The 116,612-nt window shown below is 33.4% G+C and overlaps 9 protein-coding genes and 1 long non-coding RNA gene across 16 annotated transcripts in view; 6 read left to right on the top strand and 4 right to left on the bottom strand.

Annotated features, from left to right (window-relative positions):
* Nucleotides 1-299: 299 nt before the first annotated feature.
* Nucleotides 300-1,966, bottom strand: LOC101215067 (LOB domain-containing protein 1). The gene is made up of 2 exons (XM_004149507.3): nucleotides 1,632-1,966; nucleotides 300-874 (listed from the first exon to the last, which is right to left on the bottom strand). The coding sequence occupies exons 1-2, from the start codon at nucleotides 1,878-1,880 to the stop codon at nucleotides 521-523; spliced, it is 603 nt and encodes a 200-aa protein (XP_004149555.1). The 5' UTR covers nucleotides 1,881-1,966; the 3' UTR covers nucleotides 300-520.
* A 7,045-nt stretch (nucleotides 1,967-9,011) lies between these two features.
* LOC101215313 (tetraspanin-3) lies at nucleotides 9,012-12,132 on the bottom strand. The gene is made up of 2 exons (XM_004149508.3): nucleotides 11,477-12,132; nucleotides 9,012-9,619 (listed from the first exon to the last, which is right to left on the bottom strand). The coding sequence occupies exons 1-2, from the start codon at nucleotides 11,987-11,989 to the stop codon at nucleotides 9,275-9,277; spliced, it is 858 nt and encodes a 285-aa protein (XP_004149556.1). The 5' UTR covers nucleotides 11,990-12,132; the 3' UTR covers nucleotides 9,012-9,274.
* Nucleotides 12,133-17,999: 5,867 nt separating this feature from the next.
* Nucleotides 18,000-23,116, top strand: LOC101215552 (interactor of constitutive active ROPs 3). Of its 4 annotated transcripts, none has more exons than XM_031886621.1 (4): nucleotides 18,000-18,018; nucleotides 18,774-18,882; nucleotides 20,155-20,320; nucleotides 21,312-23,116. In XM_031886621.1, the coding sequence occupies exons 2-4, from the start codon at nucleotides 18,863-18,865 to the stop codon at nucleotides 22,920-22,922; spliced, it is 1,797 nt and encodes a 598-aa protein (XP_031742481.1). In that variant the 5' UTR covers nucleotides 18,000-18,018; nucleotides 18,774-18,862; the 3' UTR covers nucleotides 22,923-23,116. The 4 variants fall into 4 exon arrangements, with proteins under 4 accessions (XP_031742481.1, XP_031742480.1, XP_031742482.1 ...); XM_031886620.1 differs by lacking the exon at nucleotides 18,000-18,018 and adding an exon at nucleotides 18,397-18,415; XM_031886622.1 differs by lacking the exon at nucleotides 18,000-18,018 and having other exon boundaries at nucleotides 18,565-18,882; nucleotides 21,312-21,778; nucleotides 21,860-23,116.
* A 747-nt stretch (nucleotides 23,117-23,863) lies between these two features.
* On the top strand, nucleotides 23,864-34,175 carry LOC101217688 (tRNA-splicing endonuclease subunit Sen2-1). Its single transcript, XM_004149517.3, has 2 exons — nucleotides 23,864-24,826; nucleotides 33,524-34,175. Exon 1 carries the CDS (start codon nucleotides 23,971-23,973, stop codon nucleotides 24,814-24,816), a length of 846 nt encoding a protein of 281 aa, XP_004149565.1. The 5' UTR covers nucleotides 23,864-23,970; the 3' UTR covers nucleotides 24,817-24,826; nucleotides 33,524-34,175.
* A 1,006-nt stretch (nucleotides 34,176-35,181) lies between these two features.
* Nucleotides 35,182-37,084, top strand: LOC101216265 (40S ribosomal protein S23). The gene is made up of 4 exons (XM_004149512.3): nucleotides 35,182-35,337; nucleotides 36,189-36,344; nucleotides 36,432-36,558; nucleotides 36,664-37,084. Exons 1-4 carry the CDS (start codon nucleotides 35,333-35,335, stop codon nucleotides 36,802-36,804), a joined length of 429 nt encoding a protein of 142 aa, XP_004149560.1. The 5' UTR covers nucleotides 35,182-35,332; the 3' UTR covers nucleotides 36,805-37,084.
* A 4,297-nt stretch (nucleotides 37,085-41,381) lies between these two features.
* Nucleotides 41,382-42,823, bottom strand: LOC101215787 (dof zinc finger protein DOF5.3). The gene is made up of 2 exons (XM_004149510.3): nucleotides 42,480-42,823; nucleotides 41,382-42,380 (listed from the first exon to the last, which is right to left on the bottom strand). Exons 1-2 carry the CDS (start codon nucleotides 42,504-42,506, stop codon nucleotides 41,607-41,609), a joined length of 801 nt encoding a protein of 266 aa, XP_004149558.1. The 5' UTR covers nucleotides 42,507-42,823; the 3' UTR covers nucleotides 41,382-41,606.
* Nucleotides 42,824-58,741: 15,918 nt separating this feature from the next.
* Nucleotides 58,742-62,498, top strand: LOC101217934 (arogenate dehydratase/prephenate dehydratase 2, chloroplastic). Of its 2 annotated transcripts, none has more exons than XM_011658910.2 (12): nucleotides 58,742-59,165; nucleotides 59,272-59,333; nucleotides 59,431-59,523; nucleotides 60,050-60,250; nucleotides 60,334-60,414; nucleotides 60,693-60,788; nucleotides 60,874-60,951; nucleotides 61,054-61,143; nucleotides 61,235-61,302; nucleotides 61,425-61,506; nucleotides 61,590-61,677; nucleotides 61,938-62,498. In XM_011658910.2, exons 1-11 carry the CDS (start codon nucleotides 58,913-58,915, stop codon nucleotides 61,650-61,652), a joined length of 1,167 nt encoding a protein of 388 aa, XP_011657212.1. In that variant the 5' UTR covers nucleotides 58,742-58,912; the 3' UTR covers nucleotides 61,653-61,677; nucleotides 61,938-62,498. The 2 variants fall into 2 exon arrangements, with proteins under 2 accessions (XP_011657212.1, XP_004149566.2); XM_004149518.3 differs by having other exon boundaries at nucleotides 58,744-59,165; nucleotides 61,593-61,677.
* Nucleotides 62,499-65,581: 3,083 nt separating this feature from the next.
* Nucleotides 65,582-79,413, bottom strand: LOC101216028 (NEDD8-specific protease 1). Of its 3 annotated transcripts, none has more exons than XM_004149511.3 (2): nucleotides 79,272-79,413; nucleotides 65,582-66,558 (listed from the first exon to the last, which is right to left on the bottom strand). In XM_004149511.3, the coding sequence occupies exon 2, from the start codon at nucleotides 66,535-66,537 to the stop codon at nucleotides 65,827-65,829; it is 711 nt and encodes a 236-aa protein (XP_004149559.1). In that variant the 5' UTR covers nucleotides 66,538-66,558; nucleotides 79,272-79,413; the 3' UTR covers nucleotides 65,582-65,826. The 3 variants fall into 3 exon arrangements, with proteins under 3 accessions (XP_004149559.1, XP_031742683.1, XP_031742684.1); XM_031886823.1 differs by having other exon boundaries at nucleotides 79,280-79,391; XM_031886824.1 differs by lacking the exon at nucleotides 79,272-79,413 and adding an exon at nucleotides 74,411-74,434.
* A 9,400-nt stretch (nucleotides 79,414-88,813) lies between these two features.
* Nucleotides 88,814-99,307, top strand: LOC101216514 (V-type proton ATPase subunit a1). Its single transcript, XM_004149513.3, has 18 exons — nucleotides 88,814-89,266; nucleotides 89,914-89,958; nucleotides 90,375-90,497; nucleotides 91,542-91,649; nucleotides 91,848-91,961; nucleotides 92,039-92,212; nucleotides 92,658-92,795; nucleotides 93,131-93,238; nucleotides 93,427-93,534; nucleotides 93,691-93,839; nucleotides 94,537-94,690; nucleotides 96,559-96,719; nucleotides 96,839-97,045; nucleotides 97,157-97,340; nucleotides 97,429-97,512; nucleotides 97,686-97,879; nucleotides 97,968-98,027; nucleotides 98,540-99,307. The coding sequence occupies exons 1-18, from the start codon at nucleotides 89,123-89,125 to the stop codon at nucleotides 98,742-98,744; spliced, it is 2,460 nt and encodes an 819-aa protein (XP_004149561.1). The 5' UTR covers nucleotides 88,814-89,122; the 3' UTR covers nucleotides 98,745-99,307.
* A 16,261-nt stretch (nucleotides 99,308-115,568) lies between these two features.
* The window catches only part of LOC105435830, a 12,257-nt gene continuing 11,213 nt past the window's right edge, over nucleotides 115,569-116,612 (top strand). Inside the window, exon 1 of the long non-coding RNA XR_004217772.1 lies at nucleotides 115,569-115,609. This is a non-coding gene — a long non-coding RNA (uncharacterized LOC105435830). The remainder of the gene's footprint in view (nucleotides 115,610-116,612) is intronic.

The following is a 116,612-nucleotide window of genomic DNA, read 5'->3' as shown; positions in this document are numbered from 1 at the left end:
ATTGAATATTTTATTTCGAAGTAGAGATGGTTAAGCAATTGGTATACATCTCTTTCACATTGATTATGCCGAAGGCATCTATGCTTTACTTTTCCTTTTTTTGGCCTAAACATAAAGATCATGGATAAAGACACATCCCTAATAAAGCTTTGGTTTTCCATTTCAAAAAGTAAAAGCAGGTTTAGTTTGTGATCCAAAAATTATTTTGAAAAATAAATAGTTTAACGAAAAATAAAAACAAATTATTTCTTTTTCATTCTCTTAAAAAACGCTTATGATTTTTATTTAAAATTCAAATATATCAAATAAGTTTCAATTTTGCTTTTATATTTTTTGTTTTTGAAAACATAAAAATGAAAACGAATCAAACCAAATCGCCTAAAATTTGTGTTGTATTCTGTCCGCAAAGTTTCTCCTACCCACAACCTCAAATTTGGCTCTCAAAAGAGTTTGGAGAAACTTCACTGGAGCATTTTATCAAACACCTTACATCCACAAACCTAAAAAAACTAAATAGAATTCATGTCCAAAGAGGTTCCCACAATGAGTTTACGTTATTGCTATCATCAAAGTAACTTGGAGGATGTATGCTCTGTAATAATCCATTATGTGATTGTGGGCTGCCATTGAATTCATCAAAAGATTGATGAGATTGAGCCAATTCCCTGCAAACAAAGGCCACAAGATTGGCTTGTTGGCATTGCATGTTGACAACCTCTGCCTGAGCTTTGGCTAGTTGGGCTTGAAGCTCATTGACTTGCTTTTGGAGTTGGCAAATGGCCCCTGCTGACCCATAAACAGGGTCTCTAACCCTTGCACTTGCTTCATAAACCAAGCTGCTCACTGCATCTGCCCTTTGAGATTCAGGCAATTCCTGTTTAATCAATCCCCCAATAAAGAATTTCAGTTCATGACAAGTGGGTTGTCCCATAGGGATCTTGTATTATGAATTATACTATTCAAACCAGGGAAAATGGGAAATGAAGCATCGGTATTAATTAAGTTTACTTGAAAGAATCCATCAGTTTTAAGCTTTTGGGTTGACAAGAGAATATGAAGTAATGGTAATGGCATAGTCATAATGGGACGCATACGAAAGTTAAAAGTACAAATATAATCAAATTTGCTGGAAAGAACTCCATCAACCTAAGTTTTTTGGTTGGTACATATGGTACTGTCATAGTCATTATAAACACATATGAGTGTAAAAAGTTACTGGAGCGTAGGAGTGTTAAAGTATTGATATAATTACATTACATATTGGTTTGGCTACTTTTCAAATTATGGAAGTTTAAAAAGTTATTTTGTTTTGCAAGTAATGTGAATAATTTAAAGTTCAGCATAGAATTCCAAATGGAGATATTTAGTAGGTTAAGTGGGTAGGATCAAACAAAATCTTAAGAATTAATTTCATCATGCTCCAAATCTCACTGCATAGTTTTTTAATGTGTAAAACAAAAATGGAAGAGCAACAAGGTCGTTAGTGAGTAACAACTAACAAATGAATGCACATTTTCAGCCCTAATTCACTGATTCAATCTTGCAAAATAACCGAACAGTTAGAAATTGGAGAGTTAAAATAAAACAGAGACCAAAACATGAGAGAAATTAAAAAGGCGGATGAAAAAGACCTGCAGGAATTTGATGATATTACTGGCGCCAAAAACTCGATGAGCGATGGCAAACTTCGCCGGTTCAGAGGGAGGGAAATAGGGGGCCAATACACATCGCTCGGCACATCGCCGTCGCAAAATCTTGCAGGCCGCACATGGACTGAGAATAACGGGCGGGGGTGGTGCCGGAGAAGAAGAAGAAGAAGGAGATTGAGAAAGTGGAGTTGAAGAAACGGTGGTGACTGTGATTGTGTCACTTCCTTCCATTTGGGATGATCGGAGTAAAGAAACGGAGAAGAAGAAGGAGAAGAAATGGAGGGTTTGGTTTGGTTTCGTTTGGAAATGGAAAAACAGAGATATAAATAGAGAAAAGAGAAAAGGGTATGAACATGAAATGAGTTAAAGTTTGAAAATTATGATTTTAATTTTGAATGGGGGCTGCCTCATTAATTCTAATTAGTTAGGTTTCTGATTTTGCACCTTTTTCTTTTCTTTTCTTTTCTACTATTATCTTATTAATTCATATCTTACAAATAAATAATTACTTTTCTAATTTTAAATATTAAATTGTAACATTTTTTTTAAGTTTATGAAATAAATTGAAATGAGACTTAAACTTTGACTAAATGAGAATTTAGATGAAAAATGGGTCTAAATGTAATTATGTGTGTGAAGCTTATTTTAGTTTACACAAAACACTTAGTCTAGAAAAGGGTATTTCTTTTGTCTAATAAAAGGTCAATTTCTCCGTTTTAAATGCAAATAATTCAAAATTTAATATATATATAAAAAATATGGGCGAGAGGAACTTCTCACTTTCTCGTTTTTGAATTGGAACATTTTTTAAAATAATAAAATAAATTAAAATATTTATAAAATATAGCAAAATTTTATCAATATACGAGCATAGAATTTGCGGTTGTAAATATTTTAAAATTTTTCTTAATTTAAATTAGAGAATTATAAATTCTACTGTATTTTATTTAATATTTGGGTTCTTTTGAATATTTTTAATTAATTAATTTTTTTATATGATTTATTTAGTTGATTAAATAATTTTTTCTTAAAAGTAATATAAAGGTGGGAAGCTCCAATATGGATATTGAGATGAAAATACATGTGTTTTATTTTGACATTCCTTCCATAGAGTAATGTGACTCGTGAGATAACAAATTCTATATTTTGCTTCTAAAAGCTAATTGAGAACATGCTCAATTTGGTAGAAAGAAAGAAACTAGTTTGCACATAAGCCAATTTGTTTAAAATACACATTTATTTTGCTATAATTCTTCCAAAACAAACATAACTTAAGCCATAAAACATGTTGACAGTAAAAAAAAAATATAAAACATATGCTTCAAATCAACATATTAGATGTTTACATTTTAAACAAAATTTGTAATTACATGTGATTTTGAATTTGTGGTTCCTCTTTTTGAAATTATGATTTAATACCCTCATGATTATCATTGTTGATGTTGGTATGAAGGTTTGGTGTCATAGTTGAAAATTATGTTCTCTCCTTGGGAATAATTGTGGGAAAGAATTCTTTTTCTTTTTTTCTTCTTATTTAATGCAGTAATCAAATGCCTAATTTTCCAATTATATGACTTTTGTGAATTAGAGACCATCCTTATCTCTTTCTAGATATTCCAATTTTGTTGGACTTCAAGTCATAAACTAAGACCACAAAAGTCTTTTAATTTTTCAACAACACAAACTAATTCTACACTTCCAATTTTCATTTCAAATAATCTAATCAATGATACAAACAGTTTCAACACAAATTAGAGAACTTATTAGGAGTTGATTAAAGTTATATACTTTCTTTTATGTCGTTAAAAGTTAGTGAACTTAAAAAGAACATTTCAAAATGAATTGCAACATGAAACGAAAATATACATTCTATTAACTTGGTAGTTTGGTTTCATATATTTTATTCGAACACTTTTTTTAACTAAAATGAAAAGAGAGAGAGAGAGAGAGAGTCCCACTAAACTAATTACTACCAAACCTTTTGTGAAGGTGACCCTTTCTTCACATTTTATCAGTTAATAAAAAGTGCCATTACATGCATTGGTGGGTGGCTGCTCCCACCACTGAGACAATGCTATGTTTCTACTCCTAATACCACCACCTTTTACCATACCCATTGCTTTGAAAAAATGCTCTCCACTTATCATAACATATTAGATATGATCTTCAGCTTACAAGTGTGCTAGTAACTATAAGATCTATAATCTACTGCTTTGAAAAAACAAAAAATGGGTAAGATGTATTCATATTTATGTCCTAGAGTTTAGAGAGGTGCACTATACATAAATCTTCCATCTCTAGAAGCTCTTGTGTTATCTAAATTTGACATTCTCTCTAATAATGGAACTTATCACTCCCTCTGTCTTTATATATAAACATTTTCCATCAGAGGGTTTTAAGAAAGAAAAAAATCATCAATAACAGAGATTCTGCCAACTGTTATAGAGATATTGGATTCTAACTTTATGTGACAAAATCTTCCACTACTTAGAAAAATCCGTGCACCTTCTTTAGACTTGTGATATATTCCCCATTCCATCTTCGTCTATGCCACTTCAAGAAACAGTTTATTCCGCGTGGACCTATAGCAACACAAGGCCACTCTTTCCTTCAAGCTCATATGATCTGGACCGCCACGTCGTATGCTCTCTGTAGGAATACAAGATTACTTCGACGACGCACTCGGTATACAAGAGTGGCAGACAATTGTATAGAATCCTGTTGAATAAGTGAAGCGCATTACTTGCTAGCTCTCCTTAAGCATTAGAAAAGGACAATCACTTCACTCGTTTTTGGTAATCAAGAATCTTAATATGAATACAATTCAATGGTGTGAATCAGATAAACGAAAAATGTCATATGGTAACGTAAGGCTATGGAAAAGCAAAAATATTCATAACTTGATGCTCATGTAGATACTTATGCAACTTATAAGCTTTTATAAGGTTCATTAGACCAAAATATCCATTACCGAAGAAAACGAAACATGGCAGACTAACTAACAACTTAATTAGAATTTATCAGTTTTTTGCTAATCTTATGACGATATTAAGAATCATAAAAACCAGACTAAACATAAAAAAATCAGTTTTTTTGCTTCTCCTCCATTAAGCTAATATCATGCCTGCAAGTGAAGAAATATCACAATCAAGCTGAATAACTGTGGCGGCATTCTCATTCTTCCAACTGTACTTCAAGTATACGGCAAAAAGATGTTTTGATCAATTCTGGTCAAAGTTAAACATTCCCTTCAATACAAGGAACAAGGAAAAGTGGTAGGTTGCAAACTTAATAAATAGGTACATTAATGTTGCAAAGTGAACATGACACTGACATTATAATGCTTCAGGTTCTTGATCATCTTCATAAAGCTAATGGAGGGCTGCAATTACTACATAAAGATGTAATCGTAGTTATTAATGCTAAAAGTAGCCGCCTGAAGCAGGCGGCGAAGACCCGTGTGCTAAATCTTGACACTTGACTGGAATTTTCAAACTTGTGAATAAGGAAAACATATGAACACAGCCAGCATAGCAAAGGAAGACCAAAATTGGTGGGGATTTATTTAATAACATCGCAAAATTTCAAACCTACAGTTCCCAAATAGATAAGGTTTAAAGAATAGGTATGAAATAGCCAGTGTTTAGCAGCTATTGTGGTTATTCTTCTTCTTTTTCTTTTTCTTTTTATTTCTTTAGTTTTAGAAGTGGCTGTAAAGTTTTCAAATTTCTAGAGTTTTCCTGATCATTAGCCTTCATTAGCTGTTCCTCCCCATTCGTTTCAAATATAGGCCCACACGTTTTCAGGCACAAGAACTTGGTAAAAATGCAGCTTCCAACTCGGACTGCAAGGTTTATCCTCAAAAATTTATTTTATGAGCAGTTTGTCCACACAAGTTTCCAAAAATCAGTTTTTCCTTTTCCTTCCAGTGACAAGACTGCTGGTTTAAAAGACAATAAGTTCTGTACCATCAGACACTGATGATTGAAAATGACTAAAATAAGACAATCCATTGAATATTTCCTATCTTCAAGAGATAAGCTCATTTTCCAGCCATATCAAGAGTTTGGATATTCAACTAATGTTTGTACCATCAGGCACTAATGTTTGCGAACATTTTGATTTTTGGTTTTGAAAATTGTGTTTCCTTTCTCACCATTTCTTTATACTGGTTCTAATCTTTCTTGAGAAAACGTTTGAGTTTTTAATCGAATTCTCAAATAAAAGTTACATTTTTCCACTTTCAAAACTTGGCTTGGATTTTGATTTCATTTGTAAAAGTAGATTGTCACCGTGAATGAAACTAATGTTTATATGATTAATTTTCAAAAATCGATTTGTTATTAGATGAAATGTAAACTACATGGTCCTACATTGACAAGGGATGAAAATTAACCAGGAGAAGGGGGAAGAACCATACATTCCATTCAACTTTTAGTTTTAATGTTCAGCAGATGCTGACTATTTATCCATCCATGGGGACAGCAATGCCAATTGTTCTTGTTTGTCCATATATGTCACTGTCAAACAACTTTTAAACTTTAAGCTAACTTGAGGGATGAGCACAGAAGAGAATCAACTCCTTCTCTTTTTCACGGAATACGTGTGTACATGCATTTGTGAATAAAATACGTTAACGGATAGAAAAATTATTTTAAATGACAAAACAGCTGAAAATATTCACAAATATAGCAAATAACACAATTTATCCGTCTATCGTAAATGCAACATTTTGCTATATTTGAAAACAACTCGAATGAATATTTGTTTTATTTAAAAAGAAAAAAGATGTATTGAATCGTACTTCAGACTACCTCCTATTGAATTTGGATATTTTTCCGTGGAGAAGGGGAAAAATTAAGCTAATTGGAAACTAGTGAGTTGAATGAACTCAGATGAACAAGGGCCAAGGTAATATCAAATATTCAGAAGGTCATTGCAAAGAATATTGGAAGATTGAATAGGATCAAGTCGTTGTGATTTTAGCATATGATCTTTCAATTTATTCACACATATGCAAAGATGTTTACCGTCACATTATTTCTTATCCCAAAATTTACTGTCACATACCTCAGTGAATATCATCACAATACGCGAAGAAATAAGACCAAATATCAAGCAGAACGAGAGGAAAGCACGAAGAACATATTTCTCCGTTTCGTTTCTGTTGAGCAGGAGAAATCCCTGCTCCACAAATTTGTTACGTTTGCAAGAATGAGTTTTGTAAAATCATCCAAGTTGACGAACAAAATTCCAGAAACTACAACAGTCTGGGCTTTAGCATATCCAATCAGAACTCAAGATCAAAACCAATGGTACAAGAACCTCAACAGTGCTTCGAATCACAGGCCGAAGTAATTTAGGGATGTGACCTTAGGAGTACTAGGAGTTGAGGGTGGCAAAGTTGTTCTACTCATTGTTTGGCCTAAAGAATTTGTGGGATTACAACTAACAAACATCAATTCCATGATTTATTAACTCCTTATACTGTAGATCCTACAACTAAGCAAATCTTCAAATTGAACAACTCCACTCTCTTCTCCAAATTCCTCCTTAAAGAGTTACCTAACATGACAAGGAAGCCTATTCAGCTATTCGTTAGTCCAATTCCTGTGGATACAATGGACATTAAAAGGGGCCCAAATTTGCTTTTGCCTTTGTTTCTTAAGTAATAAAACCTTCCCCGATACAATGATTGTACACCATCATTTCATAAACCCACAATCATTTAACCTTTTAGCCAACTATGAAGCCCAGGACCCAATTTGGTAGAATACAAGCTTAAACCAAAGTATATTATATTGAAATATGAAAGACAATCTCCAAAGATAAACCAAGCAAGTTGAGGAACTTGGGTCCTCTCTTTCATGAGATCGCTCAAGCTCTAAATCAATTAGATCCATTCCACCCTTTCTCCTCCCCCTCCCCAACTATTTATAACAAATTAGTACGACCACTTCTGTAGCTAATTACTAATACACCCTTAAAAATTCTAATAATATTCCTAATCTTATCCGAATATCAATCCTGATAATTGTATTGTATCAACGCAAGAGGAAGGGATGTTTCTCACTGGAAGGTACAACCAGAGTTACCAGCATGGAATTCAGCCAATTCAATATGTTCCATTATCCACTTGCACATCATATTACTATCTGAATCAGCTAGCACATCAACACAAATTGATTTAGCATTTCCACTGCTCAAACTGGTAATCTAAAGCATATGATTTATGCAGACCAAACAACAAAAGGATGTAGTACATCCTTTTTCTATCCTTAGTAATGGAAGAAGCTGAAATCCCCTTGGTGGTCGATCTATCTAAAACTTCTAAGCATTTCGTGGAACCTTCACCTATCCCCACCTAAATCTACGGAAGCTGGAGATATACCTCATGTGTGAACTTCCCCAATTCCCCATTGCCACTAGCACATTTAAAGTCGTTATCATCTAGGTCCTGCTGAACAGGTAGAGCCAAATTCAATAGTGTCTAACCTCCAAATGTTTACGGTACATCCCCAGCGGCATTAAAAAATAATGATGTTCCATAGCTCACGAGTCGAAACTAGCAAATTTAAGCACAGAATATCTACACATAAAGTCTCCGTTATGGTATTGGATGAAGATGAACCAGCCCTTGAGTACACCTCAAGAACGATAGGTAAACATATCAAGAACATGAATAATCAAGATGAATAAAAGTAGAGCGCCAAAGACATCAAATATTTATTTCACGACCCGTATATAACATTCAATCCTCCGACCATTATACCGATGCATTGTGCTCTACTATTTCAAAATTGATAAGTTAGAATAACTTGCCTCGGAAGCAGCCGACATCTTCTTTGTCCGGAATCTAATCAAATGAATCAACAATAAACAATTTAGCAATCATGCTTTGGGAAAACCATGGCCTCCATAGCCAAGCGGTTGTTCTTGAAATTCTCCGAGTTCATTTCAATCAATCGATTGTTTGGGCAGTAGAGAAAACCTAACCCGCAGCGATCCATTTCTGTAGAATCCTCAAGAAAGAGATTCTGCCATGTTCTGACTTCTTAATATTACACTCTTTTGTAATATTATCTAATAACTTATCGTTCTAAAATTTCATAAACCCTAATCCCTAATCTCTAAATCCATAACTTTTGAACAATAGTTTAAATAAATAAAAAAATTCGGTGAGAAAACATTTATTTTGCGGACAATCCAAACCGAGCTTTCGTCTAATTTCCCTACTTAAGTTTCAAATTTGAAAGTTAAAACACTTCTGTATAAAAATTCCTTTTTGGCCTGCCTATAAAAAATTTGTGTTCAATGCTTCTCCAGGCCTACAGATTTGTGGGGGGAAATAAAATAAGATGATTAAAAGAAAAAAAAGCTATGGGATTGTTATTTAAAAAAATTGAGCAAGCAATCTGGGAGACTTTACAGAGCTCATCAAAGATGATATAATAACAATCATAAATTTCAATCACTACAAATGCCACAAACAGTATATACACAAAGGACTCCCAAAATGATCACACTACCAATTACCAAACATCACTACAAGCAAAGAACCAAAGCCTCAAAATGCGTACATTTGAACAATAATCATATCTATATCTCAAACAATGATTGTTCAGTTAAGAATGAATCCAGCTTGGACGTGCCTTCTCCATCCGTGCTTCTCCAGATGCTTCTTCGTTATCAATGCGTCGGTTGTTCCTGAATGCTGCAATGCCAATGACATAAGCAATCACTAGAATGATCAAGACAACGATGTTAATAACCGAGACTTTCCTCCAGCTTCTCTTGAGGCTGGCCAGCACGCCTGCTTTACAAGAGTCACAGTTGTAACAGAGCTCCGATTGATCATTGTTCCAGTTCGTGCAGTCTGAATTGAAAAGCACCATCCCTTCTACACCAGTCCACACAGTCTCATTTTGATAAGAAAAGCCACAATCTGAAGGAGGCTTACAGCAACCAGACTGAACAAACCAAATTGAAAACATTCAGACTCTCAAAAGAGTGAATATTAAATTTAAGACAACAGTTTCCCTACATCTTTCGGCATATTGTACTCTTGCTAGTTTCTACAACAAACAAGCATCAAGTGTAGAAGTTAATATTTAAAGTCACCTTCTTTATAAATAACAATTTATTTTTTCTTTGAGAATCAATTCGCGAGGAACATGATATATTATTGAATATTATGGACCATTTTAAAGTAATCCAGATCCTGAAGGTCCTCGTCTTTAAACTGCGCAATTTTTTTATACAACTCTCTTTTATATTTTGTTTTTGAAACTTACAACTCTCTTTTATTTGCTTGGTCAAAGACTTCGGTGAAAGTTCCAGGTACAAGACTAAAAGTCTTGTCGACCATTTGGTTTCGAAATTTGTGCAACTTGTTTATCATGGATTCATGGTTTCGTTCCTAACTAAATATTTGAACTATAGTCAAATTCCAAAAACACAAAATAAGTCTTTAAAAGATCCTTTATTTTTTTTTTCAGATTTGGTCTCTTCCCTCTAAAAAAATCAATATGTGGAAGTAGTGTTTATAAGTCCTTTAATTTTTAAACTAGTGTTTATAAGCTTAATTTTCAAAAACCAAAATTCGTATTTACAATTTGTAAGTTAAATTTACAAAGCCAAGTAGTCATCAGATGGGTCTAAATAATTTAAAAACTTTATGGTCCCTTAGAGCTGAACTGAGAGAAACGAGTGAAGCTTCCGAGAAATTAGTGAGTTGTGTCATGAACATGAGCATAAGACGAAGAACATGAACCAGTTATTAAAAAAATAACAAATCCATTTTATATCATACAAAACAAATAGAAAAATAGCAGAACAGCTGAGCGAAACTGGAGGAAAATTCCCTCCATCCTAAATTGTCTTACTGATAAAAGTTTCAGAGTAACTTCACCGGATGGCTTTGACTTCTATTGTAATCCAACATACTAACCAAAGGAATATGTCCCACCAAAAGAGGAGGATGTTCTAAGGGTAAAGTAACTTCAACATACAAACAAACTTACAAATCCAGCAGACATTGCTCTCACAGAAGAAAGGGGAAAACGACATAATCTTTCGAAAGAAGAGAAAAGTGTCATACTGACGCCAGAACAGAAAGTACAAAATAGTTTTTCTGATTTTGATTCATCTTTTTCTCGATGCAAGGGCAGTGTCCACCAGCCACTTTGCATTGATTGCAACAACACAACAGCAGAAAATAATCTATAGGCCAGTTGATTTCACTCTTTGAACCTATATGAGAATGCCCCCATACTCTAACTAAATAACTCAGACATACTTTCTTTGGGAACTGTTGGGAGATCCTTAGATAATGGAAGTTCAAAACCTCCATCCCAGAAGAAGATTTGCAATAATAAATAAATCTTTTTCACATAGACCAACCTTAAGAGGAAAAAGTAATGAAACAGGCAACTTTTGAAGAGGGAAAAAGTTAGTTTGCATTTACACCAAAAGCCATCCCTAGAGTTTAAATTAATAGAGCTTGCAAGTTGCAATCCACCATGAAAAAGTCACCAGAAAAACTTCCTTGAGTTTAGCTTGCCCATTTAATATTAGAAACCTTAAATCCATCAGAGGTCAAAACCACCGAAAAGTGCCTTTCCACTCTCCCTTCTTATTCTATTCCCTCCGATTCCAACTTTTGTGCAAACCCAAAAAGGGAGGGTGGATCAGAAATCCAACTCTGACCCAACAAATCCACTTCCAAATATTATCAAACGAATCAACAAACAGGGGAAAATAAATCATATCAATAACAGAAGAACGTCGAAGAGGAAAAAAAAATCAAAATCAAAGCAAAACAATACCTCAATAGGGCTGAGCTTCCTGAGATTAAACATTTCAACAGACTCAGGAACACCCCCAACAATTCTTCCCATCTTCTTACAAACCTTAGAATCTCTAACACACGAACTGATTTTCTCCCAATAGCTCTCCTCTGCAACTCGATCCTTCAACCAACCGGAATAATCCTGAAGATAATAATCCAAATACACCCTACTGGGAACGGTTCGGCCAGAGCCTTTATCAGTGACAGCATAAGCAAAAACAATAAAAACAATCAAAGCAACGATGACGAAAAACATAACAAAGAGGTAAAGCCACATGAGAAAAGTGTTCCGGTAACACGCGCCGGCAAATCCAGCGAGTGAAACAACCATAATCGCAACTCCGATAATGATCAAGGGCCACTGAAGGAATCTAAGACACTCGGTACTGTTTGCTTTGCTACTGAGCCATATCCCACCAGCGAGGATGGGGATTGAGAGGACGAAAGTTAGAAAGTTGAGTAGGCCAATCAAATGGTTGCTAGTTCTCATAGTGAAAATGGGTTTTAGTGATCTTGATTGTGGAAATGGAGAAAGATGATGGAGTTATGAAGAAGAAGAAGAAGGAGGAGGAGAATGTGAATTGTAAGGAGCAGGTTGTTTGGTTGTGGGGCAATAAAGAAAGTGTTATAATGCAGTTTTATGGAGAGTGTGTGATTGTGTTGGTTTGCAACTTTGCATGGACCAAGCCGACATGTCGGTCAGCGAAAGTTTCGCATCCCAAAAAGCTGAGTTTTCATTTCCAATTCCCCCTAATGAGCGCGCGGGACATAGACGGAAATATACCGTTTTTTTTTAAAATATAAATAACATTATTTTCACAAAATATTCAACTTCCTACAAAACTAAATTTCAAATTTCTTCAAACCATTTTACTTTGATTGAATAACTATTTCATTTGTTCTTTAATGGTTTTAGAATTAAGCATAATTTGTTGTTCGTGTCTTATAATGTTTTGAATCTCTCCGGTATGTTTTAAATTCTAAAAATAAATTTTTTAAATCCACTTTTTTTAGTTTTCACATCAGTAAGAAAAGCGAAAAGTAGTCTTTATAGATTTTATTTTAAAAAACGAAAAACAAAAAACAAATGGTTAACGGAGATTATATTTTTTAAAAGCTAATCTTTCAAATTTTCAATATTTGATTTGGTTTTTAAAACTATCGATAAAAAATTATAAAAGTAAAAAGTGATTTTTTCCCTTCTTAGAGTGACGAATGTAAGTTGAAACATAGTGAGTATGAATGTAAGTTGAAACATAGTGAGTACAAATTCAAAAAATATGTATAATATTATCTATCACATAATTTGAAACGTTTAATATAATAACTAACATGAGTTTAGTTCAACTAGTACTTGTATATATATTTGAGAACAATAGATCATAAATTCAAATTCAAACATCTTGTTTAGATTAAGCTCATAATAAAATAGGTTTTTGGATTATCATTATAACACTTTAAATTATTAAATATATCAATTTAAATTTTAAAATTTCTTAAATGCATTAATTTAAACCTCAAATTTTACAAGTGTGTCCAAATAAAACATAAACATTTATAAAATGTTCAAATTTTAAATTGATAAAGTTTTTAGTTTAGTGTTAAAATTCTAATTGATACAATTACAATTTACACATTAGATTGATAAATTATTCAAAATTTATGGGTATAATTGAATTAAGTTTTTTTAATAAAACAATATAAACTTCATTTTAAAATAACAAAACAATTAAAAATATATAGCAAAATTTTATCTTCAATCAATGAATGATGATTAAAAAAGAGTGTTATGTTATAATTTGATTGAGATATATTTTAGGTGCATTAAGTGTTTTGCATGATTAATATAATATTGGTTTCATGATGATATGAGGGTGTTTACATGTGCCTTTCAGACACTTGTCGCTTCTTTCTCACAAACTCAAATCATCACTACAAGTTTTATTATAAATAATTAACATTACAAATTTATTAGGTCCACAAACTTTAACATAAAACTAATTTTGTATCCATCTATTAAATATACTCTCTCTTTTTTAATTCAAACACTTATTATATATAAAATTATTTTTAAAAAAAATGTAAATGGTGTATTTTGGATTGACTAGAATAGTGAGAACAAATAATTGTGAAGTTCGAGAATTTGTGACTTTGTGGGACTGACGATGTGGAGTGATAAAATGTAAATTTGATAGATTTAGCAGTGAGATTCACCCTATTGTTTTTTGGAATAGATAAAGAAGTAAAGTTGGTAACTTAGTACTTTTTAATTACTGGATCGTATGCGATATTTTTCACGTGTCTTTCACATTTGTGTGAATATTTTTTAAAAAGAATCAAAGTAACTAATAATAATGACTAAGATTTTATTAAAAAAATAATAAAGAAAATAAAAACAATTTTTTATTAGCTACAAATTTAAAATGTCGTTTGGGACAAGGAATGAGTTATATAGTATGTGTTTAGAATGCATACTATTATAATATGTGTTTAGAGTATTATAATCTATATCTTGAGGTGAAGATCATTGTAGTCCACGTTTTTCATTATTTTTTTTGGTGTATATATAGACACAATGTACTTGAAATACACATTTTGTTTCAATTGATTGTCAAATATGTGGTTAATTAAGATGGTCCATTTAATAAATTTAGTTTTTCACTACCGGAGCGACTAATTGGTGTCAACACAAAAATCCAATTAAGCTAGAGTTGAAAAAAAATCGAGCTCCTAATTTATTTAGCTTGAAAGTATGGTGAGTTACATAGTTAACAACTTGATCACTTTCTACACGAAACTATAATAAAAACTAGACCCCTCACAAAATTCTCATAAACTGAATTATTCATACTAATGAAAATTTTGAAAAATTGTATTAGATGAAAAAAAAAAAAACACATAACACATTTTTTTGCTTATTGTAAATTTGGCAAATTTGACAGTAATCTACTTTTAAATTTGCTAAATTTACAATTTTGAACATATAAGTGACATGAACTCTATTATCATAATATTTTTTTGCTATTTTTGCAAACTGTCCATGAAATTTCTTGAATAACAAAGAATCAATCGCAACTTGGTTTCTGGACCTAATTACCTAAATTAATTTCTTATTATATGCATATATTTGCTAAGAAGTAATCTATTTTTTGTATGCCTTTCATTAATACAAACACTGGACTACATGCCCCGCACGTGGGGGCCCCTAGCTAAGGCATGGAACCCCATGGGCACATTCTCTATGTGATAATTTGATTAATGATTATTACTTTATACTTTATAAGATAAGGTTGTTACAAATTTTTAACATCATGTATTGCTTTCATAAAGATGCTACTTTAATTGAAACGACAGTTTATATCATTCGGATAAATATATAGTCATTTTCTATTTTTGATATTACTTTTATTGAAACTATCATTTGAAAAAAGAAAAACAGTTTGAATTGAATAGGTTAAAAATTATTTTTGTCTTATAACTGATCTTTTTTTTCGATTAAGTTTATGTACATTGCTTGAAGTTTACTAATTATCGATGGAGTATCGAAACAAGTCAACTTTTTAGAGCTAAAAAGAATAGCTAAATTTATTTTTATTTTTAAAATTTAACTAAGAATTCGACTATTTTCTTTTAACATATATACAACCGAAAAAAAATAAGTTTGATTTTCAAAAACTAAAAACAAAATGATAACCATCTCCATGATTGAGTTTGTTGATTGGACAAATTATATAGTGATTTTTTAATTATTTTTTATTTTAATTAGGTATTTTTTCTTATTCTCAATGCTTCAATCTCACTCTTACGCAAGTCAATCGATTTTAGTATTTGTAGTTTTAAATTTGTAAACAATTGTTCACAAATCTATAAAACAAAATGTTTGCTAAGGTCCTATTTGGGATTGTTTTTGCAATCCTAAAATGTTGGTTATATGAGAATTTTAACCACCTAGACATCACTTCTTGAAGGAGCTTTTGGATTTTATTTTTACTAAAAATCAGGTTTTCAACCATTCATCTCAAATTTATCATTATATTAAGGAGTTTTACTATTTATAGTTCACGCAACAAAATTACTAAAAACAAAATTTATTATACGTCTATTTGAAGTGTAAATATTTTGTTAAATGTTCTATTTATAACGAATTTTCAAAGTAAAGAACTAACCATCAATCATAAATTTCGATATATTTCTTTTTATAATTTTTTGATGTAGATATTAATGTTGTTCCCGTTAAACACAACCACAACCAAATTAAGGGATTACATAAAGAAATAAACATGAAAATAAATCGCCATGCTCTTCCCATTGTCCACACCAATGCCAATGTGATAGGATGAGTTCGCTCTATCTTTTCACTATAATGGGTCTCTCACAAGTCAAGATCTTTGTATCCACTTTTGTCTTCTCTCATCTGGAATAAATGAGACAAGACACATGGCCCTACGAAAAAATAAAATTAAACAAAAGTAATTTTTATAGGTAATAATTTTATGAATAATAATTAAGTATATAACAATATTTTAAAAATTCTGGAAACATGACAATATAATCCTGACTTTTATCATTGATAGATTTTAACATAAATTTTGCTATATTTGTATTTTTTTAAATATTGCTACGTGTGTTAATATTTTGAATATAATTATTATATTTGCAATTTTTCCATAAAACAGTTTTAACTTTATTTGAATGAACTTGATTGTCGAGCATATATATAGACAACTTTATTCAGTCAAACTCCACTAAGATGTTCATCACATTGAATAGATGAAACTGTTATCACATTGTTGAGAATCGATAAAGCTAATTTCAATACTTCGATCATATTGCCTCAAAGAAAAGACCCTCAAACTTGCCACATACAACTCAAATGGTCTCGAAACATTCCACTTAATAGCAATTTTACTTTTACACACCTCCACAACACATCAATATTGAGCTTTACCACCTCTTCCTGAGTGGAGGGAACCACGCAATAAAGGCAACATGCAGGAAAAGGATTGCAACGCAACACTAACTTTCTCATCAATCTCTTAACACACAACCACTTATCACAAAAGATGATTTTGGATTGAAGCATTCATGAACTTAATGTCAATAGAGACGTTACTCTTTCAAACAACAATTTATTTCTTACCCCTAAATTTGCAACGTGTTAATCATAATCTTACCTAGCTCCTCCAAATACCTAGTTACTTTTGTTGTAAGACTTCAAAATTGAAAACTACTTAGGTTTGTTTTCTCTCGATAGTCATCACCTTCTTAAAATTTAAACCACCTCATATAATATGGAAGACTCTAAATTACTCGTCACTCAAGGGACATTATATACATACATATGTACATATATGTGTGCATGTGCACTGGACGAAAGAGATAGGTGGAAAATTGTCTTAATATTCTTAAAGAACAAAACCGTTAAAAATATCTACAAATATAGTGCGCTATCACAAGCTATCATAGATAGAAAACATAATTTTGCTATATTCATAAATACGTAAATATTTTGATTAATTTTACTGTATTTGAAAACAATCCATATTCTTTCTTTTTTTATATACGTGCAATTATTTATTTTAAAAGAAGTATATAAAAAAAAGATACATGTATGAAAATGGTGTGGCAATGATTGAGTGGCTAAGTTAAGACTTTAGCTAGAGAGTAAAGGCAATGTAGAAATTGGAGAAAAATACATTGTACAAAATCACACATTAGCGATATATAGTTTGTGACAGAAAATGACTTAACAACAACCATTGACTTTACTGTAGCATTCCCATAAACAATTTGTCCATTATTTTGTTTGCATTCAACATTATATTGCATTGCTATATAGTTTAAATAATAACCAATTTTATAAATCATAAGATACCATTTTACAGCTGTCTAGTTGGAAGAAGTTGTTCTCATTTTAAATCCATTGGTTGTTTATGAGTTCAAACAGATACACATATACTCAATGCCACACTGCCATTTTCAAAATATATAAACCTTCCATCAAACTTTTTTGCCTTCTTATATTATATATGTTATGTTTAATTAATTATTTCCTATTTTTTTTTGTTACTTTTCCTATTAAATATTAAATAGATACCCAGTTATGCCTTACAAATTGAATTTTGTAATCTAAAAAATGAGAAAAAATAGTAAATTTTTTTTTATAAAAAAAACATTGAAAATTCAAAGAAGATTCAAGAAGGTTCCATAAACATGAAGAACCACAGCTCAAATGGGTCATTGTTTCATCATGTTTCTCTATGACTCTGGTTTGATTTCATCAATACTTTAATTAAATTTATGCTAAAGTTTTTTGAATCCTTATAAATGCATAACTCATTCGTATAAAATATTAATAAACCGTATCTCTGCTTTGCCTTGAACCTCGAGAGCTTGAAAGTTGCAGGCTTTTGGTCCGTTCAATACTTTTAATAAAGTATCCAAAATCCCTTCCATTTCTTCTTCTTCTTCACCCTCTTTCTCAACATAAATGGCTGCTTAAATTCCCATTTTCTCCAGGTTTGCCCTAGCTTTTTTACCCTTTTAATGTCACTGCAAAGTTGTTTGAATTTGAACTGTTTAGTGTGATATTCCTCTTGATTTTGAACTTACATTCTAGGGGGTTTTTTTTTTTTCTTGGAATATTTGCAGTTACTTTGTGTGGGGAAATTTTGGGGTTGTTCTGTATTTAGTGGAGAATGGACAAAACAAGAAGTTTAGGGCAGTTTCTTTTGTTTGTTTGTTTTCTTTTTTCCCCCCATTTTTAAAAAACTCTTCTTTTCATGCGGTTGTTTTCAAATTTCAAACCCTCTTAACATTTAATTATTCATGCCTTTCTCCTTCTTTCACGGCCAAACTGGAAGGGAACTTCAATGAAAATTTACCAAAATGCACTTCTATAGCGAAGAATTTACAGGTGGGGAGTTATTAAGTACTAAGAACTTCAAGCTTTTTCTCATTTGTGGAAAGGGTTATTTCTGGAACTTTATATTTTCTATATCTGTCACTCTCTTGTAGGCCCTTAAGACCATTATAGAGGGCCTGAGTATTAAAGAAGTGTTCTTGAAAGCTGACTGAACTATTTGCTTTTTTCTGTTTGGTTCATCCCTCTTTTCTCTAAGTTTTCATCTTCTTCAGAGTTTTCTTTCCTTTTTTTTTTTGTTGTAATATCGAAAGGGTTTTCCCCCATTTTTGTGAACCCTTTTCACTTCACATTGGTCACTATGAACTTGTTTTGATCCTCTTGGTTCCTCTATGAACCCTATCTATTGCAGCCTTGCTTGTCTTTTGTGGGTGAGGGAACTGTCAAGTAGCTTTATTCAAACCCATTGTGTTGATACTTGGTTTTCAGAGAAAGGAAGTGATGCAGACTTCAAAATCCAGGTATCAAAGTATTTTTTTCACTGTTTTTTTTCCTTCTCAAAAGCTTTATTTTCATGTTTCTTGGTCATTTTCTGGAAATGGGTATTACTGTTTGAAGTTGAATGTTCGTTCGATCCATTGGTAGGATTAGTAGGAATGAACTGAAGTGGTGCAGTTAATGGTTCAGTCGTTCTTCATTTGTCTCTCTGAACTTGTTTCATTAAATTTATTTTGATGATTTCAATCATTTCATTCTTTTTGTTTGAGTTTTTTGAGAATGTTTGAAGAGGCTTAATGCTGTACCTAACACTAGTTAAGCCGAGGACTTTCCACTATCGAAAAAGTGAAGAGGAGGATTCCATATGATGAAACCTGGTTTTGTTACCTATTTTTATTTGAGAGCTAAAGTCTTGTTTTGTGAGTGATTTTGAAATTGATAAATTCACTTAAAAACTTGTTTTTAGTCATCTAGAATCGATTTTGATTGTATGGAAATTGTTAAATAGTTGGAGGTTTGTTTTGGAATGTTTTTTAACTAAGCAAAAATGATTTTGTAAACATGTCATATGATGAGAGAACCATCTCCTTTCTTGCTTCTCGAAATGTTTCTATGACTCGTTGTTGCAAGGACTTGTCTGTATACTGGATTCATATTCACTCGAGTGATGGGAGATTGGCCATTGCTCTGCTGGAAATTGGTTTGCCATGATGACCTGGAGTATTTCCTTCGTTTTGAAAGAGTGCCTATGACCTCCACCGAGCTGCCAATTGGATCTCTTCAGTTTTTGACAAGTTATCGTTGTTGGCTTTTACCAAATGGGTCCTTCCTCCAATTATATGGTTTTTTACTACCACACAAGAAGTTCAATTTGTTTTGGAAACGATTCTTCTTAGTTGATATGATTCTGAATATCTCAATTGTAACTTGTGACAGCCACAGTACACCTGCTCTTAGCTGTTCTTGGGGAGAACTATCTGGATATATAAAGGAACCTGAATTCTAGATTAAAAACCAAGAATATGGGACTGGAATGTATTGCCAAATTAATTAAAGTAACATTCAAGAATCTTAATTCTTAAATTATGAACCCACATTATTTTTAAACCACCATTTCGTAACTATGTATTGGCTAATTTCTGATTTACCTCTGCAAGTATTCCTAATGAGCCTTCTTATAGTATCGTCTTCGTTGAATATTACAAAAATGATTGTCTTATCAGCATTGTGATAGGAAAATTACTGCTAAAGCTTTTAACTCCGACTGAACTGTTTTCATATCTTTTTTATTCCAGAAGTTCATTGGAGACAGCAAAAAAGGTTTCTTTAAAAACTACTCGTCAAGTTAAGCCTACAGCATTGAAGTGTGACTCGTCATCTTCTTCCAATCAAACAGGAAGGATATCTAAAGAGAGAAGCCCTAAAATTATTGGCAGGTCGCCTAGGACTCCACTGTCAGAGGTACACTATCTTTTGAAAGTTAAATGGTATGGCTGAGTTTCTGAACATAAAATAAAAGAGCAAAATATCAGTATCTCTTGTTGTGCGTATGATTATTTTTTTTCATTGATACTTCACCTTGATGTTATTCTTGAGTTCGTACGGACACATTTTTAAGGAGCAAGTAAGAAAATGTATTTTGGATTGAAGTAATCCTTCTCTAGAATAACAACCCATACAAGAGCTTCTTAAACTCTTTTGTTTCGATTAAGCTTTGGAACTTGGAAGTATATTTTTTTCAAGGCAATTTCTTTATGTCTAGAAATTTGCTTTTATTACTATTATGTTTATGGTTTTTCATCAAAAAGAAAAAGAATAAGGAGATGGGGCTTTGTATTATAAAATAATAAGGGAGGGAGATAAAGCATTACTGGATGTACCATTTTGGAAGTTTAATGTTTGGACTTTCTCCAAACACCCAGGAAGAACATGGGAGCACAATTAACACATTATTCTCCATAAATGTTCATATTTTTCAACTGTATTTTTAGATATTTCCACCCATTCAATTGAGATTTGTAAATGTAGAAACCCCGAGCATGTGAGATTTCTCATGTGAACTCGTATGTGGTCAAATTCGCCTTCTCTTCAGAACATTAGTTCAAATGTGAAGATTGTCCATAGGATTCGTGATTTATTATAAAAAAACGTGAATTATCAAGAAAAAGGGCTTGAAGTTTTCTTTAGTGGTTGTACTATGATCTCACAAGTTGCTGTACTGTAATGTATGATTTGTTCCCTCGAATAATTAAAGTTGAATCCTATCAACTTGGTTATCTTTTGCAAATAATTAGTTGTGCTTTGTGTACTCGTTTAAAAAAAAAAATCCTATAGGATCTTGTGATTTGTTATAAAAAAAAGGGAGAGGAGTTCAACATTTTATTTAGTGGCTGTACTGAAATCACAAAAGTTGAAGTAAGGTAATGTCTGATCTGTCTTCTCTCTTGTTCAGAAGAAGTGCCAGAACAAAATATCCGAGTTGGAATCTCAGATTTCTATCCTTCAGAAGGATCTTAAAAAGGCAAAGGATCAGCTTCATTCATCCAAGTTGCGGAAGGACCGAGCTCGAGTTGATGCTGAGGTGTCCAGTGTGCCATCAAATGCCAAGGAGCATCGCCTATCTTCTTCCGAGCAAGGTCATCCTAAAGAGCTTCAGAAGCAAGCACAAGAAGATGATCAATCTCGGCACTCTGCATCTGAGGTTACTGATAAGTCAGAATCTGTTGATTCGGTTGCCTCAGCAATGGTGAACGTAATGCAGCAGCTTAAACTCAAACTTCAGGTAGTCGATGAATCCAAAGCTTTTCAGACGAAGCATGCAGGATCGGTCAATGAGAAGCACAATAAATTGAAGAAATTTCTGTCAGAAATTCTCTCCCTTATGGGAAGCATGAAAAACCAACTGCAAGATTGTGAAGTATCTGAGACTCAGGTCCAAGCACTTATAAGTGAAACTACAGCACAATTGGAAACTGCAAAGGAAATGGTGGAGTTGCTTGGATCTGATTCTACTAAAGCTTTTAAAGATTGGAATTCAGTTACGTTGGAGTTGGATGAGTCTCGGGAACATGTAAGCATACTGGAAACCCTTGTTTGTAAATTGGAACCTGCCCTTGCAAATGCTAGTTGGAAATCTTTTGAGACGTTCGCAGTTGGCAAGAATCGAGTGCAGGAAACACAAGAAGGTGAGACAAGGGAATCAGAACAGTTAGAAGCAGATCTTAGCTCTCCACAATCAGCTCCACTCGCTGTTGAGGCCGAATATGAGGGGAAACAAGCCCTTGAACCAAAACCTTCTACAGAGGCTAAACATGTGAAATCTGATGCGAACCCGAGAGAGATTGAACTCAAGAAGGAATTAGAAAAATCAAGACTTGAAATTGACGAGTTCAGGGTGAAATTAATCAACAGGGAAACTGAATTAAGGAGCATCACAGAAGAGAACTTGGAGTTAAGTTGTAAGCTTGAGAAGAGCCTATCAAGCCACCGAGTATACGAACTAGAGAAAGAGTTGGATGACTTGAAGAACTGCATTGCAGATCTAAAGGCCAATCTCTTAGACAAAGAAACAGAGTTCCAAAGTGTATCAGAGGAGAATGAAATGCTGATATCTGAAATCAGTAAAAGGGACACAATCAAGACCAAAGTGAAGGAGGATATGACAACCGAACTAGTTACATCCACAACAATGGACAGGGACACTCAAGTTAAACTTGGGATCATAGCAGAAGAAACAGATCGAAGTACCAGCAGGAAATCTGTAGGCATAGCCGAACTCGAAGCAGCACAAGCAGCGAATGCAGAAATGGAGATGGAACTGAGAATGCTGAAAGTGCAGTCGGAGCAGTGGAGGAAGGCGGCAGAGGCAGCTGCTGCCATGATTTCAGCTGGAAGCAATGGGGAATTCGTAGGCAGAACGGGATCAATGGACAGCAACTACAGCGCCATTACCGGTAAGATTGGTCCGCTGTATTCAGAAGATTCAGATGACGATTTACTGAAAAAGAAAAATGTGAATGTACTAAGAAAGATAGGGGTGCTTTGGAAGAAACCGCAGAAATAGAAATGGGAATGTAGGCTTGTAGTAGTAGTTATGTTTTTTATTTCCCCACGGCCATTGATGTATTTTCCTTCATTTTGTAGAGAGCTCTCTTCCAAAATTGAGAATTCAGAATGCTATTAATAACTTATAATGGTGACAGTTGATGCACTCTCTTTGCTCATATGTAATTAAACAATTTCCAAGCTTTTCCTTTCTTTTAGTTGTTCTTACAATTGTCAGGGCATCTCTTCTAGCAAACGAGTCCAAAGCAAGGAGTTCAAGAGACACGGTGAGAAAAAAAAAAGGTGCTAAAAGCAGGATTTAGATTCATCATACTATCATAGTTGGTCAGTTATTGATGTCTTCAACAGTGTTAGTCAAATAATTATGTTGTTGAAATAGAAGAAAGTTAGGGGAAAATTCTATTTTTACTTTATACTACAAACTTTCAACTTCATCAAATGGTACATTAAATGTTGATTAATGTTACAATCTTAGCCTAAAGCTTCGAAATGTGTTGCAAAAATTTTCTTCTATAAGTTTTTGTTCAAAAATTTATTTAATAAACACTCTTATGCTTTCCATGAGATATTTATAAAAAATAAAAACAAGTATGGTGTAAATTTGATAAAGTTAAAAAATGACATTAGTGCTATTCTTTAGTCATGAAATTGATGTTGGTTTTCTCTTTTTAGTGATGACATTTCACTCAAGAAGCCCAACTCCCAAACATTAGAAAGATAGATCTATTCTTTCTTGGTTAAATATGATTATGAAAATATTAATATACTTTCAAAAGTAGAGATGATATTTCAACCAAAAAAGTTTTAGAATTATGAACAAAAAAAATTTAGATCACTATATCTACTATAAAAAAAATTAGAAAAGTTTTTAAGAATATTTTTGAAAAGCCAACTTGCCATTGACACTATCTCTTTATCTTTTAAAACCGTTTGTTCCAATGAAATATTTGGGTCTGATCTTATGATAATACTTCTTCTCACTTCTTTCTTCTCTTCTATAATACTAAATCTAGGGAAACTGTAAATAGTCCACACCATAAACATAGATGGTTGTAGTTAAAACTCCCACTGTTGTCTTTTTCATTCAACTTACCCTCCCCGCCGCCGCACACTTCTTTTTTCTTTTATCTGGCGTTGCTGCCGTCGATTTCACTGTTTCACCGCCGGCTTCAATGGCGCCGAGATGGAAAGGGAAGGCTTCAGAAGCCAAAGCTCTAGCTGATCCCATCTCCAATACTTTACTTCACCTTCAATCTTCTTTCATACACTCCAACGCTCAAGGGTTATTATCTGGTTCTATCATACTTTATTTAGCCGACGAAGAACAAACCGATCTTCTTAATCGCACTTGTTTCGGCCGACCAATTCTTACTGCTGAGAAGGACAAACAATGGTTTCAATTTGGCATGGAGGAGGCTTTTTACTTGTCCTATCACTTGAATTGCCTCAAAATTGTCGATGGACAAGATTGTGAAAAGAATTTTCAAGAGCTTTGGCGGTATATGAAGACCCAAAAGGCTACATTCCCTGAGTTTTACATTGCTTACCGACATCTTCGATTGAAGAATTGGGTTGTTAGACCTGGATCTCAATATGGGGTTGATTTTGTGGCGTATCGTCATCATCCGTCTCTTGTTCACTCTGAATTTGCTGTTCTGGTGTTGTGTGAAGGAAGAGACAGTAATGGAAATGGGCGATTGAGGGTTTGGTCTGATTTTCTTTGCACAGTTCGGCTTTGTGGAAGTGTTGCTAAAACGTTGCTAGTTCTTACCGTCAATGATAATGGAAGTGGATTTGTTTCTCCTTCGTGTTTGGACAGTTACTCCATTGAAGAACGCACAGTTACGAGATGGAGTCCAGAACAGTGCCGTGAAAATCCTGCAAAAGTGTGAAATAGACCAAGTAAGATATAATTTAGGGTCTTTTATCTGTTTTTTTTTTTGTGTGTGTGTGGATAATTTCTGATTGTTCTTCATGTACATCGAAAAACAACTATCTAGGGCTATACAACAGATCTAGTTTTTGATGGGTTTTGAAGATTATATAGTGAGGGATTGTTCCAATTACTTCGAACTTGAGAACTTGAATGCTTAGGGGGTAAGGAGATAGCTCAAATACACATATCTTTCTGGAATAACGTTCTTCATTTGTCTCTCTGAACTTGTTTCATTAAATTTATTTTGATGATTTCAATCATTTCATTCTTTTTGTATGAGTTTCTTGAGAATGTTTGAAGAGGCTTAATGTTGTACCTAACACTAGTTAAGCCGAGGACTTTCCAGTATCGAAAAAGTGAAGAGGATTCCCAATGATGAAACCTGGTTTTGTTACGTATTTTTATTTGAGAGCTAAATTCTTGTTTTGTGAGTGATTTTGAAATTGAAAAACTTGTTTTTAGTCATCTAGAATCGATTTTGATTGTATGGAAATTGTTAAATATATTGAAAGCAAAAAACACAAAACCAAGGCTTACGTGGAAACTTGAAAACCGGGAGAAAAACCATGATGTTTTTAGTTTTATTATTTTCTTGATAATTTCAATGGTACAAATGAGGGAACATAAATAGGATGTAAAGAGCAAAGAAGAAAAGGAAAAGAAATGTTTATGGTAAGTTTTCCATAAATATTTTTTCCATAGATACAAATTCTAACACTCCCCCTCAAGTTGGGACGTAAATATCGATGAGGCCCAACTTGCTAACACAAAAATCAAAGTTTGGCCTGAGAAGGTGAGAACATCAGCAACCTGTTGGCTAGAGGGGATGTACGTTATGCATATGCTCCCACTGTTAAGTCTTTCTTTGATGAAATGCCGATCAATCCCAACATGTTTAGTTCTATCATGTTGAATTGGGTTGTTAGCAATACTAATAGCAGCTTTATTATCACAAAAGAGCTTTAATGGAGTCTCGCATTCCTGATGAAGATCAGATAGGACTTTCTGGAGCCAAATTTCCTCACATATTCCTAAACTCATAGCTCTGTATTCGGCCTCAGCACTACTCCTGGCCACAACACTTTGCTTCTTACTTCTCCAAGTAACAAGATTGTCCCAAACAAAGGTACAATAACCGGAGGTAGACTTTCTGTCAACAACAGATCCTGCCCAATTCGAATCGGTATATGCCTCAATGGTCTTTCTGCTTGTTTTTCTAAACATCAGCCCTAGCTCTTTACCAGGTGTTGTTTTCAAGTATCTCATAATTCTATTGGCAGCTTCCATGTGTTTCTGTAAGGATATTAACTAAATAACACATTAAATTACCCCAACAGTGGGTAAACAGAGACAATACTCTGCTGATCTTTATTTATATATAAGCCAAAAGATGATTCAACAGCCCAATATAACAGTAATAAAGAAAACGATGGAAAAGAAACCTACCAACTCCTCTCTATGGAGCTGGAATAGCCCTGCTCGGCTACAACAGCCTTTACACCAAAAAAAAGAGATAAAATTAACTTGCCTACACTAAATCCTAGAAGGTCTATAAATAGCCCTCCTTACATTCCTTCCCGTGGGCCCCACCTTTCCCTACTTTTCTTTTCTTTTTTTCTTCATACTATTCTCTCTCATTAATTTCCTAAACATTTACCCTTTTACCCTTTCTCTTATAATTATTGGTGGTCTTACAGTTTCTCATAAGGAGCTTGCATAAGCTGGCTGACAACACTCACAACAAAGGAAATACCAGGACGAGTATGGGATAAGTAAATCAATTTACCCACAAGGCGCTGATATTGCTCTTTATCAACTGGAACTTGATCATAAGAGTTTCTAGGTTTACAATTGAACTCAACAGGATGACATCCCAACATACCTGTTTCGGTTAGCAAATCAATGGTGTATTTTCTCTAAGACACGGAGATATCTTCTTTAGATCTGGTCACCTCCATTCCATTCCAAGGAAATATTTCAGATTTTCCAAATCCTTGATTTAAAATTCATCACCCATTCTATGCTTTAGTTGACTAATTTCTGCCTGATTATCTCCAGTTAAAACAATATCATCCACATAAACTATTAGAACAACAATCTTCCCTATCTAGGAAACCTTTGTAAATAAAGTATGATAAGAGTGCCCTTGATTATATCCTTGGGACTTGACAAAGGTAGTGAATCTGTCAAACCATGCTCTGGGAGACTGTTTCAGATCATATAGGGATTTCTGGAGTTTACACACTTGCTGACCAAACTAGGCTTCAAATCCAGGTGGGGGGCTCATGTAGATCTCCTCCACAAGGTCTCCATTCAAAAAGGCATTCTTAACATCTAGCTGGTATAGAGGCCAATCTTTGTTCACAGCAACAAATAGTATGACTCTAACAATATTCAACTTAGCAACTGGAGAAAAAGTTTCTGAATAGTCAATTCCATAGGTTTGAGTAAATTCCTTTGCAACTAACCTTGTTTTGTGTCTGTCAAGAGTATCATCTGCTTTGTATTTCAGAGAGAACACCCATTTGCATCCCACAGTTTTGTGTCCCTTGGGTAGAGCACAAATTTTTCAAGTTCTATTCTTTTCAAGGGCCTTCATTTCTTCCATGACTGCATTCTTCCATTCAGGACACTCTAAAGCAGTATAGTTGTTTTTCAGTATTATGGTAGAGTCAAGGCTTGCTGTAAAAGCTCTGAACTGTGGAGAGAGATTATCATAGGAAACATAGTTGCAAATTGGATGTTTAGTACAAGATTGGGTACCTTTTCTCAGAGCAATGAGAATTTCAAGAGAGGGATCATACTCATCAAGTTTCCCTGTGTGACCCTGTTCAGCTTAATTATTATCGGTTTCTGTCTCAATCTCATCACCACTATTCTTTTCTTCCATATTTTCAAAACCAGCAACATCAGATCTGTCATTCTCACTTATCGTATTATTAGTACAAGGTTCAGTAGGGTTTTCCATACCTTGATCTCGAGGAGGTTCAAAGTCTTGGACTGGAGCCGACGGATGACTAGTAGGGGACCTGACTTCCTTTCTGAGATTCCTCCTGTAATATGTTTTCCAAGGAACTTGGTTTGTGGGTAGGACTATAGAATGAGGATTGATGTTACACACAATATTAGAAGTAAGTTCGATAAATTCAAAGGCGTTGTTAGACTCTTCACTCACACTCTCCCCCTGAAGATGGCTAACGGGAAAAGAAGGTCGGTCCTTACAGAAAGTAACATCCATAGTGACAAAATATTTCCTGGACGGTGGGTGAAAACATTTATAACCACGCCGGTGAAGGGGATACCCAACAAACACACATGCCTGAGCTCGAGGGGTAAATTTGGTCTGATTAAGGCCAACATTATGAACATAAGCGGTACACCCAAACACACGAAGAGGAACCTCAGAAACAAGACGAGTAGAGGGGTAGGACTCCTTAAGACAATCTAAGGGAGTCTGAAGGTGGAGAATACGAAAAGACATTCTATTGATTAAATGAGCTGCTGTAAGAATAACATCTCCCCACAAGTATGAAGGAAGGGACGTGGATAGCATAAGGGAACGGGCTACTTCCAGAAAGTGACGATTTTTTCACTCGACCATTCAATTTTGTTGAGGAGTGTAGACGCACGAGTTTTGATGAACAATCCCCTTGGAAGCAAGAAATTCACTGATGTTATGGTTTTGGAATTCCCGACCATTATCACTCCGAAGAATAGCAATTTTTTGATGGAATTGTGTTCAATGGTGTGATAGAAATTTTGAAAAATAGAGGAAACCTCATATTTATCAGTTATAAGGTAGACTCAGGTAAGATGGGTATGATCATCAATGAAGGTTACGAACCACTGTTTTCCAGATGGGGTTGTTATCTTGGATGGTCCCCAAACATCACTATGAACAAGAGTGAAGGGTTAGGTTGGTTTGTATGGTTTTGAAGGAAAAGAAACTCGATGTTGTTTGGCCTGAATACACACATCACAAGATAAGGTAGACACATCAATTTTAAAGAAGAGATGTGGAAATAAATGTTTCATATATTGGGGTAGCCTAAACGAAAATGCCACAACATATAGTCTTGTTCAGAAGTAGTGAAATAGAAAGATAAGAGACTAGTCTTAGAAATGCTACTAGAAGAGGTATCGTCATCAAGAAGGTAGAGTCCCCTACTATGCCGGGTAGGCCAATCATCCTCCCTGAACTCAAGTCCTGAAAAGAGACAGAATCAGGTAAGAATATTGCTTTGCAGTTTAACTCATGAGTGATCTTGCTTACCGAAAGCAAATTATAAGACAGTTTGGGCACATGCAAAACATTATGTAAGGAGAGCCGCACAGGGAGAAATCTTCCCCTTTCCAGCAATGGGGGTCAAGGAGCCATCTGCAATTCTAATTGTCTCGTTTCCAGCATAAGGAATGTAAGATACAAAATGTTCAGAGGACCCAGTCAAATGATACGTGGCACCAGGATCCAGAATCCAGGGGTTCTTCCCATTAACACTAATAAGACCGAAGGGGTGAGGTATACCTGATTGGACAATGGCACCTAAAGTAGCAGGACTGGGATAGAACTTCTAGGCTAAAACAAACCCACGAAGAGCGAAACGAAGAACTTCTGGGATAGAAACATAGATACTCATATAGAGATCTATAACAGAACCTAGGAAGAACGAAACAAGAACTCCGGGGGCAAAATGAAAGAGCAAAACTGAAGCAAAGTAGAATCAAATCAGGACGAAAACGTGGTCTGAATTGGCAAGGAGCGTTTCATCATCAGAATGGAACCGAACAAACTAAACTAAAGCAAGTCAAAATCAAACTGAACAGGAAATCTGGGTGAACAGAACGAAAACTGAAGAGAGCTGAGAGGTTGAGTAGATAGAGAGCTTTGCGGCGTTCTTCGCAAAAAGAGAAGATGCGTTTCATGATGGCGAGCTTCACGAATGGAGAGCGGACAAAGCCGAACCTGTGCGTCGTCGGCTGTGAGTGGAGCAGAGCGGTGGATCATGGATCTGAACAAAGATTCACCCTCTTCAGGATCGGGAGTCTTCAATCGAAAGAGATTGTTTGGTACGAGTAAAGGGCGACGACGGCGGGTCGGTCTGATCTGGAACAGTATGGTTCGAAGGTGAAAGATGAAATAAAACACGGATCTGGAAGTCGAAGACACGAACAGAGATGCACGAACAAACCGGTGCTTGCATTGTGCACACAAGTAGATCTAAGTGAGGACGAATGGAAAGCGGATCTGGGTCGAGAGTGCGACGAACTGTGTGGATGGAAGGAGCAGTGGTGGCGGCAGTCGCGGCGGAAGGAGTAGTGGCGGCGGCGGCAGAATCAGAGACGAGGATTTTGATCGAGGAGACAGAGTGAACTACTTGGAGACATGATGTGTATTGATTACTGATGGGTATGGCTCTACCTCCGTCGACGAATCAACGGAGGCAGACGAACGAGAATGTGATGGCTAGAATACAAGGAGACTAAAACCCTATAGCTCTGATACCATGTTGATTTTAATGAATATATAGATTAATTCCATAAAATCAACAAATGGCACCTAAAGTAGCAGGACTGGGATCGGTTTGGTTCCTGTGTGGATCAGATTGTTGAGGAGGTTTAGCAGACTCACTCACATACGCTCGCCCTGTGTTCTCTTTGTCGTTGGAATGGCGTTTCTTACCTCCTGGGGGACGACCGTGTAACTTTCAACATTGTTCTTTGGTATGCCATTGGTTTTTGCAATGCTCGCAAATAGGAATTAGTTTTCCATTATGCTTATTACTGCCACTGTTAGAAGACCTCACACTAAAAGCAACGGAATCAATAGTAGGAGTTGCAGAAATATTTATAGCACTTGTGCGATCTTCCTCGAGGCGGATTTCAGAACAAACTTCCATCAGGGAGGGAATCGGTCTTTGGCCTAGTATACGCCCTCGAACTACATCAAACTTAGGATTAAGACCAATAAGAAAGTCATAAATCCTATCATTCTCTTTAATTCTAGAGTACTGCACACCATCAGTGGGATCACGCCAGACTAGTTCTCTGCATAGGTCCATTTCTTGCCAGATAAGAGAAAACTTATTAAAAAAGGATATGACATCCCTGGTTCCTTGCTTGCATTCATGAACTTGTTTTCTCAGCGTGTATAGACGAAAGACATTCTGACGTTTGGAGTAAAGTGTTTGGGCCGTGTATCTTTGGCTGTTGCAACAAACAATAACGGCTTGCCAATTTGAGGTTTCATATTGTTGATCAATATGGACCGAAGAATAGAGTCATCTACCTTCCAATATCGTCATGTGGGTCGCCCGGTGGGGGGCGAGGTATTTCCCCTATCAGAAAGCTAAATTTATGTCGTCCTTCGAGGACCATCTTTATTGATTGAGACCATGAGAAATAGTTATTGCCATTCAACTTTTCTTCTGAAAGATGATGCACCGAAGACTGAGTCACTGTATTAGTCACATAAGGAGAGAATAAATTAGGGAACGAGTTTACCGGATTCTCAGAATACATCGGTACAGAAATATTGGATGTCGTCCCTAAGGTAGCCTCAAGTGCTGCTATCTGTTGTCGAAGCCCTTCCAGTTGCTGTTGAGCTATTCCCGAGGAAATTTGCACATTACGGTTGGAATGTGCCGAAGATTCACCAACCTTAAATGTTGAGTGAATTTGAGAATTCTTAACATCGGGATGGTAGCTAGGATCAGTGGGTGGCTGGACATACAAGATTTAACGACAGAAGCGGTGGGTGGCCGATCGGAATTAGGTGGCAGAACATAAATCGACGCGTGGGGAGCAATATAGGCCGCAGATGAAGAAAGGGTTGGACAGATGGGATGGCTGGCGCCGTCTGAGGATGAAAAACCGGCACGTGTAAATCCGGCGGCGGCGTGTGAGGTTGCTTCGGCGGAGCGGACGACGGCAGAAATGATAGAAAATTATTTTCTGACGTTTTCTGTAGCCGGCTTAACCATTCGTCCATGGTAGCACTCATACGAGCATCGACGACAACGGCTACGACGGCACTAAAACTGGTGGCTGTCTCTTCTATTTGATTTTCATCAATGGTTTAATTTTCTAGGGTTTCTAGAGTGTTTTCATTGCCCCGTGCTGACATCATATTGAAATGAGAGACAAAGAGCACACACCAATAGGATTGTTTGTTGTTATCATTCTCTGATAAATAATACAATAGGTACAAGGAAGAATAAATAGAGTATACAATGGAATAAAAAAGGAAAAGATTTAGGAAATAAGGAAAACACTCCCATAATCTTTCCATAAATATTCTAGGATTCTAACATGGAAAATACTAAAAAAAAGGAAAGGATTCCAACATAACCAAACTATTCGGATGAGTATTAGAAAAATTACATCCTTATTCGCGCAAGCGCGGTTGCCCGAGCCCAAGCCCGCCTGTACGGCGGCGCGTGTGGTGATAGGGTCATACTATCACCATCAACACAATTTGCAATCCCCTGGTGGTACTTAGCTATTTATGTCCATTTGCTTCTTCCAGTTTTACCAATGTGGAACAATAAGAGAGGTAACTTTGCACTGGGTCAAAGGTCCGAACTCCACAGTCTTTTTCTAACAACTTCAGTAGGAGTTTGAATGTTAGATTATTTCTAAGCCCAAAAGTTTACTCTTGGGAGACTGGAGAGTGTATTGAATCTCTTGTCTGTATTGTTAACATTTGAGTAACTATGTAGCTGGGTTATGAATTCTCCATCTGCACTTTTCTTTTGGAGGATTCATCTTTATTGATTGCTAGGTTTTCCTTGATGCTCCAATTGCAAACAATAAAATGATGAAGACAATGTTATTTGTTAGAGACATGTAACAGAGTCCTTCCTGAAAGTTGTATCATTTGGCAGATTGGCTACTGCCATTTTAAAATGTCTCATTATATAGGCATAACATCTGTTACTCTCTTGATCCAATCTACTGTCAAAGATAAGGATACATTTAGGAGAAATTTTAAAAAGTAAAAAACTGCGAGATCCCCAATTCTTCAAGTATATTCAAGGAATAGTGAGAAGGTAATTACCTCGAGAGACGTTTAGCAAGGTTGGTTGTGTATGCCTAGTTGGGGGGGGGGGGGGGGTTATTGTTAGGGTTTTGAGGATTGGTGTGGAGGCAGGGAGTTTTTGGTAGTGAGAGAATTCACCAAAGGTGAGATTCGGCTCTCCTGTCGGGATTGTCTTTTGTTCTTTGCAAGTTGTGTTCTTGTTCTTAGACTTGATTATGGTTGTAACCTTGCTGAATCTTGTTGGTACCTTTGATTATACAGTACAGAGGGCATTTACCTCTGTTTCTTAGATTGTTGGGTTTTTCTGTGTGCAGGAATCTTTAGATTTGTGATACAACTCTGAAACATGTCTTAAATCAAAATCATTTCATACCATAAAAGTACAAAATTGATTTTAACGATTTTAAAAATCAGTACTTTAACATGTCTTAATATTACTCTAACGTTCTTGCAAAAGAATGTGACTTGCAATTGTTACCATTCTTTTTTGCTTAGGAGCATACATTAATTGAATGACGGGAAATGTATTCTGTAGAAGGGTGGATGTACTTGAAATGTTGTAGCTTTGCTAGTTGATAATATTTTGAAATGGGCCTCTCATTAATTGGTAATGCTTTATATGCAGCTTTTAAGGTATTCTCTTATGAATATGAACTGTGCTGAAATGGAAACCAAGAATTTTGAAGAGGTTTTAACATGTCAAACGCTGCAACACGAGTAACTATTGAGAAATTATGTCCGTTTTAGTGGAGGTTACTACCATTATGTTATATTGCCATGGAAGGAAGACCCTGACAATATGATTAGGAGGATGGCCACCTCCATTCTTGTGTTGCTACAACCAAGAAATCAGTGGTTTGAATCTTTCTAACTCAAAAGGGAAGAAAATTGTTGTGTTATTCATGCTAACCAACAATATTTCTTGGCCACTTGGACGAAGCATGGTCAGTTTATTGGCTTTATTTATTAGGTGAGATGTCATTTTATCTTATACATGTAAAGAATCTTATGAGGATGTGCATTAAGGATTTTGATAGATTATTGTAGATTATTCACAACAATCAAAGAGCTTTCACACTATTTAACAGAATAATTATTGTAGGGTGATATACGTAGTTGAAATCATTCGAATTTCTTTCAGGATCACTATCATTGCTAGTAAAGTAGAACATTGTAATACTAATACTGATCTGTTAATTTGCTCTTGCACCGATCAAATTGTTCGAAACTCTTGTATGTTGAGAGGGAGGTTTTATATATGTGTGTATTAGTTCTTACTTCCTACATAAACCAACCTTATTTCTTTCTCTTCAGTTGGGTTAGTAGTGTAGGTTCTTCTACACCATCTCTCTTTTCTTATTAAAAGAGAGTTTTTCTCTTGGCCATTTGATTTCTTAAGAAATGTCATCTTGTGTCCTATTCTTTCTTTTATTGGTATGTTGACGTCTAATTATTTTTTTCCGTTAAATTTACTACAAAACTTAATTAAAGATATATTTAAGGGTTGTTTTCAAATATAACAAAATAAACCATTTTTTTATATTATAAATATAGCAAAATTATGCTTAATATTAGTATCTTTAAAATGTATTTAACACTACATTGACAATGAAAGATTTTTATTTTTAAAAAAACTACTAGAATCTAAAACAAATATTTATTAGTTAAATTTTAAAGTTCATAAGATTAATTTTGTCGTGTTTGAATACACCAAAATATGATTTGAATCGCCTAAAATTAATATAATATTTGATTTTACGTCTTTATAAATGCAGTTTTCTTTTTACTAAATTTGTTTTAAATTGTTATGAGACATTTGAAAATAAATTTTAATATGATACACAAAATTTTATTTATTTATTCATTGAAAATAGAATGACTATTTTTTCTAAAAAAAACGGAAAACCAATTTCCACCGTTATTAAGTAAAAATTAAGGTCAGAATTCGAATATTATTAAGGTCAGAATACGAATCTAGAATATTTTTTGCCTTTGATATACGTCATTAATATATATCAAAGATGTAATTTCATTAATTTTCAAGTTAGAAGTGGAGAATAAATAAATATGTATATAAAAAAGTAAATACAAATATGGTTTATATAGCTTTAGCAAATTACAATTCAGATTAAAATTTAATCAAATGATTTCATAAAATTATAAAATAATTTTTTTAACAAACTATATAAATTCTAACTTAATAAAAATTAACCTATTTTGCTACGTAGATAGAAGAAGGGAAAAAAAAGAAAGAAAAACAAAAGTTGCCGACGTGGCAAATTAGTAGTATTTAGTGAGGATTGGCTTAAAAAGAACCCTACAGTATAAAAAGGGGCGAAGGAGTGTTTAGGGTTTCATTTGCACACGGTGCGGCGGCGTCATCAAAACTACCTTCGTCTTTGCCGATTCCGGAGATTCTCTACTCACATTCACCATGGGGTATGTGCTTTTTCCTTCTTCCTGTTTTGTTCCTCTTATTTGTTTCTAGAGATGAATCTTCTAGGGAAGGAAGTACACAAGTAATCGAGACTTGAATGGATTAACTGGATCCTACGCATTTGATAGATTGAGAAATCAGTAGTTACTTTACAGGACGAGAATGGTTTGTATTAGCTTATCGTAGATGATTAAATATAATGAACGCCTTAGCAATGATTAAGAAGGATGGTGAGCTCCCTTGTTGCTGTGTTGTCAATTCGAAATGTTTTGTGTTTTGTTATTGTCATTGGTTATTAGAAGGAACGCGATCTCTTGATTAGTTTTGTTTGAGATCATCGTCGATTTATTTCGTTTATTTTTCAAATTTATGTTTTGTTTTGTTACTGTCGTTGTTAGATATCGGAATAACACGCTTCGTAGCTGTTTATGGTTTTAGATATGAATATGCATTTATTTTTAATGTGAGCAAGTTGGTTTCTATGATTCTAATATGATTTCAACGTTTTTTTTAAACGATGAGTGGATTTGCTTGTTGTTTGACTAAAAAACAATTGAGATTGTTTCTTTACCATTCAACAAGCTGGCTATGCTCAGTACAAGGATTGTCGATGGTACGTGTATCCTTGTGGTTTAGCGAAATACAATTGGTGGGAATCTGGGAATTTTCTGGATCTCACAGGTTAACTGTGACGTTTGAGATGTGAATACTTTTCCAATGTTTTATTAGTTAATAGCCTTAAATCTAGAGGAAAATTTGACGAGGGGAATTGGGAAAAAGGTTCATGTTTTTATGTGTTTTGATGCAAATGGCAGTTGTATTCCCATCTTTAAGTAGTATTAATGTCTTACAGGAAAACACGAGGAATGGGAGCGGGTCGCAAGTTGAAGTCCCACCGTAGAAGACAAAGGTGGGCTGACAAAGCATACAAGAAATCCCATCTTGGAAACGAGTGGAAGAAACCATTTGCTGGATCTTCCCACGCAAAAGGCATTGTTCTAGAAAAGATGTAAGATGATTTTATTTGTACTGTGCTTTTCTGGGGCTTACTTTGCTAAAACCTGTTTAATATGTAACTTTCTGGTGCTACGTGCAGTGGTATTGAGGCTAAGCAGCCTAACTCTGCTATTAGAAAGTGTGCTAGAGTTCAGCTTATTAAGAACGGGAAGAAGATTGCTGCCTTTGTTCCAAATGATGGTTGCCTTAACTACATTGAAGAAAATGTAAGTATTCAAGGGAAGCTTGGGATTTGATCGTGGGAGTTTTGGGGTTACCGTTATCAAAATTGTTCTCTATTTTTTCAATAATATATGTATTGGCATGCACAGGACGAGGTTCTCATTGCTGGATTTGGTCGAAAAGGACATGCTGTTGGTGATATTCCCGGAGTCAGATTTAAGGTGGTGAAGGTATCTGGTGTATCTCTGCTGGCACTCTTCAAGGAAAAGAAGGAGAAGCCAAGATCTTAAGCACCTCAGTTTTCCAAGATAGATTATGTTGCTATGTTCTTCAATTATTCTCCCTGAAGCAGTTAATGAGCAATTGATGCACACTCTTCCCCTCTGTCACTAGTTAAGTTAGATTACTCGGTTGACTGATAGAACCTTGTGCACGGAACCTTTTTGTTGAGCCATGATAAAGCATAACTTTCTTTGCGAACAAAACAGATTCTGTTATGGTTAATTTGAATGTAATACATCATCCCCTTCCCTTTTTCCATCAAATGCCATAAGTTTTGTTTTGGAATGATTCTGTTGATTTTAGTTTGAATGTCTAGCTTTTTACATTTCTATTTTCAATTATCAGTAAGGAATTGTAGTGCTTAAAAACTGTGATGTGCTATAGATTCATCTTTTATTAACATAGATTATCAACCATTCATGAAACCACTTGTTCACATTCTGGATCGGATTGTTCGGGTTGTGCCTGGGATGGCCAAGTAATTTAGTCATTCCTGTATTGCTCTGGTCTTTCCTGATCCAGAGATTTGTTATTCTTGCTTTCTGGAGGACATGGTTCCAGGATTGTTCCTAATTACCACCTCTTATTGAGGTACACCATTACCTTTTCTTCCTCCACAATTTGATGAATGTGAGCATGTTGTAAGAGTTTGTTTTCTTCATTGACCAGAACAAAAAATGAACTTTTTTCTTTTCTGGATAGAAATCTTGTGCATCCATTTGGAAGTCTACTTAGTCCATTGTAGTGTACTCTTATTATAAAACAAGTGTCTGCTAGAAACAGCATTCCATTGGATCAAACAAAGCTACGAGTTAGAACATCAAGTTTCTTGAAAGGTGTGATTTTAATGGCATTTTTTGTTCTTTTGGAAACTACAGGAATGGTATTAGTATTAAGTTGTTAGAGTATTAAAGAAGGGTGTATAGCAGTCTATCGGGTTGGTTTTTCAACCGAATTGTCATCGAATCGACTATGGTCGGTTTTGTAATATTCATTCTGATCTCGGGTTGGTTTAGTAAACTAATCCTTAGACCAGTTCTGGCCAGTTTGTATATTTCACAAATCAACACCAACAATGGCCCTCCTTGCCTCGTTTTGGCTGGCTTTCAATTTTTTATCTTCCTTATTTGATCAATGATGCTTATTCCTAGTATTGAGAGTATATCAATGGGAGACGATGGAAAAGATAAATAATATTTTGGTGAGCGAATTAGGGGTCGGGTTGAATCTCAAGATTGAGAGGTAAGTTCATGTACCACAAATAACTTTGTTTATATGGTAATTCTGTTGTGATAAAGATCACAATGGATTCTTACATTCTATCAATTTGTTGGTGGATGGGCAGTAGAGATGGGACATTCTTTTGTCAGGAACAAGGTTAAGTTGTCAACGTCATGTTTGAATGAAATGAATTGAGTTTTGAATCTTTTGATTAGCAAAAACAGAATCCAAAGAAAGCCGTATGCATAAGAGAAGTGATTTTGGATTTTAGAGAGAACATTATTTTGTCATCAGTGTATATAATATTTCAATCCCAACATTCTTTTATTTCTTTTCATTTGACCATCTTTTTTCTCTATTGATAAGGATTCAACCAATTTCTTTATTTCTTTCTTTTTTTTCTTAGCCTCTCTCTTTCTCTTTCTTTTCAATGGACAAGAAGTTTGGTTGCCAACCCTACTCATTTAGGAATTAGGATGTAGACAAGTAAAATAATTAATTGACACCTATTTTGAATTCTAATTTCCCTCTTCTAGTGATAATATTTTGGGAAATGTAGTTTTTTTTTTTTCTAACACCTCTATGCTTTAGAATCTGTTTAAATTTTATTTTTACCTTTACCCTTAAATTTTGAGTTAGATCTTGTGATTTGTCCTAAAGTCACTTTGTTTCTTTTTATTAATTAACTTGAAATATTTAAATTAATTATAAGTGTTGTTTTTCATAAATTTTCAATCACGGTTTTAAAACTAAAATACCAGAAAAGAAAAACCGAAAATAATTATTAAACATAATTCCATTTCTTATTTTGAAAATAGAAGATACAAAATAACAGAAAACAAAATACAGAATCGTGATCTAGATTGTGTTTTTAATAATTTAAGACTCCCTATCATTTGGATACCCTTATGGAGGGTTTTGAATTGATTGCATCCACCTTTTTATTTTTATCATTCCTTTATTGTTGGACTTATTTTGCAATTTTCACTAATATTTATTTTCTAAAAACTTAAATTAACATTTTTTTGTTGGAAAAAACAACATACAAAAATAATATGAATCATTACTAAATAAAAATAAACATGTTTCTATAAGTTCAGATTATATTAAATTAATTATAAATTAATTAATAGGAGTACGAACAATTTTGGAACCGAAATCTAGACGTTTCTACGTAGAAATACTATAAAAACAAAGATTGTTATCTAAGTGTTATTGCATAAATGCGAATATGCGATTTTGAACGTGAGTGATTCTGGGTATGTAAAGATTTCGGTTATTTATATCCTCAAACAATCGATGTTTGAAAGACACCATTATTCTCTCTTAATTAAGTTCTTTCCTTTTAAAGAACAAGTATTGTATTGTCAACTCATGAAAGAGCTCTAAAAAGTAGCCTAAAATATAAAGATGTTTTCTTTAATAATTTTCAAGTATTGTTCTAAAAAACTTACTTCTAACGTTTGTTTTTGGGGCATATCATTGTGTTAGGGAACATTTGTTTTACTTTTCTGTTATTCCATTTGACAATGGAATTTGAACGATCAGACTTTTAGTTGAGAATAATCGAATGTATTAAGCAATTAAGTTTACTTATTGTAATTTCAAATATTAATTTGGATTAGTACGGATATTACTACATATTTCAATTTTAGATATTAAAATCAGATTTTAACATAAAATCGTATTTAAAAACAACCTAAATATCTTTCTAGGTTGAATATTCTATAGAAGTGATAATCAAGTTTATCCTAACAATTTTAGCTCTAACCGTTAAATTTAGTACCAACTTTATTTGTTTACTTTTGAAAATGTGTAATGATTTAATCCGTTAATAGAAAACACACTTTTAATTACTCAAAATTAATTTAATATTTAATTCTCGGTATTTTAGACTCAACTTTTATACTACAAAAATAGATTTCTAACCATTAAAAATATTTCTCAAATGATTTCATTCGTGTCTATTAAAAATGATAAAAGTGATTTTAAATTTTTAAGGAAGTTGAGAATAACAAAAAAAAAAAAAAGTATATACATTTGAATGAATTTTAAAATGAATCCTAAATATAAGGTTAGGAGATTTAAAAGATTGAGGTGAGAAATGGTTTATTATTATTATTATTATGGGAATACAATTCTGAAGAACTGTCGTATTAATAGCGTTAATATAGGGATGTATAGAGTGTGCAGATCCTTTTCTCAGCTCAATCTAAACAGGCAATAAAGCTTCATCCTCATCTTCACTTGGAACTTGGAAGATTCCGTAATTTGTCTTTGTGTTCAGCAAAAGCAGCAGCCCTTCTCCAATGGTTATGTCACTGTCCGCCCAAGATCTCTGTAAGTCATTGTTTTTAATATTGCATACAAGCTGTTTGACAAAATGCCCCTTCCAAACTACATACATGCACGCCTAATTAAATTTTTCATATTTTCAAATCCCAACTGTTGACTATTCTCTCACGCCCAAATCTTCTCCTTTTGGATTTATCTGTAAGCTTAAGAGAAAATATCTACCCCGAAATCGGTGCTTATTCTTACTGAAATTCTAGCCCATTTGGATTGAAAATAGACCCCAATTGATGCCCCCCCTCCCTTGATCTCCTTATGAATTATTATTAGATAATTGTGCTCCTAGGTGGGTTTTAATATTAGGGCTGGATTTTAGGGAATATAGAAATAGACTAGAAGCAATCATGGCGGAATATCTTGAAAACATCACTTATTAAAAATGCAAAGTTCTGTAGCAGCCACCCTTTTAGTACTTACCCAGTGTTCAGACTATTACCCAGACTATGAAATGTCATCTTCAGTTTGGATATAGTTTCAAGACATTTTAATTATTGGTTTTTTTTCCTTTTTCTTTTTACCGTTTTTTTCTGTTTTAACTTAAATTTCTTTTTGGGTTGAGCTTTATGACTCAAGGAGTTCTGTTGATTCTCTGTAGATGAATATTGTTGAGAGGGGTTGTAATTATGTGCTAGATGAGAAATTAAAAATGGGATTGCTATAAATGGAACTTTCTAGTTATTAGTTAGTTTATGTTGAAACGAATGGTATTTTAGAAGAGCAAATTGCATATTTTGAAAGGCTTAAAATGGTTTGAAATGACTCTGTTTATATATTAGAATTGATAAAAGTGAGATTTTGAAACCAATCTGATACCCATTTTGAAGAAGGTTTCTTCTTATTTTATTTTACGTTGTTTAAAGTAATTAGATTAGGGTCGTTTCTAAATTTTAGTATAATGGTTTTTTAAAATGCTTTTCTTTTAAATAATGTACGCAACTAACCCATGGGCGGTGTGAAACTGTATTAGTTGGAAATACATTAGAAAATTTTGAAATTTGCTTGACTTATCAGGTAACCAAGATCTCGAAAAAATTTCACATTAGAATGAACAGATAAACGAGTGAAAAAGGAGCTTATCCAAATTTGACTTTGCTTTCTCTAACCAGAACACTGATAACTAGATCATAGGTTTGGTATGATCAAAATATTACAGGGAATTCAAGTACATATTACAGGGAATTCAAGTACTTTGTTTAGTTCTCTGTCAAAAACCATAAATCCACTCCAAGAACTAACATTAGACTAGAGGGCTGTTGAGAAGTCCATGCCAAGATGAACCTATTCCATTTCCATTAAAATTCCAGCTCTCTCTTCCAGCATCAAGATCACCCATGTAATTTCCATCTCCATTGTTGTTGAACTGCCAAGGAAATCCCAACAAAACCATATTATTTTGATCTCCATTGCAAGCCATCTCTTGCTTCATTGCTGTAGCAGTGGCTGTAGATGCGACACCACTGCTGTTATAATGTTCAAAATGAGGGAATCCACCATTTTCAACCTCCCCAGAACTCCCAGTACCAAACCCAGAATACAAATTTTGAAAGCTGTTATGGGTTGTATCAAAAAGACCCATCTGCCCATTTGATTGATGTTGGAGCTTAGCAAATGCCAAACTTAAATCAGTAGATTCGAAGGCTAAAGATGGAAGATGGGCATCAGTGAGCATTAAACGGCCAGAATTAGCAGCTTGATCATGCGTTCTCTTTGAAGAAGGAGATGAAGAAGAAGAAGTAGAAGGTGATGGCCTTTTGTTTTTCCTACATCCACCACCCACAGGAACATTTCTTAGAGTACCCCCTTTGGTCCAATATCTTCTACAAGACTTACAGAAATACCTTGGCTGGGAAAGACTGTAGTTATTGTAGTAACAGAACTTGGTATTAGTTGAATCGCATCTTGGGCATCTCAGAGCTTGCTCTGGTTGTGGCCTCATTGGCTTCCTGTTATCTTGCTGTACTTTAGGACATGAAATAGCCAACATGTTCTCCAATGGTTGTGCTTGAGTTTCCTGAAAGTAAGATTAAATGAATTTAGAGTTTAGATAAGGGACATCCTGAGAATTTAACCCAAACCCATGTACTGAAAAAAATGAATGTAATATCCTTACTTGGTGTTGTCCACTTGAATGATCCATTCATAAAAACCAGCAGAATGGATGATGAAGTTGAAGACAGAGACGTGTCTTACTCTTAGCTAGAGAGAGAGAGATTGAGAAATATAGAGAAAGGGAGAGAGAGGGGTTTGTTAAGGATGGGGGTAAAGGAGGGAAATATATAGAGGGATGAAAGCAATAGGAAATGCCCAAGTCAGGGGAGAGAGAGATTTGTAAGTTAAGAAATTGCCCGGCAAAAAGATCCAACCAACCAGCTCAATGATCTCTAAATTTATTGATAAATTAAAGATTGAAGATCAATGGTTCGAATCTCACCCTATTGTTGTAAAAAAAAAAAAATAAAAGCAAACGAACCTGATCTCATCATTACTGTCTGGACATCAGTTTCTGGTCTGCAAACGGTTTGAGATGAGGAGAAGGTGAAAGGCACAGTAATCCAGAATTGTCTTTTAGTGGGACCCGTTCTGGCGTGGAAGGCAACTATTTAGTGGACCCTATATGGCTCCATTAATCACCGGCAATTCATAGCCTAAAACCTCTGTGACCCTTAACTGGTCCATTAGCCACCAAACGAAACCCCAGCGGCCTGTTCTTATCTTTGTCCTTTTCCCTTTCATATTAAAATATTTATAAAAATCAACCCACAAAGATTACATTATAATATAAATATAAATATAATATCATATATCCATTCCTAGGAAGAATTCTCTCTCTCTCTCTGAAAATAAGATTTTGATATTCCCCTAACACTATATTTTATCTTATACAATACCAAATGGTAAAAATCACCCTCAAGGAAGATGTTATTTACAATTATACCCTTATACAAAAATTTCTAAAATTAAACCTTTAAACTTATTAAAGTGTTGAAATCTATCAAATTCGACCTTCAAAACACAGAGTATAGTGTAGCTTATAATATTTATTTAAGTTTGAGTATTAAATTTTTATTATTTATGTATTCAAATTTTACAATTATTTTAAGCTTGAGAGTTAAATTTTTCACTTGTATGTAAAAGTTTAGAAGTCTAAATTCTATAGTTAAAAGTTTAAGAACGTAATTACAACCGTTTCATAGTATTTTTTTCAATTGTTCTTTTAAACTACACGTGGCATTAATGTTTGATTCTCTATTATTTATTACCTATAATGTGATTATAGTTGAGTTAGCCTTATATGTTTTGAATCTTATATTTTATATATCAATGGGTATTTTAAGAAAATGTGTGCATGCTAGCTATATAATTCTTTCCAAGAAGAAATTTCAACTTTCTTCGTGCAATTCGCCAAGTTTTGCTTGGTGAAATTGTTTTGGTCAGTTAATAGATGAAATTGTCAGATTATTAGGTAATTTGTGAGTAACTTTCTAAACGTCAGTCAGGGTTAACCAATGGATAGTCCATAAATAATAATGGGTTGATTTCAACAACTTTAGTGTTTAGAGTGAGGAAAGTAAAACTAATTGTTAGTGATGATTTAACTGACAAAGTTAAAAAGTTTTACTATAAATTTGTTATCCTTTTTTATCTTTAGATTTATATATATTCATAAATTCGACTTCAAAGTTTAAAGCATATGCAAATTGGTAATATGAATGTATAGTGTAACAGTTAAGTCATATCTACTCATTTTAAAATATAATAGGTTTAAAATTTTAACATCTCACATGGGTTGCTATATTCTTTAACAAAAGTGTTTGAATTTGAATTAAGACTAAAATGCATCTCTTTTTTAAGATAATAAAGTACATCTTTATTGCGTAACAATTAAGTTCATGAATCTTACCCAATTATCATCCAACTAAATTAGTTTTAGTCTCTTTTGTTAATCATTTTTATTTTATTTTTGTAAATAAACTAAGACTATTTCTTTTTTTCTTTTCTTATCATAGTTTATATCAATCTTTACGTAAAAGAATCACATTGTTAGTCAAATTTATAACATATATATAAATATATAATATATTTAAAATCAATCTTTTTAATTTTCAAACTCTAACCCCGTTTTTTCAAAACATGAGCAAAAAAAACATGTAAGATTTAGATACAGAAGATAAGTTTATAGAATTAATTTTTTAAAAAATTAAAAAAAACCAAAATTGTTGATAAAAAACCAAAATGAATGGATGGAATTTGTGGGTATTAAATTTTATTAATAATAAATGAAATTATGGTATAAATAGAGTGTAAAAAAGTAAAATTGGTTAAATTTTAGGGAAATGTAGAATGAAAGGGAATTTATGATTGGTGGTTTTGGTTTGGAGTGATGATGAGTAGAGTTGAGGTTATAATGATGGAGTTTTTTTTCCTTCCTATTTCCTATTTTGGGCCATTCATTCATTTTGACAATGACAGATGATCTTATTATCCTAATCCCTATGGTCCCTTCACTCATCTCTTCTCATTCATTTTTTCCCCTCAATTTATTCTCATTTTTAATTAATCATCATCGTTCTTTCTTTCTTTTTTTCTATCTTACCATTCCCATCATTACATTACAACAAATCTCTTTTAGCTTCATAATCATTCTTCTTGACCATAATTGTATCCAATTCAACATAAAATAATGTCATAATTAACTTTTTTTTTTTTTTTTTTTTTTGTATATATACACATATAAGTCAGAATATAATTGCAGTGGATTAAACCTTTTGATTTCTCGATTAGTTAGGTATTTTAATCGATTAAATTATATTTAAATTGATTGTTGAATTACAAAATTTACGATTGGTTTAGTTATTAATTCTAAATATGGATTTGTTACGTGCCTATCTCTATATATAACATTTTGGGTGTTAAGGAAACTTGTAGAAATTGAAAACTCAAATTTAAACTTTTTGTTTTTGGATTTTATTTGGTTGTTCAACATGTTACAATTTTTCTTTTGACTTTCAAGCTTTGTTTACATATAGTTCCTACCTACATTCTTACTTTGGAGTTTTCAATAATGTCCACTTTTAATATTTAGTGTAATAAATTAAAGATATTTATTATGAGAACCTCCTTAACTTATCTAATCATTGTGAAATTTGTGTGGAAGTTAATTGAGTTAGATTTAATTTAATTTTTTAAATTAATTAATAGACATTAACTTCATTCCCCCAATATTAACTTCATTCCCCCAAAATAGAATAGAAAGCAAACCTTCAGTAAATTAAAAAAAACACGTTAAATACAAGCACAAAATGTTGAGGACAATGATATTTTTATTAGTAAAATTGTTTATATAGATATGTTTTGAATTTCATCTTTTAAAAAATAATTGGCTTAATCTAATGTTTTGGCCATCACAAATTGGCTGCTGGATAATAATTTAGTCAAAATATACGACGAAAAGTAACCGAATTTGTACTAACAAAAACTATAATATAAAAAAAGAAAGTATGTTATAAATTGAATACATTTAGATGTAATAATTAGTTTTGTAATTATTGAATATACTTTTTAATCATACATGTAACGATTAGCAAACAAAAGTGACAATCGCTTTCAAATTATTTATAAAAGAAGATAGAAAATGGTCCACCATTTACGGAACTGTCTTCTCTTCAAAATATAATTATTATTCATATATATAGATTTTATTTTCCAAAATAATAAATAAGTCTTTTGGTTTTGCTTTCTGTCGTCTCTTTTGTGAGATTGTCATTTGAATATCGTACACCACACATTGCTACTTCACAATTTCATCAATATTTAAAACAATAATAATAAATGAATAAATGGAATTCAGCTTTGTTTCTTTCAAATATTCCCAAACAAGAAAAGAATAATGCATTTTTCCATTTCATATATCTAATTGTCTCGTTTTAAATTCTTTTCATTTTCCAATCATAATCATTCATAACATGACAAATTTATGGATGTGAAACAATTAATCCAAACATATAATATGACACAACTAATATAATTTTTGTAGTATTAGTTTTGAGTCATAGTGTCCAAAAGACCTCGTTGAATGTACGGTTTATTTTTCTAAGAGAAAATTATTCCTAGAAGAGTGTATTATGCTTCTTGTGCCAATATTTTTGTTTCTTCAAGTGGAATTATAAAAAACAATAAAATTGACAAAATATCTATAATATATAGTAAAACTTTAGATTATATCAATAAGAAACATTGATAAACATTTATATGCTTCTATCGGTGGTATTAATAGATAGTAATAGAAGTTTATCAGTTCTTATCAATGATAAAATTTAAATGTTTTTTATAGTTTGTAAATATTTTAATTTATTTTTTTATATTTGAAAACATCATTTTTTTTTAAACGAGGCTCGTTTTGATCTTGCTAGTAATATATTCGACAAAATTTTGAAACGAGTAATTTGAATCGTTTTAAAGTTATTTTATTATATTTAAAATAGACCCTTATAAATTTTATGAAATTAAGCAATAACAACTTAAATTGTATGCCTTTTTTTTTCCTATCACAAACAAAGAGGTCTTTGTTTTAAATTAAAAAGAAGAAACAAAAAGATGAGATGATTGTTGACCTATATGCAAATGTTAGCAATAGCATCTAATTGTAGATGCATTATATTACAAATAAAAAAATAAAAGCATAAATAAGGAATATTGCTATTTTAATTAATAATATAATATCTATAATATTATTTACTACATTTCCTATTTATATATATATATAAAATACCACCAACATTTTTTCCTATGCTTGGCCAAACATTTTTGGTCAGTGATCAATCAAGCCTAGCTACCTATTTTCTTTCTTTCTTTTAATAATAAAAATAAAGGAAACAACAAATTAATCTATAGCCATAAGGTACCTTTACTTTATGTAAGATCATTCCCTTTCTAGGTATATAAGAAACCCTATGATCAACCTAATTCACACTATGCTAACATTAAACAACCAATCAAATTTCTATTAATAAAAACTCGAGGGAAGTCGTAAAATATGGCATAGTTATGTTGACTAAATATTTATACTTCATGTCAAAATTACATCTAGTATTTGCTTTTGTCGCTCTTTAGTGAGTTTTTCGGATATTTTATTTTATTTATTATTTTGAAAAATCATAATTAATTAATGAGGAATGATTTCTATATGAATTTGTGGTTTATGTTTTGATGAATAAAGATTTCAAACTGATGCATGTGACAAATTTGTTGATATTTTTACAAAATTTCAAATAAATTATTGAAGAAATTAATTTGTTTGATTGATTGGGACAAGATTGGTAATGGTAGGTGTGGAAAAAAAATATCAAACACACACTATTGCACAAAAACAAGTGTGTGTGTGTATTAGTAGTTTTTATTTTCATGCCTTAAACCAAAAGATAATAATTGATGGTTCAAAAATAACAAATATAGAATCTTTGCCTTTCATAGGGTTAATCATGAGATAATGAAGTGGGAGACACCTTGGATATTAATTAATTAACTTAATTAACCAATGTTTATTCTTTTATTTTGGGTATAATGATTCATCAACTACAAAAAAAAAAAAAAAAAAAAAAAAAAAAAAAAAATCTAACCTATTCATAACTTTATTACAAACTTAACTTATTGACCATAGTCCTTTATTAGATGACCTATGGTTATTGCTATTTATTTAAACACTATTTTAACATGTGTTTAGAAAATAAACTAAACTATTAAATTAATCATAAAATTTTTTAGCTCCTACGATTATGGCTTAATTCTTAAGGGAAAAAAGGGGGGGAAAGATAGAGACAAAACATACTATAATACTATATTTTATTGAGTTAAATAAAGGAAAATATTATATCATTTTCTTAGTCTTAAACAAGTAAATCAATCTAATATATAAATACAAACATATTTATAACTTAATGTTTCATTTAAATCAGGCATAATTTTCAAATATAATAAAATTAGTCAATTTTTTCACTGATAAACATTCATTTTAATATATATTACAAAGTCTAATAAACAATAACATTTTGTTAGTAGATGAAAAACTAATTCAATGTTAAAATTATTAAACAAATCAACAAGAAAAATAAAAGGTGTATTATTAATGGTTAGATCTGAGAATAGATACTCATCCTAATTCCTGTGTGTGTGTGTGTGTATATATAAAGCAGTAAAGGATAAAAGCAGCAATAGAATCACTGAATTTTTCCACTTAGTCAGTTTGTGTCAGTCTCTCTTATTCTTGGATCCCAAACAAACTTATCTTCTTCTTCTTCTTCTTCTTTATTTTATTTTTAAAAAAATAATAAAATATGATGAGAGAGAGAGAGAACATAAATGGGCATGGTGGGCCAAAGAGATAGAAGTGGGCCATGGGCCTGGGATGATTAGTCATTGTGGTGGTAGTTGGTTGGTCAAATTCTATCAGTCAAAGAAAAACATATACACACACAATTGTTTTTAGAAAAAATACATTTTATTTGATTAAAAATAAAAAGAAAGAAAGAAAAAGTGGTAAAAGAAAAATGGGAAAGTGTGCATTGAAAAAACATGGGGGGGTTGGGTTGGGGGATTGGGTTCCTCTGATGTTAAAGAAACGAATCTTCGCATTCTCATCTTACACTGTTTCTCTCTTCCCTTCTTCCCAAACATCATGTCGGATCTCATTTTCATTTTCCCTTTCTCCTTCTTCTTTATTTTTTATTTTTTATTATATATAAAAAAATAACCAAATTGTTTGAAATATTTACAAAAGAAAAAAACTATTATATAACAAATTTTAAATTATATTAATAATTGAATACTGGTTGGAAAGTTTAGGATATTAAGGACTTTGTTTCGATAACGTTTTTGTGGTTTTGTATTTTTGTTCCGAGAAACATAAAACGATGGTCAAGAAACAATAATGTTTAAATGACTATAGATTTTTATAAAGTTAATATTGTAAAATGTAGAATTTTGAGATTGTGTCAGTAAACACGTATAGAAATCAACAATGTGTAAATATAAGGATATTGATAGATCCTATAAATTTAAACTTTACGAGAAGAATAAAACATTTTTTTTCTTTAATTTTCTGTTTTAGTGCATCAATGGATAAAAAAAGTGATAAAAGAAGAAGAAAACATGTGTTGAGAGTGAAAAGTTTAATTTATTTTTAATTCACATAAACTATGATGATTCGAATCTCGAACCTTTGACTTTTACAGCATCTCGACGACAATAAGGTTTTTTATTTCTTTAATTAATCTTTTTATAAGGTTTGTATTATTAGTATTTTATATATAGTTGAGTGGGAAATTGGAATAAATCCAAAATGGCATTTGGCAGTGGGTGGTGGTGGCCGTATAATGCAAGTGTTCGTCAAAAATGATTCCAAAATGGGCCCATTGGGCCTTTTATGTGGCCCCCACTTCTTCTCCTCCCTCTTCAAGCAAAGAATATTTTACTTTCCCTTTTTTCTATACTCACACCTCTATACTCAAATTACGCCTCTACCCTCCTATCTAATTTAACTATTTTCTTATATATCCACTTTTTGTTTGATTTACTTATTTTTTAATATATATATATATATAATTTTGTTAAATTACAAATTTTTAATCAAAGTTTGGATTTCGCTCATATATTTTTAACTTGTTATAATTTAGTTTCCACAAAACTTAATAAATGATTGTATCATCCCCTAAAATTACAAAGTTACAAGGATTTTGGTGAATAGTTGATAATATATATGTTACAGTTTTTCAATTGTGAAATTGAAAATTGTCATTACGAATTTAGCTTAATTAGCATCTGTCTACTTTTTAAAGTAGAAGGTTTTGAGTTCAAATCCTCCATCTCTCGAGTTAGATTAAATCTCAACGAAATCTTCTCAAATTTTTATTTAATTATGATTATATCATATCTTTTGGAATAGTTTAATTTTATATTTAGGAAGAAGTAATCTAACCTTTAAAAATACTATTGACTTTTTTAAAATTGATTTCATATCGGAATGTTTTTAAAAATAAAAAAATATTAAAATTATTTATAAGATAGAGCAAAATTCATCCTAGTAGCATTGAATATATTTCTTTAAATATTACTAATATATACAGAGAGAAAATACTTAACAATGTGAATGCTATTTTAAGTATTTTTGGCCAACATGCCTAATACAGAGAATTTTTCTAAATTAATAAAGTGTTCTAAAACTGTTTTACATAAGATTTGAAGTGTCCTTCCATTTTTAAATTTAATGAAATTTACGTAATAATAAATTTTAACTTTGATTAATATACAAACAATTCACAATTAAATAGCTCTACCCAAATTTAGCATTTTTAATAATTAGTTTATAATTCATTGAATGCATATGATAATACTGACGAATTGTAATTTTATTGACATATTCTTCCTGCAAAATTTATATTAAGTTGACTATTAACAAATAAAATAAATCAGGAATTTTAAATATATCAAAACTAGCTAAAGTATTTTTAAAATATATAGTTTATCGTATTTATTAAATATAGATTATGATATTTTATTATAAATATATTTTTAGAAGTTTTTGTTATTTAAAATAATTTTTTAAAAACATGAAACCTATATTTTAGTATCAATGGGAAAAATCATATCTTCAATTGAAGTGGGCCTTTAATTTTGTAGGTGTCACAATGTTAAAATGGTCCTCATTTTACAATAATCAAGTTGTAAAATGATTGTAGTGTTGATCCATTTATTAGTTCAATTCATATACAGAAGTTTTGGTTCTATTTGAATGTATGTATATCTAAAAGAATAAATTGAATAGGATTTGTATAGGACCAAGTACGATAGGGACTTTTATCGTCAACTAAAATTATTCACTGTTTGTCGATTCTTTTTATAAAATAATTATAATGGATAGTAATTTAAGTTACAATAATCAAATGTATAGCATCATTTTTGGAAAATATTGTAAATATAAAAGAAATTATCAAGACTTCGGTCGTTTCCATCCATTAAATATTGTCATAATAAGCAAATAGAAAAACACTGTAATTTTGAGAGAATTCATGTAAGTTATAGTTGAGCAGTACGGAAGAAAATTGGTTGGTGATTATGTGAACTATTTAGTATTGAAAAGTGATTTAAAACCATCAATAAAGTTGTATAACAATTGCAACTGTCAGTTTGTTTTACAACACATAATTGTTTTCATTTTCCTTTTAGATTGAAATTTTGGTAAATTAAACGACGCTTAAATATTCATATAATTTAGATTTACGAGAGTTTATCTCACCACAATAATTAAATTTAAAGGTAACCGTAAATGATAACAATTTTAGTGATAATAATTAAGTGTATAACAACATTTTAAAATAATTGTAAATACAACAAATCAATTCGTTATAAACTTCTATCGATGATACGTTACTGATATCGGATAGATTTTTATTAGTGATATACCACCAACGATATTAAATGTCTATTAATAATAAAAGTAATCTATTAGGGATGAACTTTTCTTAATTTATAAATTTTAAAAAATATCCATGTACTGAATCCTATCGTTATATTCGTAGGTTTCTTGGCATTCTTACTTCCACTATTTTTTTTGGAAAAAAATCAACTTACTAATAAATATTTATATTTTTCAAATCAATCATTTTAACATGCAGTCTATTAATTTATTTGAAATTGTTAAATCGTACATTGATAAATTCAACAAAACACTAGACTCCTACATTTATTAAAATATTTCCATAATGGTACATTATACATGGACTTTTTTTATTAAGGTATTACAAATTTTTAAATAAACATTAAACTATACACTTTTTGAAGTATTCATTAAAATGCCTAAGAAAGTGGAAAGTAGAGTAGCTAAGGCAAAATACCATTCTAGTTCTAAACTTTTCACTTTGTTCAAATTCATTACTTTCAAATTTCAAATATTAATTCTTATGTTTTTAGTAAATTTTAAATTTAGCCCCCTAAACCCTTTTTTTTTTGGGTCAAAATTGACTGGACAGTATTCATAATAATAATAATAATACAATATGTTTAATTTATTTCTAACTTTCAAGATAAAAATGGTAATTAAACATATATCATTAATAAAATAATTTTAAAATTTACTGTTGAAAACAAATGTTGATTCTGCACAATCTAATGCTAAATGACTTATATCGATTACTCCTTAAGATTAACATAACTTTCACAACTCAAACGTGAGTGGAATGAAAAGAAAAGATTACTCAGAAGAAGAAACTAGAGTTTCTAACTAGAAGAATAATTGAATCTAATAATATTTTTTTACGATATATAAAATAAATTAAAAATAATCACTATTAAATTCCAATTCAAACATATAAGTACATCATCAATTCATCGTCAACTGTAAACGTTTACTCAAACTAAAATTAGATATTTGAAAGTAAATAACTTAAAATAATAATGGAAACAAGGTAAAATTGAAAGGGTGAGAATGAAAAAGTATATAGAGAATATAGAGTTATTTAAAGGAATATAAATGGGCGGTTACGCTATAAAAAGTAATCGGCGTGCCTAACGTATATTTTCAAAACAGAATCTTTTAGCCCAATTTTGTAGTTTCATTATTATTATTTGAAGATTTTGCAGTTTGAGCTTTGAATTTGTGAACCGGGTGGGAAACGGAAAATAACGAATTGCATTCATATAAGCACTTACCACTTAGGAAACAACGATGTTGTGAAAGTGAAACAATCAAAACACAAAGCTGATATAATATTAAAATAAATAAAATGTAATACATAAACAAATATTTTTTTTAAAAAAAATTATGGCTTGAACTTCAATCAATACGTGTCACTTACAGATCTATCAAATACCTCTATTTATAAGCAAAATAATAAATAAAATGTGAATCCAATTGACAACAAATGAGATAGTTATAATTTGACACTTGATAATAAATAACGTCTATTTAACATATATATACTAATATTTATAATAAACGAGTCTAGAGTAGGAGAAAAATATTCGATAGCATTTAAAATAGTTTTTAAAATAAATATTGATTAGTTTTTTTAAAAAAGTTTAAATCACTCCAAACAAACACAAACTCATCATTTTGTCCAAACTTTCAAGTTTAGTTTTTTTTTTTTAATTCCTATTTTTTGAATTCATTTCAATATAATGTCTAAGTTTTAGAAGGCAAATATATAATTTTTTAATTTTGAATTTAATATGTTTATACCTTTATTTGTTTTTAGTAAATACTTTGCATACTATATAATTATCATTTTCTCCAATATCTACCTCTAGCATATGAGACTGACTTGAATACATACCTAAATTATTAAGTCAATACACATCCGTTTATTTATAAGTTACCATATCAATTTGTTAAATTTAGCTAAATTAAGGTAGTGATGAAAATGATTTTTATTTTTATGAAGGGACTTGAAAGCTAAAACAAATTAATTTAACTCATTTAAAAAGTTAAGAACCAAAACAAACATTTAGAAAATTTGTAGACCAGGGGATTTGTGTTTGGGGTTAGGGCTATATTTTATCAATTTTTGGCACATTTTCTATAAATGACTAAAAAACAATGAACTCATATTAAGAAAATAATAAATGAAATTGTTAACATGTGATCAAAATTAGAGAGAAAGTTTCAATCCAAACTATATTCAAATTATTTTGGTAACAATAAAGAATTTCTAAGATATTAGTTTTTTTTTTCATGTGTGATAATTTGAGTAAAACATTATGAGGTTGAATGAATGGAAGTAAAACTATAGAATTTTAAATTCTTGAATTTTTTATGTTTATTTTTATGGAGATACATATAAAACTTAAGTATTTGTCTAACAAAAAAAAGTAAAAAATTATTTTAAATAGGAAGACTTCATAAATATTTACAAATACAACAAAATACTAGATGAGCCATAGACTACTATCTTACTATATTTTATAAATATTTTGGTTTATTTTACCATCTTCAAGAATAGATAAAAAAACAAAGTACAATTTCAACATGTTAAAATGATAGTTTAACCTTAAAAATATATAGATTATGTTAAAATTGTAAATTAGCGATGTAAATAAGCAAATAAAAATGTAGAACCGAAGTTCATGAAAAGTGGGCCTTTCAAACGATGCATGGATTCTATGTTAAATTGGGCCGAGCATGTGTGGCCCAAAATATGTTCCAATCTGGGATGCTTTTTGTTTATAAATTTTTTATGAAAATTTGGAATGGAAGACTATTTTAACAATAATAATCAAAGATATAACAACATTTTAAAAAAATTATAAATATAGTAAAACTATAACTGATAGACTTGTATCACTGATAGACTTCATATGGTATATCAGTGATAGACAAATATTTGCAACATGATCTATCTGCGATAGACTTATATCATTAATAGAATTTGATAAATTTTGCTATATTTACAAATTTTTTAAAATTGTGCTATATACTTAATTAATTGCTAAATTTGCGACTATCCCATTTCTTATTCTATTTTAAAAAGTAACGATTGTAACAAATTTAAGAATAATAATCAAAATTGGATGGTATCATTTTATTAAAAACGGTAAATATAGAAAATTATATAAACGATATACCAATATTTGTAATTTTGAGATTAGGTAATAATTTGGTATATAGTGATAGATGCTATCACTATATTTTTTTACAAATTTTGTTAATAATGATATTTTTTTTTAAACCTAATAATTTAAATTTAATTGTTACTTTGAACGGTTCTTTTTTAACATTTTATAGATCTTAATAAAGTTTTCATATATATTTCACTTGAGGTTGGAAAGAGATATATTGAAATGCATGTATTGGTGTTTTTTAAATTACATTTATCTGAATAAAATAAATTAAGAAAACCTTTTGAATAAATGAGGTAGCTATGAGGAATAATTTTACCTTCAAATCAATCATTATGTGGTTGAAAGTTAAGGAATATTGAAAAATTAAACCATTTGCAATGCTTTTTTTCCCAATTCAATTCTAATTTTCAATTCAAACACTTCATCTCACTCATTCTTAACAAATATTAAAAACTAATTAACACACAATGTTTAGTGAACTGATTAAAATTTGAAGTAGTAAAAACGTTAAAAACAATAAATTAATTTAAATAAATGGAGTAGTCATCAAATGTGTAGTTTAGCTGACATATGTATTTTAGAACTAAAATGTTTCAGGTTGAAAAATCCTCAATCCCTTTCTTTTTTGAGTGAAATGAGTAAAAATTTACCTAATCAATCAGTAAAATTAAGTACTTGTTTATACGAGATTTCAGAATAGATGTAATTCATAAAATTGAACTTTGTATATTGATGAATATTGTGAATACAATCTCTAGTATTTACTCTTTTGATGTTTTCTCTCGAATACAAGTTAAAGCTTCGAACTTATCTTCGGTCTTTAGGATGTTGTAGTTGCAAATCGATCGAAGAATCCAAGGAAAGTTTAATCTTGTAAGTTTTCAATTTTTAAGAAGTTGGTGATCTGGAAGTTGATACGATGCTTTAGAGGTTCAATTCTTTCTTCAACCAAACACCCCTCTTAAATGAGTGTCAAAGGTCTCTATTTATAGAGAAATTTCATGGGTCTTAGGTAGGCTTGGATTCGGGCCTATTTGCTTGTCGAGTTTGAGCTTTGGCTCATCTACTTGTTAGGCTTGAGCTTGGACCCATTTGCCTGTTGGGCCTAGGCTTGGACTTGGACCCATTTTCTTGACGGACTCGAGCCCCCTTGTTTGGCCTGATTTTTCATTAGGGGCTTGCATTGGGTTGTATATGAGAAAACTCGACTATTCAAAAATCCAATCAAATTATAATCATCATAAATTTACTGGGATGACGTGACATAATTTAATTGACCGAAATTTTTTGCTCAACAATACCTTTTTTAAAAAAACTTACCACAAATATCAAAGTAGAGAAGAAGATTGAGGATAGAAGATCCATAATATTTAAAAATCCATGTGGGTTTTGAATTTCTTTTATTATGAAAAGCTTTTTTTCTAGTGATTAACCAAAAATTACTTTACATTTTTGTTTTGTTTTTAATTTGAATAATGACATGTAAACTCATCGGTCAGAAAGTGATTTCTAATTAACTCACGTGTATTACTGTGAGAGTTCTATATTTGAATAGATGTGTTTGCATGACAATTTTGAAGAAACATGTTTTGTGGAAGAAACTTGTATTTGTGTTGATTCATGTAGATGCATAGATGGATTTTTATCACTTGACCATGTGATTTAGGGGTTATAGAATTTTTTAGTCGTAGAAAAAATTCTTTTTAAATTCTCAATCTTTCAAATGGAGAAAAGTTTCTCTATTTATCCTTGAAACCTAGGTTGGTCTAGATGAATTTTAAATGAATAGTTACAAATTTAGCAATTAAATTCAAAATAATTAAATATATAGCAACATTTTATAAAAATTACAAATATAACAAAATTTGTAAATTTTTTATCAATGATAGAGTCTATTACTGATAAACAATGTTGTAAAAAATGATCTATCACCGATAGATCATACGAGTCTATCAGCGATAGTTTTGCTATATTTGCAATTTTTTTTAAAAATGTTGCTATATCCTTAATTATTATTCCTCAAATGGTCATTCATTACAATTACCCAATTTTAAACTTAGTTAACCTTTAGGTCAAATTAAACTTTTTTTTAGCTCAAATAAACTTTAACCTTAATACTAAATTATGACAAAAACATGTGATATCATTGTGATTTGCCAACTTATGTTTTAATTTGAAACTTATATAAATTTTTAATTAGTCTCAAATTTGATAATTTTCATTAATTCGAGAAAGATTATGATTGTCATTTGTGTTTGGTATGAAATTTCTCATTTAACAAAATCAAACATTAAAATGATAAGAACTAGCCCTTGCGATCATATGATGAATAATGAATATACTTTAATTTATGTGACAGTTTAATTGTTACAACAGAAAATTTTCATCAAACTAACGACTTAGTTTGTGTGATAATTATCTTTGATTCTTCATTAATCAATGCACCTACATATGTAAGACCTTTTACCAAATCTTAACGACACTTTATTTTTTGAACCACGTTGTTTCAATTTTTAATTTACGAAAGCTATACTTTTCTATGTTAATTTTTAAAATAAAAAAATGTTAAAAATTTTAAATTATTAGTAAAGTGAAAAAAAAAAAAAAGCCACCAACTAACATACATTATAAAATGTAAAGTAACTCATGAAATATTTCTATCATAATAAATGACAAACAAATTAATTAGGAACCACACATAAGCACACTCAATGTCATGAACTCAGGCACACCAAGCTATCTCAAACTTTATTAAGAATTCAAAAATTAGATCATGTACCTTACAACTTCTTTAATTGCTTGTTTGTGTACGTTTAGTTACAATCATACTATTGTAAATATAGAGTTATGAGTCTACTTATGCGACTTAAGCTAGGCGACTAAACTAAGATCATGCAATAAAAAGGACATTATTCTATACGTTGCTTAATTCTATTAATTTATCAATGGAGAAGAAGTTTTTCATTCTTTTGTCCAAATGTAAGCAAAAATAGAGGTTTTTTTTGGATGTCAGGGTTGAACTCAAAAAACTTAAAGATGTTTTTTATTATAATGCATAGTTTAGTTTGATGTGGTGTCTATACAATATTCAATATTCACAGTATTAGCTAATGTTTCTACTGTTTATAATGTGTGAGATGAATGAGGGGTATAAATATGAGTAATATGCATGCAACTCTACTCAGTTTAATTAGGCGAGATTAATGAAGGAATGTTCCACGTAAAGTGATGCGGTACAAAGACTAAGTAGATCATCGGTACCGCATAAACAACCATCAATTTCATAATTAAGGTGAACATTCTCTCTATAACTTTGACATATTTGCACGCATTTTGAGATGCAAATACTTGAAATTGCATATTTATTATCATATTAATATACACTGCTGCTTACAATGTATTTGGTTTGATTGGATAAGTTCAACACAAACTAATCTTGAATGAACAGAAAAATCAAATTCATAAATTTTTTCATTTATCTAGACTTAATTCAATCCAACAAAGTGTTCACCAATGACTTAGTAGCTCATTGACCCTTTTCCAGACGCCTCCAAACATCTTCATTTCAATGCTTACAAAACTCGATCCTTCAAATCACATCAAAACCTCAATATTCTTTTTTTTTTCTTTTTTTGTCTTTCCATATTCAACCTTTTCTATTTATGTACAACAAAATTTTTATAAACTAAATTATTACTCAACTTAGTGTTAAATTGTTATAACCTAAGTCTATTTAAATTGAAAATTCATTCCAAATCTCTCAAGTTCTTCTTCTTCTTCTTCTTGTCTTTTTTTGTCAATTTTTCATTTGTTTTTGTTCTTATATTATCACTAGTAAGTACTTAAAAATAAAATATGTGCTAAGTAAAAGCTGATAACAGATTTTCCTCTCTCCCGCGTTTCTCTCTCTATCTTTTCAGGGCTTCCTCATCGGCAATGGCGACTTCCATTTCGCGATCTTCCATTTCTCCCTCTCCACAGTATATTCGCAGCAGATCATCGCCGTCTTATCCCCGGACTTACTTAATCCTTCATTCTCACTCTTGCTGGAAGCGCCTTTGCCGTTCTTCTCGATGTTTTTCTGTTCTTCATGGAGGCAGTGGCAAGAATTTCCGGTTCGTTGATACGCAGAGTTCCATGGAAGATTCTCATTTCGAAGTTGTAATCAAAGATCCAAATACGTTACCGAGTACGTTTCTGTGGTTGCTAGCTCTCGTTTTTTTAATTTCTGATGTTACTGTAGCGCGTAGTTTGATCGATTTGGCGAATCGTTTTTTGATTTGTTCGTATTACAGGGCCTCTATCATCGACTAAATCCTCTGTCTCCTCTGGATCTCGTCTTCGTGTTGCCTACCAGGTGACTATGTCTGTAGCATCCTTGTTGTTCGAAGTTCGTGGTGTAGATATGAATGCTGTCTTTGCATTTGAACGATATAGTTTTCGTGCGATTTTAGGGGGTTCCTGGTGCATACAGTGAGGCGGCCGCCGGGAAGGCATATCCGAATTGCGAGGCTGTTCCTTGCGAACAATTTGATGCTGCTTTTGAAGTAAGTGATCGAACTGTGAGACGAATGCATCTTGAGTTGCTTCAATTACGGTTATTCGGAGGGAATTTGGGCGTCTGAAACATTAACATGAACTTTTGGTTTGCCTTGACTTTGAATTGGTCGCAGTGCTCGCATCGAGTGCACTGGACTTTGAATTGTGTGTTCTTCATTTCTAATTACATTGATTTATTTACGATACATATATATTTTCTGCTTGTTGAACAGCTTAATACATGAGAAAACTTTCTCCACCTCCCAATTTTTCGAGAATTTGAGGATAAATCGGAGTATTAATCTCATTTAGTCTTTTGATCCACTATTTTGATCAGGATAATAGAAATTAGAGACAGTTCTTAAATTGTATATCATAAGAGCACACTAGCAATTGATCTTTCATTTGTTTTACTTGATCTGTGCTTTGTATTTTAGAAAGTAGCATGCAACTCATGTTCAGATAATGGTTAATCGTGTAGATTTAATGTGTATGATAATAAGAAAAATTCGCCTATCCTTCTTCTCACTGCAGGCTGTTGAGCGATGGATTGTAGACAGGGCCGTCTTGCCAATAGAGAACTCTTTAGGTGGAAGCATCCACAGAAACTATGATCTTCTGCTTCGACATAGGTTGCACATAGTTGGTGAGGTAAAATTTGTAGTTCGTCATTGTTTACTAGCCAATCATGGTGTTAAAATCGAGGAACTGAAAAGGGTGCTCAGTCATCCACAGGTAACCAGAACAATCTTATTAAATTTACTCATATAAATCCCCCTCCCCCCTCTCCCTTCCGGCTTAACATGATTCTCGTTCAGGCTCTTGCTCAGTGTGAAAACACATTGACAGGGCTAGGATTGGTGAGAGAAGCAGTGGACGATACTGCTGGTGCTGCAAAGGTAACTTATCTTTGGCTGTTCAATTGCTGTCCGATTACTGTTATGATATTTTGTCATTTTTTGGTCTACACTGCAGGAAAACCTGTCATTTTTTGTTATCATAATGGCTCAATAGTGATTCTGAGAAGTCAAATCAGATTTTTGTGGATACTTATTTATCAGCAATGCTTATGTGAAGTTTTGATGATCTGATGATTATATACTCGTATCATCCAAATTGTCATCATTTGGATTGCTTGTTCAGAATGATAGTTGATGAGACTTTGGATATCGTGCAGCATGTTGCTTTTCACAAGTTGAAAGATGCAGGAGCTGTTGCTAGCTCAGTGGCTGCTTCAATATATGGCTTGAATATACTTGCTGAAGATATTCAGGTGCTTACTCGAGCATTTAATTATCATTTACTTACCCATACATTCTAATGCTGCACCGATTACCAATTTTCTTTTCTTTTATTAGGATGACTCTGACAATGTAACTCGATTTCTAATGCTAGCGAGAGAACCCATAATTCCAGGCATTGATAGGCCATTCAAGGTTAGCCTTTTGTTTTTTTAGGAGGAAAAGAGTCTTTTACCTTCTGACATGGTGCTTAGAATAAGTAAATTGTTGTATGTAATTCGCTCACTTCCTTTTCAGACAAGTATAGTTTTCTCACTAGAGGAGGGTCCGGGAATTCTCTTCAAGGCACTTGCAGTTTTTGCTCTTCGCCAAATCAACCTTACAAAGGTATTTATTTTTGCCCAATAACCATGAGGGCCCTTCTCAAGGCACCTGTCATAAAGGTCAATAGCTAAGCACCCCTTGTTTTCTCGAACAGATTGAAAGTCGACCCTTGCGGAACCAGCCCTTACGATCATCTGATGATAATGGATATGGATCTTCAAAGTACATCCGCTGAAGCCTTTGTTTTATATTACTTTTACAGCTTTTCTCTTCCCAGTGGTTTGAAAGTTTCCTCCTTTTCTTCCCCCTTTCCCTCTCATGTTGTTTTCCTTTTTCTATACCAGATACTTCGACTATCTTTTCTATGTGGATTTTGAAGCATCAATGGCTGATCAAAACGCACAAAATGCTCTTAGGCATTTAAAGGTAGTTTGCTCAGATCTTCCAAACAATATTCAGGAAATTAATTTTCATACTGATGTGTGATAGGAAATGATAAATTGGTGTAGCAGGAGTTCGCTACATTTTTGAGAGTGCTAGGAAGCTATCCAATGGACACTAGTATGCCATGAGAAGTTACAGCATCCAGAAGACTTGGTATCTCCTATTTCTTTGTTTCTAATTTATGGATTGTGCTTGTATATTGTAAAACTAGTCCTGAGCTATATTGATTTGAATCTCCTCTACCATTCAAATTATAACTTATTTACGGTCATTTTTTAGTTTTGATTCTATTACTTATATGGTTGAAGCTTGAAGATGTACAAATATGAGTAACTTAATCTGAATAATTTTGTGAAAGTACTTTTATATTATGTTGCTATTTTTTCTTGACCATTTTGAGCTGATTCTTTTAGGGCAATTCAGCATTAACCTACTGGCTAGTGTAGATCGTCTTCCTCAGTTCTCAACTTTGAAGAGGGATCATCGGTCGGCTTTAAGATTTAGCTTGTGACTCTATGGTGGTGTGTCTCTTTTCACATGAAGATTCAGCTCAATATCCCATAAAACCAGTAGATATTACTTTGTTGTTCATTCACAAGTTTAGTTTAGTTTAGTTTTGCAAATTAATTATTCATTTACCCTATACCGTTTTGTCTAGTGTTTGGATACCGGAGAGGTTAAGTCAGTTTTGTAGTCAATTTTGGTTTGCACATCTTTTGTTAATTAGTTCAACTCACCTATGTTGTGTTGCAAATTTTTTTGTTCATTTTCTATCGAACCATGTAATTTTATTTGTTTTAGTAGAATGAGATCGGATTAGATCTCGGGTTGGGTGGGGATTGGTTCTTTGTTTGCCCAACTAACTGTGATTAGGAAGCTAATGCTTGACTTTAAGGGATCAGATTGCATAGCGATATGTTCTGGAATTATATGTACTCTTGTCATAGTCCTAATTATTTGATCAGTTTGTTTGAGTTGTGTAGTCATTAATTATAACCTAGCTTGAGTTTTTTGTTTTTTAATAGAGCATGAGAGGTGGAGTGGTATATCAATTGCATTTTGCTCAATGTTTCTAAAAGTCCTCTCATGCTAGGAGGGGTGGATTTATTAAGGTGTCAGATGCACATGCCCCTCACCTTCTCGATTTTTATTTTTTAATTTTAATTTTGAAGTATTAGATTGCAACATATGTTAAATAATGTTTTATTTGTATTAAATTTTGTCTCTGGTATGGTGACTATGCCCCTTGCAAAACTCCAAGGTTTTGGTTTGCATGCTTGTACTTAGCACAAGATGCAGGTCTAATTTCACGCAGCTAGACTCACAATATTAGGTTCCAAAGTCCTAATTTTGGAGCTTTTCATTGTTTTTTTTTAAAATATCAATAATTAAGGTGTTTTTCCTTCTTTATAAACTTAAAAAACAAAATTGACAAATGTGATAAAATATCACCATCTACCTTGTGATAGATAGTGATATTTTGTTGTATTTGTAAATATTTTGGTTAAATTTGTTGTATTTGAAAATAATTATTGACTAAACCAAAATATAAATTTTATTGTTTTAAAGGATCATTTTATTATTATTATTATTGAGTTAATATTTTCACTTTTAACTACCCTTTCTCTTCTTTTATATGGTACTTTGTTATATGGATAATGTGCTTCAAAAGTAATAATTTCGTTTTTTTTCCACCTTGTGCTTAATCTCCAAAAGATTAGTGTGATTTGAGCTTTTGAAAAACACTTTTTATGCTAACGTTGGTTAGATAGCTTTATCAAGGAAAATAATTTGAGTATTGCCATTGGAATCTTATATTTCTTTTGCTAATTTTTTTAGTACAAATTAGCTCAAGCAACATGTTAGGATTCTAACCCTGTATTGTTGATGTATTCAACCCAACTGTTTGAACAGTCAAAACCACTCATTTGGACATGTTTACTTGACAAACTTTGTTTATTATTTTTTATTTAGAAAAAGAGGATAAAAGAAACAAGAAATCATGGGTACATATGAATATGATATGATCATTTGAATAGATGGAAGTGTCCCGTTTGGTTAGACAACTATTAATATAATGCAAGTTAGGTTTGATTTGTCTTTACTAGTAACGTTTTTATAAATGAGATAAAGTCTTGTTCTTCACTTAATAGTTAATACAATAATTTATAAAGAAATCAAAGATCAAATTGTAAAGAAATCTCTTGCGAGGATCAAAAGAAAACAATCTTAAACTATAATTGGGTAAAACTGTTATAATTTGATTCCTGTTATTTGGTTTATTACTAAAACAATCTTAACCTATCACTTTTTTTTCACTTTATATTTTTGTTCATTTGTATTAAAACTGAAACTATAGAGAACCCAAATTAAATTCAAATGAATCACGCTCGCAATTTAACCAATCTTTCAGTTTTTAAGAGATTTTTATGTGAAAAATCTTTCCGTAAATAATAATTATAGATAAGTTTACCTTTTTCACGATAATGATGAGAGAAATACATTTATTAGTATATATTTTGTTCACCTAATGATGGGGAGAGAAATATAGTACATTTAACATTAGTTTTTTTCATTTTCATTTGGAGAGAATGATATTTAATATGGTTTTACTTTTCATTTAGTTTTTCATATTGATTTTTTATATTAGGTAAGATATTCCATGTTTGTTTGGAAATGTTCAAACAAATAGATGGTATATACTTGTATATTTGATATGTATTCAAATACAATTAGCTTCTCGATAACTTTTTGGTTTTTATGGCAGATTCATTGTTATTTTAAATATACCTTACAACATTGTATTAGATGCTTGCAAAATATTTGAAGCAATATATTTGTTATACCATTCCAAAGTTTCAATAAAACTGTATCCGTATGACAGTACAATATAAATCACAACATATATCATAAATTTCATTTATATCACGATATATATCATAAATTCAAAGTTGCCCAATATATACAAAAATATCTACCATTGTATATAAACCACATACGAACTTAATGTTCAACAGATAACACACTCATATATATGTATCATAAAACAAGAAATCAAAATACAAAAACCATCACCGTCCACCTGTTGAGAAAGTGAGAAAGAGAAAGAAGAAAGAACAGTGCGTAGGGACGAGGAAAAAGAAAGTAGGATTTTTAAGGGTTTTATTTTTCTATTTCAGAAATCAATATCAATAAACACAAAGCTTTAGGATTGTGCATAGGGGAGAGAGAATCAAAAGATTATGTTTCCTCTTATATATATATTTTTAGATGGTGTTTGGCACATACCAATGTACAATCAGATTGAGTTGGTATAATATATCAACTCATTGTTTGACCTACCAAATTTACATCTTGGTGGAGTTGAGTTGATATATTATATCAACTCTCCCTTCTCCCTTCTCCCCAATGTTTTCAAAACTACTATTGACGATTACAATTGTCAAACTTGGAAAACCAATTTTGACGATCACTTTCACACGTTCAATTTCGATGATCAATTTCAGGCGCCGACAACCACCTCTAACGATATACTCCGACGACCACCTCTAACACCTTTTCATGATGGCATTCCATTGAGATAAGAGGAGATTCAATCAAAATAAATCATGATAGAGAAAAAATACAAAGAACAATAAGAAGAAAAAGAAAAAGAAAAAACGATAAAATTCATGAAAGAAAAAAAGTTTCATTATGAAGAAAGAAATAGAAAAAGAAAAACATAAAAAGATAAATGGAAAAAAATATAATCCATATTTTATTCAATAGATAGGTAAAATTATTGAATAAAAAATTTTAAAAACAAATGTAGTTATAAAAAACATTATTTTAACCACCACCAGTTAAAAAGGTCAAAAGCTAATTAAGAGATATAGTTTCAACCCATAGAGATCATAGTTTCAATCCATGAAAATTAATCAGAAGTAGAAGTACGCCTGAGCTACTTTCTAATATATGAACTTTGGTATTTATAATTATATTTTAAAAAATCCAAAAACCTATTTATATGCTTAATTTTCAAAAATCCAAAAACCAAACGTAACCCGACACCAAAGCCAAGAAAGAAGAAAAACTTCCACTTAGAAACGTTACATCAAATTCACGTTCCCCTAAAATTGGATTTTCATCAGAATTTGGACCCATTTTTCCCTGAAACATGAGGAGCTATAAGAACTTTTTAACCCCAAAGCAATTAAGACTGATTCGATCATTTGAGCAAAACCCATTATCTCCATTAGCCAACACAAATGGAACCGTAAGCAAAGAATTGACAATATAACGAATGAACAACACAACAATGTGTTACTTAGTAGCCGGTTGATATTCCTTCACAGCCATTAAACTTCTTATTAGCCCCAAAATTTCTCTACGCATATTAGCAACCAATGATGGACTAATCTCCTCCACCACAGCTGAAAACCACAACCCATCTTTCTCAACTTCTCTCCTTTCCTCATACCATTTGCATATGCTTCTTGCAATAGCTGTAACATACACACCACAATCATATCCATTTACTTGTTGTGGAGACTCGACGCATTCCACGTAACTTGGATTCAATGTTGAAATCGAGCCATCATTCATAAATCTAGCCACAGCATTGTAGAGTCGCTTGGCGGCGTACTTGTTCATTCCTTTATTGCTATCATGATGAACAAATATGTTTGCTTCTCTGTAAAATGCAAGAAGACTCCAGTGGTTTCCACCTTCAGGTTTGCTAACGTCAATGTTGTCGTTTACGGGGAAAATTACGAGCTTCTTGTGGGGTAGATTGAGAGGTTCTAGGAAACTGTTGAGACTTTCAACATCGGGGCAGTTCATCATCCAGAAAGCAATTGAAGGTGGAGATAGAAGAATGCCGTTGGAAGGATGGGTTGTGCTTAGATAGCTAAAATAGAACTCGATGATTCGATCGTTCAGAAAATATGGACCGCTAAGGATCTCCAAGTCGGATTTTCTGAGTACAACATCGTTGTAGCTTAAGATTTTCTCATCTCCTTCAGACTTCCCCATTTTGGATCAGGCAGCCAGTTCCTGTGAAGAAGGGGAAAGAACATGAATACCAAATTATACAATGTTCTTTTGAGAAAGCTAGTCTCTACCCCCAATAAGTAATATGTACTTAAATAAAACAACAATCCACTAACAAAGTTCAGCTAAGTGTGCTATGTTCATCATCAATATCTGCTAAGTGCTTAATATCTTTCAGGAAAATGTAAGGGTACGGTCTAACGGAAAGGGAAAAGTAAAGAAATACAAGTACACAAAAAAAGTAATATATTGCACTATCGAAAGAAGTTACAATATATCAATAGCCTTTCAAAAGGGCTCTCTCTTTCCCAAAGTCCCAAAACTTTCACCACAGCGATCCACCCCCTAAGGTGTCCAACTCCTCTCATTTATAACTAAGGCACCACTAACTCATTACACATAATACCCCTTACTGATATCTTACCAATTTTACTATATATCCCTATATCCCTAAGTAGTACTCTCAGAATGGGTGGCGGGTGCTTTGTTGGGCACAAGAGGATAAATCAAGGCACCTGTTTTCTCATTGCCCACCACATGAAAGTTTAAGAATTCCCTCTTTGAATGAGTTCAACACTTTTGGGTATCAGATGGAAAAGCCTACAATCTCTCCAAGAATTGAAATAATGAACTTTTACTCAAACTAAAGTTAGTTCCTAATATTCTAATACAAAAGCCTAAAGACTCCATTTATGTGGAATTGTCAACTAAAAAGTTAAAACAGTTATTTGACAAACTAAATCAAGTAGCCAACCAGCCAAAGCTAATGAACAACTTCTCACGATAATATTTTACAGCAACTAAGCAAGAGAAAAGATGAGAAAATTTTTTGAGTAGGCCAAGTTCCTCTGTTCATTTTGGTATTTTTTTCTCTCTACCTCAAGTGCTCCCTATGTAATGGAAAGCTTTTCTTGTTAGGCCAAAAAAGAAGAAACCCAGCTTATAATTAAGCAATGACCAACGATAGTTTTTCCTCACATGTGCAAAAGATCGAGCATGGTCCATAATTTCTACTGCAATTGGGGAGTTTTAAGTTATGGCATTTTATCTGTCTCAATTCTCATTAGAACAAAGAACATTCTTTGCCCTACGATTAATAATACGTATTAAGTGTCTTATCCATTGTAAGTAACAAGTGTCTTATCTGTTAAGCTATGCGTAATTAATCATAACAAAACATTAAAAAAGAAAAAAGAAAAAAAAACATTGTCATTAACACCAGTAACCTCTCTTTAAGGTCTTAGTCAAAACCTCTATCAAAGAGAACTCATAATAATTAAGACCCCATTACTACTACGTATCCATTTGATTTTTAGTTTTTAGTTTTTTTAAAAAAATTAAACACTACTTCCACATATAAGTTTATTTGTTATGTTATCCATTTTCCATCAATGTTTTCAAAAACCAAATCTAAATTTGAAAACTACATTCGTAGTTTTCAAAAAATTATAGAAGGTGACTACAAATTTAAGTGTTTCTACGGAAAAAATGTGAAAGTGTAGGAGAAAAAAAACATGAATTTCAAAATAAAAAACAAAAAACACAACAGATACAAATGGGCCCAAAAAACACAACAGATACAAATGGGCCGAGAGGAGTATAAATTTCAAACTCACTGTGGCCACTTTCTACCTTATGAAACCAAATAGAAAGTAGCCAAAGTGTGTTCAGCTCAATGGTATACACTCCGTCCCTAGTTGTCAAAGATTCTGCAAGGCCACCAATCATCCATAGGTATAGACGGAGGGGCAAGAAAGGAATTTCAGGATAGACAACATGGTAGTTAGGGATGTCAATAGTCCTGGCTCCACGTGGCATTAGTAGGAGGGAGCTATATAGGCAGGTATTTTGTGCTAGGGTTGGGCATTCTGAATATTGGGTGTATTTTGGGATGAACTGTGTTTCATTGGGTGTATTTTGGGATGAACTGTGTTTCATTGGGAGAGGAACAGCCCTCTTATTTGGCTGGAACCATATTTCGACGACTGGATGTTTTTTGTGTTAACTGTTATAAATCATATAATTGTTCCTCTTGATATTTGTGTATTGAGTTACTGTGTAGAATATTTGTGTGTTGGTGTCTATTGCTGGTTTAACTCTCTACGGGTTCGATAAACCCTACCATTGGTATCAGAGACAGTCGACATCCTGGAGAGGTGGAAGAAAATGACACAAAAAAGAATCGAAGAACGTTTGGACGCTTCGGAAGCAGAGATTGAAGCGATTAAAAAAGAAGTTTATAGATTACCAGTTGTGGAGAAAACAATGGAAAAAATGCACACCATGTTAATCGAGATGTATGCGGAACGTCAACGGGATCAGGAGGGGTCGGAACTGACCGGAGTAAGCACCGGCAAGAGGAAGCTTCGACCAGACGACATCATTGAAGGAGACGAAGAAGGTGAAATGTCTCTGAGCTTGGAAACAGGGGTGGGACAGGATCGAATCAAATTTAAAAAACTGGAGATGCCGGTTTTCAACGGAGAAGACCCAGATGGTTGGATTTACAGGGCGGAGCATTATTTTCAGATGCATTTACTGAATGAACAAGAGAAACTGAAGATTGCGATAGTCAGTATGGAAGGGAAAGGATTGTGATGGTTTCGTTGGGCGAAAAATCGAAAGCGTTTTATATTAATGTAAATTCTGTAAATTAGGCTAATTACATTACATTAGGCTAATTATATTACATTCCTTAGTTAATTTGGGTAATTTAGCTATTTATGCATAATTTTCATACTCTTGTATAAATACAGAACTTTGATCAATAAACCAAACAAGGAATATTCTTCAGCATATTCTCCAACATGGTATCAGAGCTAGGGATTTCAGGCTCTATCTCAATCGCCGCCGCCGCCGCCAACCACCCGTGAACGTCTCCATCCCGAATCGTCTCGATACCTCCAGGAAGAGCTGCGTCCCGAATCGTCTCCATCCCGCATCCTCATCGCGCCTCGCAGCCGTTCCGCCACATCTCGAACCGTCTCCGTCCCGTATCTTCATCACGACTCGCAGCCATTCCACCACAGCATCGGTGTCGCGCCGATTAGTCGCAGCCTCGGCATCGCAGGTGTCCATCCGCTTCGATCTGTCCATTTCCGCTCCGATCTGTCTCCATCCGCGAAGCGCCAGTCTACGCCGCTCCGATCTGTCTCCATCTGCGAAGCGCCAGTCTACGCCGCTTCGATCTGTCTCCAATCTACGCCGCTGAGATACGCGCCTTGTAGTCGTTCTGTCCTTATTCCTCTGTCGTTCCAAGCCGCACGCGACTTCTCTTCCAGTCGTGAGTGCAAGACGACGTCTACCGTCCGACGCCGCCCACCAGATCTGACGAATCTTTCAGCCGTTTGTCTTCAATTTTTTTGTCTCCGTTCCCAACCGTGAACCCCTGAATCCAGTCGCCGCGACCCAGCTGTGAAGACGCTCACCTGTCACGAATCCCAGTCTTGCAAAGCAAATCTCAGCCGCAAAATACAGTAAAACCCAGATCTGACGAATCCAGTCACGAATCAGTCAAAACTCGGCCGAAAATCCGCATTGTTAACCTCAAATCAAAATGGAGAGAGACCATATCTTTAGACCCATTTCTACAATACTTGATGGTACAAATTATATCACATGGGCAAATCAAATGAAAAGTTTTCTTATTGGAAGAAAACTATGGCGCATTGTAACTGGCGACATCACCAAACCAACTGCAAAGGAAGGGGATAACACATTCATTGAACGTCTCGAAGATTGGGACAGTAAAAATCATCAAATTATCACCTGGCTTGGTAACACCTCTATTCCCGCTATACATGCACAGTTTGATGCCTTTGATGATGCTAAAATATTATGGGATTTTTTGTCTACACGCTTCAAGTCTATTGGTTTAGCCCATTATTACCAACTGCACAGTACACTTGTAAATCTAAATCAAGATATTGGTCAGTCTGTTAATGAATATTTGGCAGTTCTTCAACCCATTTGGACTCAACTTGACCAAGCGAACATCAGCAAAGATCATCTTCGCCTTATTAAAGTCCTTATGGGATTACGTCCAGAATATGAATCTGTTAGAGCTGCTTTACTACACCGGAATCCCTTACCCTCATTAGATGCAGCTATTCAAGAAATTCTGTTTGAAGAAAAGCGTCTTGGCATCAACTCTACTAAACAATCTGATGTTGTCCTTGCTAGCACATACACTCCCAACAACAGAGCCGCAAAATATGTTTTGTAAGAATTGTAAGCTCTCTGGTCACAAATTTAGTAACTGTCCTAAAATAGAGTGCAGGTACTGCCATAAACATGGCCACATTCTGGATAACTGCCCTACCAGACCACCCCGACCTCCTGGCACTTCCACAAAAGAGAAAATTTTTACCAAACATGGTTCCTCATCTGTTGTTGCTGCGACCTCGGATGATTCATCCCTCATTCAGATAAGTGATCTTCAGAGCTTATTGAATCAACTAATTTCATCATCCTCTGCTCTTGCTGTTTCATCAGGTAATCGATGGCTTCTTGATTCTGCCTGTTGTAATCATATGACCTCTGACTCTTCTCTTATGTCTACTTCTAGCCCTACAAAATCTTTACCTCCTATTTATGCTGCTGATGGTAATTGTATGAACATCTCTCATACTGGTACCATTGATACTCCCAGTTTACATCTTCCCCATACTTACTGTGTTCCTAACCTGACCTTTAATCTAGTGTCTGTTGGTCAATTATGTGATCTTGGCTTAAATGTTTCATTTTCTCCCAATGGTTGTCAGGTTCAGGATCCGCAGACGGGACGGACGATTGGAACGGGTCGCAAAGTGGGAAGATTGTTTGAGCTCACATCACTTCGGGTTTCATCTCCTTCTTCCATCTCTGCTTCAGTCACTGATTCTGACACATATCAGTGGCATCTTCGTCTTGGTCATGCTTCCTCTGAAAAACTTCGTCATTTAATTTCTGTTAACAATTTGACTAATCTTACTAAGTTTGTTCCTTTTAATTGTTTGAATTGCAAACTTGCTAAACAACCTGCCTTATCTTTTTCTCAATCCATCTCTAATTGTGATAAACCTTTTGATTTAGTGCATTCTGATATTTGGGGTCCTGCCCCAATTACTACTGTTCATGGTTATCGCTATTATGTTTTATTCATTGATGACTACTCTCGATTTACATGGATTTACTTTCTAAAACATCGTTCTGAATTATCTCGCACATATATTGAGTTTGCTAACATGATTCGCACTCAATTTTCCTCTCCCATCAAAATTCTTCGCACTGATAATGCTTTGGAATATAAAGATTCCATCCTTCTTTCTTTTCTTTCCCAACAGGGCACTATTGTTCAGCGCTCTTGCCCTCATACCTCTCAACAAAATGGACGTGCTGAGCGCAAACATCGTCACATTCTTGACTCAGTACGTGCCCTCCTTCTTTCTGCCTCTTGTCCAGAAAAATTCTGGGGTGAAGCTGCCCTTACATCAGTATATACAATCAATCGTCTCCCTTCCTCTGTCCTTCAAAACACCTCTCCGTTCGAAAAACTATATGGTATTTCTCCCGACTATTCTAAACTCAAAGTTTTTGGTAGTGCCTGCTTCGTTCTTTTACATCCTCATGAACACAATAAACTTGAACCACGTGCCCGTCTCTGTTGTTTCCTTGGCTATGGCACCGAACACAAAGGATTTCGTTGTTGGGACCCTCTTTCCAACCGACTCCGGATATCTCGGCATGTCACCTTTTGGGAACACACTATGTTCTCTCGTTTGTCCTCCTTCCACACCTCTTTCTCTAGTCCTCAATCTTTCTTTACAAATACATCTGTTGACCTTTTTCCTCTCTCTGAACCCACCTTGGATACTGAGCTTGCACAATCTTCACCTGCTACTGCAAATCCGGATCCACCGTCTGTCTCCGATGATGTTCCTGAATCGCCACCTGCTACTCCTCTTCGTCGCTCTACCCGGGTAAGAGAACCTCCCACTCATCTCACTGATTACCATTGTTTTTCTACCATTGTTTCCCTTGTTGAACCCACCTCTTATCAAGAGGCCAGTACTAACCCAGTATGGCAGAAAGCAATGGATGAAGAATTACAGGCTCTTGAAAAGACGCACACTTGGGACTATGTTGATTTACCTCCCGGTAAAAGACCCATTGGTTGCAAATGGATTTACAAAATCAAAACTCACTCTGATGGAACTATTGAACGTTATAAAGCTCGGCTTGTTGCAAAAGGATACTCACAAGAATATGGGATTGACTATGAAGAAACATTTGCCCCTGTTGCCCGGATGACATCTGTTCGCAGCTTGTTAGCTGTTGCTGCTGCCAAACAGTGGCCTCTTCTTCAGATGGATGTCAAAAATGCATTTCTTAACGGAAACCTATCTGAAGAAGTGTATATGAAGCCACCTCAGGGAACTTCTCCTCCTCCCAACAAGGTGTGTCTCCTTCGTCGCGCTCTATACGGTCTAAAACAGGCTCCACGAGCTTGGTTTGCCACGTTTAGCTCCACCATTACTCAACTTGGATTTACCTCCAGCTCTCACGACAATGCCCTTTTTACACGACAGACAACTCATGGTATTGTTCTTCTCCTTCTTTATGTTGATGATATGATTATTACTGGTAATGATCAACAGGCCATATCCGACCTACAACAATATCTTGGTCAACATTTTGAGATGAAAGACCTTGGATCTCTCAATTACTTTCTCGGTCTTGAAGTCTCTCACCGTTCAGATGGTTATCTGTTATCTCAAGCGAAATATGCATCTGATCTAATAGCGCGCTCAGGAATTACAGACTCCACCACATCTTCAACACCGTTAGATCCTCATGTCCATCTAACTCCGTTTGATGGTGTTCCTCTTGACGATGCAAGCTTGTATCGGCAACTTGTTGGCAGTCTTATATACCTAACAGTAACTCGCCCAGATATTGCATATGCTGTTCATATTGTCAGTCAATTTATGGCTGCTCCTCGAACAATTCATTTCACTACTGTTCTACGCATACTTCGCTATGTCAAAGGCACCTTGGGACATGGTCTTCAATTCTCATCTCAGTCTTCCCTTGTGTTGTCGGGATATTCTGATGCTGATTGGGCGGGGCATCCTACTGATCGACGATCCACCACAGGATACTGTTTTTACTTAGGTGATTCTCTCATCTCATGGCGTAGTAAGAAACAAAGTGTTATATCTCGTTCCAGTACGGAATCTGAATATCGTGCTCTGGCTGATGCTACAGCTGAACTTATATGGCTTCGGTGGCTCCTTGCCGATATGGGTGTCCCTCAACAGGGTCCTACCCTCCTCCATTGTGACAATCGTAGTGCCATTCAGATTGCTCACAATGATGTGTTTCATGAACGTACAAAACACATTGAAAATGACTGTCACTTTGTTCGTCACCACCTCCTAAGCAACACCCTCCTCTTACGTTCTGTTTCTACTATTGAACAACCTGCGGATATCTTCACCAAAGCCTTGCCATCTAATCGATTCTGTCAATTACTTACCAAACTCAAGTTGATCGCTACTCTACCACCTTGAGTTTGAGGGAGGGTATTAATGTAAATTCTGTAAATTAGGCTAATTACATTACATTAGGCTAATTATATTACATTCCTTAGTTAATTTGGGTAATTTAGCTATTTATGCATAATTTTCATACTCTTGTATAAATACAGAACTTTGATCAATAAACCAAACAAGGAATATTCTTCAGCATATTCTCCAACAGATCGTGGAAAGAATTGAAAGAACGGATGTATAATCGGTTTCGTTGTCGAGAACATGGGACCAGCTGTGCGCGATTTTTGGCCATAAAACAAGAAAATTCGGTGAGCGATTACCTGCAACGCTTCGAGGAACTATCGGCGCCGTTACCAGAGATGGCCGAGGACATTTTAGTAGGGACATTTACAAATGGTTTGGACCCTATTATTAGAACAGAGGTTTTCGCGATGCGGGTCGTGGGCCTGGAAGATATAGGATGCAGCCTGGTTAGCTGAGGAAAAATTGGAAGTGGCTTGGGCTTCTCAAGGCCCATATGCAAAAGATTTAAAAACAGCTCAGAAGCAAGGAGGGAAAATTTTCGAAAACCCTATGACAAAAATTGTGACGCTAGCCGAGAGGGTACCCACGCACTCATCTACCCCGATCTCCTCACAGGTTGCCGCAACGGGCAGTGGGGTTCGGCGCGAAAATAACTTTCGAAGATGGACCGATTCTGAGTTACAAGCACGGCGGGACAAGGGACTTTGCTATCGGTGTGACGAACCGTTCAGCAAGGGACATCGCTGCAAAAACAAAGAGCTCCGCCTTTACCTGGTAGCGGATGATTTAGAGGATACAGAGATGGAAGATGTTGAAAACGAGAATGCAGTGATTGAAGTCAATTCGGTGGTGGAATTATCCTTGAATTCAGTGGTGAGACTGACAGCCCCGGGTACATTCAAGGTTAAAGGAACAGTGGAAGACAGGGAGATAATAATCATGGTAGATTGTGGAGCAACCCACAACTTTATCTCACTCAAGCTGGTAGATGAATTGAAATTACCTATGACGGAAACGACCAACTACGGCGTCATTATGGGATCCGGGAAGGCAGTGCAAGGTCGAGGGATGTGCAAGGACATCATAGTTGGGCTGCCAGTACTGACCATCATTGAGGATTTCTTATCGCTGGAATTAGGCAACTTAGATATGGTACTAGGAATGTAGTGGCTTCGAAAGCAAGGGGTGATGACTGTTGATTGGAAAGCGTTAACCATGACATTCATTGTCGGGGGCACTAACGTCATCTTGAAAAGAGATCCCTCACTGACCAGAATGGAAATATCTTTGAAGATGCTGGTTAAAACGTGGCAATCAGATGATCAAGGATTTCTAGTTGACTTCAGAGCTATGGGAATTCCCAAAACCAATCGGATGTTGATGGCAACAGAATCAATAGAAGAAATACAACCCGAAATTGAACAACTCCAAAATGAATTCGAAGATGTTTTCGTTATGCCAAACGAGCTGCCTCCAATGCGACAGATTGATCATAGAATCCAACTGAAGGAAGGTACCGACCCCATTAATGTAAGACCATACCGTTACCCACACGCACAGAAAAATGTTGACTTCGGGTATCATACGACCGAGCATCAGCCCCTTTTCCAGCCCGGTGATTCTAGTAAAAAAGAAGGATGGCGGTTGGAGATTTTGCGTCGATTATAGGGCTTTGAATCGAGCTACGATACCTGACAAATTCCCAATTCCAATGATTGATGAGCTGTTGGATGAGTTGAATGGCTCAAGTGTTTTCTCCAAGAGAGATTTGAAATCGAGTTACCATCAAATCCGGGTACGAGATGAAGACATAAGGAAGACAGCCTTCAGAACACATGAGGGTCATTACGAGTTTCTTGTTATGCCATTTGGCCTCACGAACGCTCTGGCGACATTCCAAGCTCTAATGAATCAGGTGTTTAGACCTTACTTGCGTAAATTCTTGCTGGTATTTTCTGATGGCATTCTGGTTTACAACAAAGACGCATCAACCCATTTAGAACATCTCACCTTGGTGTTTCAATTACTTAGACAGCATAGCCTATTCGCTAATCGAAAGAAGTGCCAGTTTGCCAAAGACCGGATTGAGTACTTGGGCCATTGGGTGTCGGAAAAAGGGGTAGAAGCCGATCAAGAGAACATTAGAGCTATGCTGGAATGGCCAATTCCGAAAAATGTAAGAGAATTACGAGGGTTCTTGGGGTTAACGGGTTACTACAGACGTTTTGTGGCAAATTATGATGCTATCGCCACTCCCCTAACTCGGTTGACAAAGAAAAACAGCTTTCGATGGACAGAAGAAGCGACCCAAGCATTTGAGTTACTGAAGAAAGCGATGGTTACATTACCGGTCCTAGCACTACCGGATTTTCAATTGCCATTTTAAATAGAAACAGACGCTTCAGGGTTCGGTCTCGGGGCAGTTTTATCACAAAATAAGAGACCTATTGCATACTTTAGCCAGAGACTCTTCGAGACAGCCAAAGAGAGATCCATTTATGAGAGAGAGCTAATGGCAATTGTATTAGCGGTTGAGAAATGGTGACACTACTTGTTGGGACATCGCTTTATTGTATACATTGACCAAAAAGCCTTGCGGCATATCTTGGAGCAAAGGAAGATTTTGTCGGGCATCCAAAAATGGGTAATGAAATTGATCGGCTTCGATTTCAAAATCTTTTATCGAGTGGGACCGGAGAACAAGGCAGCAGATGCACTTTCGCGAATTCCGAGTACCCTCCTTGTTGGATCTCGAGGCAGTGGAGAAAAAAGTTCAAGAGGATGAGACGCTAAAAAATATATTTGAACGAGTGATTCAGGACCCAGAATGTGTGCCTCATTATGTGGTACGCCATGGCAAATTATTCTTCAAAGGCAAATTGGTTCTCCCAAGGACATCCAGCTTAATTCCGACCATCCTCCACACCTTCTACAATTCCGTGATTAGGGGCCATTTGGGGCAGTTACGAACATATAAGAGAATTGCGGCAGAACTGTTTTGGGAAGGAATGAAGAGTGACATCAAAATTTACGTTGACCAATGCCCAGTTTGCCAGCAAAACAAAATACAAGCCTTGTCTCCAGCTGGCTTGTTGCAGCCCCTCCCCATTCCCAACAGAATTTGGGAAGATATATCAATGGATTTTATAGAAGGCTTGCCGCGATCCAAGGGGTTTGACACGATCCTTGTGGTGGTAGATCGCCTTAGTAAGTACGCTCACTTTTTAACATTGGGACACCCATTTTCTGCCAAAACAGTAGCCACGTTATTCATAAAGGAAGTGGTTCGTCTCCATGGGTATCCCCGCTCCATTGTATCCGATAGGGACCGTATGTTCTTGAGTCACTTTTGGAAAGAGATGTTCCGTTTGCAAGGAACCCAATTGAAGAGAAGCACAGTCTACCACCCGCAAACGGATGGGCAGTCGGAAGTTGTGAACAAGAGTGTGGAGTTGTACTTGCGGTGTTTTTGTCACGAAAAACCAACGACATGGAGTGAAAAATTAGCTTGGGCAGAGTATTGGTACAACACCACCTTCCATACGAAATACCCCCTATGCAGTCGTTTATGGACGGCCCCCCCTCCAATTATTTCATATGGACAGCCGGGTTGTACTCCAAATGATTCAGTAGAATCATGGTTGCAGGCCAGAGATGAGCTGCTGATTACTCTAAAGCATCACTTACAACACGCCCAAGCACAAATGAAGAAATTTGCGGATGTACACCATCGAGATGTGGTGTTCGACATTGGCGATTGGGTATATTTAAAAATACAACCGTATAGACAGCAGTCGTTGGCTAAAAAACGTTGCGAAAAGCTGTCACCAAATTTTTTTGGACCCTACATCGTATTGGGGAGGGTAGGGAAAGTAGCCTATCTGCTAGATCTACCTGCTCGAATCCACCCCGTTTTCCACGTGTCACAACTGAAAAAGGCAGTGGGAGACAAGCACCATGTGCAACCAAAGATCTCCTTACTCAATGACCAAATGGAATTAGTGCTCGAGCCCGAAAATGTGACTGAACTGCGCTGGAATGATACCAAACGTGATTGGGAGTATGTAGTTCAGTGGAAAGATCAACCAGCACACGAAGCCACGTGGGAATCATATGCGGTGCTTAAAAACCAATACCCCGAATTCCACCTTGAGGACAAGGTCTCTTCTCTGAGGGGTATTGCAAGGCCACCAATCATCCATAGGTATAGACGGAGGGGCAAGAAAGGAATTTCAGGATAGACAACATGGTAGTTAGGGATGTCAGTGGTCCTGGCTCCACGTGGCATTAGTAGGAGGGAGCTATATAGGCAGATATTTTGTGCTAGGGTTGGGCATTCTGAATATTGGGTGTATTTTGGGATGAACTGTGTTTCATTGGGAGAGGAACAACCCTCTTATTTGGCTGGAACCATATTTTGACAACTGGATGTTTTTTGTGTTAACTGTTATAAATCATATAACTGTTCCTCTTGATATTTGTGTGTTGAGTTACTGTGTAGAATATTCGTGTGTTGGTGTCTATTGCTGGTTTAACTCTACAGGTTCGATAAACCCTACCAGATTCAAACCCTCACCCGCAATTGTTGTACCAAGTAAACTCTAAAATGAAACCAAATGGAAAGTGTATCGAGAAGAAATGAATCAACAATTGGCAAAGCGATCTATACTTGTACTCGGTATGTTTTAGTGACCAAGAGGTCTAGTTTATAGTTCGAATTTGTACTTACAAAAAGGATGCAGTCAGTAAATTTTCAGGTACTCTATCCCTCCGTAATTTTCTCGAAACACCCCACACGAATTATTCTCGCCAGAATCAGTTCTTACTTCTTAGTCTTCAAGTAAATTTAAACTTCTTTATACTCTATCAACCACCAAGCACAAACAATTGTGCCATCTATATTGGATTAGGGATCTTGAACAGAATTAATTAGGACGATAACATCTGCCTAAACTGCTTGATTTTACCAGCAACAATAAATTGTACGAACTTCCACAACAATCAAGAAGCCGAAGATGCAAATTAGAAACAATCCGCCACTTAAATAATATATAATATTATAAATTGAGTGTTGGATCGAAGAAAATGAAAATAGATTGCAATTGGATTCTTAAAGGTGGGATAATGTTGTAAGGATGAAGAAGAAAGAAGAGTTACCGAGAGACCTCCGAAGATTTATGAATCCGAAACCGATCTGAGGAGGATCCTTCAGTGAAGTTTTGTTGCTACGAACTCATACGTAAGGAAGCTTTTGTAGTGCCTCGAAAGTTCTAAAGCACTTTGTAATTTCTGAGATAATTCTACGTTTTCCCCAAAATATGGCCTACTTTTCAAAATTCAACTTTTTCTTTTTTTATCATTGTTGATGAAAATTACCAAAGTAACCTTGAAAGTTCATGCATGCTGAACTCTCACTACTTGTTTGCTCCTTTTCACTTTGTATTAATTTATTTAATACAAAAAATGAGAGAACCAAAAACAAAGAGCAACGTCGAGTCTTGGAATATGAAGATCGGTATGGTAACAGTAATTTGGTGCAAGAGAAAATCTTGACTTTTCATTCATATTTGACATTTATACAATCTTCAAATATATAGAGAAAAGTAAGAATGAAAAACTCTTACACTATAGACTTACATATGCATTGAATAGTTTTCCTTATAATAGACAAATTCTAGAACAATTAAAATGGGTCTTAACCTAATGGGCTGAGATTACATAAAAGGGAAAAACTAAAGATGAGTCTTTAATAAGTTGTCTTAACATCGAGTTGTAGGTGAAAATAGAGAGGAGAATGAGAAAACTTAAATTCTAAAAAGTGACGTCTTTACCTGCATGCATAAAGTTTTGTTCGAGTAATTTCATGTTGATGTTATATTCTTTTAAGTTAGATTTTATTTGAGCATTGACAATGGGTAAACTATTAAAAATATGGGGGAGGGGGGAGAGAGAACCATTCAAATCATGTTTAGAATGAGTTAAATTACAAATGTAGTCGTTTGTGTACAGTTTATGTTCAATAGATTAATCATCAATCATTTTTGTACAAAAGAAAAAAACTAATGGTGTGTTTGAATTACATTTTCAATCGTTTAATTAAAATAATAAGTTATTTTGAAAAAGAAATTAGATTGTTTGAAGCTACTCAAAATAGTTTTTTAAGTGTATTTTAAACAATTTTCACACCAAACCTAAACAATACATCTTGTTTGAAATATAATTTTCAAATGAGCATACTCAGTCCCAATACAGATTTGTTCAATTCTCCCAGTTTACCTATTGTTGAACCCAAAATATTGAAGAGATGTAACAAGAAAAGATTGTTTGAAATGGTAAACTAAAAATGTATGATTGAAACTAAAAATAAAAGCAAGTAATTTATTTTTATATTAAATTGAGTTCGATACTATTTTATAAACAAAGAATCATTAAAATCACTTTTTGAATTTCCATAGTGTTTTTGTTCGAATGGTAGCTATAGAGCATACAAATTTAGTCCTCTTGGTCCTTCAAATATCGAGGGCTTTAATATTTAGATATTTAAAGCCGGAAGGGATTGTTTGTTTTTAAAAATGTAAATAATTGAAATCTAAGGGTTTGACTTCTTATATCCTAAAATAATTTGTTTATAGGATTTGTTTCATAGAATTTTTAATTGAAAATGTCTTAAACTTACCTACTTATCTAATGTTTCAATAATAATGCCCTTTATAACTATAATTAGCTTGATATAATTTAAACTTATATAACTTTTTTTATCAATTTATTTTTTCTAAAACTAATATAATTTTTTATTATTTTTATATGTTATTTTTAACAAAATAATAAACCATGAAATAAATATTAATTTAAATTTAAATTTGAATATATTGTTAAAAGTAATATGAATTGGGACATAACAAAAAGGTTGATGGCTACTTATTTTAATTATAGCAAATGAAGATCAATATTATATATATGTAAAATTTAAAATAATAATAACAATAAAGAATGTGAAAAAATGTAAAATGAAAATGTCGAGAATTTGAAAATTAATGTTTCAAGGAGGCTTCTAAAACTCTTTAGATGCTTGGAAATCTTCGGACGTCAGAACATCCAACCATATTACAGACAAATCAAATACAATATTTTAGAATCTTCAAATTTCAATATAGGATACATACTGATATTAAATTCGTCACAAATTTGATTGGCCAAAATTTCTCAATTTAAATTTAAAAGAAAAATAAGAAATTACACCCCGAACTTTAAAATATATCAACTATAATTCAGTTTAGATGACGAAGAATTGATACGAAAACAATATAAACCAATCTTTTTAGATAAAAACAATTCTAATTAATATACTTTGAAAGTTAAGGTTTCTACAAAAAAAAAAAAAAATGTAATATAGATGGGTTGTTTTTTTAAAGGTATTAAATAAAGGTTAAAGATTGATTATACAAATACTATACATTGGCGAATTTCAAAATCCAAAAAAAGCAACATTTTGGAGACTTCTCTCCATAGTTATCTTATTTGTCTCTTGTTTTTGGAGGTACGTTACAAACTTACAATTTATACAATGAAATGTTATTAAACTATCACTCGTTATTATTTATGAATAAGAATAAAGGAAATATTAATTTTGTCTTAAATTTTAGTTTTTATTTAATTCTTAGATTTCAAAATGCTACATGTTTTATCGTTGAGTTTCGAATTTGATTTTAATTTAGTCTCTAGATTTCAAAATTTTACTATATTTGAGTTTGTTTCAATTTGGTCCCTACATTTTATTATTACATTTTTCATTCCAAACTTTCTCTAAATACTTATTTTTCACGTTTGATATAGGTTAATAAATTTAAAATGATTAAACATATTATAAATAATTGAATTTCACTATTTTTATCACCTTTCAAATTAAATATAAAAATTTACTTTCTTATCATTTAAGTTAATTAATGAACATCCATGTTTGTAAGTTAATATTTAATAAAAATTTAAGATTTAAAATGTAAAATCAATTAAATATACAAATTTATTTTCTAATCACTTTAAGTTAATTAATGAAGATCAATGTTGTAAGTTAAAATTTGATAAAAAAAATTAAAGTTAAGAATGTAAAATCTTAAAATTTAATAACCAAATTAAAATTACAAAAAAGGTTGTTTTTTTCCCGATAAATAGTAATAACAAATTTGAGTGAATCAGTTTAGAATGTTAACAAATAATTAATAGTGGGAATTAATTAATCATATATCGACAAACTATAAGAGTTGACCTTTCCTTCTCTTTTCTATACACATGTGGTTCAATTAAACCACATTCATGTCTTTCCCCATAAAGACAGATAGAACTCTTTTCTTCTATTTAATGTTTACTTCAAAAGTATCTATTTTAGTATCTTTCCTCTATATATATATATATAGACACACACACATACATGTCTAAAAGAAATGCTTATTTCAATTTCTTAGCTTTTACATGATATTATTGGTAGGTGTTTAAAAGTAATTATTTGTATTGTTGGTATGGCTATCATCTTGTTCTTTAATTCCAATTCATAGTGATATATATTTTGCAAATGTACTGTAATAAATGACAGTGGAGTGAGAATTTGAACGTAAGACCTCTTATCCATAAGAACATACATGTGCCAGATGAGCTAAGTTCATGTTGGTCATAAAATATATAGTACTTTTGTGTATGTAAAAGTTTGAATCTAATTTATGCCTGTTTATATAAAAATTAAATATTTGAAAACCAAGTAATAAAAATAAATACTTCCTAAATAAATTTATCCTCTTGCGGTCAACTTTAACTATGTGTCAAAAATATTCTTAAATATTTATTTGAAAGGAATAAAAATTCTCGTGTGACAAACTTGTTTGAATTTTTCTATTGTGAAATTATCTTTTGAAGAAGATAAATTATGAGTCCAGCGAATGGATGATCCAAAAATTAGAGAAAAAAAAATATGGAATGGCCTATTTTCATTGAAAAAGATGTTGAACAACCTCTTGCTTATATTAAATTTGAGTGAAATTACCAAAATTTATTGGCGCACACGTGGAAAAGCAATCCTGTCTTGCTCTCTTTCGTCTTTCTCATTCTCGCACATTTGGTGTCGATCTTGCCCATTAGTTGATGTCCCTTAGTATTGGATAAGAAGTCGAGGAAGAAGAAAAGTATGCCAAATAAGAAGATGAAAATGCTGGAGAGGAAGAAGATCTTGGGAGATGGGAAAAAACTCGGCGGTTGGGAGAAAAATGTAAGAAAAAAAAAACCCTAATTTGTGGGTAATGTTGTGATTTTTGAATTATTGAGCGAACGGCAAAAAGAAAAGGTAATGTTGCAATGTAAAGATGACACCATTAAAAGAACATTTGATATTTAATTTTTTTTTTGGGTCATTTGTCAATTTAGACCTTTAAAATGAACATTTCCGACAATTAAATTACAAATTATCTTTTTAAGAACATCTGTCTTGTATTAGGACGGGACACCTTGAAAGGTTCACAAAGCAATACAAAAGTGGTTAAAAAGAAGAAATGAAAGTGAATGAATAAAGGAAATTATCTTTTAGTCCAATTTTAAATATACTTTCCATTTCGTTCGTTTGAATCTAAGTTGAGTTGAGTTGAGTGGGTAAAAGAAATCCACCCACCATTTAGGATTACAAATAATTCAAGAGGTTTATTATGTCATATTCACGTTAACTCACATTTCTTTTTTTGTCATTCGTGTCAACTCCCTCAATTATTCACTCCTACTGTAATTATCTACTCAACTCTAAGGTTTGTTTGAGGGAGGGAAAAGATTATGGGGGAAATGATTATATAACTCTTCCCCAATCCTACCTTAATAATAATAATAATAATTTTTACAATCCTTTCCACACAATCTACCTATTATAATCCTTCATTCAAACATATATTATCGTAACATAGGATTATTATAATTCTTTTTCTCTATAACTCTTTCCTTCCCCTAAACGCACCCTAAAAGAAAAACTAAAATCAAACACTCTTAAATTTCAGGATTATACTCCTGACTATCTAGTTTTAAGTTTGGTTTCAATTCGATTCCTAAATTTCAAAATGTTATAATTTCGTTATTGACAGGTGAGTTTTTTTTTTCAATTTAATCCACAAATTTTAAAATTTACACTTCCAATCTTAAATTTGCATTAATTATTCACATTTTGCGTTTAAGGTTAACATTAATTAAACAACTTAAAAGAAATAAAATTAATTATTTATCACTATTAAAATTAAATTTTCACTTTACAAATATTTTAAATCAATTAACAGATGTCTACACTAATGGTTGAAACATGAAGAAAAATCATTAAAATGAAAAATCAACATAAAAAATATAATAATAATTGCATGAAATTATTTTCAAAATAGAAAAATTAAAGTATTTGACAACGTTTTTGATACACTTTCAATCAACTTTTTTAAAATTGAAAAAAAATAAATTAAATAAAAATGATTTCTCTCTTTAAAAAATAATTTTCTAAAATCAAAATCCCCTAAACCTCCAAGGTTGAAGGTTAGATTGATACAAAACTTAAATTAACAAAACACACACATATATGTACATTAAAGTTTTAATGACGTGGCATTGTCCAATAAACAGAGTTAAGTGATGGCTGCTTGACACACGAAATAGAGTTATAAACTATGGGGCAGTTTTAATTCCATTGCTAATTGTCGATTTCTATTTTAACATATATTTAGCCCAAATTAGCCTCGATTTTTCTTTTTAATCTTAAATAAGTTAATTAAGTGCGCTTCCCTATGAAAACTACGTTAATTAATCTATCTAATCTAATCTAACTTAACTAACTGATGCAATTACTGTTATGTTGGTCAACTTTATTACACTTTTATGCTTGCTCTCTAATATATTCCACCATACATGTGATTATCTTTCTTTAGTAAAAAATAGGAAGAAAATGGATATAACCTTCACGTGATTAGCACGACGCTCTAACCAACTAGCTAATAGGATAATTGGTGTGAGATTGATACTGTAGCCCTTAGAAATAGAAAAACAACTTATGTTTTCAATAATTTGAAGATGAAGTAATTCAAATATATAACCTACTGGTTAAGACTATATATTGAATGTATGACCTAACGATTGAGTATATGTGTTAATCAGTTGAATTTAGCACTAATCAATTTGAAAGTATTATTACTTTAGAACAACAAAGGTGGTTATGAAAAAAAAAATGTAAGTATAACCATTTGATCCACTATAAGAAATTGGGATTTTCCTGACGCACAAAAAGTCGTTGGAAAATCGAACGTTGGTAGAAGGTGGTTTCTACCGACGCACCAATGTCGACGTCGGGAGAGGTCCTCTTCTCTGACGCATGTGAACCTCGTCGGAACTGCTCGAAATAAATAATTATACCGTTAAATATCCTCTGACGTGACATCAGAAACGTCGGTAAAAAAGATATGTTTTTTCGATGCCATAAATGATGCGTTGGAAATATTAAGGTTTTTTTTTTAATGTCTGGAGTGTCATGTTGGATGAGGGGAAAATTATTAATTGTATCGTTTGACCTTCCTTTGAAGCGACGTCAGAAATGTCGGGAAAAAGGGTACCTAATGCCGACGCATCACTAATGGTATCGGGATTAGGTTGGCTATTCCGATGTTTTTGGACAACATATGGAGTTCCCCTTTTATTAATTCCCTCTGTTTTACAGAATCGAAAGAGAAAAGAGAAAGAAAAACAAAAGAGAGGGAGACCGAGAAGAAGAAGAGGAGATTTCACCTCACCGTTGGTGCCTCCGCTCGCTGCCATTTTGTCGCTGTCTTTCGCCGCTCGCCGTCACATATCGGTAAGTAAGGATATTTTATATTAGTTTGATGTAATTTATTTTTATTTAGATTAGAAATTATGATTTAAATTAGAAATGATGTTTTGAATTGAAATTTTGACGTGAGGAAGTGTTTAATAGAAAATAAGGTTGAATTAGAATGGTTGAATTGAAAATTAAAGGGGTTTAGAATTGGATTAGCGATTTTAAGGAGGGAGGTGGGTGTTCTATTAAAATTTAAAAAGGTGGTGAATAAAAATTTAATGGAGGGGAAGGGGAAGGGGAAGGGGGAAGGGGAAGGGGGAGGGGAGGTGTGGAATTGAAAGTTAGAAGAAGGATTTAATTAGAATTTTTAGGTGACCAAGGGTTTAGGGTTTAAGAAATTGAAGGGGCTGTAACATTTAGTTTAAATTTAATTGTTGTTTATTTTTTATCAGTTTCATTTGTTATAATTTGTTGGTGAATGTTGTATGTGGATGAATGTTGTTGGTGAATGTTATTGTTGTGTACATCTAAGTTAATGTTTGGTTGAAAAGTGTTTTTTTATAATTTGTAGTTAGTTTGTAGTTGAATGGATTTATATTTGATTTTGTATGAGTGGTTGAATTAGAGTTAGTTTATGTATGAATGTTGTGGAATGTTGTCATTGTTGTGAGATGTTGTATTAATATTTGTGGTTCAACTTGCTACTAAGACTATCAATATTTTTGGTTGCATACGATTGAAATATGTATGAAGTGGAAGAATCAAACCTCGTGTTTTAAAGTTGATATTAAATTATCTTCCAACTTACATAAAACTATATTTAAACTTTGGAAATCCATAACTTTGAGTATAGTTGTCCGAATTGAATGTTTTTTTGTTCAATGTAACTTTTCGAGATCTACGCTCTTAATCGGCAGCTTGACACTCCTTCATCCTAAAAAACGTCCGTTTTGACCTCCAAATTGGGTTACACAATGTTTTTCATCAAAGTTTTAGTTTTTAAAATTTTGAAACTAACACCTTAAAGTTCCTCTAGGGTTTTAATTTTTGTATCTTTTTTCTTTTATATGTAGTAACAATACAAGAACATAAATAATTAGGTGTAGCGGTACCCATTTGTGGTTACGTCCACGTTCCGCTGCAGCTAGGTCATAGATACTTAATTTGATTTGAAATTACTCATTGATATTGGTGAGATTAATTTTGCTACAAGATATTTGATACATTGAGATTGTGTGAATGTTTGAATGCATATGGGTTGTTGCGATTGTGTGAATGTTTGAATGCATATGGGTTGTTGCACAATCATTTTATAAAAAATTTTATACTTTAACCAACAATATTTTCATCTTAGGTTTAAAGAATTATAGATGTTGATGATGGAGAAAGTCCATATGACATTGAGAAATTACAAGATCCCTATAAAGTAATTTTTTGGTCCTCAATTGATGTGAACTTGATTTTAATTTGATCTTTTATTTTCTTATTATCATTTAATTAATTTATTTATTTTAAAAATGTAATGTTGATGGCAATTTAATAAATGTTTTGTACTATTTATAATAAGTCTAAGAGTGGATGTATTTACCTTTCATTATTATTTTTTTTATTTTTAAAATAGAGAAACTCTCGACGCACAACATTTAGCGTCGGGAGTTCTGAGACATCTCCCGACTCTATATTGACAGCGTCTTCAACATTCATACAACGTTGGGAGTTGTCTAGAAACTCTTGACGCACAACATTCATCGTTGGGAGTTCCTTTTTTGACACATTTTTTCCGACCTGTATTCTGACGTATATTTATGCGTCATTTCATATATTTTCCGATGATTTTGTATGTCAGTCGAGCCCCATTTTTTTTGTAGTGATCGTAAGGAGATCAGTTGAGAGGACATGTCAATTTGCGCTTTTGACATACTAAGGTTGCAAGTTCTAGCTTTCAAACAATTTTTATATTGTCATTTTTTCAAGTCCGCTAATATGAGAACAATATATGGTTTATTTATTTTTATTAATTATACTTTAACCAAATATTCATAGACTAAAATATCATAGGATTTTTATTAATTATTCTTGGAAGAAAATTAAAACCAGTCTTGAGTAGGTTTGTTAATTCAAACATAACAACTCGACAAAAAAAAAAAAAATTCACTTGTTATTATATGTTTATTCTAACTAAAGCAAAACACACGCACGTGCGAGTGCACATACTTAGATTCATGCATGCACGTGCGCGCACACATTTAGATTTTTTTTGTTCAACAACAGTGAGACATCTATGTCTATAGAAGCTATATTTGAATTGACGATCATACTTTTATTTTCGTCAACATAATAATCAAACCTCAATCTAAAAAAAAGAGAGAAAGAAGAGGAACAAAAAGAAGTGATACTGAACAAGTGACATTTTTAGTTACATATATATGTGGTAATACTAGATGCCTTATGAGTTACATCCATCCTCATGCATTCCATCTAATTTTTGGTAAAAAATAACAAAGCAAACCAAAATATTTCCAAAATATAGGATAATATGACAATTAAAAGATTAATATAAACTATGACACAAATAATGGTCTATCATATCAAATTTATAATATTTTGCTATATTTATAAATATTTTTATAAGTTATGTCATTTAAAATAATTTTAATATGACTATTTTTAAATTTAGTAAAATGAAAAAAAATATTTTTAAAATATAATAAAAGATGACAGTTTAGGATGAATTAGTATATGTGTTTATACTTGGTGGTAATATTTTGGTATTTTTATAAATATTTAAAAGAAATGGGAAAGCATAGTTTATGTATAGTATACGCGACGTTTAATACGTATCAATGAATCAACTTACATCGCATGTGCCTAAACAAATGCAACCACTTCTTCGGCTTCCGATCATATTCCTTTCACAATCTCATTTCATTCGACGTTAAGCAAAAATAAAAAAAGCTTTATTCGTTTATTTCATTTAATACAAAAATTCCTTCATCCCCTTTTTCATATTTTTCATCCTTAGTAATGGCAGTTGTAAGGAGAAAACCGAAGCATTGACGCACCAGAAATCTCACTCCTCCCTACCCCACGCGGACCAAAGCACCACTGTCTGTACAATCCAAGCTTCAGATCTGAAAACTCATCAGATCTCATTTCTCCGGCCGCCGGTTTCTCTTTCGTTTCCGGTAACCTATCAATCATGGAAGAGTTCCTAGACAATATACCTCCCATGGATCTGATGCGTTCCGAGAAGATGACTTTTGTTCAGCTCATTATCCCTGTTGAGTCCGCTCATCGAGCCATTTCATATCTTGGCGAGCTTGGCATCCTTCAATTTAGAGATGTATGTTTCAAATTATTTATATTCTACTAATTTTCTCACTTTGTTTTATGTTTAATTGATAGAGGAGGAGATTTGTTGTTGTGTTTTTATCCTATCTTTTACTGTAATTGTTAGAACTTTAGCGTGGATGTCAGGATTAAGGCGTTTTTATTCTGTTTTATCGGTGTTTGCGTGGTAGAATTGCCGGTTTTGCCGTTGAATTCTAGAATTCAATACTTGGGATTTTGATTTATAGCGGTTACTGGAAATTTGGATGGATGTTGAACTCTAATGTTAGTTATAGGTTTACTTGGTTGCTTAAGTGTTGGTGCAAATCTAGGAATTGTGTGAGACTGTATCTTCAGTGCAATTTATGTATAAGTTTCACGATCTCAGAATTGCACCACAAGTCACCAGTTGGGTTTATGAGTAATGGGGAGGCTCTATGCATTTTGACTATTTGAGAATCTAATGGATCAGGCGTCGGGGGATAAATTATACTTGTTAAAACCACTGTTTGTGTACTATTCAAGTTGTAGTGTTGGATAATCACTGTTTGATAAAATGTTTTAGAAGTAACTCGATTTGCTTGTCTATAAATTATACTTTTTGTTGGTTTGTTGGTGGGGTAAAATTTTCAACTCACATTTTCTTTTCTTCCTTGGCAGTTAAACGTGGACAAAAGTCCTTTCCAGAGAACCTTTGTTAACCAGGTAACTACTATACCTTGTAAAGAGCAACTTCTGTGACATGTATGCTTTCTGTCGGCAGACTTGATAGGTTTTCTGGGACATCCACTTCCAAACTTTATTGAGTATTGTTTTCTATACATGATTTCATCGATTCTTGTAGGTGGCATTGCCACATTGGACCACTTTTTTGTTTACCTTTCGAGTTGAGTTCATGATTTTCCTTCTTGAATTTCGTTCCCTCTGATCAACTGTTGGTGATTGATCCCTATAATGGAAACCACCTATTGATGGCTGTTTCCAACATATTGTTAATTTAGTTGTTACTTCAGTTATTTTAACTTATTGATTTTGGAAGTACTTTTTAGTGATCAACATAAATGGCGGCATCTCAAATGTTCATAAATATTAGTCGTTTTATTATTGAGAGATTTTCACAGGTAAAGCGATGTGCTGAGATGTCAAGGAAGCTAAGATTTTTCAAAGATCAAATCAGTAAAGCTGGTGTACTGGCATCTACACGCCCAATTCTTCAAGAACATATTGAACTAGAGGATTTAGAGGTAGATTTTAAGCATTCCCCTTTCCTGGCTCTGCATTCAAATGCTTGATTAGTTGGTGGTTATGTAAAGTACCCATAAAACAACTAAAATACAATATATGCTTGATCAGATATTGTTGGAGAATTTCATGACAGCATCGTTGGTTTTGCATAAAATTTTTTTAGAGGACTCAAAATTTTATGATGTGTGGTCCTTTTGTAAGCTTTGTTTGTTAAAACGTTCTTTCCTTGCCTTCTAATATGGCAAACTCATTATTTATTCTTAGGAAAGGTCTGTTTCCTTTTAATAAAAGGGCTCCAACTTTGTGTTGCTGCCAATAATACATTGTTTGCAAAACCTGTAACTTATTTCAAAGTATATAGCTTCACTAATACGAATAAATGGATGTATACATTGTATTTCCCAACCTTTACCACATTTAGAATTTTATATATAAAAATATATTATTTCACATTCTTGATACATTTTATTATAAATATTTTTTTATGTGGAATACCATAAATACATTAACTAACTTGTAATTAGGTTTCAAAGATTGTTATATCAAACATCTCTCTTGGAATATGAAGGAAATAAAGGTAGTTATGTAATCTTCTAACAGTTATCTACTGAATAGATAAAACATAATTAGCAATAGAAATGATATCTATGTTCGTCAATTTATTTTATCCCCCCCCAAAAAAAAAAAAAAGAAAGAAAGAAAAATGTAATGGAAACAGAAACTTTTGGAAATAAATGAATGTGCAGAGGGGAGAGTGGTTCCTTAACCACTGTCTTTAGTGGAATGTGGGTGGGAGTCTGGACGAGATGCCAATTTATATGGTATTCAGAATTAATGTATGTAACTCATAATCTCAATTTCGTTCCATAAATATCCAGAAGAATTTCAATATGATAAACATGCCTTCAACGATTTGGTGCAACTGCAAACAACAATGCCAAATTGCAATATTGCCTGAAGACGGGACAAAACACCCTCTATAGCATGTCAGGACTGCTTTCTTTTAGCACTTAATTGCATTTTCTGGGTTTATTTATTGTCAGATACGACTGGCTGATCACGAGCATGAGCTGATTGAAATGAACTCTAACAGCGAGAAACTTCGACAGTCATATAATGAACTATTAGAATTCAAGATGGTATTGCAAAAGGTAAATTGATTGGCCTCCTGATCCTCCACTTAGTTTCTTTTCATGAATTTTGAATTTGGTTTTGGTAATGTTCTACCATGTGACAATCGTACAATACTTGTATCCCTAGTATCTAAATTAGTGAAGACCAAGTATTGATCTTTCTGGCCTTTTCTAGGGCATAACTTCTTTAATATTTTTTTTGTCTGGCAATTTCAGGCAAGCGTCTTTCTGGTGTCCAGTAATAGCCATTCAGTTTCTGAAGAAAGGGAGTTGAATGAAAATGTTTTCTTGAATGATAGCTATGTTGAGGATGGATCATTACTTGAACGGGTAGATTTTTCTTACTTTAATCATTGTATCTCCTATATGTAGCTATCTGATTACCTGCACACTGTACTATTTTGTAGGAAATGAGACCTGGACCATCCAACCAATCTGGTTTGAGATTTATTTGTGGAATTATTTGTAAATCCAAAGTTCTTAGATTTGAAAGGATGTTGTTCCGTGCGACAAGGGGAAACATGCTTTTCAATCAGGCACCAGCTGATGTACAGATCATGGATCCCATATCTACAGAAATGGTCTTCTCCTTACCCTTGACTTTATTTTTTGGTTTTAAGATTAAGGCCTATCGTGCAACCACTTTTTACTTCCCAATTCATTTTGTTGTGGTTAGTTGTCAAGAAAGGATGCGTTTAGTTGAAATTTTGGTTTCCTTAAGATTTGTTTACTAACCAGGGGTTTCTTGCACTATTTATTCTGAGATTCCTCTGTATTCAGAATTTTCCCAAGGAACTGAAGAAGAAAATTGAATGTAACAAGGTTCATTGACATGGTTTACAAAGAAAAATAGGTTCAAACCAACGGGAAATCCTTTTGAAATTTGTTTTCCTCGTCTTCATATGGAGAAAGTGGGATATTTGAAAATAAAAATTTCTAATTCCTAGCTCTTTTTATCAATTACTTTTTGAACTTTATATTTTCAGTCAGCCATTGTTATTTATACCTATGTGCTTATCATTGCAGGTTGAGAAAACAGTATTTGTTGTGTTTTTCTCTGGGGAGCAGGCCAGAAACAAAGTTTTGAAGATCTGTGAGGCTTTTGGAGCAAATTGCTATCCTGTTCCTGAAGATATAACCAAACAGAGGCAGATAACTAGAGAAGTGAGTTGCTTTCTCGAAAGGTTGTTGAAAAAATATTGCATAGATGGTCTACATTTTGTTTTTCTTACTTCTGAAAAAGATATGTTTCTGGTTCTAACAAAATTCTAAAAAATTTCATCCTTTAGTCCCCTTATTTGAATAGGCATTGCGTCAAGGACAAACTTTTTAATCTTTACTTGAAGTAATTAAATCCTGGCCTAATATCAATAGTATTACGCTAGCTAGAAATATTTTAAATACATCAATTAATATAACTCAATTCTGAACTTTGTACACGTTTATTCGATTTTCATCACAAAATTATCGTTGACACCTCAATTTGTATGGTGCTGCAGGTGTCATCCCGCCTCACGGAACTTGAGGCCACTTTAGATGCTGGGATCCGACACCGAAACGAGGCTCTTGCATCAATAGGGTTTCACTTGATTAAATGGATGAATATGGTAAGATGTAATAAACGTACCGTTAGTTTTCTCTTTTGATCTGAAACTTCTTTCAATTTTTGACGTGTGCACATTGAGTCATTGACAAGCTTCTAATCCTTGGAGTAATTAAGTTGATTCTTTGACGTCAGGTGTGCATAGTTTTAAATCGTTCACCATTGTGATATTTGCCTCCCATTTTTTCACAGGTAAGAAGGGAAAAGGCTGTATATGATACGTTAAACATGTTGAATTTTGATGTCACTAAAAAATGTCTTGTTGGAGAAGGATGGTGCCCAATCTTTGCAAAAACTCAGGTAGCTTGTTATACCAATTCATTATAACATTCTTAGGTGTCTTTTGACATTGGCTAACCTAGCTTTGCAGTTGGATATATTGTTTGTTGTCCTATTTTGTGGAACCTTTTAGTTGTTAACATTCTAGGAATTTTTGTTCCAATAACAATTTTGCAGATTCAAGAGGCACTACAGCGAGCAACATTTGATAGTAGTTCACAAGTGGGGATAATATTTCATGTGATGGATACGGTTGAATCCCCTCCTACACATTTTAGAACAAACCGTTTGACAAATGCTTTTCAAGAAATTGTTGACGCCTATGGGTGAGTCTTGCCAAGACTTGAAATATTATAGTTGTATTTGATAGTGGTTTTGTTTTAAAAAATTATACCTGTTTCTCACCTTGTTTTTTTCAAATATATTTTTCACCTTTTTAAAAGACATTGGTACTAATCCAAATTTAAAAAGTGGAAACAAGTTTCTGAAAGTATTGACAAGTATTGAGCTTTCAATCTATAAAAGTGGCAACAAAAAAATATATACATCTTGCGAAATCTTGGGAAAAATTACAAAATATTGTGAACTAGAAAAAATGCAAAACTGACAAGGGTTCTGTATCATACCTCGAAATCCAAATTACCATAATGTCTAGGAATTAGAATGACATCTAATGGGAACAGTTGAAGAGGTCAGGAGTGTGTGGGAATCGATGATTGACCTTGTTTGGGCAGTTTGTCCATGGCTGTAAGTGCGATGATGTCCAGCATTGTATGGGTGCCAGTATTAGGTTATATCATCCTCCTTTATGGTCCTTGCAAGCATGTACGTGGCTTGTAACTGGTAAAATTTGTGGAACATATTGTTTTGGATAAATTATATGCTTTTAGTCTTCAATGCTGATTTATACTTATTGGAGTTTCAGTTTGTGTGTGGTCTAGTAGATACTTCTTTTGCCACATATTTTACTTCTAGGTCTACTAATTATAGTTTTGAGTGTAACATTTTAATTTGAAATTGCAGTGTTGCTAGATATCAAGAAGCAAATCCTGCAGTTTACACTGTTATTACATTTCCATTCCTATTCGCAGTGATGTTTGGGGATTGGGGTCATGGAATATGCTTGTTGCTTGGAGCTTTAGTTCTTATAGCTCGTGAAAGTAAGCTCAATAATCAGGTATACAATATTTTTCTTCAATATTATAGTTATACTTCAACTTTGACTAATGATCAGAAGAATAATGTTAGTTTGCTGTTTTTTCTTTAAAAATATGGAACTTCAATGCTAATACACCATGAGTTGTGCTATTTCACACATTACTACTTCTGTCCACGAGGACTAGAAAAGCATATGTTAAAATTTTTAATGACTTTAGCTTCATTTTGTTTGTTTGTTTGTTTTTTTTTATGATAGGAAGCTTCAATTTGTTTTGTATCTTGTATTTTGTAATTTGAGTATTAGACTCATTTCATTGTTTCTATGATAAAGTCTTGTTTCTATTAGAAGAAAAAAAAGAAAGCATCTTTGTTTGGATGCGAAGGAGGCCTAACAAAGAAAAATGCCACAGGCAGAAATGTGAATTACAAAAAACTTAAAAAAAAGTCTCACGATGGGCTGGAAGCATGCTTCTTCCCCTCTTTTCTTCTTCAAGGATCGATATGTCACCCTTTGGGATTTTGGCTTGATTTCTTCCGCTTATCACACGGGCTTTGAAGAATCTCGATTTAATGCTTATTTTTCTCATAACTTTTCTAATTTCTCCTGTTTGGTGAGAGTGCTCAATTTCTACAATCTAATCAAATATTCTCGTAACCTCACAAAATCAAACACAAAACTAACAAAATATAAGCCTAAGAAACAACACATTATATGTGCTATCAAGGGAGTTGATTGAGGAGCTTATCCTCTATCGGCCGAAGGTTTGTTTTTGTTGTTGGCTGGGGTGTGCTATTTTGTGGGGGCTTTGGGGTGAGAGAAACAGTCAAACTTGTTCTAGGCACCTTTACAACCACTCGCTTCTCTTATATATCTTGACGGGATTCCTTTCTTTTAGTTAATTTTTTTGTGGGCTTTTTGTATGCCCATTTACAATTTCATTTTTTCTCCAAAGTCAAGTTTTTTTTTCATTAGAAAAAAGTTTATTTTTATTACTTTTCTTTTCCCTTTTAAAAACTTTTTGCTGAAAATACTGGTAACAATTGTGTTTTTTTTTTAACGTGACTTTAAATTTTATTTTCCAATTCTTATGAAATGAAAATCCTAGCTTTACAAACTCAAAATTCTGAATATTATATCTCTCTGATATTTTTTCAAATCGTTAACAATTGAGGTGAATCCTCATTGTTAGTTATTGCAGTCTAGATGAAAGAAATCTGTAGAATCAATTATCATACCTTGCAGAATGTCACTTGCTTTCATTTAGAAAAAGCACTTCTGAAGCAGAAGCTATTACACTCACTCACCCGGGGAGTTCGCAAAGCAGGTGACCGTGTCAACCTTCCTTCACTACCATCATCAATCGAGATGATGCATTGCTTATTACATGAGTTAGAGAGCTGCTTCTAAAGAAAAATCTTCATTGAAACTTCAATCACGTTAGAGATAGAAAAGGGTGAAAACTGATGAAATCGAGCCATGAGGTGAAAGGATAAATGGATCTTTAACCAATTCATTGTTTTCTGATTCCAATCTTATAAACCTGTTGATGAAACAGGTCAAAAAGGTTCTTACTACCGTATCCTATCCACAAACCTTAGATGTATCTTTTCACACTTGGTGGACACTCACCTTTCAGAAGAATATTGAGAGCAACTAACCTTTTGGGATGATAATGGTTTGAATTTGATGCTTACTTGATAACTATCGGAGAACTGTTTAACTGAAATATGTACTTGGTCATCTGGAACTTTATTTGATTGCTTCAGTGATCTACATGATTCTAAATAAATAACAAATTGTCTTTGGAGTCTCTGGATTACCTATTTCGTAATTAGGTATCCTATATATGGTAATATTACCTAATATGCATATCTAATTGTAACCAGAAATTAGGAAGCTTTATGGAGATGCTATTTGGTGGCCGCTACGTCCTTCTTTTGATGTCCCTATTTTCAATTTATTGTGGGTTAATCTACAATGAGTTCTTCTCTGTTCCATATCATATATTTGGTGCATCTGCTTACAAGTGTCGAGATAATTCATGCAGGTGATCCTTCATTGCCCTTTGCAATTTTTAAGGTTAAATAAACAATCTAGTGTCAGTTTATACTGATGATTGTTTCCTGTTTAGAATCTGATGGGTTTAATTATTGTTGGTCTTGACAGTGATGCCCACACTGTTGGCTTAGTTAAATACCGTGATCCGTATCCATTCGGTGTTGACCCAAGCTGGCGTGGAAGTCGTTCAGAACTTCCTTTTCTGAACTCTCTTAAAATGAAGATGTCTATCTTGTTGGGTATAGCTCAAATGAACTTAGGGATCATATTGAGTTATTTTAATGCCCGTTTTACTGGAAGCTCAATCGATATCAGGTCTGTTTCACCTTCAGTTTTCACATTGTCCTCCTTTTAAAATGAATTGCTGTCACACTTTAAATAGGGGAGGCGGACTAAAAGGAAACTCACACAATGCTATATTATCAGGTACCAGTTTATACCACAAGTGATCTTCCTTAACAGCCTTTTTGGATATCTTTCTCTTCTCATTGTCATCAAGTGGTGCACCGGATCTCAAGCAGACCTCTATCATGTGATGATTTACATGTTTTTAAGCCCATTTGAGGATCTTGGTGAGAACGAATTGTTTTGGGGCCAAAGACCTCTTCAAGTATGATCTCAAACTTTGGTCTCTATTGTTGCTGACCATCTAAACTTAATGTTCTGTCCTGACGTATATGCAATGCTCAATATTGCAGATTATATTGTTGATGTTGGCTATAGTTGCAGTGCCTTGGATGCTTTTTCCTAAACCCTTTATTTTGAAAAAGATGCACACAGAGGTATGCTAGATCTTAAAACTTTTAATACTCTCTTGTGGCATCACATACAACCTTTTTTAATGGTTTGAAACATTTTCTGACTAGTCAAGCTGGTATATTTTCCCTTTCGAGTTAGATATTTTTGCAAGTTATGAAACTTGAAATGTTTTTTCTGGACAATTTAATACTTCCAGAGATTTCAAGGCCGTACTTATGGAATGCTTGGAACCTCTGAGATTGATCTTGAGGTGGAACCTGATTCAGCAAGGCAACACCAAGAGGACTTCAATTTTAGTGAGATTTTTGTTCACCAAATGATTCACTCCATAGAATTCGTCTTGGGTGCAGTTTCAAATACAGCATCCTATCTCCGACTTTGGGCTTTAAGGTACTCTAATGGTGTTGCTATTTCTTTGGAATGTCCATCCATCTCAAATTGTAATATGGCTGAGCCTTGTAATTGTTGCTTTGTACAGCTTGGCGCACTCAGAACTGTCAACAGTTTTCTATGAGAAAGTACTACTCTTAGCTTGGGGGTAAGTTTATGACTTCCTTCTCTTTTCCATTACCATTCTTAATACTCACCTCTTCCAATATGCATGATGAAGGAAATATAAAGGATCTTTATACTCGTATAATACATGCCATATATTTTTCTCCCCTTAACCCACGTGTACGTACTTGTTGGTTAAAACTCTGATGAGGAGAATTATAGGATAAGTATAATTTAGATTCAGTTTAACTTGTTACTTTAGATTAATTATGTTATTAATTAGTTATCTTCGTATTTCCTCATAAGGCTATAAATAGCATCTTCTTTTAGGTTGCAATTAAAATCTTTTGAATATCATTTAAATCATAACATTGTTGTTTAGAGAGATTTCCTCAACCTTAAGGGATGGATTTTCCTTGCTGGGCATCAAATTCTAGGGATGGGCATAGCTGAACAAAAATATGAAATGTTTTCAACTAATTTTTGAGTTTATCGCATTGCTTGAGACGAAAACAAATTATTATATAAGTACTGATGATATTGTTGTGGCAATAGGTATGACAGCTTTGTCATTCGGCTGATTGGTTTAGCTGTTTTTTCGTTTGCAACTGCTTTCATACTTCTTATGATGGAGACCCTTAGTGCCTTCCTTCATGCTTTGCGTCTTCATTGGGTTGAGTTTCAAAATAAGTTCTACCATGGTGATGGCCACAAGTTCAAACCTTTTTCCTTTGCTTCCATCGATGAGGACGAAGATTAAGCAACTCCCTGCAGTTCTTCGAAAGGGCAAGAGCGAGCTAGAAGGACACAGAACGAGGGACCTAAAGAACTAACATTTATAGAAAAAGAAAAAAACCATTTTGTTTGGCAGAGTATTAGTGATACTTTGATCTGACAGTCGCAATCCCCGATTTTGACTTAGAAATATGAAATCCTGGCTCATTCTTTGGATCTGCTCACGTGAAAAAGGGTTCAGCTTACAACCATGGCAATCTTTCTTGGAGATATAGTTTTTTTCTTTTCTTTTCTTTTCTTTCATATTCTTATATGAAAAATCGAGATTTAGTTCAGTTGATGTAAAGAGGAGCTGGGGATATCTTCTATCATACATCTTGTAGTTTTTTTCTTAGTATTTTTGGGTTCTTGAATAGGAATTTACATAAAAATGAACACACAAAATCATGTGTGAATTTTTTCTCTCCAGTTACTTGTGCCCTTTATTTCTATTTTACAGAATGTAATTGTTAATTCCTCTCAAATATATTTGTAAGATTTTATCATTTAAAGTTGCTTTTCCAATAATATGCCATCTATTTATCTGTAGTTACTTTTGTTCTTCCACTTTTATTTTTGAAAAGTTAGCAAACAATGTAATGCCAAAACACATAGGACCCATCTATCTCACCATTACCATAATCCGAAAACATTTTGATTTACAAAACTTGCTGACTACGACCTATATCGATATCCATCTCACTTGCTCTTAAAGAGAGAACCAACGTTCAATTACTTTAGGGCTTTCTACTCTAATAGCCTAATTAAATAAGTTAAATTATAATAATGTCTTAATTTCACGATTTTTCATAAATAGTCTAATGAATATGTTCAAAGGTTCATAATACCCTCGTTGATTTTTAGTAGTTTTTTTTTAATTTTTTAAAAAATACGGCATTTGTAATGTGACGAATATGAAACAAAAAATGAGAACAATTTTTTATTAAATTAATTTCAATTTTAACTTTGGATATTTTTTATTTGATTTAGTTTGAAATATTTAACGTGACATAATTTATATTTATTTTTTTAATTATGTGAGATTTGATTTATTTTATGTGACATTATTTATTTATATATATATATATATATATATATATATATATATATATATATATATATATATATATATATATATTCTTAAACCATAAAGATTTGGTTTATTTTTTCTTCTTGTTGGACAAGAATTTTCAACCAATTAAATTATGTCACATCATTACAGTAAATATGATTTAAAGATTTAGACAAAAGACATTAATTTAATAAGAAATTTCAGAAATGTCCTAATTTGAAAATTATTTTCTTAAATAGAAAAGATAATATTTTACGGACAATTATAACCTTTCATTAATTATTAATTATATAATACGAATATTAATGAGATATTATATTCATAAGATTATTTGAAAAATTACCTTATTTTAAATGATTTGAATTTAATATGAATTTCATATCTTCTTTAAATTTATTTGATTAAGTAATATAGTAATAAATTTCAAGTATCTTTTAAATTAATTATAAATTAAAATATATTATAATATTTATAACTTTTTCTAATTTGTAGTAAACTATTTATATATTCTTTCCAAAATTATATATTTACCTAATTCTTCTCCCTCTCCGACAGTCACAATATAACTATTATTCTTCATCACCGACAACTATTTTTACCCATTTAAAATTAAATAGTTAAAATTATTCTCCATCATTTGAAGCTTTTAGATATTCAATCATAAAATTCGAACTTCTTATCACATTGTTTTCTCAATTTGTATTCAAATTTCTCATAATCGTAATCTGCAGAATCTTAACAAGTCGCCGGCATATACAATTTTAAATCACCTGAAGCTACGATAAAGTCTACAGTAAGTCATTTGTTCTTTTATCCATTTAAAATTAAATAGTTAAACAACAAAACTACTTGATTAGTACATTCAGAGTATATCATCTGTGTATATATCGTATATATTAACAATATACCCCTCATTGTAATGATATTCTAATATGATTTTATAAATATATACCACATATTATTTATGATTATACTAGTTTTATAATATTGTCGCATTATATAATAGTTTGTATACATAATTTATTATATATATACCACATCTTATTTACATTTATATTAGTTTTATATATTACCCGTGAGATATAATACTTTTAGTTGATGTTTTATGTGATATATACCATATAAAACATCAACTAATGTTTTTTTCAACATTACATATACTATAAACAATTAATGTTTTAATGACATATATTATATATACTCATCATAATTATTTCTCATTCAGGTTCCTATAGCCATAAACAACTTTAATACATAATCAATATTATTTCAAACATAACGTATTATTTACCACATAAGATATGAATATTTAAATTAAAAAACATAAACAAATTGATATAAAAACCTTTCACTAATAAAATATACACTGAATTTATATATGTTATTTAGTATATATATACCTCATATTATATACAATAATATCTTATACATAATTCCTACATAAATCAGAATTCCTACATGATCATACATACATATTTTTCCTTTATAAATGTATTTGATTACATTATATTTTAACATATCCGCAATCTATAATAGTTATGTTCTATGTTTTAGTATATATATACCTCATATTATATACAATAATACTATACTGACATATAGTTCTATTATTTTTTTGATAGGATGACCGTTCTTTTTCATCGTTGAATTCTTAATAAACTCTAGAATGTATCACATTCAAAACTAAATTTTCGTTTGTTTGCCTATTTAATCGAATATTTAAAATATATCTAATATACCAAATGCTTCATATGTTTTGAATATAATCTAAAATATACCTAATATACCAAATGCTTCATTTGTTTTGAATATATATAATATTAAGCACAAAATTTCTAGCTAGATTCTGTCGGATAAGTTTTATATTTTTGGGCATTGAAAGTTTTCTTTTTCACCGCCGAAATCTCAATAAACCCTAAAATGTATCACATTCAAAACTACATTTTCATTTGATTGGCTATTTAATTAAATATCTAAAATATACCTAATGTTTCATATGTGTTGAATATATACAATACTAACCTCAAAGTTTTTAGCTAGATTATGTTCGAGAAGTTTTGTATTTGTCGGCCGTAGGCTGTCTTCTTCTTCACCTCCGAACTCTCTAAAATTTCGAAGTAAAAATCGTAATCCACATTGAAAGGAGTAGACAACTATTTTCGTGGAAGGAAAGCATGAAAAGTTTTTCACTTCTTTCCAAAACCGTATTTCATTATTTTTTCCATTTAGATATTTGTTATAAATCAATTAAATAATAGAAATTTGTATTAAATTATTTTGGGCCTCACTTATTTCCAAAACGGTATCTCACCATTTTTTCCATTTAGATATTTGTTATAAATCAATTAAATTAAATAATAGAAATTGGTATTAAATTAATTTGGGCCCCACTTCTTTCCAAAATTATATCCCACAATTTTTTCCATTTAGATATTTGTTATAAATCAATTAAATAATAGAAATTGGTATTAAAGTAATTTGAGCCTACATTTATGTAATATACTAGTCCATTTAGGACTTTTATGAAATTTATTAGTAATTTGGATCCTTCATATAATATCATATAGAAATTTAGGTTATATGAGCTAAAGACCCATAAATAAATAGGCTCAAGCCCAAGTTCAAGAAGCAGATGGGTCCAAGTCCAAGCTCAATTTGCAAATGAGCCAAAGTCCAAGCCCACCAAGCAAATGAGCTCAAGGCCCACCTAAAGTCCATAAAATTTCTCTATAAATAGAGACTCTTGCCATTCATTTTAAGTGGTCTTTTGTTGAAGGAAGAATTGAAACTCTGAAGAATTGAAGATTCAAACTTTTATAAAGCTTTCAAGACGTCCAAGTTCTTATCAACTTCGAGATCATTATCTTTTGAAAGATTGAAGACTTGGAAGATCAAACTTTCATTGAATTCCAGAAGACTAAAGCTCAAATAGACTTGCAGCTACAACATTCTAAAGACCGAAGATCAAGAAATTCTAAGTTAAAAAATTGTATTCGAGAGAAAGCATCAAATGAGTAAATATTAGAGATTGTATTCACAATATTCATCAATATATCAAAGTTCAATTCCACGAAATACGTTTATTCGAAATCTCGTGTGAACACTTTCACATCTAAATTCCATTTATTCACTTTTTATTGTTATTGTTTATATGGTTTTTTACATTATTTTTTTTCTCATTTGCTTGAGTTTTGTACAAATGTATACATGTTTTTACTATTTTTTTTTTTACAAATTCTATACAATTGAAAATATATAATGGTTTATTTTTTGTGTTGATAAACATACTGAAAAATGAAAATATACATCTCATATGTTATTTGGTTATAAGATGATGGCCTATAAAGAAACCTCAAAACTTAGAACAATGTCAAAGGTCTCAAAAGTTCATATCTAACTATTGGGTTGTCCCATTTTGAGTAATATTGAAATTTTTTGCCCACCAAAGCCGAATAGTGATGTCCAAGACTCAATTTTTTAGCTTCATCATTCCGATCGCCTGCAGCTCTCAGCCTTTCCCAGCCAAGCGGAAGAATTTGGAAATTTGAAAATTTGGGAGACGCGCGTGCATCCCACGCGCCCGCCTTTGCCTAGGTTTATTCGTTTTAATCATTGGAGGACAACCATTCTTCACCGGCGACGTTAAAATTGATCAGAAATAAAATCAGAAACCCTCTTCCGAAAACCTACCTTGTGATTCTCACGAAAATCTCCAGACACACGAGGTAAATAAGTTGTGAATCATTGGTATACTCCTTCTCTGCAATTCTGTCTTAAAACACCTAGGAATTATGTCAATATGTCCGCAGCACATCCAAGACCTTCTCCGGCAGGCAATCAACGTGAAAGAATGAGATTTAGGCTAGTAGATTGCACCAGCCGATTTTAGGGTTTGGATCCTCCACAAAACAACCGTACACCACCTTGGAAAGACGTCAATTGTAATCGAAGCTCATCCAACCTCTTCTCCAGTAAAAAATCCACGTGAAAGGATATGATTTAGTCCATCTCATTGCATCAACCGAACAGATTGCGAGCAGCAAGCTTCAGCACACGAACAAAAAATTTGAGAATTTGGGAGACGCAGTGTGGCACAAGCCTGTGAAAGAATTTGAGTTTTAAGTCAAGACTTATTATATTCACCGATTCAAGAAATGAAGGAGGTGAACAAATTTTTTATGAAAATATTTGCTAAATGTGTAAAGCTCTTATCGCATGTATAAAGCTCCTTATCGCAAGAATCTAAACTGCATGATACTCTTAGTCCACAAGAGCTTAAAAGGTGAATGACAAAAAAAGAAAAAAACAACTTAGTTGAACGATCTCTATGTTATAAAAAGGGTATGTAGGCAACTTAAAGTACTTTAAGTTCAGTCACACGAAAAAAAAGTATTATGTTTCATCGTGATGATGTAATCTCAATGGAAAATGAAAATCATGAGTAGTTACAACAGAAAAAGAAAGGGGACAAAGTCAAATTAGCGAGCTCTATCTTTTCTACCAAGTTTTGTGGCTGAGAGGATTTTCTTCTCTCATGTGTTGCAGCCGAGAGGATTCATCTCTATCTTCTCCCACGTGCCGCAACTGAGAGGATTCATCTTCATCTCCTTTCGCATGTTGCAGTCAAGATATGTTGCAGCTGAGAGGATTCATTTTCATCTCCTATGCGTTGCAGTCAAGAGGATCACCATTTTCATCTTCTCCTATGTATTGCAACTGTCATCATCTTTATCTTCTCACATGTGTTGCAGCCAAGAGGATTTATCTTCATCTTCTCTCGTTGAAGCTGAGAAGTGTTGGAATTTTTTGTCTTAAAACTCGTAGTTTGTAATCATATTCTGTTCAACAAAGTTGTTATTGAGAAATTGAATATTATAATCTTAAATCCAATAAACCAAGTCCCGAGGCTATTTTTGAGTAAACTTGAACTTTATGTATAAACATAAACGTGGATCAAGTTTGAGTATATAGCCTAAATAGTCTATAGTATATGAATAATGGTTGGTCGCCTTATTTAGAGAAACTATGGATGCGGCCCACTTTGTAGTAAGTACAAACGAGGTGATCCCGAATCGTTCATGTAGAAACATGAAAGTGGGGGCATTCTATGTAAAGTGTTTACATAAGACTGAACCATGAATTAGTCATTTTTATGTTATAACACCGTTTACTGTTTAAAACTGACAATCTCGATTATTGATGACCTAGGTAACTTAATCTTAATCCTGAGTTAACTATGAACTTCTGTTCACACGAGATTATCCTCAAATCTACATAGGTGAGGGCAGTTCATCAGCGTTGGCCCAATAAGCCTCCCATTCCAGGGGTAAGATCGGATGGATAGCTGGGAACATAGGGTACAAGACGAAATTCACTCCAACTCACTTTAGGGTTAGTAGAAAGGTTGTTCTCTTAAGCACTGAATCCAAGTCTTGAACAATGGGCCCCACCCTCTCATTGGCCCGAGAGGGATTAAGTTTATAGGTTGGACCTTAAACTAATTGTTCAATAGTAGATTAGTGGGACTTAAGCAGCAAGATGTAATCTTGGGGGTAAAACGGTATTTTGACCCAGCCCAGGTTATGAGCAACCTGTGAAGGATTAATTTACTGATTATGGTTTTATCAAATGGACACAAATGTATCTATAGTGAGGGGAGTGCAACTACGAGACTTTAGTGGAATGACCCGTTAGTTAACGAATGTTGATTAACTCGATCTAAAAGAGTTTAGCTAGTTAATCTTGAATCGTTGGAGCCCATGATCTATAGGTCCATTAGGTTCCCCAGCTAGCTCATATGGATTAAACTTAGAACACTGTAATGAAATAAGTCGAATTGTTCGAATTGGTAGAAGAAAGAGAAACTGACAAATATCTATATAGTTGTCGGTCTTCTGATTAGAAATAGAGTTTTATGTTTTAAATACTATAAGTATGAAGCTCGGAATTGATGGAAATGGTCAAAATTGTAAAAAGTCAAAATGTTGACTTTTGACTTTGAAAAGTCAAACTTTGACCGGCCTTATATTCAAATGCGACTTGAATTTTGGAAAAATAAATGCGGATTCATGTTCGGGAGGTTGAAATTAGTCAAGACAAACAAAATAGTAAAAAGTTTGACTTTTGACTTGAAATGTCTAATGACCATTTTACCCTTGGACTAAGTTAGTGGGAAAATCTAACATTTTGTTGGATAATCCCACTAACTCTTAGTGGGATATGTGGCTATATGAGATGTAGACACCTAGCCCACTAAGTTCCACTAATTGTTAGTGGAACATTAGGTGTTGAGATTTGGCAAATTAATTACATGCATTTTTGCATGTAATTAGGTTATAAATAGGGGTGTTTTCAAATGGTTAAATTTTTTTTGCCTTTTTTATCATTCTCCAATATCTCAAACAAAAAAAAAAAAAGAAAAAAAACTTCTACCTTCCAATTTCCTTTTATCTTCATTACTTTCTACACCAAATTGGGTCCCACAACCTGGTTCTTTGTCTAGAGGATAGTAGGTGACTACTAGTGGTGGTCTCAATTTGAATTGGTAAGGAGATATCGAAGTTTTTTGAAAGCTTCAAAGGTAATATTTCCTAAAAACCTAATTTGATTAGTTTAGGGTTACATGTTAATTGTGGCAATTAGGGTAGAATTTCGATTCTTTTTCCACTATGCATGTCTTAGTTCTTTCAAGAGGATCATCTTCTTCATCTTCTTCGACGTGTTGTAGCCACGAGGATCTTCATCTTCTTCAACGTGTTGCAGCCAAGAGGATCTTTATCTTCTTCGACGTGTTGTAGCCGAGAGGATCTTCATCATCTTCATCTTCTCACATGTGTTATAGTTGAGAGGATTCATCTTCATTCTCACATATGTTGCAACCGAGAGGATCATCTTCATTCTCACACATGTGTTGCAACTGTCATCACTTTCATCTTCTCACATGTGTTGCAGCCGAGAGGGTTTATCTTCATCTTCTCACATCTGTTGCAGTCGAGATGACTTATCTTCATCTTCTCCCATTGAAGTCGAGAGGATCATCTTCTTCATCTTAGACGTATTGCAGCCGAGAGGATCATCTTCTTCATCTTCGACGTATTGCAGCCGAGAGAATCATCTTCTTCATCTTCGACGTATTGCAGCCAAGGGGATCTTCTTCTTCATCGATGTGTTGCAGTCGAGAGGATCTTCATCTTCTTTGACGTGTTGCAGCCGAGAGAATCTTCATCTTCTTCGATGTGTTGCAGTCGAGAGGATCTTCATCTTCTTCGACGTGTTGCAGTCAAGAGAATCTTCATCTTCTTCGACGTGTTGCAGTCAAGAGAATCTTCATCTTCTTTGACGTATTGCAGCTGAGAGGATCTTCATAATCTCACATGTGTTGCAGTCGAGAGGATTCATCTTCATTCTCACATATGTTGCAGCCGAGAGGATTCATCTTCATCTTCTTCAATGTGTTGCAGCTGAGAGGATTCATCTCCATCTTCTCCAACGTGTTGCAGCACCCATCATGATCTTCATCTTCTCACAGGTGTTGCAGTCAAGAGGATTCATCTTCATTCTCACGTATGTTGCAGCAGAGAGAATTCGTCTTCATTGTCATATATGTTGCAGCAAAGAGGATTCATCTTCATCTTCTTTGAAGTGTTGCAACTGAGATGATTCATCTCCATCTTCTTCGACGTGTTGCAGTAGTCGTCATCATCTGCATCTTTGACATGTTGCGACAACCATCATCATCTTCATCTTCAATCTGTTGTAGTAGTCGTCCTCATCTGCATCTTGGACGTATTGCAGCAGCTGTCATCATCTGCATCTTCGACGTGTTGCAGCAACCGTCAACATCTCCATCTTCAACGTGTCGCAGTCGTCATCATCTCCATCTTCGACGTGCTGCAGTTGATTCGTCATCATCTTCATCTTCGACGTGCTGCAACAACCATCATCATCTCCATCTTTGATGTGTTGCAGTCATCATCATCTCCATCTTCGACGTGCTGCAACTGATAGGATCTTCGATGTGTCCATCTCCATCTACATCTTCGATGTGTTGCAGCCGATTGGATCTCCATATCTATCTCCGTCTTTGATGTGCCACAACCGATCATATCTTCATTTCCATCACCGTCTTCGAGGTGCCACAGCCGATAAGATCTCCATCTCAGTCTTCGATGTGCCGTAGTCGATCGAATCTCCATCTCCATCTTCGTCTTCGATGTGCCGCAAACGATCAAATCTTCATCTTCATCTCCGTCTTCGATGTGCCGTATTCGATCAGATCTCCATCTGCATCTTCGTCTTCGATCAAGCTTGGTGTGCTCTATCTTCAAAAGATAAAAGTGAAAAAAAAAAGAATTATAAAAAAAAAAGAATTATCGAAAAAAAAGAAGTAAAGACAAAAATGAAAAGGAAAACCAGAAAAACCGCTCAAGAATTAGAATCCAATTCACGGGCGCGTGTATCTCACGCGCGTCTCCCAAGGACTCAATTTTTCTGTTTGTATTGTGAAGATTGCTGCTCGCGATCCGTTCGATTGATGCAATCGGATGGATTAAATCGTATCCTTTCACGTGGATTTCTTACCGTAGAAGAGGTTGGATGAGCTTCAGTTAATTAAAGTCTTTCCAAGATGGTCTATGGTTATTTTGTGGAGGATCCAAACCCTACGATTTCGTTAGTTCGACTACGTTGAAGACATCTGATCTGATACAATCGGATGGTGCAATCGACAGGCCTGAATCTCATTCTTTCACGTTGATTGCGTGCCGGAGAAGGTCTTGGAGGTGCTGTAGTCAAATTTGTCATAATTCCAAGGTGTTTAAAAACATAATTGCGGAGGTTTGGGTCATCTGAGGTTGCAAATTTGATAGTTAATGTGCAAAGGGTTTCCGAGATCATTAACATTCAATCTTATCCTCGCCGGTGAAGAATGGTTGTCCTCCATTAATTAAAAGATGAAGAATACCTCAAATGACGCAGCGGCAGTGAAGAAACGCATGTTGACGAAGCTTCAATGAGTGCATGATATGGCGGCTCACTATCGTAGGATAGCGGCGGTGAGAGATGACTTAATTTTGTGTGGAAGAGTCGGTCTGGAAATGAACCAGTCCACGCGAACCAACTTATTGGTGAAAATTGAAGACTAGGAATTGAGGGTTATGGGCTGGAAGGGGTTGGGCCTGAAATGGAGTGTAGTCCAACGAAAGATGTGACAACTTTTTCGTTGTTAATGAATGACCCGAAGAACGCTTCTACTGGATTGGGTAAAGAGGCTGGGCTAAAGGATGGACCAAATGAAGCTGGAAGATCTGGGCCGGCTGGAGATTCAAATAGCGGGCCAGCTGGAGTTGATTTAAATGGTGGGCCGACAGGAGGATTTGGGTTGGTTACGAAGGAAATTGGTGACTATACCCAGAATATGTCTAACGAAGAAGTGTCGAGAGCTGTTGGTCATGGTCCTAATTTTTCATGGGCTTCATTATTTGGTTCGTCAAGTGGTAAATTTATGATTTACACACCTCTTATTACCGTAGGTGATAAAATCGTGGTAATCCCTACTGTAGAAGTCATTGAACAAGGAGTTAGGGTGTGAGAGAACTCCCTAGTCGGGCAACTAATTGACGCAAAATTATCGTATCCAATCATTTATAGACTAATAGAGAAGATTTGGGGAAGAGTTGGAATGCCTACAATCAAAACTTATGGAGAATGGCCTCATTTACTTCCAATTTAAATGACCGAAATCGATAGATTGGATCTTGTCTCGTGGACCGTGGCACCTTTGAGGAAAACCCATGCTCATTCGAAAATGGACTCCAGGTATTGTCCCTAAAACCTTTGTTTTTTTATTATGTTTTTGTTTGGATTAAACTAGGGCGGATCCCAATGGAATTATGGATAGATACCGGTTTGGCTGTTGTTGCGAGTGCTATAGGAAAGCCCCTTTCATTAAATCTTGCTACCAAAGAGAGACGTAGACTGTCATATGCCCGAGTTTATGTGGAAATGAATGTAACAACTTTATGACTGCTGATATAACTGTAAACCTTAGGGAAGAGGAGTTCATAGTGACCGTAACGTACAAAGAAGACGCCACAACTTTTTTCCCACCCCCTTTCATATGCCCCGGTGGCAAATCCAAGACAACTCAACCCCCAAATATCCAATCCTATGAGAAGAGGACATGAACGTAAGGATCCTAGACCAAATTTCCCACCCAAAAGGACAAGAGAAAACCAAATGATCACGAGACTCATAGTTGTTGGATCGGTATGGCAACCCTAGAGGGGGGTGAATAGAGTTTAAATAAACTTTTTGACAAATAAAAAGTAAAATCAACTAATTAGATATTTTCTAAAATTTAAATAAAGAACTTTGTAAACTTTGTTAAATAACAAGATTGATAAAAAAATATGAATGGAAGTATGCAATCAAACTCAACCAATAAGAATATGTAACTAAAATTAAATTAAAAAATAATTATAAAAGAGTTAGAGAAGAAGACACCGTAATTTTATAGTGGTTCGGTTAAACTCAACCTACATCCACTTTCCCAAGCACCTCTTGGGATTTTGATTGAAAATCTTCTTTGGACTCTTTCCACGGATTTGAGCCGAACCGATTCTTGCTCCTTTTTCGGGTTCAAGAGCAAACCCGATCCTTTCCACGGGTTAGGATCCAACCGTTACAATATGTTGAAGTTTTTAAATCAAGCAAAAGAAAACTCTCTAAAAGAGTGAGTATGCAATTTGAAGCTCACAAATTTAATCCTCACAATACAATAAGAAGCTCTCAAGAATAAGATGAAAAGAATAAAAATTGGAAGCTTTAAAGAGAATAACAATGTTGGCTTTTTGCACTTTTTGAGGATTGTAAAGATGTTTTTTTAATGATCTTGTGTAAATGTGAAGTATTTAAAAAGAGAGAAAAGATAAATTCAAAATCATTTGGGTCATTAGATATAAGTAAAAGAAAAATGAATGGTTGAGATTTAAACTTAATTAGCCGTTAGACACAATACAAATAATAATATAATAATATATCTTTTCAAAATACTTTGTTTAAAAAGAAATCAATCAAGCAACTTCACCATCTTTTAAAACAACTAGCCGTTAGACACAAGGAAAAATAATAATATTAAAATCATTTTCTTTATAAAAGCCAATAAAACATAACAAAAGCCACATTTGTTACTCCTTCATTGCTCCAAGTGGCTTTCTCTAATTGGTTCAAATTGAATGCTTGGTCGCCACGTCACCATCTCAGGTATTTTTCCGTTAACCTTCTTTTAGCAATATTTTCTTCATTTGAACTTCGATTTGGGTGATTCAAGAGGCGTTAGAATCATTTTTCCAAGCTCTACGATATGATCTATTCAAATTAATAAAATTATCAATAAAAAAAATCAGATTTGTTATCATCAAAACATAAATTAATTGAATAAATAAATTTGAGATTAAGGGCCAAAAAGCCAACAATAGTTCCCCCCACAAAGAATGCAAGTCAAAGGAAACAACCTATCCCATCGACTCAACCTATCTCTCGTACCCAATTTATCCCTGATAGCCAACCAAACACAAAAGGAATGCTTAGGAATATTACCCCCACCCCACAGTAAACCCGACTAACCAACCCTAACACTATGAGGGCGAATAGGATCTCATGCACTGGTAATCAAAAACCCATCATGACTACCTAACAACCAGACCTACCTATCCTCAACACTAGGACACGACCTAACTCTTTGAATCATATCCCAAATGTCCATCAATTCCATAGAAACATGTGGCCACCTCCAATCACCATCCAAACCAATCAAATCCGCAAGCCTCACATCCCGCCGACTACCCACATCATAAATCACCCTTTCCCCAAACTGTTGAATAATTGAACCACCCTGTATCCACGGATCCAACCACACTCTACATCTTCTGCCATCGCCCACCCCTATCTTGACATGATCTTCTAGGAAATTTCGCTTACGCAAGATGGCCCTAAAACACCAAGATCGACCAACCCCAGCATCGATCTCCCACAACGATCTTCCTTTAAGGATATAAGCTTCCACCCAAGCAACCCACCGAGAGCCAGATTTAACAAACAACAACCATAAGATCTTCATCGTGCTCGCTATATTCCAAGAAGATCCATCGTGAATAACAAAACCTCCCTCATCAAAAGGAAGACATACCTCATCCCAGGCAACTTTTACACCACCTCTACCCTCCTCCTTACCTCTCCATAGACAGGAAGCACGAACACACTAGCCCAATAAACCTGTAGACTTCGAAGAACAGAGCGAACAAGCTGAAGTCTACCTGCAAAAGATAAAACTCTAGCAGACCAAGACCGAATACAACTGGTTATCCGCTGAATAAGGGGATCACAATCAGAACTTCCTAACCTACCTGAGAGAAGTGGAAGATCAAGATAACGAACAGGGAGATGACCAATGATAAAGCCCATACTAGCAGCTAGATGAGAAGCTTCCGTACTATTAACCTGATAGAACTAAGTCATGCACAGCGGAAAAAGAATTGAATTTCTACCATAATTGCCACAATTAACATGTAACCATAAACTAATCAAATTAGGGTTTTAAGAAATATTACCTTTGAAGCTTTCAAAAGGTTTGATATCTTCTTACCAATTTTAACCGAGACCACCACTAGTACTCAACTGCTATCCTCTTGACAAAGAACCGGGTTGTGGGACCCAATTTTGGTGTAGAAAGTAATGGAGATAAAATGGGATTGGAAGGTTTTTTTCTTTTGTTGAAATGATGAAAATGATAAAAGAGGCAAAAGTTCTTCAACATTTGAAAACACCTCTATTTATAACCTAATTACATGCAAAAATGCATGCAACTCATTTGCCAAATCTCAACACCTAATGTTCCACTAACAATTAGTGGAACTTAGTGGGCTAGGTGTATCTCATATAGCCACATATCCCACTAAGAGTTAGTGGGATTATCCAACAAAATGTTGGATTTTCCCACTAACTTAGTCCAAGGGTAAAATGGTCATTAGATATTTCTAGTCAAAAGTCAAACTTTGACTTTTCTTAGTCAAAAGTCAATATTTTGACTTTTTACCATTTTGTCCGTCTTGACTAATTCCAACCTCCCGAGCATGAATCCGCATTCATTTTTCCAAAATTCAAATCACATTTGAATATAAGGCCGGTCAAAGTTTGACTTTTCAAAGTCAAAAGTCAACATTTTGACTTTTTACTATTTTTGACCAATTCCATCAATTCCGAGCTTCTTAGTATGAATCCGCATTCATACTTATAGTATGTAAAACATAAAGCTCTATTTCTAATTAGAAGACCGACGACTATATCACTATATTTGTCGGTTTCCCTTTCTTCTCCCAATTCGAACAATTCGACTTATTTCATCACACTGTTCTAAGTTTAATCCATATGAGCTAGCAGAGGAACCTAATGGACCTATAGATCATGGGCTCCAACGATTCAAGATTAACTAGCTAAACTCTTTTAAACCGAGTTAATCAACATTCGTTAACTAACGGGTCATTCCACTAAAGTCCCGTAGTTGCACTCCCCTCACTATAGATATATTTGTGTCCATTTGATAAAACCATAATCAGTAAGTTAATCCTTCACAGGTTGCTCGTAACCTTGGCTGGGTCAAAATACCGTTTTACCCCCAAGATTACATCTTGCTCCTTAAGTCCCACTAATCCACTATTGAACAATTGGTTTAAGGTTCAACCTATAAACTTAATCCCTCTCGGGCCAATGAGAGGGTGGGGCCCCTTGTTCAAGACTTGGATTCAGTGCTTAAGAGAGCAACCTATCTACTAACCCTAAAGCGGGTAGGAGTGAATTCCATCTTGTACCCTATGTTCCCAGCTATCCACCCGATCTTACCCCTGAAATGGGAGGCTTATTGGGCCAACGCTGATGAGCTGCCCTCACCTATGCAGATCTAAGGATAATCTCGTGTGAACAGGAGTTCATAGTTAACTCAGGATTAAGACTAAGTTACCTAGGTCATCAATAATTGAGATAGTCAGTTTTAAACAGTAAACGGTGTTATAACGTAAAAAAGACTAATTCATGGTTCAGTCTTATGTAAACATTTTACATAGGATGCCCCCACTTTCATGTCTCTACATGAACGATTAGGATCACCTCGTTTGTACTACAAAGTGGGCCGCATCCATTGTTTCTCTAAATAAGGCGCCCAACCTTTATTTCATATACTATAGACTATTTATGCTATATACTCGAACTTGATCCACGTTTATGTTTACACATAAAGTTCAAGTTTATTCAAAAATAGCCTTGCACTACTAGAAAAATGGGCTTTCTTGACGGTTGTTGTTTTCCTTTCTTGACGTTTTTTCGAAAAACGTCAAGAAAGATTTCATTTTTAATAAAAAACGTTAAGAATTTTTCTGAAACATCATTCTTGACGTTTATTAAACGTCAAGTAAAAATAAAATTTTCCTTGACGTATTTAAAACATCAAGAAATATCTATTATTTTTTTGACGTTCTTAAAACGTCAAGAAGCGTATGAATTCGACATGCTTGATGTTTTTTAAACGTCAAGAATTTAAAATTTTACTCGACGTTTTAAAAACGTCAAGAAATTTATAAAAAAATCCTTGACGTTTTGAAAAATATCAAGAAATTTATAAAAAAAATCTTTGACGTTTTTAAAAAGGTCAAGAATTTTAAAAATATTCTTGACATTTTTAAAACGTCAAGACTATTCTAAAAATCTTTGACGTTTTAAAAACGTCAAGAATATTTTTAAATTTTCTTGAGTAAAACGACGACGTTCATTTATAACATTTTCCCTTTTCTAAAACCTAATATGCCGCGCGTTTTTATGGAAAATCTTAGTGTCAAGTATAGTGCAACTTTTACTTGATATTTTTTTCACGTCAAGTATAGTTAACATTTTTATTTTGTGAAGTGTAAAAATATAAATATACTTTTTATTGCCCTCTTTTCATTAAATAAATTTATTAAAAAATTTCACTACAAGAATTTTGGTTTATAGGAACCGTTTTTTCTAGCAAAACAAAAAACCGTGGGCAAGAGATATGATGTGTCGACGTAGTTTTCATTGTGTGGGCACATTTTCGTTTTTTTCGACGAAAATATACATGTGAGCAAAAAGTTGTGTGGTATTAAGAATATTTTTAAGTTGAATTTCTGCCAACGTTTATTTTAGCTTATGGCCTTGTATCGTGGGCAAATATTTTAAATGTTTGGTCGTAATTTATGTGGTGAAGTACCCCACGTTTTTTAGACATATTTATATCGATGCAATTTACGTAACAAAATATCCTATATTTTTTTAGACATTTATGACGACACAAAATTTATACTGCAACGAAAATAACATGGACATAAGTTTTATTTTAAAGAAAAACTTAATTTCATTTTTTATAATTTTTTTTTTAAAAAACTTAATTTATTTTTTACTTTTTCCTCCTTTCTTTTTTCTTTTTCCCTCCAACATTTCCCTCCCACACGACATTCTCCCCCAATTTGCCTCTTTCTCTTCTCACAAAAAGCAACCTAGTCGCTACCCTTCCGATTTTCCTCTTCCTCTTCTCACAACCCACCATCTAAACGTCGTCGCTACCCTCCCCATTTCCCTCTTCCTATTCTTGCAACCCACCATTCGAACGTCGCTGCTACATGCTACCATTTGAACGCTGTTGAACGCTACCGCTACCTGCTACCATCTGAACGTCACACGAGGTCGCCGCTCCCTTGCTCACTGAACTCGTCGTAAGTGCTCCTTTCGCCACTGCCCACCCTAAGTAAGTTTAACCTTAGTTTATTTACCAAGATTTCAAAGCCTCCAACATTTTGATTGAGATTTGGCTCTCTTGCTTGTTTTTTTGGAATCCACTGGTTGAGAAAGATAGACATGCTTTTTATATTAAGTGTAATTTGCCCCACTACCATCACCCCTTTTAGGTTGTCTTTCATGTCAGTTCAATCTAGTGAACTAGTTTCAAAGTTCTAAGTATAAATTCTTCATAATGGAATTTTGGTTAAACTTTTGATGAGGATTATAGATATTCACTGATATACTGAGAATATAATTTGTTGATGGCATATTGGTGGCCTCTGAAACTTGATGAAGTTCAAGATGTGCGTATGTCTTATTTTAACTAATATATTCCATAACCCAAAAACTATGTGAAAATGAACGTTCTTACTACTTGGGTGATTTAACACATAAGTTTTTAAGCTTGAATGAATGTACAAGAAAGTGTTCATACAATGAACATTGAAATTGTGTTATTTTGATGATGTGTATCATTTAACAGCTGAAATGTTTCTTATTTGTTGTTGAAGGACCCTTCTAACAAAAGGAGAATAATTTGTGAGGAGAAGTTAAAAGAACTTTTTGATGTTGATTCCTTTAATGGACTCACTGTTTTGAAACTCCTGACACGCATTTTATAAAGATGAAATAGTAAGTTTCTCCTACACATTGTCTTTGTTGATGCAAGATAATCTAGAATTTATTGTATGCTCAAGTTGTAATCTCCTACACTTGTGTTGAAAGTTGATATTTAAAGTGTCAACATTGATCATTTTTATAAATTTTATGTTTGGTTTTGAGTTAGAAAGATATACTTAGACATTTTCTAAGTAGTTTTAATATTTAAGACACTTAGTAGGTGGGTTTTTGTTGGTTTTAGTTTGAAAGTTACAATTAGTAGTTTTAACTTGTTTGAAAGATACACTTAGACATTTTCTAAGTTGTTTTAATATATCT

This window comes from Cucumis sativus, chromosome 6 (assembly GCF_000004075.3).
Source record: "Cucumis sativus cultivar 9930 chromosome 6, Cucumber_9930_V3, whole genome shotgun sequence".
Taxonomy (NCBI): domain Eukaryota; kingdom Viridiplantae; phylum Streptophyta; class Magnoliopsida; order Cucurbitales; family Cucurbitaceae; genus Cucumis; species Cucumis sativus.
The sequence above is the reverse complement of the archived record's forward strand: the minus strand, read 5'-3'. Positions and strand labels throughout refer to the sequence as shown.

Excerpts from the sequence above, each read along its gene's own strand:
- LOC101215067 (XM_004149507.3), bottom strand. The coding sequence starts at position 1,880 with ATGGAAGGAAGTGACACAATCACAGTCACCACCGTTTCTTCAACTCCA. Across the intron at positions 875-1,631 it reads ATATCATCAAATTCCTGCAG|GAATTGCCTGAATCTCAAAG; the intron begins GTCTTTTTCATC and ends TTGATTAAACAG.
- LOC101215313 (XM_004149508.3), bottom strand. The coding sequence starts at position 11,989 with ATGAGAACTAGCAACCATTTGATTGGCCTACTCAACTTTCTAACTTTC. Across the intron at positions 9,620-11,476 it reads GGAAGCTCAGCCCTATTGAG|TCTGGTTGCTGTAAGCCTCC; the intron begins GTATTGTTTTGC and ends TGGTTTGTTCAG.
- LOC101215552 (XM_031886621.1), top strand. The coding sequence starts at position 18,863 with ATGCAGACTTCAAAATCCAG. Across the intron at positions 18,883-20,154 it reads ATGCAGACTTCAAAATCCAG|AAGTTCATTGGAGACAGCAA; the intron begins GTATCAAAGTAT and ends TTTTTATTCCAG. Across the intron at positions 20,321-21,311 it reads CTAGGACTCCACTGTCAGAG|AAGAAGTGCCAGAACAAAAT; the intron begins GTACACTATCTT and ends TCTCTTGTTCAG.
- LOC101217934 (XM_011658910.2), top strand. The coding sequence starts at position 58,913 with ATGGCGACTTCCATTTCGCGATCTTCCATTTCTCCCTCTCCACAGTAT. Across the intron at positions 59,334-59,430 it reads GTCTTCGTGTTGCCTACCAG|GGGGTTCCTGGTGCATACAG; the intron begins GTGACTATGTCT and ends GTGCGATTTTAG. Across the intron at positions 61,303-61,424 it reads AATGGATATGGATCTTCAAA|ATACTTCGACTATCTTTTCT; the intron begins GTACATCCGCTG and ends TTTCTATACCAG.
- LOC101216028 (XM_004149511.3), bottom strand. The coding sequence starts at position 66,537 with ATGGGGAAGTCTGAAGGAGATGAGAAAATCTTAAGCTACAACGATGTT.
- LOC101215787 (XM_004149510.3), bottom strand. The coding sequence starts at position 42,506 with ATGGATCATTCAAGTGGACAACACCAA. Across the intron at positions 42,381-42,479 it reads ATTCAAGTGGACAACACCAA|GAAACTCAAGCACAACCATT; the intron begins GTAAGGATATTA and ends TCTTACTTTCAG.
- LOC101216514 (XM_004149513.3), top strand. The coding sequence starts at position 89,123 with ATGGAAGAGTTCCTAGACAATATACCTCCCATGGATCTGATGCGTTCC. Across the intron at positions 93,840-94,536 it reads GAAATTGTTGACGCCTATGG|TGTTGCTAGATATCAAGAAG; the intron begins GTGAGTCTTGCC and ends TTGAAATTGCAG. Across the intron at positions 94,691-96,558 it reads AAAGTAAGCTCAATAATCAG|AAATTAGGAAGCTTTATGGA; the intron begins GTATACAATATT and ends AATTGTAACCAG.
- LOC101217688 (XM_004149517.3), top strand. The coding sequence starts at position 23,971 with ATGGTTGTAGTTAAAACTCCCACTGTTGTCTTTTTCATTCAACTTACC.
- LOC101216265 (XM_004149512.3), top strand. Across the intron at positions 36,345-36,431 it reads GGCATTGTTCTAGAAAAGAT|TGGTATTGAGGCTAAGCAGC; the intron begins GTAAGATGATTT and ends TGCTACGTGCAG. Across the intron at positions 36,559-36,663 it reads TTAACTACATTGAAGAAAAT|GACGAGGTTCTCATTGCTGG; the intron begins GTAAGTATTCAA and ends TGGCATGCACAG.